Below are 126,482 nucleotides of genomic sequence, written 5' to 3'. Positions count from 1 at the left end.
TGCATAGATGGTGGAAAAGGAAATAAGTTTATACGTTATAAATAATTTATTCTTTAATTCCTCAGGAGCACTCCCTAATTTCTTTATTTAGTCTCCCTATCTGTAAGTAAAATAATACATCATGGGGTTGTTGAGAGAGTTAAATGAAGATAGAGAAAGAGAGAGAGAGGCCCCTGGCTTATATTACATACTCACTAAATAATACCTATAAGAAAACTCAGTTCTGAGATCCATACTAAAAGTGTGTGACCACGGACGCTATGCCCTCCAGCTACTTTCTGTTTTTTCCTACTTCAAAGCAGCAGAAGCGGACATTTTTCCAGCTACACCAGCCTCGAAAGACCTGAACTCAGCTACTAGCCCTAGAAGCCCCTGGTACAACAATCCAAACTTGACAAGAAATCTAGAAACATGTCCAACAATAAACATAAAGATGACAGGAATATCAGGAATCCCAACAATTATAAATAGATTAAGTTCCCTGATTAAAAGATAACAACTTGCAGACTGATTACAAATAAAAGCAAGATCCAACTGTATGCTCTTTACAAGAGATATATCTAATACAAGTAATATTACAAAGTAATACAAAGGTTAAAAATATGCAGAGCCCAAATACCAGGCAAATATAAAGAAAAAGAAAGCACTATAGTAATATTAACACCAGTTCATATAGAATTCAAGACAAAAAGCTCTACATGGGGCAAAGAAAGTTGTTTCATATCAATAAATAATAGAATCATCAAAATATATAGCAGCCATGAAGCTTTTCACTCTCAATATCATATTGAGTATCATAGTATCATAGGAGATACATAAAAAGTAAGAGAGGGGTGCCTGAGTGGCTCAGTTGGTTAAGCGTTTGACTCTTGATTTTGGCTCAGGTCATGATCTCAGGGTCCTGAAATAGAGCCCCCACCCCATTGGGCTCCTAGCTGAGCCTGGAGCTTGCTTGAGATTTTGTCTCCCTCTCCCTCTGCTCCTCCCCTACCTGCTCACTCGCTCTCTAGCTCGCTCTCTCTCTCTCTCTCTTTAAAAAAAAAAAAAAAAGAGTAATAGAGTGCTCACAATATGTCAGGCACAGTTCTAAGCTCTTTATACGTAGTATACATAGAATCTTCCCAAGAGCCCTGTAAAGTAGGTGATGTGATTTTACAGTGATGGCAACTTGTCAATGTCAGCTTGTGAGGGTGGGGATGATATTCAAACCAGGCAGATGAACCAGCATCAGGGCTCTTAACTTTTTCACTATATTTCCTCCAAAAAGTAAAAAGAAGTGTTAGAAATGGGGAGTGGGGGGAAAGTCAAACCCAAAGGTATAGTGGGAAAGGTTAACAAAGCTTTCCCAAAATGTGTCATGTCAAGATGACAAACAAATATAGAAAGATGTAAATAATACATATTATAAGCCTGACTTCATAGAAAATCATGATATCTCTAGAAGGGGAGAGGTCACATTATTTTCAAACGTCCATGTAACATTTATTTAAAATATAGAGACGAAGGTCATTTAAGAAGCCATAATAAAACGTCTCAATAAGTTTCTAAAAGAAAATCTCTTATAGGACCCACTCACTCATTAAAATATCATTAAATCTAAAACCTCACTCTTCCAAATAAATCTTGTGTCAAAGAGTAAATAAAAACTTAATTTATAAATTACTTGGAAACTAACATACGTTGAACACAACTCTATGGGATGTAGCCAAACCTTACTCAGGAGAAAATTATATCCTTAAATAAATTTTTTCCTAAAACAAGAAATGTCTAGAATAAATATTTTTGAAACATTAGACTCAGAAACAGCAAAAGAAAAACAAAATAAACAAAGAAAACCGATGAATTAGAAACTTTATAACAACTAGAATTGTCAAGTAAAACTAAGACTAGTTCTTTTTTAAAAAGCATTAGGAGATGTTTGACAAAAAAAGTTTGAGAACACATATACAACATCAGCAATGAAAAATTAAATGTAACTACACAGAGGGAAGAGACTATTTTTAATAAAATAATGCTATGTAAAAACTTATACCAATAAGGTGGCAGCTAACAAAAGATAAACAATTTTCTAAGAAACTACTTGAATTACTTTTAAAGAACAGAAATTCAAAGAATTTAGGAAACCCAACTCTACAAAATGTTCCAAATGTTGGCTTTATCAGAAAGTTCTATAAAGCTTTCAAGAACCCCATTTCACGAGGCTAGTATAAGTGATATAAAAAATGACTGAGATAATGGAAAAAAGTAAACCAAAAGTCAAATTCACTTATGAATATATATATATTCATATATACATACACACATATATACATACCTACACACACATACACACACACCTAAAAATAGTATTAACAAATAGACCCAACAACACAATACAAAAACAACATGGAATCTCTAACCAGCATTTATTTTAGGAATTCAAGGATAGATCAACATTAGAAAATGTATCAATCTCATTCATTAGATTAATAGACTTAAATAAAAGACAAAATTATCATTTTAATAAATACAGAAAATATAGTCGATAAAATTCTTTATTCATTTCAGGTTAAACCCATGGGTAAACTAAGAATAGAAGGAAACTTATGTAATATAATACAGAACATTTTTTTAATCTATAACAGCCTTTCAAACAGTCAATATTATCTGTAAATAAATTTTGAGTGACTGTTTTCTATTAAAAAGAAACTAAAGGTACCTGACAGTTAATACAATGAGTGAGCCTTTATATTAGATCCTTGGTTTAAAAACAATTTTAAATAAAGGCAGCGATAAAATATATTTTGGGAAGAAAATATGTAACATGTAGAGCAGTAAAAACATTAGTATCTCTATCTGCTGAAGATAAATAAGTTAAAAATAAGACAAGTATTCTTACCTTCCGCCAAAATAAGTAAAGACTCATGAACAGGGCAATTTCAAAAGAAGAAACACAAATTGCCAAAAAACATATGAAAAGGTATTCAACCCAATTAGCAATCAAGGAAACATAAATGAAAATAACAATGGTATATGACATTCCACCTTAAGATTAGCAAAGATTAAATGAAATAATAATATTCAAAGTTGGTGAAAGCATGAATACTCTACTGGTGAAGCATAAATTTGTTCAACACTTTGGAAGTAATGAATTAGACAATATACACCAGTAAGTAGTCCTGTTGAACTAGCTGTTAAACTTATAGAATCTGCCCAAAAGAAATAAATAAATGGACAAAAATTAATGTACCTGATTTCTTTTTGCAGCATAACCTATTAAAAAATTTAATGACATTTAATGACCAATTACATAACTTGTACTATAACCATATAACTTCATACTCTTTATTTTAAGTTTATTTTTATTTATTTTGAGACTGAGATAGAGAGCAAGCAGGGGAGGAACAGAAAGAGAGGAAGAGAGAATCCCAAGCAGGCTCCTTACTCTCAGGGCAGAGCCTGACGTGGGGCTCAGACTCACGAACCCTGAGATCATAATCCGAGCCGAAGTCAAGAGTCAGATGCTTAATCAACTGAGCCACCCAAGTTCCCCAATAACTGCACAATCTTAAACAGTGGAAAAAGAACAAGGAAATCTAAATGTATTAGTATAAGAAGATACCTGTGAAATAGTTTACATTAAGAAATTTTATAGAAAATTAAGTCTAATATTATTTTATTTACTTAAATTATATATATGCTTATAGATGCACAGAAAACTTCTAGAAAGGTTTACAACAAATTATAACAATGGTTATGTCTATGGTGTTGAATTAAGGAGACTTTTGCTTTCAGAATCATAATCATAATCAGAATAATAATAATAATAATAATAATAATAATAATAATAATACCAGTGCACCTAGGGGAGAAAGAGGGATACTTCACTGTCTCAGTGAAGGACATGTTGCCCCATCTCAGTGGGCTTCTCAAAAAGCACCCTAGGCAGGGTCACTGGGATTTGGCAAAAACTCTATCAGCACTGTGAAAATCTTGCTTTGTAAATCTCCACAAGCCTGAGCCTTCAGTCACATCAAACACTGGCCCCTCTTTAAGGTCACCCTTATTGCTACTGAAATAACTATTCCACATCTGGAAACAAGAAATAATTTCCCCAAGGAAACCTCTGTTTCCAAATCTCCACCCGGGTTTACCATCAGTTTAGGTTCCTGGCCTCTGATGGACCATCTGCTCAGCATGTCTCTTTCTCCAGTTAACAGCCCTCCTCATTTTTAAACCGCCATTAAGCACCGATTCAGAGGCAAGGGCAACGTGAACGTCCCCTAAGTCTCTGAAATAAATCAGTCCCTGTAATCTGCTTCCCATGTCCCCTCTGTGAACATAAGCATTATAGGGGGTGTCATAATCATCATAACACCTTGGTCCTGAGAATCAATACTTAAAAGGAGGCACTTAGTACAAGATATTTGCCAGGTCAATCCAAGCAGAGACTAGGAGAGATTGCCAAAATGATTCCAAGGGGCATAGAGTATGTCTGGGGTTTCACATGCCCAAGGGTGATTCAGGAAACAAGTCTAAGATGCTGGGCTAGTGAGGAAAGAGAGGCTCTGGGTAATTACATTCATAGCTTGAATACCATGTGTGGGTAATTAATAATCTATAAATGTCCCGAATGAGCGCACATATTGAGTTATTCCATCATTAAAAAGGGTGCCAGTGTTAATGTGGTTCCTCTGTAGGGTTCATTAACTGGACAGAGTGTCAAGGCAGGGTGGATTTATTTTTTCATTTCTTCCATTTACTCTTTATTTTGTTCCCTTCCATTGTTCATAAATAGAAGTGGTAATTATTGGAAGGAAAAACAGCACTTCTCAATTCTTTTGCTGGATATTATAGGGAAAGGTAGGGATTATTTACCTCCAGTCATTTTGCCAAGTCTGCAGAGAACTAAGTGGAAATAAGCAATTAGCTGGAAGATTTTGGATTTTAAAGTACTTTGAAAAGTATAACGTTCTAAATATTAGTAAGCTGTTGTTTTTTATCTTGTACAGTGTCTATCTGACCTCAAAGTGATCTTCAGTCTCGAAAAATCACTGTACAGCGTAGTTCAAAAACCCTCGCTTGCCATGGAGGGCTGTAGATACCATGAAAAAGTTCTCTCTACCCTAGCTTCACTTCAGAATGCCACAGGCTCACCCACATCCATGGGGACAAGCCATCAGAAGGATGAAGGAAATTAGGCTGGATTCTAAGAAAAATGGAATATTCAATAAATACATGAGGGAAAGATGGATGAACAGATGGATGGATGAGTAGGCAGGCAGAAAGATAAATGATACAAAGAAACAAAACAGATGAACACTGGGGAAGAGAAGGAAAAATAAGATAAAAAGAGAGAGAGCAGCAAACCATAAGAGACTCTTAAATACAGGGAACAAACTGAGGGTTGCTGTCTGGGTGTTGGGTGGGGGGAGATGGGTTAAATGGGTGATGTGCATTAAGGAGGGCACTTGTTAGGATGAGCACTGGGTGTTCTATGTAAGTGATGAATCACTAAATTCTATTCCTGAAATGATTATTACATTACCTGTTAACTAAGTTGGATTTAAATAAAATTCCAAAATTAGAAAAAAAGAAACATAGATGTCTCCTACCTCCAAGGAGAGATAAGATTCCTTCTTCCCGGACTGGGTCTTCTCTCATCCTCTTGATCCCACCTCCTCCTGCTTTTTCTCAAACATGCTCCAACATCTGTTCCCTCTCTACTGAATCTTTAGTGTCCACTAGACATTACCGACATCTCCAGTCCTCCTGTAAGCTAATGTACACCCATATATTCCCCTAACCAACTTCCCCTCTGGCTGAATTCCCTGCAGCCCCCTCATGAGCTTCTCCTGGACAGTCTCTGATCAGCGACCTCCACCTCACCCCTCGTTCCTCTGCAACTCACCTGACAACCCTACCCTGCCACGCATCTAATGCCCCAGCCTCTTCCCGACCCAAATTCCACCTGTTCTTCTCCCTTGAATTTTTGGCCACTTTACTTTGCCTTGAAACTTTCTCCTCCCCAATCTTCTGTGAGAGTTTACTCCTCCGTCTCTTTGTTTCCACCTCCCCAACAAGGTTCCTTGAGTCCATCGCTCTTTAATTTACTGAACAAATACTTATTGGGCACTTATCCTCTGCCAGGCACTAAGCAAGACATGCAGGGAACACAAAATAACCGGGACTTTGACTTCACTCTCAAGGGCCTGAATAGAGATATAAGTGTGTGAACACGTGAATGACAACAAAATATGATAAGTGTAATCAATCGTCCATTCAGTGTTTCAAAAATACTAGGAGCACTTACTGCATGCCAAACACTGTCCTACATGCTAGGGATACAACCGGGAACAAACTGATAAAAATCCTGCCTTTATTAAGTTTATATAAAGGAAGAAAATATATATGAGTAAAATATATGGTAGGACAAAAAGTAATGTGTTGTGGAGCAAAATGAAGCAGGGGAAGAACAGGGGGACCCCTGCGGGATAAGAGGATTTGCAGTTTCCAATGAGACCGTCGGTGAAATGCTTCCTAGGAAAGAGATATTTGCACAAAGATTTTAAGAAGATGAGGGAGTAAGCCATGTGCATCCCTGAGGGAAAGAATCATGGGTAGAGGGAATGGCAATGCAAAGGCCCTGAAGTAGGATCATATCTACAGGATTCTAGAAAAGTGAGGAGAGTGGTGGAAAATGAGGTCCAAAAAGTACACTTAGGGAAGGGTAGACCATGTAGTCCATCAAAGGCCTTTGAGTGAGATAAGAACTACCAGATGGTTTGAACAAAGGAATAACATAATCTGAACTCTATGTTAAAGGATCCCTCCCGCTACTGTATGTAAAAATAACACACAGGCAGAAGCAGGAAAACCATTTAGGAGAAGGTCACTGCAATAATCCACAAGAGAGCTAGAGGTGGCTCAGAACGTGGGCAGCAGTGGACAAGATGCAAAATGGTCACATGTGGCATACTTTTTGAAGGCAGAACTAACAGATTTGGTGATGGATTGCAAGTGAGAGCCCCCCAGAGGTGAGGATACTCAGACAACCCACAATTGTGGCCCACAATCGAGTCAGACCGCCTGTGAGACAGCATAGTCAGGCGACACCTTTCTTGGTCCTATCCCCTGCTCCCCAGCCCCTCCTACTCTCCACCTTGAAGGTGATCTGAAAGAGTGGCCTTTATCTCAAAATGAGGGAGCGGGGGTGTGATGCACACTGAGGAAAAAAAGAAAAGAAACTGACCGGATCCCCTTTTACCCACAGCTTGTGGCCAGACTTCAGCAAGCCTGAGCTGGGAGAGGAGGAAAAGCGCTAACCTTTAACAAAATATACTCATTCTATTATTACACTGGCCTGGACATACTAACAGCATGACCTACTGCTAACTGAAGGTTGCCAGATAGCTGCTATAGTGTGCAGTAAACTGTATCTTTCATCCAGAGGCAGGAAAGAACTAGCTCCACACAATAAATGTGAAGGGACAGGGGAAGAAAATAATAATAATAAAGTTATTTTATGGTTATAAAGTCATGCTTGTTCAATGAAACATTTACTTTAGGAGGTCAAGACCGAAATGCTCAACAAATGCTCTTTATGGCAAAGGCCAGTTAAAGAAGCAAACTTCTGTCCAGTTGATGATATATATCTCCCACCCCAAGGAGAGCCTGTAGGAGCCCTTCTTCTAGGGTTAAATCTGCAATTAAAGACACAGGCACTGAAAAAGCCGGTCTCTTGGTCACAAAACTGTTAGGAGCCGGTAGGAAAATAGAGGGCTTATTGTTGATGCTACTGCTGGGGCTGTTATTCAGTAGAAGCCCTTAAGGTTTGGGGAAGCAGAAATTCTGCACTGGACTTATAATTTAAATAGATTCTTCACAAGTAAAGATAATCCTTCATTTGACATTTCTCCACTTAGTTGTTTTTTCCATATTACTCACATCGAGCCTTGCCGGTTGATTTATTCTTAACATAATGCATTTGTACATTTGCTGTTTTGATTATTATCTCCCACTTAAAGCTGACTTGGCACTTTCTTCCTGGGCCCTTATTCACAGCAGCTTATAAATTTTATGAACAAATTACTTTTTATTTATCAACCTCTTCCTCTGCCCAGCAGTGAATTTTTTGGAAGGTTGACAGAGAAAGCACAAATACTACTTTTTAATTAGACATCCTAATGAAGAAAGCTATCGTCTTTGGGGGGAAATATAAGCCAAGATGGTGCTTTCTTTTGAATTATTGCATTACTTAAAAATAAATAAATAAATACAATATAAGGCATAATATACATGGTAGTCCTCCAAAAACAGAATTATTCCTTGGGGGAGGTGTTTTGCCAGAATTTTCTTTCTTCTGGTATATAGCTTCTATGCTGGAGTGTTTCCTAAACAGTCATGATTTCCTAACGCCATCAAATTATGCAGGAAAGTAGTTAGAAAGTCCATTGTGATTCCAGGAGTGACAGTTGACTTACATAGGAGTCAGAGGCTGTCAAACTCTGGATTGACAACGTCTTCCACTGGCAATGCTGTAAACAGATATTAAAGTCACAAGGGGGGACAGGGTCTATGTACATGAGTAAACTCCGAAAAAGGGATCCAACATTTCCTGACTACTTTCTCTAGAACTGGCAAATCACCTATTTATCTCATTTAATCTTCAAAGGCTTTACAAAACAAGCATTATTCCACCTTGCAGAGACAGACATTGGAGGTCAGAGAGGTGGATTATAACAGGCCAAAGTTCACAGAGTCAGTGGTGGAGCCTGGATCTGAACCAAATCTATTTCTCTAAAATATAGCATTATAATCTTAGATAACACTTTTGAACATTCTCTTCCTTCCCATCAGTGTCTACCACCAATGCTTCTAAAAATAGCTGATGGGCAGGTGAGATAAATACTAAAAACGCTTGCAGTCAAGAGCTTGGGTGGTTGGATTTCTGGATGATCGTTTTGGAGATAAGGAACATGGCCACAGTGTCAGTATCCAGGAGTCAGGATTCCTGGAGTCTGGATTCAGGTCCATTTCTGCCTGACCTCTTTATCCACCATCTCAACCCCTCTCCCAGGAGCCGAGAGTCCGACCCTGGCAGGATTACTTCCATCCACACAAAAGTAAACTGAGGCACTCAACCATCCATGCTTACACAGACAAGTGTATCTCAACTTCTTCATAACTAGACAATGGCAAACAGGAATTAATGAATATCCAGAACAAATGTCACAATTACCTGGCACTAAGGAAATCCAGAACACAGGATGCCCAATTATCTCTGCAGTTGAAACAGTACCATCTGTCTTTAATAGACTAATAGGATGAAAAGTCCTGAAATTCTAAGAGATGGCAACAACAACAAAAAAAAAGGCAGCCCATGAAGCTAAAACAAATAGCTTTGGATGCTAAAATAAGATGTTTTTAACACTGCCAAAGAAGGCAAACTTCAATGATAAGAGTATTAAAGAACTTTACTGAGGACGAAAAAGTACCCTAGGAGATTGTGATTCTGACCCTGCAAAAAGGCGATGATATTACGCTGCGGCAAAGGCTCAGGCTGTACCCCACTGCCTTGAAACAAAGAACTGTGCTCAGGTCAGGACACAGGCAAAGAAGTGAGTGCCAAGAATGGCCCTGGAATATTACATATTTAACCTAAAGTGGGCATCTGACGTTCCTCTTGGCTTCCCTACATGAACCCCTTTATTTGTTGGGAGAATGCCATACTTCATGAGTTTGGGTTGGGGGAAGACAGTCTCCTGCTGTAGGAGCTGAAAATGTTGGCTCTCCCCTCACCACAAAGGAGTAGCCATGAAGCAAAGTTGCATACCATCACACCAGGCTTGGTCCAGAAAGTACCCTCACACTAAGTACCCTCGATTTTCTCTCTCTCTCTATTTCTATCTCTCTATCTCTATCTCATACTAGTGGCCACAGCAGGAAATGTAAGGTGAAGTTCCTGGCACAGAAGTCGTATTTAAAACGGTGTCACCAAGTAATCAGTGGCTACACTGGTAGCACTTTCCTTATAGAACCAGGTCTTTGGCCTGTATTTGGGCATTATTTCAGGAAGCTTAGTCCCAAAACTGAGTGTCTCTAGTTTGAGTACCCCCTAGCTTTAATAAGCCAAAGGCCATTAACTGTAGCTTGCAACCAAGACTTCGGACTGAATGAAAACCCAGCACTGAAAGCACCTGCCTGTACAACCCACCAACGGTCTTTACAGAGGACATAAATCATTAAGAAAAGGGTTAGTTATATTTTATATATTCCAATTGCTAGGATATAGAGATTCTATTTTAGAAATTTTCCATTTCATACAAAAAACTTTGTTACTTAAACAAGTTATCCAAAACAACAATCATCCAAACACTTTATGCCAATCCATGCCAACAGCCTGAGGTATTACCAGGATATGATGTATAATACAGTATATAACACATACTTTCTATATGAAAGAAGTGCTTGGAAATGCCAAGAAAATATCTATGTGGCATGCATTTTGTATATCTGTGTCTCTACATGGGAAGCAGGAAGTGGGGGTGGGAGAGGGAAGGTGTAAGAAGCAGAAGCAAAAACTGGTTATGAACACCTCCATCACTGATTTGAGGTCAAGTGAAGGATTTCCATAATTTTCAAATTTGAACTCTGAAGTGATACCACACTGTGACTTATAATTACTGATAACTAATATAAAAGCCAGAGAAGAATGGGGGTTGGAGAAAGATTAGGAAATGTTTCTTAGTTCCATTTATACCCAGTTTTTAAAAAGAAAGCGAGGGGCACCTGGGTGGCTCAGTCGGTTAAGCGTCCGACTTCGGCTCAAGTCACGATCTCACTGTCCGTGGGTTCGAGCCCTGTGTCAGGCTCTGTGCTGACTGCTCAGAGCCTGGAGCCTGTTTCAGATTCTGTGTCTCCCTCTCTCTCTGACCCTCCCCCGTTCATGCTCTGTCTCTCTCTGTCTCAAAAATAAATAAATGTTAAAAAAAAATTTTTTTTTAAATAAAATAAAAAAAAAAAAAGAAAGCGAGAAAAAATTGACCAACAGTACAGTTGGTAACCATTTTAACTGGACCATTAACCCAAATTTGATTATAGCAAAACACCTGGAGTTCAAGGGCTAGAAAAAAAAAAAAGCCTTAATTTTTATGAACTTACATGTATACCATATATAAATAGACACACACTTTTTTGTTTTTACCACATTCATTTCTACTAGGCAGAGATGTAGAAATAAGAAAACTCTTGCTGTCCCCTCAAGCAATTACAGTCTATAATGTAATCTGGGGCAAATAGCTGCTCAGGTATTCAGGAAAAGCCCATACCTCAAAAGGAGCTCTGAGATCACTTTAAAACTAACAGAAAGAGAAGGCATTGAAGGAAAAGAAAATAAAGTTTGGAGAAAAGGTAAATTTCTCTGAGACAGAAGGCAAGTCACCATTGACGGTTGTTAAAACCATTTGGACTGAGCTCCTTCATCAAATCGATCAAATAGTTCAATGTTGTCAAAAAAAAAAAAAAAAAAAGGATTTAATGTTTTTGATGGAACTGACCAGATAATTAAGTGGACAGTCAAGTCACACAAAATAGTCCAAACACGTGTGTGTAGATGCAGCAAGAAAGCCTCAAAGGAAAAGATCCTAAAAGTGGTGGAAAAAACAAATGAATTCAGAGTGAAAAACAACGCAGAGAAAAAGGAAGATGGCAAGTTACGGACAAATCACCCCTCACAGGCTGTGAATGGTGTCGGGCAAATGAAGACTTCTGATTAGCTCCTGGCTGTGCTGTTAATAAGGGAGAATTCTTTGGATTACCTATGATTGCAGCAATTTTCGAAGCATTAGAACGTGCACGAGACAAGTGAGTGATAGTTCAAGGGGGTGAATGGAAAAAAAAGATTCTATAATATGTTTTTAGTGAAAAATGAAGGTGGAAACCAGCCATGAAACAGTGTCACTAAATAAAAAATGGGGTGGCAGAGGGGCACCTTGCAGCCCCAAAAGGAAATACTCCAGGCGGCAATAAATGGGTTGGTTCATAAAACAGAAAAGCACTCCCTCACACTTCCCCAGCTGTGCTTCAAAACAAACTCTTTGAAATAGTTAATTCTATTTTTTTTTTTTTGTAATGAAACATGTCACACAAAGATATCTTCTGTGGCAATAACTAATTATGTGAGAAGGAGAGTTTGTGGTGGGGCTGCTATGCTTTTCTAGACCTTTCTTTTGCTCTGTCCCTAATAAGTTGTCCATTCCCCTGTGTGGATCCACACAAAAGTCCCCAGTCAGCAGACAGTCAAGTATGTACTGAGCACCTACTGTGTGTCAGGCACTCTTTTTTTTCACATTTTATTTATTTTTGAGAGACAGAGAAAGAGGGCAAGCAGGGGAAGCAGGGGAAGGACAGAGAGAGAGAGAGAGAGAGAGAGACACACACACACACAGAACCCGAAGTTGTCTCCAGGCTCCAAGCTGTCGTCACAGAGCCCAACGCAAGACCTGAACTCAGAGATCTTGAGATCATGATATGACCTGACATCGGACGCTTAACTGACTGAGCCACCCAGGCACCCCTATGCATTATTTTTAAGTCTATGCATTATTTATGTTGTTATTATAATGGAATATGAGGCAAAAATATGAGGGATCTGCCTAAGGACTTAAAAAAATCTAGTGTAGGAACCTGGCCTTGAACCTGATCCGCCTTCTGGTACAGCATTATTTCCCAGCACATCGAACCAAGTGTTCTATAAGCACTATGGAGGATGCACTCCTTGTGCTGGGCACTATGGGGGGTGTTTGCCGGCCCTTCCACAGCTGTATTTCCAGTTGGTCAAGAAAGAGCCCAAGAGTTCCGCCTGCTTCTGAGAAGAAGATGATCCTCTGTGTTTCCACACTTCCATCTGTGGCAGCTGAGAGAGAGTCCAGGAGCTGTGAGTGCTCCAGGAAACACCACAGGGGCAGGAGTAATGAGGGGTCCTAGAATTCTGTGTACTCCTGGCAGACCCCCTCAGTCGGCTCTCCACTCAGGCTCATAGCTTTGCCACTTTTTATCTTGAGACCCTCAGGATTAATCTCATCATGTACTTGATTGCACTTTCTATTAATCACCACGAGAAACCCAGAATTGGACAAATATTGTATGATTCCACTTATATGAGGTACCTAGAGAAGTCAGATTCATAGAGGTGAAAAGTAGAAGGGTGGTCACCTGGGAAGATGGAGATATGGGAGTTGTTTAATGGAGAGAGACTTTCAGTTTTGCAAGGTGAGAAGAGTTTTGGAGATTGGTTGGAAAACACCGTGAATGTACTTAACATACTGAACTGTTCACTTGAAAATGGTAGGTTTTATGTTGTGTGTATTTGCCACAATTTAAAAAAAGAAAAGAAAAGAAGCCTAGGACCCAAGCTCATCATTCAGCCCCTCGTGGCTCATCCCCATTTGTGTGTGTGACCGAAAAGCAAACCCTTCTGCCATCAATCTTGGTCGTCCCACTTCTGCTCTCTCCCTCTCCATAGCATCTATGACTGTCTGACCTCCTGCAAATGTTATTCATTTCTCTGCCTCCTCTCTCTCCCTTCAACTAGGATATTTGGTCTATTGGAGCAGAGACCTTTGTTTGTTTCACTTACTGCTATAATCACAGCACCTGTAAGAATGCCTGACACACAGGGGCACCTGGCTGGCTCGGTTGGGCGTCAGACTTTGGCTCAGGTCATGATCTCCCAGTTCATGGGTTCCAGCCTCGTGTTGGGTTCTGCACTGACAGCTCAGAGCCTGGAGCCTGCTTCTGATTCTCTCTCTCCCTCTCTCTCTCTCTGCCCCTCCCCTGCTTGTGTGCACGCTCTCTCGTGCTCTCTCTCAAAAATAAACATTAAAAAAGTTTTAAAAGAATATAATTAAGCATTGCACAAAAAAATGACAGTGAGAAAGCCTTCTCAAAGGTCTTGTTTTTCATCTCTCTACACTTTCTTCCTAAGAGTTCGATTTGGGACATGTTAGATTCGAGGTGCCGGCAGGAGATGTCTAGCTTATGTTTGGAAATTTGAGTTTGGAGCTTGGCCTAGAGATCTAGAATTGGAAGTCATCCACTGAAAGGTAATAACTGCCATGGATGCCATCCAAGAAATCACAGCTCTCCTTAAAACTTATCCTAATACCCTACAGCTTTAGATCTTTCAAACAGAAGATGGTATTCATGCAGAGAAACAATCCACATATTCAATCTCAAATCCAGCCATGTAGCCATATTGCAAAACCGAGCAGATCCAGACTATTCCTCAGGTTTGTGCATGCCCAACCTTACTCAAACACAGGCCCCAGAGACCAGTTTGGACCAGGAGACAGGGAAGCAGGATGACCTTACATCTCACTCAGTTTGCCCAGGACAGTTCTAATTTATACCTACTGTCCCTGCATGATTATTAATAGTACCCCTTTCACTCTCAAAAGCATCCCAGTTGAGATGATAAATCAGACAGTCAATCTACTAATCCCCCAAATAACCAATTACTTGAATGACCCCTTCCCTAAATGATCAGTTTGCCTAAGGTTAAGTCTTTTAACATTCTGGTTTCATTGATTGGTTTTCAATTTGCTTTCATTGTATCATTTTAGGAAATGTTTTGATTGTCTCTTCCCCAGCTCCCTAGAACTTGAGCTGGAAACCTAAGTTCCTTTCTATCTGTTCCTCAGTTTCCCCCTCTCTGCCTCTAATTCTGTCCCTCAGTCTCCAACAGTAACAGCAAGGAGGTGAGGCAGAAAAAAAATTGAATGTATTCTTATGAATATATTCTCCTCATAAATATGTTGTTACCTGAATATACTGAATGAAAATATTCTTTTTATGAATATATTCCTTATAAATAGTGCCTTCTGACATATATTCTTAAATGTAAAGAGTTCATATAAATGTATTATCTTTATGAATAATTATAACTTAATGAAAAATATATTTAGTGAAAAATATATTTACAACAATCCTTCCTATTCAAGAATATATCCTAATGAATGTATTTTTATTGTGGTCCTCACCACTCCCCAACCTCTCGAGCCTGACTAGGAAAAAAACAGTTGAAAAGTCCTCAAAATGTTGGTAGAAACTCAAAATAAAAAGCAAAACTAAATAGTATAGATGACATAAATAATCTCGGTGAGTTAGTCCTTCAGCAAATTTGGCCATGCAATGAATTAGCTTTCAGCAAATTGATTTTCAATTAATTGACTTTTAGCAACCTGACCTATTGCCTTCCTGACCAGCCCATCTAAAACAAGCCTGCTATTACCCTAACAGGGACTTCAGCTCTACCAAATTTCTCTCCCAGATGATTTGTTTCATTTCTCCATAGTTCTGGAAAAACAAAACATAATTGCATTTTCCATTATCCCCACTGAAAATATCTTCATAGGGGCCGATGCCTCTTTGATTCTGTTCACCAATGATCCACAGTCCTGTCACAATCTCTGGCACATAAATAGATGCCCAATAAATATTTGTTAAATAAACCAACAATGAGTGAATGAATGTGCAAGGGATCCCAAGAGAATCTCTAGATTCACGATAGAAACAAGAAGGAATAGAAATTGTATACTAACCCCTACCTCAGTTCTGACAACAACCGTCCCAACCATTCTCCTTTTCCATTGAAAAATAAACTGAATTTATTAGGCAAAACTTTTTAAAACGATATAAAAAGAAGGGGTGGGGTGCAAGTGATTGAAAAATGAATAAGCATTAAACTATACTTGAATCAGACAGAACCTGTCTGACCATCTGAAATCAGAATGTACTGAAGAAAATCTCTACCCCAGATGTTACAACATTGCCCATTTAGGACAGTGAGACTTGAGAGCAGATGGCGGTGAGTCAGGACTTAACAAAGACCTTAATGGCTCTCCTGCCAGCCCCTGGGCCATCATTTGCATAGGAAGCAGATTTGGCTTGGCTGCTGATGGTGATCGCCTCTCACCCACTTGGACATGACCTCATTTTCACATCTCCATTTTCCATCTCTGCCATATGCAGTCATAACCTTCTGGGAAATACTGTGCCACAAAATAGAAAATAAAAGCAAGTACTGATCATTTAAAGTACTATTTTAATTGTGATTTTACTGACATACCTCCTCATTAGAAATTCATTTTTAATCAGTCCAACACATCTGAATTAGTGTGGCATGGTTTCCTTTTTACCCATTTAATATCTCAAGTCAGAAGTTTACAGCATTGCATCAGGGCAATTATAGGAAGGGAAGCCATTTTTAAAGATGCATATAATTTTATTATGGATTCGCACTGTTTATGAATTCGGTTTATAGGCCTCACCTCGCTTCTAGATGCACTTATAATCTAGTGCATCTCTTCTCAGAAGGAGAGAAGAAAGACATTTCACAAATGAAAGCATAACCTCTTTCCCATTTGGAAACAAATCTTCCAGCCCTAAAAAAACGCAAAGGCATTTATTTGCACTTAGATGATTTACCTGGGGGGCAGGGTGGGGACAGGAACAAGGTCTTCATTTATCTGCTATTTCAACTCACGGAGGTCCAGCCAACAACGTATTTCCTCAGGAAAGGACAGGAGACAGAGGGGCTAGAGAGTGATATTATTAACTGTACTTTCTGAGAGCAGCAGTTCAAGGGACACAGCAGGAATCCTGGAAAGTCTCAACTGTCTTCCTCTCCTCTCAAGTCCCCCAGAATTACCCAATCCAAAGTTCCAATATTTGAGTCTCATCACTTTTAAGCTCTCAAATACCAAAGTTCCAAGCCAAGTCCTTAAGCCTTAGCCTCCCTCTTTCTTTGATTCTAGAAGTCTTGAGAGTAAACTAATTTATCAAAGGAAGAAAAGTAAAGCATATCATAAACATATGAACCAAGTGCCCTATTTCATAGCATTGCTGCTTATAGCAATGCTGACGCCTGTCTATAAGATGTTATTGCTAAAAGTGTAATTCAAAACCTGTTAGAGATGGCGAATTACATGTTTTTAATGAAATAAAGTAGAATATTATAAAATAGAAAAAAATCAAAGTATATTCACTAATCAATTTCTGCTTCAGATATTATGTGTGGAAGTATATGCATACTGGGTCAAATACAAAGTTATTATTAGCAAACACTCATATAATGCTCACTGTGGGCCAATATGCCAGGGGCATTTACGTGCATTAACTCATTTAATCATCAAGATCATCCGATGAGATGGAACTATTTCTTATCCCAGTTTATAGTTGAATGAACTAAGACTCAGAGAATTTCAGTAACACACCCATGATGGCCCAGCTAGCAAGTGACAGAGACAGGATTTGGATCTGGGCAACCTGGCCCTAGAGTCTATGATCTTAACATTATACCAGCCTGTCTCTTCTAAATGTTTCTTGCTATAGGGTTTAGTTTAGGGGAAAAAAAAAAAAAAAGCTTAGCAATACTATCTTAAGGGGGTTATATATCATTATATCCCTAGGTTACTAGGTTACTTCCAATTTCAAATATTTAATGCAACTGTCCTTATACCATTAGGCCATATGATCTAATGTTTTGCTCAGGAAATGTGGTCCCTGTGTCATATATTCCAGTGTCACTAACGACCCCACCCCTGCACCAGTCATAAACCAGAGATCTTCTGCCTTGGTCACCCAGTCCATGGGATAGTGTTGGTTCTTATGCTCAACAGTCCCAAATCACATGGTGCCACAGTTAGTAAGAAAAAAAAAAAAAAAAACACAGCTGTTTATATTCTGGCAAAACTATTACACCATAAGCAATGAAACCTAAAGCTTTTGAGAGACTACTCAGTCTTGGGTGGGTCAGGAGTGGGGGGGGGGGCGGAAGGAGCTATAGAATTAAATCATAAAATAACCACTACAAGGTTTATTTTCCTTATCCTAGTTTACAAAGACCTGGGCTAATTACAAAGAGATCAGATAATCCAAGGAAAACATCCTTAAACTTCTAGGCACAAAATCTGACCTCTGCTCTGCCAAAATTATGTAACAGAGGCAAATGACTTATTCACAATAGCATACATTAGTTAGCACTATATACTTTATACTTTATACTTTATACTAACAACCACTCTCTGAGGAAGGGAGAGATGGCTATCGGAGAAGGGGTGTTTCCCTTCCTATTTTCCCTCCCCTCTGTAGAGGTCAGAGTTCAGAGCCATCACTGAGGGTGTTTCACAAACAGTGGAAGATCAGAGCCCTGTGATGTTTCACTTGGCATGAAACTAATGTGGGGAGCCCAGCTAAGGCATCCTTTTCTGAGGAAGTGCTTTCAGAGCTCCCTCCAGATCTCCTAGGTTCCATGAATCACTTCTCTGTACCATACTCCAGCTTCTGTGTGCGGCTTTGCTCCCAATGGCGGAGTCTGCAACCTTCTTCCGTGAATTAATGAGGAGCCACTTCACCTGGATGTACTTGGAGCCATGGGCGCTCAGGAGTTCATGTCCCACCCTCACCGCACCCTGAAGTGGCTCCAAACCAGTGACTGGATGTGCAGGAATGTGAAAGCCCATGTTCCTCAACTCTGGTGAAACTGATTCTGAGGTATCAGTTATACTCAGAGCCGCCCACAGCATCTGGCAGTTCTGGAATGGTATCCATGCTTGGTCTCACCTTCCCTGCTCTCTCTGCCCACTCCCTTCAAGTATCCCTCCCACTCCCTACCCAGGGCATTTCCAGAAGCAATCTCTTGCACCTGTATCCTAGCCTCAGCATCTGCTTCTGGGAACATGACCTAGGCTCTCTCCCTATTGCAGGTCTAGGCCTATCTGAAGAGATTTTCTCTTTCTATTTGGCCCCTTCTTCCCTGACAAGTAGTTAGGTCAGGGCCTGCTTGACAGAGGTGATGGCCATCTTTTTTTTTTTTTTTTTTTTTAAGTCTACTTATTTATTTTGGGAGAGAGAGAGAACCAAGCAGGAGAGGGGCAGAGAGAGAATGAGAGAGAATCCCAAGCGGGCTCCAGGTTGCCAGGCTGTCAGTGCAGAGCCCGACGCAGGGCTCAAGTTAACAAACTGTGAGATCATGACCTGAGCGAAAATCAAGAGACGAACACTTAACCTATTGAGCCACCCAGGCACCCTGGTGATGGCCATCTTAAATTCAAGGAGGAAGCAGAAACCTCTTGTAAGTCTTCAGGCCATAGGTGGATCCTCCAACTTAGCTTCTACCAGAGCCATGCTTTCGAGCGCAGTATTCATTGGTCACCTATAACACAGCAGGATTTTGAGACCCACTTAGCTACTGTTCTTAAACAGTTCCCTCAGCTAGAAAACTGAGGAGAGAGGTGGTAAGTGATTTAGGTATCCCTGGCTCGTTGGCCCTAAAACTGTGATAATAGCAACAGAGACCTCACCTCCAGCTTTCTACAACTATGTTAGCAGCCTTTTAGACAGTAAAAGTCATCCTGTACAGCTTAAGAGCTAGAAGAGACCCTTAAGATCTACCTCTTACCATACAGATAAAGGAACTTATGGTAAGACTAGGCATTTTCCCAAGGTCACATCATTGACAGCAAAGCTTTTCAATGAATCTGGGTCTCTAGACTCAGAGAAGGGCAGTGAGTTCTGGCCACAGAACAAGGCCGCAAAGCCAGAGGAAGAGAGGCTAGTTGAGTTGACTGCTATCCTCTCAAATCCCACCCCCCAAAAGCATCTCTAGGTATCTGTAAACACAGCCAGGACCATTGATTGGTTTGAACTGCTTGATCTTTCGCCATTAACACAAACAACATAAAATGTAGATTAACTCCCATCATCTGCTCGAAAGAAAGCGTAATCAATATCATCAGTTCGTTAAGGAGATTCTTAGTCACATCCCACTACATATACCCAGATCCACCACCACGTCTGCCATATAGTGAGCACTCAGACCACTTTTACAGGAAATTCACCGGATAAAAATTCATACTGAGCACTCAACTATGATTGCAATAATCCTCAACTTTATTCACAGGGAAAACTGTAATAGAGTTATGGCAAAATATCATAAAATGTTGATACATTTAATTCCGCCACACAATTTATAAACAATTTTAACACCAGTAAAATATAGCTATAAATACATTTTATATCTTCTGTCTCTGCACTCGAAAAAACAATAACACACATAAATTTTAAGGGATTATTTTTCAGGTACGTGGTTTTTTACTCTAGCTATTCATAGTTTACTCACCAGCCGGCCCTCACTGCCAGTGAAGCAACATAATCAAATGCAAGAAGTTTTGTAATTCAGAAAATATTCTGCTCATTGATTTACTTTTCCTTGAAAGTAGCAAAACAATCACTATTACTTGGCTTCTCCATGAACCAAAGGTCCAGGTTATATAACAGCACTGTTCCTCGAGAACATCAGTTTGAAAGCACAACACTAATGCAGTTTTCACATGAACGAACTCTAACACAGGTTAGTATTAGGTGATCTTAAGACAGACAACTGAATCCCTATCTGGCCCATACATACTTAACTGCTGCCGATCTCCAAACAGGGAAAACTTGCTATCATAAGCACAAAGAAAGATTGAAATAAAAGTTTAGGTATACACCCCAAAACCCTAAAGACCCAAGCAATGCTTACAAATTGGGAAAATGAGGGGCGCCTGGGTGGCTCAGTCGGTTAAGCATCCGACTTTGGCTCAGGTTATGATCTCGCGGTCCGTGGGTTCGAGCCCCGCGTTGGGCTCTGTGCTGACAGCTCAGAGCCTGAAGCCTGTTTCAGATTCTGTGTCTCCCTCTTTCTCTGACCCTCCCCTGTTCATGTTCAATCTCTGTCTCAAAAATAAATGTTAAAAAAAATTTTTTAAAAAAACAAATTAGGAAAATGAAGATTACATTTAGGTCTTCTCTGCAGGACAATAAATTTGCCAGATTTCTAAAAAGGGATCTATGCAGTATATTCATGAATAGGGTGAGTGATTACTCTTTAAATGTCTTCAAATTTTACATGTAATTCCATAAAAAAAAATATGTCAGGAGGAAAGCAAAGTGTCTAACAGCATAAACAAGGAGTTGAGAGGGAAGAAATCATGGCATCTAGAGCTCTCCCTTTATTGAGATGGTACCCAAGATCAGACATGGGAGGTTGGGAAGGAGAGAAGTAATCCAAACTTGTTGTAATGGGAAGACAACCCAGCCCTAAGAGTGAGTTCTGCAGGGCCAAGGACAGCCAGATCCATTGAGTTCAATAGGCAATAACTGTCCCCTGCATGTCAAGTTCCATGTTCTGTGCTAAGGATACAAAGATGAATATAACACCACTCCTGCCCTGACACGAAACCAAATTGAATAATCACTAAGTGGACACTTAGAGGACAGAAGGAATAATAAAAGGATAACTGAGGGGCCCTTGGGAATTCAGATGGAAATCCCCAGGCTTTGTCTTGGTGCTGAGTAGGACAGGAAGATGATCTCATTGTGCTTGAATAAAAGATTCTAGTCCTCATTTGCACTAGCTGACAGACCCACTGCTTTCCATCAGTTGCTACCCTGAGTCTTTAACTAGCAGCCATTTCCTGTAGAAGCATGAGGAACAAGATCATGGAGAAAACCCCAGGCTGTGAGAAATTACTGCAAATTTACTGCAGGCACTATTATCTCCATTGAAAAAATGATAAAATTGGGGGTTAGAAAAACTAATACCTTGAGCACTTCTCAAATGAAAGAACTGGCATTCAAATCATCACCCATCTAACATCAAATTCTAATTCTACCCTACTCCTTTTAATGTAGTGTGTCTACATAATACTTATGCCCCAAGAGCCACACAGAGGACAACAGGGAGACAATGTCATTCTCTCTGATTCATGGTCAACATCTAAGAATGAGACAAGAGGCCATGAAATCCCAAACATGACTTATGTACCTCTGGCCAGAGGATTGAGATTCCCAAATACTATCATCCCAGATGCCCCTCAAAGGCATGAATGTCAAAGCCTAAGGCTCCCCACATTGGGACACATTTCAGGTGGTTTTCACGCTGCCTTCAGCTGATGGATTTGGAGATTCCAGAGAGCAAAGAGAGAAATGGGCTGTGGGCCATAACCATGATTTAGAATTAGGCCTGGCATCTGTTAAGGTGTTCCATACATTCCAGTGTTTCACCTCATTTTATGAAATGAGTCTTCCCATTTTTACTCACAGACTTCCCTCTGCCTAGGATATACACTTATGTCCACGAGGTTGGCTTGGGGAAGAATCAGAGACAGCTTCTTCACTGTACAATATCCCTTCTCTCATTGCACACCTAGGCTGTGGTAGGCTCTGTTCTGGGCACAGGGGCTAGGGTAGAAGTCAAAAAGGAAAAATCACTTGTATCATGAAACTTCCTTCCTATTCAAGGAGGAGAAAGATGATAAATAAGCAAACAAAGCAATGAGAAAGATCATTTTCGATGGTAATAAACACCATAATGAAAGCTTTTAAAGGCTGGAGGAATACAAGAGAGACAGGGGAGGGGTAGTAAGACAGGATGATCTAAGAACTCTAAGGAGGAAACGTTTAATTAGAGGCACAAACTATCATCCCCTTTTGGGATCTAAGATTGCTTAGTAAGGTCAAACTCCTGGTGTCTTGCTCTTCCTTCCTTCCTGAAGAATTCCTTTCCCAAAGAATCCTAATCCTTGTATACAGTATTTTGGCCATCCTGCCCTACCAATTTAATAGACAAACCCAGACACGTGCAGATTCCCCTTGGACAAAAGCTGTCATCTCTGTCACATCAGTGACAGCATCAATATTGTTACTTCCAGTATTACTGCAGGACTACACGTCTCCTTACCAGCTGCAACTAAAAAAAGAAACAGAGCCCAGGAAAGAGCAGGTGGGTGTGGGCTTCCAAAACCAAAGGAAGTAAAAGCACGTTTGATCAAGTATCTCAAGGGCAACAAGAAGGTGCCTTTTTTCTTTCTTTTTTGTTTCTTTTTCTTTCTTTTTTTCTTCCTTTTGGCATAACAACCAAGATCTATGCTTGCTAACAGGTGATAAGACTCTTTAAGGAGATCCAATGAGAAGATTAACTCTCACTGTGTCAAATCTGATTTTTTTTTAAGTATCTAAAGGCAATATAAAAGAAAAGCATAAAAGGGTATAAAAATGGTAAGCTGTCCCTGAAGTCACAACCACCTGTCATCCTCTCTCTCCCTCACACCCAGATCTTGGAGTTTCTACCTTCTCCTCCCCAGCAAAAGAAAGGCCAGGGAGAGACTAGCTGGGGTTTCTATCTATGATGAAGGAATTAGGATGTCTGAAGCATAAGAAGAGGGAGGACAAGGAGAGAAGGAGACTTCTGGAAGAAAGGAGGAAAGAGAAGGGTCTGACCTGAACACTCTATCAGCCAAAGGAACCCCCACATGAAAGCATGCCAAAGGTCTGCTCAAGGAGGCCCTTGCTGGTGTGAAGAACACAGATATGAGTCATCTGAATGCAGGCTGTGGCCCCTCACGTTGCACCCTCACCCCACTAGAACTTCACATGCTGCATGTTCTATCATCGTAGACCTAGAGGAAGGAACTGAAAGAAATTTCCTCAGAGTTTATGTGCTTGTGTTAACTCACCAGAGAGGGAAGTAGACCACTCCCCACTGCACCCCACAGCCTCCATCCCAAAGGCAACCAAGATATCTTCAGGAACAGAGAGAACCCTTTGCAGCCATCACTGGCCCAGGGTCAAGCTAGTTTCCATGACCTTCCTCTTCCACCTCAGAAGAGATCCCCAGATTACCACCTCTCCCACCCCACTCAACTCCACCCCTTGTCACCCCTCCCCTAGCCCAAAATAGACTAGCAGCGGGTAACATGATTTTCATCTTTGTAATCACTGGCATCACAATCTCTTTTTTTCCTTTCTCTCCCCATTTTATGGATTCAGTATGATTATGGAATTTTCTTTTTGTTATCTTTTGTTTTCCTAAGAATTGGTCCACATTTTTAAAAAAAAAATTTTTTTAACGTTTATTTATTTTTGAGACAGAGAGAGACAGAACATGAACAGGGGAGGGGCAGAGAGAGAGGGAGGCACAGAATCCGAAACGGGCTCCAGGTTCTGAGCTGTCAGCACAGAGCCCGACGCAGGGCTCGAACTCACGGACTGTGAGATCATGACCTGAGCCAAAGTCAGACGCTTAACCGACTGAGCCACCCAGGCGCCCCCACATTTTTATTTTAGAGTCCATTCCTTTGAGTTCCTGCATTTCCAAAGTAACCAGATTCACATTCCACTTAGCACTCCTGGTATCAAAATTAAACAACTACCCTGGGGGTGCCTGGGTGGTTCAGTTGGTTAAGCGTCCAACTTCACCTCAGGTCATGATCTCTCGGTCCATGAGTTCGAGCCCCGCGTCGGGCTCTGTGCTGACAGCTCAGAGCCTGGAGCCTGTTTTGGATTCTGTGTCTCCCTCTCTCTGACCCTCCCCTGTTCATGCTCTGTCTCTCCCTGTCTCAAAAATAAATAAAACGTTAAAAAAAATTTTTTTTAAAAAAAAAACAACTACCCTGGCTTCAAAAACAAGGTAGAATGATACATATCAACTCTTCTTTGCCTTTTTTTATTTTTGAAGATTTTAAGTAATTTCTACACACAACGTGGGGCTTGAACTCACAACCTTGAGACCAAGAGTCACATGCTCAAGCAACTGAGCCAGCCCAGTGCCCCTCTTCTTTCCCTTTAATACTGCAGAAGACAGTAGAGCACAAAATAGAATCACACACCTTTTACAATGCAGTGTGTGAGGCATATTATTTTTATTAAAATCCAATTTGGGACATAGGAGAATAAGGAGAGTTTCAAAACTTAAGATATCTAAAATGTCTCACGGGGCACCTGGGTGTCTCAGTCGGTTAAGCGTCCCACTTAGGCTTAGGTCATGATCTCACGGTTCATGGCTTCATGAGCCCCCACATGGGGCTCTGTGCTGACAGCTCAGAGCCTGGAGCCTGCTTCAGATTCTGTATCTCCCTCTCTTTCTGCCGCCCCCCCCCCCTTGCTCACACGTGCATGCACTCTCTCTCTCTCTCTCTCTCTCAAAAATAAACACACAAAAAAATTTTTTTTTAATGTCCCAACACCGTCTTTCTCTTCCAACCAACCAGCAGTTGGCACATTCGATTTCAATGGCTTGGGAAGAAAAGAACAGAGAAAAGCAGGGGATCATTTTAACCCTGAAACTCGTGGCTTTTTAGGTCACTTCTGTAAAAAAAAAACTACTTAAATCAGCTAAAAGTCTAAAACAGTTCATATTAACAAGGGAGAAGAATATAGGAAGCACCTGGAGAAAATTCCTCCACTCAGTGAGGAGAAATTTAAGCTACAGACAATTTACAGCGCTGGCAAACACCTGAGCTGAAACACAAGTTTTGAACCTCTAAACTCAAATCCTGTTCATCTTTCCACCGCACCACAAAGGCAGACCTGATTCCAGGGCAGGAACTCAGAGACGGTGCTGAGGAAAAATGGCCCCGTGTCATGCAAACCCTTATAGCAACAGCTCACCAGACAGCTAAGCAAAAATACTCTGCTCTCCAACATCTTTTTCTCCACCAGCCATCAGATCTTAAATGTTGTGGGGGAGACTGAGTGGCTCAGTCAGTTAAGCGTCCCACTCCAGCTCAGGTCATGATCTCATAGTTTGTGGGTTCGGGCCCAACATCGGGCTCTGTGCTTGGAGCCTGGGGCCTGCTTCAGATTCTGTCTCCCTCTACCTCTCCCCTGCTCGTCCGTGCTCTCTCTCTCTCTCAAAAATAACAGTAGAAAAAAGTATTTAAGAATTTTTTTTAATGTTTTTATTTATTTTTGAGACAGAGAGAGACAGAGCACGAGCAGGGGAGGAGCAGAGAGAGAGGGAGACACAGAATCTGAACCAGGCTCCAGGTTCCGAGCTGTCAGCACAGAGCCTGACACAGGGCTCAAACTCAGGGACTGTGAGATCATGACCTGAGCTGAAGTCGGACGCTCAACCGACTGAGCCACCCAGGCACCCTTGAAAAAAGTACTTTTAAAAAGATCTTAAAAGTGGTAAAAAGCCAGTTCTTCCCCCAATATTAAATCATAAAATCCAGAGACTTAAAAGAAGAGCTATTCACCACCCCCACCAATCTCCCTGCCAATCCAAATTTTGTTCTTTCTTCAACCTCCTTCTCTTACCACCCCTGATTTATATCACTCCAACCTTAATAGGATTTCTAATTGTACCTGTTCAGCATATTCCAGTCCTGACCGAAACAGAGTTCCTGCCTAGAAAAAAGTCAAATAATGTGGCCAAGCCACAGTTGATCCTGCTTCCTAGAAATGCCTGCTCCCCACCCACCCCCATCAAAAAAAAAAAAAAAAAAGGGAAAGAAAGAAATGCCAACTCCCCAGCCTTGGGCTTCCATAGCCTCTGAGGGCCTGCAAGGCATCAGGGGTACACAGAGCGAAGCAGCAGGAGTAAACCCCAAAAGTCCTCCGATGAGGTCACGGCTAGGCTTTGGGACGGCTACCACAAACTTTCCCACTCGAATCTCAGTGGACGCACTCAGGATGCCAGAGCTGCCTTTACTTTTAGTATTTCTAAAACCCCGCTGAGGCCCCAAATAGCAACAATTAACAACCCGATCCAAACCGATAGCAAGCATGAACCTCAAACGCACGCAGACCGGCCAGAGGCATTCTGTAACAGTCGTTTGTTCGCTTAGGGACTCACTGTGTATACTTCCTTGGCATCCCCAAACTAGCCCCTACATTTGTAGATGTAATGTGACTTTTAGAGAGAGATCTTTCCCCTCCCTCACAAAACGTCAGGCACCTTCTGGACAAAATTACCCACCTTCTGATTAGCTCTAAAAGGCCAGATTTGATGCAGTGAAAAGACAGTCTATCAGCCCGAAGGGGATCTTCTTGGGAGATCTCCTAGTGTAGTGGGTCTTTCTGACTGAAGAGAATTCAAACGTCCCCTCACTCCAGGCCTGCAAAGTTTAAAAGGCAAGATGTAACACGCATGGGCGAGGCAGGGCTATGGTGCTCAGCTGTCTCCAGCATCACGTCTGGTTCAAGCCTGCACACCTGCTGTCTGACCTACACAGAAGCGGGCGGGACAGGATTGCAAAGCACACACACCCGTGTGCCGGGCGCTGCCGGAGAACCTGCTTCCTCAGGGTGAGAGTCACAGTACTTCAGCCAGACAATATCACTCACCCCTGTGGCCGAGGTGTACCTGTCATGCTGCCATGGTGCCCTTGGGGGAAGCTGAAGCTGAGGGGATTTTGGAAGTACTCCCTGCTCAAGCAGGGGCTCCACCCTCATCCCCGTGTGGTGCTGGCTCCCTTTTTCTCCACCAGCAGGGCGCTGCTATTCCCTGCCTTCTTCTCTGCCTCCCACCCCATCACTACGCGCAACAGGTGCAGCAGGAACGAAAGTTTGTTTCTGCTCCTTCCTCTAGGATACTGTCCCAAAACTGGAGTTGCTAAAAAAAGGTATTTTAAAGATTTGGGGTACATACTGCTAAGTTGTCCTTAGTATAGACACACATTCACCTTCCTGCCTCTCTTGCCTTTGGAGAACCCCTTCCCATTCCATAGTAACCCAGCCCAAAACATGTGGCTCAGCTGATCCAGCTCCCTGGCTCCAGAGCTCAGATGGTGACCTTGCCTGGCCAGTAAGAGGACCCCATCCCTTGACCCAGGAAGTGGTTCAGGAATGGACACATAACCCAAGCCAGGCTAACTGGAGATTCCCCGGGACTTGTGCCGGAGATCCTTTAAAAAGAGATGCTCACTCACCCACAAATCTAAGACAGAAAGTAGCCTAGCATAGCCGTTGCCTAGGACTGAGGTGTTGACACAGGAAGGGAAGGGGAATGAAGAATACTAATTGGTATGAGCTTTCTTTTGCAGTGATGGAAATGCTCTAAACTTGAATGTGGTGATGGTGCACATCTCTGTGAATATATTTTAAATCCATGAACTGTGTGCTTGAAATAGGTGCAATGGAATAGTATATGAGTATCTCCATAAAGCTGTTATTTTACAAGGAGAGAGAAATGCTGACTCTCACCTTCTCCCTTTCTCTAGAACTGCAAGCAGCAAGACTCTGTAAAGTTGGGTCAGCAGCAGCCATCTCTTCGCCTTGTAGAGAGAACCTGCCTGACAATACAGCCGTGTGGAGGCAAGCAAATGAAAGAGACAGTGACAAGACAGAGACACCAGACCCAACTTTGCATAAAGCCATTCCCATTCCTTGAACTTCTTGATGCATAAGCCCAAAAATATCCTTCTTTTGTTTCAACTGGTTTAAGTTTAATTTCTGTCACAACCGACAAAGTCCTGCTGTAGCCTTCCTGAAAGGATGCCCAAATGCGTTCCTCACCAGCTGTGAATGAGTGTCCAGCCCCCCAAGCCTCCTACACAAGAATTATTTTTAATAGCTTTGATCATAGATAGGCCAAAAAAATTACAAATCTTAGATTCCTACCAAGGTCATACATCAGTATCGACCCTTATTTTTTCCTTCATAAAATTGTCTATTTTTGCGTGAACTATGTATAGGATAATGTCAGTAAACCTTTCATCTATGACTATTTTTCCTAGTTATCACTTGACCTTTTGATTTTTAGGATACATTTTATATGCAGAAGTATTTTTATGAACAAAACCTATTCAATTTTCCCTTGTAATGCTATTGTTTTTATTTTTAGAAGGTCTCCATCTAAAATTAAAGCAATATTCTCATGGCTTCATTTTTTAATTGAACACCCTGATCCACCTGGTATTTCAGATTATAAGGAGAGCTTAGCATGTTATTTTTACCCAAACTAGTGCTCTAATCATCCCAGTATTCATTAAGTAATTCTTTTTTTTTCCAACTTATTTATGATGGCTACTTACATCAGATATTAGATTCATTCACATAGTAGAGTTTCTTTCTTGACTGTGCATGTGGTTATGTTGAACTGAGCACCAATCTTGAGGAATTGCTCTGCTAGTTTACCTACTATAACCTTGTATTACAGTTTTGGGGTATTTTTTATTGTAGTAAAATAGGCATAACATCATGAAACTTAGCATTTTAACCACCTTTAAGTGTATATTTCGGTGGCATTAAATACATATACAATATTGTACAACCATCACCACCATCCATCTCCGGAACTTTTTCGTCTTCCCAAAATGAAACTCTGTACCCATTAAACACCGACACCCTACTCCTTCTCCCTCAAGCCCCTGGAAACCACTATACTACTTTCTGCTTCTGTTCATTTGACTATTCTAGATACCTCACATAAGTGGAATCATACAATATTTGTCCTTGGATGTCTAGCTGATTTCACTTGGCATAATGTCTTCCGGGCTCATCCATATTGTGGCATGTATCAGAATTTCATTCCTTTTCAAGGCTGAATAATCTTTCATTGGATGGACATACCACATTTTGTTTGTCCATTCATCTATTGATGGGCATTTGGGTTGTTTCCACTTTTTAGACATTGTGAATAATGTTGCTGGAACGCTGGTGTACAAATATCTGTTTGAATCCCTACTTTCAATTATTTTGTGTACGTACCCAGGAGTGGACTTGCTGGATCCAATGGTAATTCTATGTTTAATTTTTGAGGAACTGTCATACTGTTTTCCACAGCAACCGCACCATCTGACCTTCCCACCAGGAAAGCACACTGGTTCTAATCCCTGTACATCCACACCAACACTTGTTGCTTTCTGTTTTGGTAATAGACATCCTAATGGGTGTGAAGTAGTGTAATACATTTTAATACATGATAGTACAAGTGTTCTCTCATTATGATGCTTTGTCAAAGACATTTTGGCCATTCTCTATTTTTTTTTTCTCCCAGAAGAATTATTTTTAAGTCCCCCAAAGATCTTATATGAAAAATAATTAGGATTCTCCTGAACTTACTTTGAAAAAAATCACATAATTCATATCTTTAAGACATTGAACCCCACCACCTACAAAGAAATGAAATATTTTTCTATTCCCCTTAGGAACGTTTGAGCTTTCTTCATATTAGACCCAAGCATTTCTTGTTAAGATTATCACTAGGTACTTCATATTTTTATGATGTTGTGAATGGAACAATTGGCCTCTTTTTAGAAAACAACTTTTTTTTTTTAATTTTTTTTTTAACGTTTATTTATTTTTGAGACAGAGAGAGACAGAGCATGAACGGGGGAGGGTCAGAGAGAGGGAGACGCAGAATCTGAAACAGGCTTCAGGCTCTGAGCTGTCAGCACAGAGCCCGACGCGGGGCTCAAACTCACGGACCGCGAGATCATGACCTGAGCCGAAGTCGGCCACTTAACCGACTGAGGCACCCAGGCGCCCCTAGAAAACAACTTTTAAAAGAAGAAACCCCATAATCAACAATCACACTCATTTATGAGACACCCGCTATTTGAAGATCAGTGATAAAGGTCAACAGTGCCTGTCTTCGCCATGGAAATTTGCCGAAACAAAAAAGAAAGCATCGGTTAAAACTTCATTGGATTGCCTCTTTTAAAGGCCCAGAGCATCACTCCTGAGGAGGCAAGTAAATCACACCTAAGGAGGCAAGTACAATTGTGGGTAATTTAATGTTTAATCAATGTGTGTTATAGCTACCATTAATTTTAGGTCAAATTTATGATACACGAGTTTTCTTGTGTCCTACGTGTACCTTGCATTACACTGGCCCTTCTTTGTGGATTTATACCCATTTTATTACTTCATTAATTCACCATTTAAATTATTACTGAAGTTTACACCTGTATTTCTCCTCTACAATATATTTACGTATCTGTGATTTATTTACTATCAACCCTTCAGTCAGAAAAACAATCTGTAATTTTACTATAGCTCCTAGGAGGAAATATGATTCACTTTATAACAATTTACTTTAAGACATTCCACTCTCTACTATGCAGTTTCTGGGCTCATTGCATAGGAAAGCTTTCACTGACAAAATTCTTCCCTTGCTGGGGGAAAAATGTCAACCCTATTCTCAGTGCTGAGTGCAGAGTGGCTATATAATAATACACATCAAAAATACATGGTTTATTTATGAAAAACTATATGCCAACAAATTGGACAACCTGGAAGAAACGGATAAATTCCTAGGAACATATGAACTACCAAAACTGAAACAGGAAGAAATAGAAAACTTGAACAGACCGATAACCAGCAAAGAAATTGAATCAGTAATAAAAAAAAAAAAAAAAAAAAAAAAAAAAAAAAAGAATCCCCCAACAAACAAAAGAAAAAAGTACTTGGTTTATGAAATTGAATATATACAGCCTAGTCCTCTGGAAATGTATGAAAGTTTTCCTGTCCTCTTCCAAAACTGGCCTAAGAATGTCAAGAAAGAACAAAGATACCACCTCATGCAACTTCCTCCCTGACATTTGTCCCCCTTGACAGGGGAAGAATTCTGTCACTAGAGGGAAACTGTCGACAGCAATCTGAGTCCTGATGAGGTTACACATCAACCCCATGTGCCTCCATCTCACCTTAACCCTCACCGCATTAAGATCCGTGAAAAGCATGCGAGTTGTGGCTTCTCTGTTTTTTAAGATTCATACTTTTGGCCAAGAAAGAGAAACAAAGGGGTATTTTTGTACTAAGGGAAACAAAAAAAGGAAACAGAAACCCATTGAGGTGAACAGTGGACCTCAAGCAAGTCATTATAAACCCTCTGGCTGATGCCATCTATTTTAATAAACTTGTCATCCTCCCCCACCAGTAACTCCACTCTCATTCCAACCCTTCATTTATGCACACAAATAGGTGCAATAATATAAACGACTCAAAGTTGGACACAAAAATGACATCACTACTGTAGGCAATGCTTTGCTTTTTTTTTTTTTTTTTTTCCCATACTGCTACTGGGTCTCTTCTGATTATTAAAGTTCCCACCTTCAGAAGCAAGCTGATTACATTTGGGACATACGTTTCAATTTTGGACGCTGGAATACGACATATTTTACTTTTCAGATATAACAGTAACATTATTTATTGCTCTAAGGGAGCAAATAGTATCACTTATTACTGATTAGGAAAAGGAAAAAAAAGATCCAAGCCAACCATTAACTTGCTTTTAGTGTTCAACCCTTTATAAAAATAGCTACCAAACAATATCTATTTTTTGGCTGTGGGGTTGGAAGGGCAATCTCAAACTAATGACTACTGAGTGGAAGAAACCAGAGAGGAAAGTCATATGAAAGATTCAAACCCATCTCCTCAATTTCCAACAATTCTAGTTAACAGAAAAATCTTGTGTGTCCACTAAATTGTTTCCATGCTCTGTTCTTGCAACTCAATCTAATTGGAGAGTATTTTCATGAAATAATCTTGGTACTGTGTAATTTGATTTGTCTAAAAGCATAAACTAAATACTAAAAAGAACCTTAACTTGAAATATAAAAGAGAATGGCTGTTGTATAGAGACAAGCAAACAACATAAATAAAGCTTAAGGCTTAGGATCACCCATGAGCTATAACCATTTTTAAGTCAACATCTGTTTTCATAAAAATTTTATACACCTAAGGCCTCTGAATAACTTCCACCATCTCTGTATCAGTCAGAATAAGCTAAATTCTGCTATGATAACAAATAATCCTAAAATCTCAGTGGCTGACAAAAATATGTTAATTTCTTGCTTATACCATATACCCATCACAGATCAGCCTCAGCTCTGTTCTACACGGCCTTCGTTCTGGGCTCCAGGTCGATGGAGTAACCTGCATTTGAAACATTGTTGTTGGGGAAGAGGGTATCAAAGAGAAGAAAGGGTATCGTGAAGCAGAAACTGACTTTTAAAGCTTCTGCCCCAAAGTGACATATGTCACTTTGGCTCACATTTCACTGGCCAAAGCAAGTCACAAAAGTCACCTGAGTTAAAGAGGGCAAGGTTATGTAATCGTCCTCCCACAGCCTCTTAGCTGGTCTTCTTACCTCTAATCTACTTCCTGTCAAAGTCATCCCCTCTGCATTACTCCCTGCGGTGCCTGTCCAAACCTGACCATGTTCCTCCACCACGCAGAAATCTCTACAATGGAGCTTTCCCCAATTTGTATACAAAATGTTACTAGAGTGTGTGCCAATGGACCAACGGAATAGGAGAGTTCCAGAATAAATGTGGTGGCTTTTCCAGAATGCTAATGTTACTTGAAGATTTAGAAATAGATATACTTTTTAAATTCTTCTAAATGTTTTATTTATTTTTGAGAAAGAGTGTGAGCGGGGAGGGGCAGGGGGGTGGAGGGGGGGGGGCCTGGACAGAAGATCCAAAGGGAGCCCTGTGCTGACAGCAGCGAGCCAGATGTAGGGCTGGAACTCACAAACTGCGAGCTCATGACCTGAACCGAAGTCAGATGCGCTCAACCAACTGAGCCACCCAGGGACCCGAGAAAGATATATACTTTTTTAAAATAAAATAAACCTGGATCTCTTTAGCAAGAATCTCTAAAGAAAGTTGGTGTTCGAATCGGGTCTCACTGGGCTATCCACATCTCCTGGTGTTATCAGTGCAGCAGCCTTGTTTACTCTCAAGGGCGCTTTAATGAAAGAGGTTGAGAAACACAGGGCTTTCATTATCTGGCACTTCCTACCTCTCTAGAGCACCACTGTCCATTACGGTAAACAATAACCACATGTGGCTATTGAGCACTTGAATTGTGGCTAATGTGACTGAGGAACGGAATGTTTAATTGTATTTATCTTCATTAAATTTAAATACCCACATGTGGCTAATGGCTACTGTATTAGCACTGACAGAAAACATTCCCAGCTTTGGTAGGCAGAGTAATGGCCTTGCAAAGATGCCCATGTCCTAATCCCCAGGTCATGTGAATATGTTATGTGGCAAAGGGGAATGAAGGAAACAGAATTGAGTTTGCTAAACAGTTGACCTTAAAATAGGGATATTATCCTGGATTATCTGTATGGGCACATTGCAACCACAAAGGTCCTTAAATGTGGAAGAGGAAGGCAGAAGAGTCAGGGTCAGCATGATGTGATGTGAGAAAAATTCAACTAGTGACTGTTGGCTTTGAGGATGGAGGAAAAGACCACAAGCCAAGGAAGGCAGGCAGCCTTGTGAAGCTGGAAAAGGCAAGAACATCGATTTGCCTCCAGACCCTCCAAAACGAAGAGAGCCCCGCCAACTCATTTATTCTAGCCCAAAGAGATCCACTTTGGACTTCCGACCACCAGAATTGTAAAATAGTAAGTTTGTGTTGTTTTAAGTCATTACGTTTGTGTTGATTTGTTACAGCGGCAGTAGAAAACCAGTATACCATTGTTGCAGAAACTTCTTTTAGATAGTGCCATTCTGGAATCATCTCTCCCTACCCTCAAAGCAGTTAATGACACAGCAGCAACTCTAAATTATCTGTCCGTCTCCATACCCAGCACATGGTCTCATGATGTTCTATCTGCCTAGAACCCCTTTCTTCTACCCCTTCTCCACAGATAACTCCTATTTGTGTTTTAAGACTTAATCCAGGTGCCAGCTTTTTAAGAAAATCTTTCATTATACCTCTGGCTGAGGGTCTGGTTCTATAGTCTCTTGAAATCCATGCAGAGCTCTGTAATAGGTATGAATTTCAGCCAAATCAAGTATTAACAATATCTGTATCTTCATTTTGCCTATGTCAAGTTAAACCTAGCCCTGAGCATGCATCCTAATGGGCTGGCAGAAAATTCAGTCTGTTATTTCCAGGGTTTGCCCTCTGGTCCCCTCTGGTCATGCATATCTCTGCATACAGGTAGGTGAGTGACCGGTGAGATGCCACTGCCTAGTCCTCATGGAATCTCTTCCGTGCCACACCTGGGGTCCAGACTGGGTGGACACCCTGGTGCTGGATCCAAGATCCAACTATCTCTGTGGTTGCACCACTCAGCCCCACCTCTGAGACAGGCTGTCCTCCCCAGGACCTGCCTCCAAGCTCTGCTGCCTGCTTTCCAGGACCCACTAACCTCCTCCCATCTTCCCCTAAGACTTCTGTATCCACCACTCGTCTCCAGGACTCCTAATTTAGAGTTTTATGAAAAAACAGGCAGGAAGGGGAGTGACTTAAGAACCTTCCTCGAAACAAAAGAGGAGACAAGAAGGGTGCAGCCTCCTGTTTGAAAGGAGAGAGCAGGGGGAAAATAGAAAGGAAACATTTAAGTCTCAATAAATACCTTGCCATATCACCTTTCTAAATAGCATTTAAAGCATTAAATTGAAAATACAGCCAAGCAAGAATCACACAGCCAACGTCAGCACCAGCATATCAACAGTCCTGCCTGGGGACTCGCTCCATTTTGTCATTTCATCGAAACACCAGTTTCATGAGGCAAGTATTGTTTTGCTCATTCTATAAATGAGGCCACTGAGATGCTGAGAGTTTGGGTAAATTTTCCCAAAGTCACATGGTTATAAAGTGACAGCGTAGAGCTTCAAACCCAGACCAAAAGCTTCACACCACCCTGGCCCTGAGTCTCCAGGACAGAGTCGTGCTGGATCAATGAGACCAGGCACACGGACCCACATCGGCAAGCCCCCAGGGACTCCCGCTACAATTTTTCTCTGGGTCTAAGTCCAGAACCAACACACCCTTTCCTTGTTTTCCCTTACTACAACTGAGAGAAGCAGTTGGGTTCAAGCAGCATTTATTTAAAAACCTAGAGCTAGGGAAAATGAGTAAAGAAAACACAGGATTAGACAGAGACATAAAGGAATGTGACCCCAAGAATCTCAGGAAAACTATGAAAGTGCTTTGCTGAGCCCCAGTCTTTCCTCCAGTAACTGTTCTTGAAACGCAGACAACTCGGTCCGTTGTGTATATCCATAGTGCTATTTATTTAGGGCTCTTCTCTATGGACTCCCCTGCCTCTGGATCAAAATGGCAGCTTATTTTTACTCGTCAAAATGTGAAGGCTATGGAAGTACTCCATCCAAGTCTGCCTTCCAACTTACAGTCAAAGGACCAAAACCCAGTTCTGAGTTTCTCCCCCAGGATTCAGGGGCACCTCAAGGACAGATTCTACACACTCTGGCCAGCTATCACCTCCACCCACTCACTCACTGGGCTTGTGACTCACCTACCAGCTCCTTCCCCTCTCCTTCCCCACATGGCCCACCCTTCAGGGAAGTGGTCTCTTATAATTAGAGTTTTAATATTTAAAATTAGCTTATGCATACGGTGACCATGACACAAATAGAGTACAGCAGGTTATTCTCTCACATGGCCTTTCCTGCGTATTTATACAAGTCTTCCTAATATAGCAGCCTGTTTAATAAGGGTGGTCCAAATGTGTTTTAACTCTTTAGGACCTAGAAACTAAAATGAACGTGCACTCTTACCCTTTATCTACAGAGATCCCAATCTGGTATTATTCCAAGTGGGGGAAAAAATCTTCAGCAAAAACCAAAACAAAATATCATTAAGCATTATTCTTATTTTTGCGTATAAAAATATGTTGGGTTTTTTTTGCATTCCAGTTAATTAATTTTCCTCCATAATTAAAAACATCAGACTATTAGATCATACAAATCCAACATTACTGGATTTAGAAAACAATATAATTTCTAAAGGAGCTGATAATATGCACTAACCCTTAATGTCAAAGCCAAAGATTGAAATTCTGTAGGAATGCATGAATCCATTAAGCGGGAGTCATTTTCAGTTATTAAGAAGCAAAGATCTGTATTCTTTATAGAAATTAGAAATGGCAGAAAATAACATCAACATTCATAACTGCTACAATTAGGACTAATAAAATTTTTAAATCAAATTAAAATCAGAGTGATGATAATACAAGTAATGAAATTTACGTAGCACCATGTGGCTCTATTTCCTCAAAGAAACCCCTGAGTCCATTATTTTGCAGGATGAATAAATCAGTAGTCACTGCTTGAATTTTCCAGGACTAAGGATTCACCTGTCCCCACAGGGAAATGAATCCAGAGCCATCACATGTCCATGGGTACTGCCTCTCCAATTTCAACACAACACCCAGCCCTTTAGTTTCACCTCACTTGTTGAGTTCAGCTGGTGGTCAGGGCAAGTCAAGCTTAAGAAATGCCTACCTCCCATGAACTATTGGGACCTCATCAAAATAAAAAGCTTCTGCACAGCTAAGGAAACAATCAACAAAACTAAAAGGCAACAGACGGAATGGGAGAAGATATTTGCAAATGACATATTGGATAAAGGGTTAGTATCCAAAATCTATAAAGAACTTATCAAACTCAACACCCAAAAAATAAATAATCCAGTGAAGAAATGGGCAAAAAGACATGAATAGACACACTTTTCCAAAGAAGACATCCAGATGACCAACTGGCACAATGCTCAACATCACTCATCATCCGGGTAATACAAATCAAAACCACGAGATACCACTTCACACCTGTCAGAATGGCTAACATTAACAACTCAGGCAACAACAGATGTTGGCGAGGATGCCAAGAAAGAGGATCTCTTTTGCAATGCTGGTGGGAATGCAAGCTGGTGCAGCCACTCTGGAAAACAGTATGGAGGTTCCTCAAAAAACTAAAAATAGAACTACCCTACGACCCAGCAATTGCACTACTAGGCATTTACCCAAGGGGTACAGGTGTGCTGTTTTGAAGGGACATATGCACCCCCATGTTTATAGCAGCACTATCAACAATAACCAAAGTATGGAAAGAGCCCAAATGTCCATCAATGGATGAATGGATAAAGAAGATGTGGTACATATATACGATGGAGTATTACTCGGCAATCAAAAAGAAGGAAATCTTGCCATTTGCAACTACATGGATGGAACTAGAGGGTATTATGCTAAGCGAAATTAGTCAGTCAGAGAAAGACAAATATCATATGACTTCATATGACAAATATCATATGACTTCACTCATATGAGGATTTTAAGAGACAAAACAGATGAACATAAGGGAAGGGAAGCAAAAATAATATAAAAACAAGGAGGGGGACAAAAACATAAGAGACTCTTAAATACAGAGAACAAACAGAGGGTTACTGGAGGGGTTGTGGGAGGGGGGATGGGCTCAATGGGTGAGGGGCATTAAGGAATCTACCCCTGAAATCATTGTTGCACTATATGCTAACTAACTTGGATGTAAATTTAAAAAATAAATAAAAATTTTTTAAAAAAGAAAGAAATGCCTACCTTCCTACTGGTACCCTGCATTCATTTGGCTCTGGTGGGTCCCTAATCTAGGTGCCAGACACCCATGGGAACAAGAGTCAGAAGGGTTTTAGAAATGAGTCAGATTTCTATACTTTAGCATATCTATGGTGACTACAAGTGTTTGTTTGATAAGGCTTATCATAAAGATCTCACCCTATCTGTATAATGCACATTCTCATAATCCTAAAATCTAAAATTTTTAATGGTTATTAACCTATTTAAGGCCACAAATCACCACAAGAGTTTGGTAGATATCTCAAAACTTCTACCCCAAAAATGCATACAAAATTCACTAAAATGTTTTCATTCAATTTAGGAGGTTCACAAACCTATCCAAGCCCAGTCAAATTTTCGGGGACCTATAAACTAATTCCAAGCTCATAAACCTGCTTCATGGTCTTTTTGCTTTTCCTTGATACACAAAGTTAAAAGTAGCTGGCTTCCCAGACACAGACAGACAAATACTATGTGATCTCACATATTTGTGGAATCTGAAAGAGTCAAACTCATAGAAGCATGGAGTGTAATGGTGTTTGCCAGGGGCTAGGGAGAAGGAAATATGGAGATGATGGTCAAAGGGTCACAAAGTTTCAGTTAGGCAAGATAAATAAGTTCTGGAGAACTGGTGAACTAATAAATTTGCTAAGAGGATAGTTCTTATATTAAATGTTCTTACCTCCAATAATAATAATAATAATAATAATAAATATAAGGGTGGAAAGAAATGTTGGGAGGAGATGGATAGGTTTATGGCTTTCACGGTGGTAATGTTTTCACAAGTGTATACTTATTCCCAAACTCATCAAGTTGTATACATTAAATATGTACAGCTTTTTACAGGTCAATCATACCTCAGTACAGTGGTTTTCAAAAAATTAAAAGTTAGGGGCACCTGGGTGACTTAGTCGGTTAAGCATCCGACTTCAGCTCAGGTCATGATCTCATGGTTTGTGAGTTCGAGCCCCACTTTGGGCTGTCAGCACAGAGCCTGCTTCCTTCTGATCCTCTGTCCTCGTCTCTCTCTGCCCCTCCCCCACTCGTTCTCTCTCTCTCTCTCTCTCTCTCTCTCTCTCTTTCTCTCTCTCTCTCCCCTCTCAAAAATCAATAAACATTTAAAAAATTAATTTTAAAAACTAAAAGTTAAACTAAATTAACTGGCTTCCCTCCCAGAAGTTAAAGGGCTAAATTAATGTAGGGTATTACTTATTAATGTTATTGTGCACATTGGGCTATGTCAAGACAGTTGGATACCTGGACCCCAATCTTGGTATCTCTCTGGGCCAAATATGAGCTGAAGAGAAACAATATAGCTCCATGGAATTATCACTGGGCTGAGCATTGAAGTTTTATTCTGATGAATCAGGCTGTCCCAACGTCTTTCCCTGAAGCTGACACAGCTTGTCTTTACCACTCCTGGCAGGGAGAGGTGACACTCCACAGAGAGCACGTGCTTCAGGGAACACATCCTCAAAGAAAAGCGAGCACCTTCTTCCTGTACCTTCTGAAAACTGGAGATGTCATAGGCACTTAAGAAATAAAGATAATAAGGGGCTCCTGGGTGGCTCAGGTCATGATATTGCAGTTCATGGGTTCAAGCCCCGTGTCAGGGTCTGTGCTGACAGCTCGGAACCTGGAGTGTGCTTCATATTCCGTGTCTCCCTCTCTCTCTGCCCCTCCCCTGCTCGTGTTATGTCTATCTCTGCCTCTCAACAATAAATAAATATGAAAGAAAGAAAGAAAGAAAGAAAGAAAGAAAGAAAGAAAGAAAGAAAGGAGGGAGGGAGGGAGGGAGGGAGGGAGGGAGGAAGGAAGGAAGGAAGGAAGAAGGAAAGAAAGATAATAAGCCATTTCTCATCTTTTTTATGTACCTGAGTGTCAGGGAGCCAATTCAGACCCATCATACAAGTTGGGACTTCTCACCTGTTACCTCTTTCTGAACCAAGAAATAGTGGAAAATCTGTGACAGGTTCTCCCTTCTTTGTGGGCCTCTGTTTCAGACACATATTTCAGCAGTCCACTCTAGGACTCCTCCTCTCTTCCTGACGTGGATTTAAGGCACTGATGAAGAAACCATGAGTGATGGGGAGCAAAAAGATACCACTGTGGTGCCCCTTCGCTACAGCAATGTCTTAGTCCAGGCTAAATCCATGACCAGAGACAGAGGAGAGGTCCCTCAGGAAAAGCCAACTATCACCAACAAGATTCCCAAATATTTTTCAATTTTTTTTTAGTTTATTTATTTATTTTGAGACAGAGAGCGGGGGAGAGGCAGAGACAGAGGAAGAGAGATAATCCCAAACAGCCTCTGGGCTGACAGCACAGAGCCCAATGTGGGGCTCAAACTCACCAGCCGTGAGATCATGACCTGAGTGGAAACCAAGAGTCAGACGCTTAACCGACTGAGCCTCGCGGGAGCCCCAAGATTCCTGAATATTATATCCAGGGTAATGTGTCCCTGCCATCTCTCTTAGAAACTGTCAGCTCTCTCTAAATGACTCTGATTATTCGCATTACCTTTTTTGTGGTGCCTCAAGCTGTTTCAGAGGAAATGTGAAAGATACAGACAAGAAATAAGATCTAAGCATAGAACAAGAATGAAAGGGCAACATGGGAGTTCAGAAGAGCAAGCAGGTGAAACCGACAGGTGTGCTGGCCGACGCCTGTCCTGTAGGTCCACAAGCATCAGAAAGCACCGCTGTGAATGTTACTTTGAGGGTGAAAGTTAAAGTGAACCCACTTGTGGAAAAATTGGGTGTTTTGCCTTTTTGTGGGTTTTTCTGCTAAGTTTGAGAAACTCAGTTCTGAAAGCTTTTTAAAACAAATGTGAGGGGTTTTTTTTTTTAATTTCTCAAAACCTGTTCCCACGTTCCTTTTGCTCTTGACTTGTCACTTAGGATTTCCACATCCTAGAGTGACGGGTATGAGAGAAGGAATGAGAAGTGGGACCTTCCCTGTAGGTAGAGAGTTTCCCAGAATGGTGAGCAGGGGACAGTGTTGAGGGCAAGGGTGAGAGCCTGTATTTGTTCCCTCCCCAGCCGCATCCCTGCCCACACCTGCCCAGAGCCTCAAAATCACTGCATGATGACCGAAACTCATTTACAACTCCATTATTCCTGCATTATCATTGTTTTTAAATGCCATTTTTCTTTAATTACCCCTGCCTAAAGAGAAATGAAGACAAGAGAAGACAAAAAGGCTAATGCAACATTCCAGGAGAATCACAAACGCAGGGCATGGGACTGTCTTATTAACTTCATTGCGGTGATGTGTTATAAAATGCAAATTGCAGAAAGGGGGCAGTAATCTGTTAATAAATATGTTAATTAGGCAGAGTAAATGCCATACTGCATGGTGGGGGAAAAAATTCGCTGATTGTAAACTCCATGCACAGCAGATTTCAGAGGGCAAAATGTAGTTAATAAAACTACCTTTATGTTTTATATTGCTGCTCTTTAGCATAAACAGCTAATAACCAATTTACATTAATGGTGTGGGCACAAATGTAAATTAGCCCCTTTTTGGTTTATATTACTGCAGTGCAATCCCAATGTTAAAGTGTTGCATTGGCGATTTCATTAAGGGAAAGATCTGAGACCCCGATACAGTCCTAGGGCCTGCTTCAAGGAATTTTAATATGAAACCAAAATTACACTGCACATCCTTGTTCACCACGTGGGAATTTCCAGAAAGGGCTCTGCTATCAAATATTTTTCCTATCCATGGCTATGTCCACAACCCCGCTCTCCTGTGGGTGTTCAAAACATCCCGCTTGCCAAAAAATGCCTCCCAAGCCCAAGGCTGCAACAATATGGTCTTGTACAACGGCAGTCTGGACTTCTACTTGACTTTCTTTGCTTGCCGACTGGTAGCAGCCCTGACTTGAGGACAAACAAAGAGACCCTTGTATCTCATGGACTTTCCCAGGTCCAGGTGGCTGAAGGAGGAAGAGAGAAGGACCTTCAGGGCTTTCTGAGTCTGTGTTCCTAGTAGCCACAAAGACGGAAAGCAAATGCTAACAACACGCATTTGTGCTGTCTGCACCAGTGGAAGTTTCCCATTTCTGGCCTCATTCATCTGCGACCTCTCCTACTCACAGGGTCTTTCTTTAGTCATGCTGTGCAAGCAGCTACTGTATATACCAAAAGTTAATTTTACTATACACTTCACTGTGTCGCCGGAGGTGCAATAAATCACGAACCAATTTCCAATTTTGTTATGCCCTACTTGATAAGGATGTGAAGCATTCTTTTCCCCCCATATACATGTTTTTAAACATGAGCTTTGGAAGCAGGGACACGTCTCTTGATACGCAGTGAAATTTTAACCTTCCTTTTCAAGAGAAGTTGACCCCTGCTGGTCCTATTAGAATAAAACATCAACTTACACTTTCTTTAGTTTGGATCTTGGGTCCAAACACTGCCTACAGGCCTTTATGCTGCAGAGCATTTCTTAAGAAAAGGTGTGGGGTTTTCTTTTTTCTTCTTTTTTTTTTTTTTTTTTTTTTTTGCAACTTCAGCAAATAAATTTTTCAGTTGAAGGACAAATTGTTGGGACAGTGTTATTCTGAATTGTGCTGCATTTTTTTAAAGGTACAGAATAAAGATTTGTACATATTTAAATTTTCATACAATCACATTCTTGGAGATGGATAAAGACACTTCATTATTCCTTCTACAACTTTTAATTTGAATACTTCAGTATTAGCCCATTGCACTCGTGAAATAATCTAATTCTAAGGAGTTTTGGATTTTTTATCTCCTGGGGGCTAGGAAGCTATTGTTTATTGAGTGAGAATTCACAAGTTAGATGATAGCAATTAGCCCTTTATGTTTACTAATTCCTTTGCTGCTTTGTCTATATTCACAATAATAATAGAATATATTTCTTGAGGTTATTTTGAGGTTTAAATAAGATTATACATAACTAATTGGCAACCACCACAGTAATAAATGTTTTCAGCAGTAATCATTGCTGGATGCTAAAACTAGTGGGCAAAAGTTGGGTGAAAAATGGAGTCAGGGGCATTTGGGTGGCTCAGTCAGTTAGGCGTCCGACTTTTGCTCAGGTCATGATGTCACGGTTGGTGGATTCAAGCCCCACATTGGGCTCTTTGCTGACAGTGCAGAGCCTGCTTGGGATTCTCTCTCTCCCACTCTCTCTGCCTCTCTCTCTCTATCTCTCTCTCTCTCTCTATCTCAAAATAAATAAACTTAAAAAAAAAGAGTACAGTTGACCTTTGAACAATACAGGTTTGAAGTACATGGGTCCATATACATGCAGGTTTTTTAGAAATACAATATCATACTATAAATGTATTTTCCTTATGATTTTCTTAATAACATCTTCTTTTCACTAGCTTACTTTATTGTAAGAATACGGTATACATATACCGTATACATATACATATGTATACATATAACATATGTATACATATAACATATAAAATACGCATCAATCAACTGTTTATGTTATGGGTACTTTCCACTCAATGGTAGTTATTAGTAATTAAGTTCTGGGGGAGTCAAAAGTTATACATGGATTCTCAACTGTGCAAGGGCGAACACCCCTGGCCCCCATGTTGGTCAAGGGTTAAAGGGTTAACTGTATTACATAGTCCCAAAGAATGTCCCCACTAAAAACTAGAATGATATCCACCCAAAAGTTGGTGCTGGTTAGTCTGGTGAGCACAGTGAGAATGGAGTAGAAAGATTTTCATGGGAAATATGTATTACTTGAGCCTCCAAAAAAAAATGGAGTTAAGTTTTAGAAGAAGGAAGAAGATCCAGAGGAAGAGGAGAAGAAATGCTCCAATGAAGCAAAGATCAAAGAAAGCCAAGCAATGAGGTTTTTCTTTACAATCACATAAACAAAGTACAACCCAAGTTACACATAAACTCATATTTTTATCTAAGTTCAAATTTTTGCCATTGAAAGATGCACACATGCAAAGAGGTCAAATGCCTTCAGGTAAAGAGACAGACTATGAAGCAACAAAAAGCACTCAAGGCTCAAAGTAGAAATCCTAGGTTCAAATCCCAGACCTACCTCTTGCCAGAATCACATCTTTTGAAATAAATGGCTGTTGATAAGTAAATCAATAGAATTTAAAAACCTAGAGATTGCCTATTATACCCATATATCACCCTAGGACAAGTTTTTCTATTGCTTAAAAGTAAATTTTAAAAGAATACATCCAATCACTTTGGAGAACAATTTGGCACTATGTAGAAAAGCTTAACATGGGTATCCCATGACTGAACAATCTCATTCCTAGGTATATAGAGTCTTCAGAAACTCACACACTTACATAAGGAGGCACACACAAGATTGCCCATTACAGTATTGTTTGTGCCAGCAAAAACTAAAAACGGTTCAAAATTATCCACCAAAAAGAGAATTAATGTATGTATACATTGTGTATGTTCATGTGATGGAATATCATACAGCTATGAAAATGAATAAACTATACCTATATAAATGATTCTTATAATACTGAGTGAAAAATCATGTCCCAGGAAGAATACCCACAGTATGATTTCATAAACATATTGTTTAAAAGTGTCGCCACAGGGGCACCTGGGTGGCTCAGTCGGTCAAGTGTCTGACTTCGGCCCAGGTCATGGTCTCACGGGTTCAAAGCCTGCGTCAGGCTCTCTACGGACAGCTTGGAGCCTGGAGCCTGCTTCCAATTCTTTCTCTCTCTCTCTCTCTCTCTCTCTCTCTCTCTGCCCCTCCCCCACTTGCATTCTGTCTCTCTCTGTCTCTCAAAAATGAATAAACCTTAAAAAAATTTTTTAATTTAAAAAACAAATAAAAAATAAAAGCATCACCACATATTGCTTAGGATACATAAATGTATCATAAAAGTATGAGAAGAGGGCATGGAAGCCAAATTCAAAAGAGCAGTTACCTCTTGGAAGGAGATGGAACAAGAAAGAGGCTTTAAATGTTCAAGTGACAGGAGTAGTAAGGGCAAAGATGTATAAATACAAAGAGCAAATATTTATACTTATTGGCTTTATTTATTAAATTGGAGGGTGGAAATGTTTACGTTTATACCATTATTCTTCATACTTTTTTGTGTTTCTTAAATATTACCTAAATGCTAGTTACCTAAATTTCAAACAAAACTATCTACCTATATACAAATACATGCACAGAGATTTTCTGGAAGGAATTGAAGGAAATTATTGACAGCATTTGCCTTTGGAGAGTAGAACTGGCCCCTGGGGTGAGGGCAAGATTCAGTTTTACTGTTACAGTTTCACTATTTCACAGTTGGAAGTATACTGTTTGAATGTATACCATGTGAAAACGTTATTCTCATAATAAGGATAATTTTTCTAACAACTTAGCAAACAGGGGCTACTTGCTAATATCTACACGTGGCTTTTGTGGTAATCATGCTCTAAGTCATTACCATGTGTATTTAAGCAGGTGAGGAGCTTAACTCCCCTTCTCAGGAAATGTGATGTTAACTCTGCAGAGGGATATGGGCCACAGACGTCATGAACTCAAGGCACATCATTGCTGCATTTCACTCTATGGGTAATATTTTATAATGCCTCCATGAAATCCCATGTATGGGATTTCATAAACCTTCACAACAGTGGAAGAAAAAGTCCCACTACGTTACCTTGTGATAGTGACCATTAATATTTTGTGCCATAGAATAGAGCCTAGTACCATTTCAAATTCAGAGCAATCCAATTCAATGACTGTTTATTGAATTTCTACTATGTTACAGGCTAAGGTAGAAATATGAAAAAGATAAGTTCCTGCCCTATAGGATAGAAACTTGTACTCTCTGAAGCACAATTGATCTGACTTTGCCTTCAAAACTCATCACCTAGGTTCAGCAGGTTTGGGAGCAGACACCAATCATCCATTGCTTACTTTCTTTCTTCCTTCAACCCTCAGTGAAAATAGCAAGTGTGTTCCAGGGTAACCTCCAATGTTCTCAAGGTGTGAGAAAATGTTCACACTATGTGAGCAACTCATAAAAAGTAAGCAGTTGTGCACAATGGTTAGTACTGCAATCAGATGAATCTTACAGCCAAGTTGGTCTGGCACACATTTGATGATATGCATCATCATCATCATGCAAGCTGGTAATTAAGGATAATTGGTAAGTAATTCATGTAAATTACTGTCGTTGATATAGTTTTGCAATTCAGCCAAGATTTCTGGGGTCAGCTAAGCGGGGTTTAGAAGAGGTTAGTTGGCCCAGCTGAAAACTCCCCAATCAGCTAACACAGAGGAACCTTTTCATGCCCAAGCAGGGCCTACCACTGTCTTTTGTTTCCCAGGAACCCCAAGCCGACAGCCGAGCCCACTCCCCCAGGGATCCCCAGCTCTGACACCTCTGAGGTTTACAGTCGCACTTGGCTTCCTTCAGAGAGTGGGGTTTTCTTCCATTTTAGAAGGACAAAAGATGAACAATATCAGTTCAGATCTCAGGCTCTGGACCAGAAGTTTGTGAAAGAATAAGGAAGTAGGACTAAGTCTACCCTCTAGCACTGAAGGGGCCAGAAGTGTTTTTTCTGAGTGCTGTGACAGCAACTTAGATTTACCACTCCCAGCAACTTAGATTTACCACTCCCTGCTTTTTTTTTTTTAAGGTTTACTTATTTATTTTGAAAGAGAGAGAGAGAGCAGGGGAGGGGCAGAGAGAGAGAGGGAGACGGAGAATCCCAAAAAGGCTCTGTGCCGTTAGCATGGAGCCCAATGTGGGGCTCAAACTCTCAAACAGTGAGACCATTGACCTAAGTCGAGATCAAGAATCCAACACTTAACCGACTGAGCCACCCAGGTGCCCCTACAATTCCCTTCTTAATGCCAGACCCACATTGGGAGAAATCAGCAAGGAACATGATTTAAAAAAAAAAAAAAAAAAAAATTCTCCTGACTAAAGTTTCTTGCCTGAAATTCTCCTGATTAGAGAGGCATACAGACTAGCACCCTGGGAATGCAAAAGGGGCCCTCAGTCAGTCACATCTCCGTAGTTTTGTTTACTCTGCTTGCTTTCCCTTCCCCAGCTAAGGGCAGAACAGCAGTGGGAGCTCCGATGGAGGTGGGAATCATTCGTGAGAAATCACTCCTGAGCAATGAAATGTGACAGAAAACAGGAGCCAGGACGAGGCAAAGTGGTCACAGGAGCCAGGACGAGGCAAAGTGGTCACTGGGTGCCTAAGCAGAAAAGAACCAAAGAGCCCAAAAGGGAGAAAAGTAACTAAAACACCCAAGTGCCCTTCAAAGAATACATTAGAGCACAGAGTCAGGAATACAATGTGATTTTTGTCTTAATCCTATGGCCCAGGCTTATCTCCCTTCTCACCTCAGTGTGTGATGAAAAACCCTGTGAGCATCATTTGCTGAACCAAGAAGAAGCCTCAGCAGACCTTGTGTCCCAGCAGTGCTGAGGCCAGGGCAGGTCCTTCAGGTAACTCAATGCTCATCTCCTACTCTCTGTTATGGTCCACACGTGGCTAATCTCTCTGCACGGGTAAAACATCCACATGTGTGCACAAGATGTGTATTCTAGGAATACACTTCAAGTGCCTAGCATCTCTGGGCCCACTGCACTGATGATGCCAAGTAATTTGCCTGTGTTTTTGATGCCCTAATGGAATAACTCCAGTGACGCAGAAGTCCGGGGGAAGCCCCAAGGAAAGGAAAACCATTCTAGAAATGTTGGAAGGCATAGGTCTAGAACATTGGAAAGGCAGTAGGGAGCGGGTACAGCAAAGGGTTCAGAATAGTTGAGCTCCAATGGACAGACATGAGTGCTATCCCTATGTGAGGAAACACCAGAACCTGTTCTGGAGACTATAGACCAGACCTATAGTCTCCTAAGCATAGACAGTAATGAGTCCACAGAAAACTACTAAAGATTTCTTAAAGAGTATTTCCAGAACAGTAGCTCTATGAGATGTTAATAGATTCAACAGTCAAATAAATTTTGGAGCCTCTGGTTCAAATAAATATAAACACATTTTCATATTACAGGACTTCTCAGAGCCTTTGATATGTTAATATACCCTGTGGAAACCCAAGAAAGGAACAGGATATGCAATGTTTCCCAATCTCACATGATAAAATTATTTTGTGGCATGCAAAATCACATTTTCTCCTCATCCTGCCCCTTTTCCCTTCCCCCATTAGAAGAGAAAGGTTTTACTCTTTCTTGCCTCAGGGGAGAGACATGGCAGAGCTTCTTGATGTATGTTTCCAAATCAAACAGGGTTAGAGGAAATAGAGGTTTGGGGGTTCCAAGGGTAGGGACAATGCTCCCTGTTCCCTCCCAGCTCCCAGAGTCAGATCTTTCACTGGGGTTTCCAACCTCACCAAAGACTACGTGCCCCAAGCACAGCCCTGCAGCAGCAGGGAGCCCATAGGAAAGGACTGTGCAGAGAGTGAGCACCTGCAAATAAAGTCATGTAGATAGACATCACATGAGTGCCTAAGCATTCTGTGAGACCACAGAATCTTGGCAAGACCCCTTGGAGGGAGAAGAGGTAGGAACTCCAAGGATACCCACGTATGGCCCAACAATCTGCAGGGATGGCGGATGAGAGTTAAAATCAGGTTGATTCACGGATAGTCATGAAATGCAGTAGTTCCCTGTACCACTGTTTGTGAGATGAGATTCCTACCTGCAGTGTGGATTTGCCCGTGGAGCTTCTTTTTGGTATCCCACAAGACTAGTTTCTTGCAGAACACAAGTAAGAAGATGCTGAAGTAGATTATCCCACTTAGAAGAGACAACCCCCAATCAATAATCTTGATTTAAGGACTGTTGCCTTTATGGAAAAGCTGTGGTCTCTGAGCAAATCAGGAAGAGAACACCCAGAATCTTTTCTGTTAATACCCCAAATGCCCAGAGAGAGCTGTAAGCCCTTCGAGGAAATGTGTTTATAGGTACTGTGATGCTTGAAACCCCATTCTCTGAAAAAAATAATTTGAATGGCTAGCAAACATCTAGAATTTTTAACAAAAATCCTGGGAAACACCAAAAAGATTCACAGTGGGGACACCTGGGTGGCTGAGTCAGTTGAGCGTCTGACTCTTGATTTCGGTTCAGGTCGTGATCTCACGGGTTCATGGGTTCGAGCCCTGCATCCAGCTCTGCACTGACAACGTGGAGCCTGCTTAGGATTCTCTCTCTCCCTCTCTCTTTTGCCCCTCCCCACTCGCTCACGCTCTCCCTCTCCCTCTCTCTCTCTCTCAAAATAAATAAATAATTTTTTAAAAAAAGTTAAAAAAGATGTGCAGTGGAAGGAAAGGAAACATTCAAGGACAAAATTTGTTCTTTTTAACAACTCACTGAGCCAGCTCTCCTCAAGTCCATGAACACCAACACAAGGAACAGAACTCACTCTGTGCCCATGGGGGTCTTGGGCTTTGGCTGCTCAGTCATTCACGAGCATGGGAAGATTCAATGGGATGGTTCTCATCAGAGGACTGACCTATGGCAAACATACCTGCTGGTGGGGGTTGTAGTGGTGACAGTGGGACTACATACAACCCAAAGGCCGGCAGGTTGTCTCTTGCAGCAAACTGGCGGGGGGTGGGAGGGCAGTTACAATGTGGGTATGTTGGAATTGGAGTGTTGTTATAATCCTAGGAAGAAAGGCAAGGTATGTGAGCTGGCAGCCCGCCAGCCCAATGCAGACCCCAACTACAGAAAGAAGAGCTTCTAATTAAATTTCTACCTTCCAAGAAGCATTTCAGGGTATTAGGCTATCATTACTAATGACCTTAGATATTATCACTTATTTGTCAGAAATAAATCTTCCTTTGGGCACCTAGAAACTGCAAATGGAGAAGAAGTCCCAATAAGATAAATTTGGATGTTTTTAGATAACATTCCAAGCCTGTATGAGGTGAGACAGTATAAACACCTCTGGCCCAGGAGCTATAGGCCTGATACTTTTTAAAAAATTAATTTCTTGCTCTTTGGAATCTCTCAGAAGTACAGCACTGTCTTGCCCTTTCCCAGATTCAAATGACTCCTAGAAAATAATCCTTCTATAACTCTAGAACCACTGAGAATTAATCCTGTTTTTAAAGGCATGTTCCCCTGTTTTCCCACCTTCTCTCACTTTCCCCAGCAATTTTTTCCTGCTGTAACAAGCTGCCATTATCCGCTCATTTCCACACAGGGCAGCCGCCTAGAAGAAGGAGGTGAAGAGAGACCCTGCTCTCAGAAATCCCCCTCCCACGTGAGGTGTGTGAAATGCAGAACGGATATTTTTAGCTTGTAAGTCTCTATCAGAAATCTCTCATTATCTAACTCATCTGTTCTGAGGAACGTGCACCCACATCCATAATTTTTTGGCTTCCTTTGGAACTCAAGGTAAGTTCTAAACCTCTTCATTTTCTTCTGTGACCATCTCTCCTCAAAGTTGACAGCCTCAGAGTCCCGCAAAGTTGGCATACAAAGAAGCTCAACTACTGACTCTTTCTTAATGCAGAATTTCAGCTATACTACTGGGTTTAATTTAATCTTATCTGGCATTTGTTCTCTTGGACACAGCCTACTTTGTTGAAAATCAAACACGTAAATTGGGATTAGATGATCCTTTATGAAAAGACAGTAGAGCGTCGTGGCCAAGAGATCAGACCCGCTCTGGTCACGCCCCAGCTCTACTACCTACAAACCGAAGATCTGACTTAAGTTACCGCACCTCCCTGTACTTCACTGTCTGCATCTATAAAATGGGAATATGTAAGGACCCACCTCAAAGAATTGCTGTGGGGACTAACCATGTGCTAAGTAAGTACTAAGTAAAACACCGAGGAGGGTGTCGGGCACACCGTAAGCACTCAAATTTCAGCTGTAGTGATATTAATATTAATAATATTGACTGTGCCTATAATATTAGTAATGATAATAATATTCCTCTACACATGCAACCATCAATGTTATTCTATGTGTGTTTGTGTAAATCGCTCTGTTTGTTTATACAGTTTTAGTTCATTACATGGACTGCTGCTACACCACTGAATTGATTCTACCTGAGAAATGCCAATACTTCAAATCTTCCCATCTTTACCTATTTGCTTCTTGGTTTTCACAAGAACGTGCCCACGGGAACAACAAATGCCAAAAGTATGCACCCAGTAATGAGAGTGTATCTTTACAACATTCAGCACAGGCCTTGGAGAGAGGATTCTATCTCTCATGCAATGACTTCAGGACTTATTTCCTGAGGATGCATTGCACCTCATACTAGGGCTACCTGGGCTTATTACTGACGCGATACAGCGAGCTACACAATACACACATCTCCACAACAATTCTTCTGTGCAGAGGCTGTCCAGTGGGTTGCTTAGCATAACACAAAGGAGGCCAAGTTCTGAACAATCTAGTAATCCTACTCCCGAGAATAAGGAATTAATTCAAAATAGGGGGGAAATTTATATGTAGAAATTTACAAAGCCATATATCACATAATTAATAATATATATAAACACTTGTTGCCTATGCAACCAGCAGTAGGGAGATGATCAAATAAATGATGATAAATCAACTTGATAGACTACGATGGTGCAATTTTAAAATAATGATAACCCTGGGGCACCTGGGTGGCTCAGTGGGTTAAGCGTCCTACTCTTGGTTTCAGCTCAGGTCATGATCTCAGGGTTGTAAGATTGAGCCCCACGTCAGGCTCTGTGCTAATATATATATAGATTAGCTGAATAACCTTAGGCCAGCTCCATAAGCTATCTCAAGCTCAGTTTCTTCATCTATAAAATGGGCTATTTATTTGAGGATTAACTCAATACTTAATTGACTTGTAAGGATTAAACTAGCCACTCAGTAAGTATTTGTTGAGTAAGTAGGAGACAATGCATGCAATGTTCATACATTGGCATCTGGCACAGGGTGAAAGTTCACTGAATACTGTCTACTGATACTCAGATATCAGGCAAAACCTACCCCCTAGAAATCTAGATCAGCTTGGAAAGAATCACCAACACCTATGAAAATCCGGAGGCTTCACCAGTTTTCTGCATATTCCCAAAGGTTTGCATTCTCATGACCCCTGTCTCCTGGCACCCGTGTCATCTGACTGATCCAAACATAAAGTCACAACCTAACTGCCGTGAAACACTAGTGAGCTTAGCAGACTTTATCAAAAATTGGGCCAGGAGCAGGGAAAGGCAAGTGAACAAGTCAAGGTCATGGGAAACAGAGACCATCACAGCAACACACACTCAGAGGGGCATCACAGTTCTTTACATGTCCTCTGGCCCACCATGATCACCTTGCCACGTCTGTGGCACCATTGCCTTCTTGCTTCCCTCCTTGCAGGCTCCTCTCCTCCTCACCCTATTCTTTTCCCTCTTCTAAAAACAGTGGAGTTCTCCCAGTACCCACCTACCCACCGCCCAACTCCTGTTCCCAGATTTTCACAACAGAATCTGAGGCACTGGGCAGGGAAGAAGCCTTACCTTTATCCAGACCCACCCTCCTTCAAAAACGCCACTCATTTAAAAATGAAGTTTTGTGGGGCACCAGAGCGGTTCAGTCAGTTAAGCGTGTGACTTCAGCTCAGGTCATGATCTCGTGGTTCATGAGTTCGAGCCCCGCGTGAGGATCTATGCTAACAGCTCAAAGCCTGGAGCCTGCTTCCGATTCTGTGTCTCCAGCTCTCTCCCCCTCCCCCACTCACACTCTGTCCCTCTCTCTCTCAAAAATAAAGAAACATTAAAAAAATTTTAATGAAATTTTGCTTTCTGTACATGTAAATCACAATAAGGATGAATTTTTAACCTTCATTTTTCAAATGAGAAAAGTGAGACTAAAAAAGGTTAGATCTCTTTCCCAACTCAAAGAGTAGAACTTGGATCTGAACCCAGGCCTACTTAATTCCACAGCCAGTACTCTCAAATACTGAACTAACAGAAATAAAATCCCAAGAAGCCATTTGGCAATATGCAAGTCTGTGGCAACAGTTCATACCTTAACTTCAACCAGCTGTCCTTCAGAGAGACACCAATGCTTTCAAGGGACGTGGGCAAAATAGCATGAATTATTCAGCACAAACCATCAGACCCATTATAGAAACAATGCAACAAACATAATCCACCATCTTGTATGGAGGCTGATTTTCGTATTCACTGGAAATGCCATATTCTTTTGATTTTATGTCTTCAGGCAAGTTGTTTGTGCATACAAGCTCTGAAAGTCTCTTATACTTGGAAGTACAGAATGTATAAGTCAGTGCATAATGAACTAAGTGCTCACTGAGTACTTGATGATGAACTAAATGAATGACAATGTTTCAGTAGTGTGCAGCAGATGCTGGGTAGGAGGAAGTGGCATTGTTGAAGGGATTTTGATCCGAATTTCATTTGAACCCAAAGAAGGTGAATTCATTCTTCTTCACAATGATCCTCCAGACCAAAATTCATGTTTATCTTATTGTTCCTCTGTGAGGATTAATTTATTCCAAGGGGCAAAACATTTCTTTCTTTCTTTCTTTTTTCAATGAAATTCCTTAGTCGTTAGTTATTTCGAATGACGTTCGAAGGAACATCCAAATGACGAGCTGAAGGTTTCAATAGTGTTAATCTAAGACCATTGGTTTTGAAAATATCAGGGAAGTAGCATTTCTACCTTGACAAAATAAGATCTGAGACAATCCTTACCACAAATTGTATTGTGTTGTGGTTAGGAGCAGTCACCACAACTCTGGGGGCACCTGGGTGGCTCGGTCGGTTGAATGACCGACTTCAGCTCAGGTCATGATCTCACAGCTCATGAGTTGGAGAGCTACTTGGGCTCACTGCCAGTCAGCCGATCAGCACAGAGCTGATTGGAATCCGCTGTCTCTCTCTCTCTCTCTCTCTCTCTCTCTCTGCCCCTCCCCGACTTGTGCTCTCCCAAAAATAAAAAATAATAAATAATTTTTTTAAAAAAAGAAGAAGAAGCAATCATCACAACTCTGGAAACATCTGCAATAAAAGAAACATTCAGTGGCAAAAATTGAAATTTCAAGGGCCCAAGGTGAAATTTCACAAAGGGACCTCCCCTTAAGGCCGCTGCTCCTGAAAACATCCTCAGTGTCCAATATACCCTTTGGTGAATTTCCTGAGAGTTACAAGAACCTTTTACACAGTCACCAGCTTAAAAGAATTTTCCAATGACATTCAGCCTGCTTCCACCTCACATGTGCCGCGTTCGGCAGTGTGGCTTTGAATAAGTCATTAAACGGCTGTAAGCTTCAGTCTCCTCCTGGGAAAAATGAGAGGCTGGCACTTACACTCTCTGGGGCTCCCACTGCTGATATTTCATGATCCAATCAAACTCAAAAAGAAAATGGCAGACTGTAATACGTAGGCTTGACATTAGGTCCAAAGGCATTTCTCAGAAGTTGGAAGTGTTGGTGGCAGGGCCAGCATATCTCCATCTCTGGACTCAGGTTCCCTCCTATGCCACACAGGGTGGGTCCTGCACGGGGAGCAAGAGCAGGAGTTGCGCCCCCCACCTCCCCCCACACCCCCCCCCCCCGGGCCTTGTGTGTTCACAGGCAGAGGGGCCTCCACCCAGAGGGACGCCTCTTCTCAATTCACTCTCAAGAGCTGTCTGAGACCAAGAGAAAAGCAACTGTTGAGTGAAAATGTACTTCAAGGTACTAGCCTATCTGGTATGAGAATGCAAAGCACCGATACCAGAGGGTCTGTAACTTCCTACTCATTTCTCTCATTTGAACGACAACAGCAAAGCCAACTTTAAAGAACTAAAATAACTACCCTCTTACAAAGACTTTGAGAGAAAGCAACATAGGATTTAAGGACATTTCTTGGTAAACAAGCTACAGAAGATACCAAGACTTGGATTCAGAGGATATGTCCATAATTTCAAAGGTTTTTCTGAGGTGTGTCAGATGGGTCTTCTGAATACTCAGCCTCTTCGGTCTCTCCTGTCAATCCTGCCATCACTTTTTCTTCCTGGTTTAAGCCTCCTTCTTAACCCTGGTGCCACAAATAAACTGGGGAACACTCAGAAGGCCAGATCGCACAGTGGACGAGCCCACCCTCCCTTGCCTTAGACCAGGGTGTGCAGAAGTCCGGAGACCAGATGGGGAGCGATCCGCCATTCACACTGCATTTCCACTCACACCATTTGGGGCCAAAGCAAGGGGATCCAGATACCCTGTTCCAGGACTTGAAGCTCTCTTCTAAAATACCAGGAAAGACCTCTTAAGGAGGCGACATTAAACTGGAATCCTAATGCAAACTGGTGCAGCCACTCTGGAAAAGTGTGGAGGTTCCTGAAAAAATTAAAAATAGAACTACCCTACAACCCAGCAATTGCACTACTAGGTATTTATCCAAAGGATACAGGAGTGCTGATTCGAAGGGGCACATGCACCCCAATGTTTATAGCTGCACTATCAACAATAGCCAAATTACGGAGAGAGGCCAAATGTCCAGTGACTGATGAATAGAAAAGAAGATGTGGTCTATATATACACAATGGAATATTACTTGGTGATTAAAAAAAGAATGAAATCTTACCATTTGTAACAACATGGATGGAACTAGAGTGTATCATGCTAAGTGAAATAAGTCCATCAGAGAAAGACAAATATCATATGATTTCATTCATTTGTGGAATCTAAGAAACAAAAGAGATGAACATAGGGGAAGGGAAGCAAAAATAATATAAAAATAGAATGGGTGACAAACCATAAGAGACTCTTAAATACAGAGAACAAACTGAAGGTTGCTGGAGGGGAGGTGGGTGCAGGGACGGGCTAAATGAGCGATAGGCATTAGGAAGAGCACTTGTTGGGATGAGCACTGGGTGTTATATGTAAGTGATGAATCACTAAATTCTATTCCTGAAATCATTATTACACCATATCTTAACTAACTTGGATTTAAATTTTTTAAAAAGTAGAATCCAAACTAATGAGGAATCAGCTCTGAGAAGTGTAGGAGCAGCATGTATCGAGAAGTCTAGAATATTTAGGAAATGTAAAGAACAATGTGACTGGAAGACAGTTTGTTGGGTACAGGGCTCTAATGGACTTAGGAGAGGTGGACAGAGGCCAGATCAAATAAGACCTCTGGCTTTGCTGGGTTCCCCTGAATCAGGCCATGAATGAGGATTTGAATGCAAGTAGTTTATTTGGGAGCAAGCACAGACAGGGAGCAGGAAAGTGAGACAGAAAGGGAAGGAAGGTGGTACAGGGTGCATTAATGAGCAGTTCACCGCCATGGGCAACTGGGGCTCAGCCACGTGGGGTACTCTGGCAGAATGCACAGAACACACCTCAGAGTCCCTACCACATGAGGTCAAGAGAGTTGGGGCATTCATCCACCAATGCTTGTCCATCCCTGGTTGAGACCTGCTCCGGGGGCATTAACTCCCAGAGACTTCCTGTCTAGGCCTCAGATGGAAAGCTGCACATGACTTCAATAGAAAGCTGCCCAAGTACACAAGTCCCGAGGGGAAGTGGGCAGTACTTGCTAGAGCCTCATAGACAAAGGTCAGGACTCTGGATTTTATTCTCGGTGCCGTAAGACGCAGAGTACTAGGTCAGCCATTGACACTTTCCAGCTTACAACTTAAGATGGTTGTTCTTACCACTGGGTAGACATGGGTTGAAGGCAGGGGGGCAGCACAGTGGAGGCGTCACTTATTCTAAAATGCAGTATAGTTCAAGGCTACGTAGTTTTCCCAACCTCTCTCTACAGAAGCCAAACCCCAGTATCTCCTGACTGTATCTACCCTTTCAGCCATCCCTTCCTAAAACCCCCTTCCCTTTTCTTTCCCAAAGGTGCTTAATCTTCTCCTCCTTGACCATTCAGATTCAGCCTCTTTCAGAAAGAGCCCGAGCTTCTTCCTCACCTAACAGACCCACAATGTGTCATTTACACGAGGATCAAGTGCCACCTTGCTTCACAGCAGCACTCTACATCCACCAGCAAATGGAGGACACAAGGAAAAGGTTACAGTTTCAGAAAGCACTCGAAGCTATATTGAGCTAGACAGTCTGGGTTCAAATCCTGTTTCTCCCATTACTTCCCACGTGACCTATGACAAATTACTTAACCTCACTGAGCCTTTAAACTGGGGATAAAATGTCTTCCATGGAGAGCTGTGAGGCGTAAGTGAGATATTATAGGCACGAGTACCTGATATATAATAAGTGATCAATAAATAAGTGTTCATTACTATCATTATTGTTAATGTACAATGAATATTCAAGTGTGCCCTTACCCCAGAGTCACATTTTGGGGGTTAGAAAGAAAATAAAGCTGAAACACACATTCACACACACACACACACACACACACACACACACACACACACACACACCTTTGTTTATTCTGATCTGTCTGGTTTGGAGTAATCCAGGCCAAGGTTTTCTCCCATTATGCTGAAAAATTACACACTGGCTGTATTCACTGTTCCCTGAACATCTAAGAAATCATTTGACTTCTTGCCTCGGCACTTCAGAATGTCAGCACAAAGAACGCCAAGCAAAATTTAAGGAATACTAAGCAAATACCTGATATCACCTGATACTTCTCGTGGCAAAGGAAACCGGGAGAACTCCATTCCTATTTTAAAGCTACTTTATAGGGATAAAATAATGACTGGGCCTGGAAATTCAAATGTTATGAGCAAAAACTACTAATATGATGTGGAGGATCGGATCCCACCCGCTCTTCCCCATTTATGTGAACAGCATGACTTTGGCAGCAATTAAAAGCTAATGGCTTGCCAATGATGAGCTTTTCCGTCAAAAAGATAAATTAGAGACAATTTAGGACTTGTTTGGTTTTGACATCCACCCATTCCCTAGTGCCCACAATTAAAAATGGGCCAATCAAATCTCACATTCCTCATTTATTTAAACAAAAGTGGAAAATCACTGACCCACATACGGATTGACCTTTTTAACAGGTATGGAATCTGAAAAACTAGTGAGAGAAAAGTGCTTCTAACTCCACAACTCTTCTTTTCTACGCCACACTCCATGATTACTAAGCTCACAGACTGTGTGGAGATGCTTCCATTAGGGTGTAGCTTAAAGAGCACTGAGCTAGGAGCCAGGAAACTCCATCTCTGGACCTCCATTTTGTCATCTATAAAATGAGAGTGTTGAATTACAGTGTGAGGTGCTGCTAAGGCAACTCAACCCATGTTTCCCCACCTAAAAAGAGGGGAGGAGCTTCTAAACTTTTCCAGAAAGGAACGATGGTGATGGAGCAGGAGCAGGTGTATGGCACCGACAGAGAAGGACACAGCAGCCATTCTTGCTAAGAAGTTCTCTGGAAAACACTATGAAGAATGACACAGAATAAATAAAAAGTCAGTGAAATGACACACCTCCTAGCCCCCGATGGAGAGATGAAGAGAAACGTTGATGTTCTCCACAACTCTAAAATATCCAAGCTTTACAGCACATATTCAACTTTCAAAGGACTGATAACCCTTGAACTACATGGGTATGAACTATGCAGGTCCATTTACATGCAGATTTTTATTGATAAATACAGTGCAGTTTATTATTAAGAGTGTTTTCTGTTCTTTATGATGTTCTTAATAACATTTTCTTTCCTCTAGCTTACTTTATTATAAAACAGTATATAACACACATAACATACCAATATGTGTTAATCAACTGCTTCTGTTATCAGTAACACTTCTGGTCAACTATGGGCTACTGGTAGTAAAATTTTTAAGGAATCAAAAGATTTTTTTACTGTGCCAGGGGTAGGCACCCTTAACCCCCGTGTTGTTCGAGGGCCACATATATATATTTATTTTTTTAAGGTTTATTTATTTATTTTGAGAGAGAGAGAGAGAGCATGCCCATGCACACATACAAGTGAGGGAGGGATAGAGAGAGGGGGGAAGAGAGAATCTCAAGCAAGCTTTGTGCTGTCAATGTGGAACCTATTGCAGGGCTCAATCCCCTGAACCATGAAATCACTACCTGAGCTGAAACCAAGAGTCGGATGCTCAACCTACTGGGCCACCAAGGTGCCCCATGAGTATTTTCAAAATCATTTCAAATTTGTCAACACTTTAAGCATCCTTCTGAATATGTAATAAATTTTAGCATCTTCTTTTAGAGTTTGTATGTCAGAGCACAATGCCACCCTTAGTGTTTTATTTCAGAGAGTGTTCCGTCTCTGCAAACTCCAACATTACAAGGACTGTGGGGCTTAAGGATTGTATTTGATGATTTCTTCTATCAGCTTCATGCTCATACAGACCCACTATTTTCTTTTGCCAATTCCACACCCTATACCAGAAAAGAAAAAAGCAGAAAGTTAAAAGTTCGAGGGAGAGTCAACTTTAGCAAATTCCCTCTTCTCCTCTCTCAACAAATGTACAAAGACAAGACACATATAGAAGCATCACCAGTATATGCCTGAGCTCAAGCTGTCAGTCACATTGCAACAGTGATTATGCCAACTGTCATCATACATATTTTGTTCCTGTTGTAGTGAAATTAATATAGGGCAGAGGTTCTCAAACTTGAGTGTGCATAGAACCACCTGGAAGATGTTAAACCACAGACTGCTACTGTCCCCCTGTTTCTGATTCAGTCTAGGATGGAGCCTGAGAACTTGCATGTTTCATAGGTTCCCAGGTACCTCTGATGTTGGTGGTCCAGAAACCACATTCTGAGTATCACGGTTGTGGGCAAATCCCTGAGCATCCAGGAAGGTGGAGCCTACTCGTCCCTGGCATCAAAAGAAGTCAGAGAAGGAAATCTGGGTTCGTTTTATTTCTTCCTTAAATTCAGAGCCAATTAACATTTACTGAGCTATGCAAGGCAGTGGATTAAATGCTTTCAACTTTTAATTCTCATGACCACTGCTATTGCTACTGTCATCCTTGTTTTCTTTCTTTTAAATGTTTGCTTATTTATATTAAGAGAGAGAGAAGCATGCATGTGAATAGGGGAGGGACAGAGAGAGAGAGAGAGAGAGAGAGAGAGAGAATCCCAAGCAGACTCTATGCTTTCAGCACAGAGCTCAACTCAGGACTCGATCCCACGAACTGTGAGATCAGGACCCGAGCTGAAATCAAGAGCCAGATGCTCAGCCGACTGAACCACCCAGGTGCCCCTGTCAGCCTCATTTAAAAAAGAAGCAAACTGGGGCGCCTGGGCGGCTCAGTTGATTGAGCATCCAATTCTTGGTTTCAGCTCAACTCATGATCTCATGTTTCCTGAGTTCGAGCCCCACACTGGGCTCTAAGCTAACAGTACGGAGCCTGCCTGGGTTTCTCTCTCCCTCTCTCTCTGCCCCTCCCCCCGCTGGTGCTGTCTCTGTCTATAAATAAATAAATAAATAAATAAATAAATAAATAAATAAAGCAAACTAAGACTGCAGAGAGATTGAGAAAGTTGCCCAAGACCACAGATCCAGCAAGAGGAAAAACCAGAATTCAAGTTCAGGTCCGCAGACTCTAAGTCTGTCCAGTGACCTCAGCGATGCTGTCAGTTCCCACTCTCTGGAAGCTGCCAAAGGCCTCTGAGCAGAGGTTGTGACTGGCATTGACAGAGGATGGGGAGGTACTGTGGGAACTGCAGAGGGAAGGGCGTTAAAGGAACTCTCTTCACATGCACATCTGGCTAAGTGGGCTGACAGACCAACTCCTTTCCCTGTACCTCAGCTCTGCCAACTGTGCAATGAAAGACCAAAATAGTTGCCACCTACCCCTCAGCTTGTTCCCCAGAATGAGATAAGAGCTCTCAGCTATTATGTAAGAAGCACTTTTCTTTCCAAACCCTCCACTTGCTGGATAGTCTGAAAGACTCCGAATCTTATAAAAGACGGGGTTTGCCCTTACTGGCTTGAACTGATTGCAATGGTCACCCGGTTCTCCCATTCTGACCTCCATCCCCTCCCCTGGCCCTAAAATCAACAAGCTGGGAACTCAAAGTTCAAAGCATGCTTCCAAAATATGTGCATTTCAGAAACTCCATTTGTTCCTGCAGAGTACTTGACTGGAGAATTTTTCTGATAGCTCAGCTGGACACATTTTGAGGTGTTTCTCAGATTCCACTCTCACTCTGTACCTCACAGGCCCTGAAGGCATATGCTGTAGGCTCTGCCTGCTGAGTAACTGGCAGGAGGCCTGTCACACCTATTTTGTAAGCTGAGAAGGGCTGTATCAAGAGCCTCATCTTATAATTAAGACTCTTGTGGAGTTTAGTTGGTCTCATCTCATGAACAGAGAGAAATGCTCGGGTTCAGCATTAGTCAACGACCAAACATTGCAGAGAACACATAAGTGTTCCAGAGTCAAAGTGAGCAATAAAAGATTGATTTTCTTTTGTTTCCTTTTCTTGGCTTTGGGTCTCAGAAATATGGCCAGTTTCCCCTTTCCCCGACCTCTCCTTGTGGGTGTTTGTTTATTAATGCAATGGAGTGACACCCAGAGAGCCCTACCCTTGCTCTGAAGTTCTGATTGTAACGGAAACAGTAGCAGGGGTGAAGTGTCACTGTGGTTATCTAATGATCAAGGACAGCATGCCTGAGAGAGAGAGAGCAGCCAGGTCTCCGGCTGTCACCACATGGTTCATTCTGCCTCTACTCTCACTGCCCTGCCAGTGACTAATTGATCTGTGAAAGCCCTTGGAGGTACTTTGAGTAAGAAAGACACATTGTATCTGCTTACAACAAATCCTCAGAGGGGAAAAAAAAAAAAAAAGTTTCATGCACAAATTTCTCTGCTTGACTCTTTCTCCCATTCATTTCCCTACTAAGTCTTCAGCACCCAAAGAATTAAGTAGACGGGGAAAAAAAAAAATTCTTCTCGTGGTCAGTTCCCACCAAACAGAGATTGGCACATAAAGAAAGGAAACCAGAAACGATAGTGAAAATGAAGGAAAGAAAAGTAGGCAGTAAGGATGGAAAGTGGTTCTGTGGCCTTGAAGCCACTGTATTTAAGACAATTACCAGATCTCAAAGTCAACATGTTCTGTTTCGACCACTGACCAGTAATGAGGATAACTCATAAAAAAGCAGAATCCTGTAGTACAGCTTCCTGGCAACTTCATTTAACACACTACATTCTAATAGACTAAATTTCTACCTCCAGCAACCAATCGAATATTTCTATACATAGATTCAAAAGTGCTGTCGGTCTGTTGTAAATTCATCCTCGCAAATGTACCAAAGGGTTTATTTGAGATGTCTTGCTCCCCAACTGTGGATGAGACTTGCATTTTGGCTTTCTGACTCAGCTTCTGCCTATAGTGCATTTGCTTTTCAAAAAGAGTTTGCCAGGGCTGCAGAAAGAGTTGAAGGAATATCGATAGGAATACTGGGCTTTTATCAAAAGCTTCTTCTTGTAAGTGAACTTGGCCCAAACTCAGAGTTCTTCCCCTGTTGCTGACTGATCCCAAGGTACCCTTGGGTAAAAGCCAGTAAAGTCATTCTTGGGCCTTTTGCACATGCCTGTGTTAAGCACTTTGGACATCTGGGATAAGGAGGCTGTATTCATTCCTTTATTCACTCAGTCAGTATTTATTAGGTATCTGAAATGTGCCAGACTCACAAGTAGAATTTATTTTTTCATCACTAATTGTCACATATGGTCCGCAGAAATAACTGGTCCATTTTTCTTGAAACAGTATGCCACAAGACAGTGGATGGAAGATCTATTCTTCCCCCTTCTTCACAGCCTCTAAGGTAAGTTCCACAGGGGAAGAGTTCTGGAGCATTGAGCCAACTGCTAACTACATCGAATTCCTTTGGTAACACCTATTCCATTGGCTTAAATCTGATACAACACAGGATAACACATAGCTTTCCAGAACCACGCACACCCAGAACCCACGTAAGTGCAACCTCACTTAGGATATTTTCTAAAATACCTACCTATGCAGCAGAGAATTTTCTAAATGACTTTTAAAGACATTTGAAGGTTGGGGCGCCTGGATGGTTCAGTCAGTTGAGCGTCCAACTTCAGCTCAGGTTGTGATCTCACGGTTCGTAGGTTCGAGCTCCACATCGGGCTGCGTGCTGACAGCTCAGAGCCTGGAGCCTGCTTCAGATTCTGTGTCTCCCTCTCTCTCTGCCCCTCCCATGCTCACTCTCTGTCTCTCTCTCCCTCAAAATAAATAAACATTAAAAAAAAAAAAAAGATGAGAGGTGCCTGGGTGGTCAGTTGGTTGAGCATCTGATTTTAGCTCAGGTCGTGATCTCACAGTCCATGAGTTTGGGCCCTGCGTCGGGCTCTGTGCTGACAGCTCAGAGCCTAGAGCCTGCTTCGGATTCTGTGTCTCCCTCTCTCTCTGCCCCTCCCCTGCTCATGCTCTGTCTCTCTCTCTGTCAAAAATAAATAAACATTAAAAAAAAAAAGATTAAAGACATGTGTAACTTATTCTCCCACTCATTTCTGGGCTCTCTCAATCACCAGAGGTAACCAAGCAGACTCAACATCAGAAACCCATCAAAATAACAGGGCTGGTCTTTTTAATCTTTTGAAAATTCAGTCAAATTGCCATCACTCTTGTTCCATAATGTGGACAAGTATTTCTTGTCCAGCTTCACAGGATTCAAATCTATTTATTGCTATATAGACAAAATAATACAAGTATAATAAAAAGAAGTTGTATTTGAAGAGCCCCTACTGGCTTATAAAACATGATATAGTTAACAAAAGCATTTTCTCATTTAATCACAGCACTTTAACATTCACTGAACAAACACTTATTAACCCCTTAATAGATTTCCCTGGTGCCTAGCACAACACGTGGTAGGTGAAAAATAAGACAGGGTCTCTGCCCTCAAGAAATCCAGAGTCTACTGGGTAAGAAAGACAAGTCAACAATAACTACAGTACGATATAAGGGCAATAGAGAAATATATTACAAAATATTTATATTTTATCAATATAAAAATAGAAGCAAGATAACAGACATTAAGTATTCAACATTAAAAATGGTATTTAGAGGAGCTTGGCTTACTTATAAATTCCTAGACAGCAGAGATATCTAGGTATATGTGCATAGATAGGAACATAATAAAATATTTTTGACGGTAGTGCACAACAAGGGGTGGAAGCTATTCCGGCAGAAGAGCTGGAGGTGGTAGAGACGGTGATGGTGGTGGATTGGGGAAGAGTTGGGCATTTCTTGGTTAATCAGAACCGATGCCCTTTCCTCTTATGCCACTGATACCCAGCCAGCCCTGAGACATCTCTCTTCATAGCCCAACAGCCCAGTGGTTCACCATAGAACTAATATACACGCAACCATAGCAACAACCACCACAAAAATATTAGCCGTGACTGATTATTTGCTAACAGAGCATGTGCTGAAGAACTCACAGCCAGTGGCCCCTTAGAAATGTACCTGAATGTCAAGAAAGCAAAAAAAAAAGAAGCCCTCTACTCAAGCTTGCTTTTGATTAGTTGAGCACCATGTGCATGAACAGAAGAGGCAACGATAATTTTAAGGAGGGTGAGAAAGGCAGGCAGGGAGGAAGAAACCAAACACGAATTGAAAGCAGATGACACAAAGCCCCTGGCTCATGTAGCTCCACAGGAATGAGTATTAAGTAAGTTTCTTGCAGAAGGACAACTATCAGAAAGAGAAAAAAAAAATGGTGGTAATAAATCCTAACAAAAGCCAACAAAAGAAAACGTTGGACAATTTGTTGGACAAATATTCAGTAAGGCCGATCCACCTCACCGCGTTGTTGTAAAGAACAGCTAATAAAAAAAATTGTCAAGGACACTACAAACATAGAAGAACTAACCAATAATAAGAACATTAATAATAAGGGAGGGTCTAGGAATGAAACCAGTTCCATTAAGACCAAAGATGTTGAGCAACCAGCACAGAAATAAAGAAAACAGATATGACCGCCTGGAGGCGATCCAAACAAACAAGAACCAAAATATTTTTTGCTCTTAATTTTTAAAAAGAAGACAACTTTACAGGGTATAAGACTATAAATAAATATTGGTCAATGGGCTCTTGCTTTCCCCAGAGGCAGCTCCCTTTGAAATGACTTCCTGGACAGAGGGCATAAGGGAGTTGAAGGCTCCTACTCTCCTCCCTAGAGATCATGGTCCAGGACAGGAAGGCTTCCCTCCCCAGTCTTCACAATTTGGGATTGGAAAAAACACTGGAAGGAATCCAAAGCTGTGGTTCATTTCATTCTTTCATTTCCTGCCTTTGCCAAATGCTTAACAATTACAAACAAATGTTGTCTTCACAGATACTTTCTTCTAGATGAACATTCTGCTCATCTTGGTTGCTTATGTGTATGTGACTTGAGAAACACTTTCTAAATCCTCAAGGTGACAGGATCTCCACGTAATGATAATGATTATTTAATGTCATCATCACAATAGGCTGCCTGGGCAAATGAAATGCTTGCTGGGTCTAAAGCATTCACTCAAGTGAGGTAAATTAACACTTTCCAGGGTACCAGATTTCCCATTGGGACGCTAAAGAAGGTAATTCATTACCCAGGCATTCTCCACCCTCAACACTGCTGTCTAGCAGCAAGTTCTTCACTTGCTTAACTGTCAGACTTCTCAGCCAGTATGGGGAAGTCCAAGAGAGATAAGAATATGCTGAGAAAGTCCAGGCTGGGTGGATATTTTTAGTCATCTGAAGATAGTTCCGGGTGATAATAGTCCTCATAATGTAACCCACATGAATGTGGCCCATCTCACCTTTCAAAGCACTTTTATGGCATAAATCATCCCCTTTGATCCTCACAATAATCCCTGAGGTATGCAAAGCAGGTATTATTATAGTTAGCACCTGGCTATGGCAGCAACAAAGGCATAGACAAATGGCATGGAGTAAGCCTAGAAGACATAGGGAAGCAAGAAAGGGGATACCAGGAAGAGGGGCTAAACCCCAAAACCAGTAGCATCAAAAGCATTGGGTGTCTGGGAACAGGACACACAGTTGCACGTGGATGGAGAAATGTGAACAGGCTCAGGTGTCTTAATGGGTAGACTAGATTTAAAAGATGACTATTTCTAAGACCAAAATCAAGAAAGACACTAACTAAAAGGAACCAAGCAGGTCTGCTTATTTGCCAGGTGTTTTCCTGTAAGATATTAACAGGTTTCATCTTCACAACTGATCTATGCAACATAGATATTATGAACCCATTCTTTACAGATGAGAAAACTGAGGCTCAGAAGAGTGATGTTATCTGCCCAAGGCATCATATCTGCTAACTGGAGAAGATGAGATTCAGGGTCTAGGAGAAGGACAAAGCAACAGAGGGCTGGGGGCTCTCAACAGGAATGACTAGCAATCAATTTAGGGCAGCAACCATAAGAGTATCAAGAAAAGAGTTTAAGAATAAGGAACAAGGGCCTCCAGAGCCCTGGATTCTTTGTGTACTGCCTGCCCTGGAGGTGTAGCAGAGGCTGGGCTCACACTACCTGCTGAGGAGCCACGTCTGACTGAGTTGGGAGAGGCAGAGTAACAAGCGAGATGATTCCTGGCACTTATCCCCCTTTTACAGGTGAGGAAACTAAGTCCCAGAGAGGGAAAGTCCCAAAGAAGTGGGAGAGAAGTTGCTTTTCATCTGCCAGAGCAAGAGGAAGGAGACTATCTGAAAACACACAAGTCTGGGAGGATCATGAAGGCTGGCAAGAAACCTGCTGCTGGTGAGAAAGCCCAAGATGATGGAAGAAAGTAGAATGGTCAGAGCCCAAGGAACAAAATCAGGACTTGAGGTAGTGGAAAGGAATATTCTATCACTTCTGTGTTGTAGTACATTGGACAAGATGCTTCTCTGAGTTTCATCTGTAAAATGGAGTGATTCTGTGAGAACTAAACGCTTATAAAATTCTGAGCACTATTCTTAAGCATTTGAAAGAAGTTTTGATGTTGAGATAGACAGAATGGTCTCTGGGGACGTTAACACAACAGACAAGGGTAGCATTTGGATTTGGAATGATCTCCTTCTTTGCATTTAATAAAAAAAATCTTATTTAAAATTCGATGGGGCACCTGGGTGGCTCAGTTGGTTAGGCAACCAACTTCGGCTCGGGTCATGATCTCGCAGTTTGTGAGTTCGAGCCCCGCGTCGGGCTCTGTGCTGACAGCTCGGAGCCTGGAGCCTGAGTTGGATTCTGTGTCTCACTCTCTCTCTGCCCCCTCCCCTGCTCACACTCTGTGTCTCTCTGTCTCTCAATAATAAATAAACGTTCAAAAAAAAATTCAAAAGATTGTTCTCCAATCCTCATGAATTCAACCTATGTCATAAGCAAGACTTTTGATTCTAGAAAGGTCACTTCCGTGACCTTTCACTTCCACAAGACTTATATAACATGTTTCTTCTGACAAACTATGAACCATTCTGCTTTAAACAAAGAAGATTCCTCCTGGAGGGAGAATTAATCAAGGGCAATAACATTCTCCCTGACCCTTATTAGCACATAAGGGTTATATCCAGTAACAGTGCATGAAGACTTCAACCAAACTGCCTACAGCTTCTCTAAATTGATTTGCCCAAGAGAGCCCATATTCATGTCTGCAGTGACTCCAGGCAGCAAAAAAGAGCCATTCCCAAGGAGCCATTGTGGCCATTGTGAGCAGTGTCATTTGTACAATTAACTACAAAGGTGCTTGGAAATTTTCACTTTACAGGTCTGGAATAATTCAGAGAATCTTACAGTTAGCAAGAACCTTGTAGGCCCCTGATCTAACGCCCAACTCTAACCCCCCCTCATCAGTTAGCTCCTCCCAGAGGTCTTTATACAGACCTGGGTTGGGGGAAATTATTTCTAGGAAGTGCCCACAGGACTCTTGGATATAAATTCACTAGTGCCAGGAGCCACTAAATGACTCATTCAAAATGTCTCCAATCTCTCTAATCCTCTTATTCTGTTATTATTTTTGAATGTCCATAGTTTACAATACTGTTTTCTTATACAACCTGCCAGAGCCACCACAAGCTGCTTAGCCTCCTGAACAGTCACGACACCACACATCCTTTTCCCCCTCCCCCCACCCCCAGGCCCCTCCACGGGCCACAGCACTAGCTCAGCTTCCAAGCACAAACCCAGCGTAGGCCGAAGACACTGGCCACAGAGATGACCTCTCCTCCCGGCCCTCCCCATTTGCCGAGTGAAGACAGGGCCAGACCAGCCAGACCTGCATTTGGCCCTGGCCCTGCCCGTCAGCCCCATCACCCCATCTGGCGGCACCATTCCATCACAGGGCATTGCAAGTGGACATCAGTTTACTTTAGATCTGACAAGGAAGGCCACCTGACTGCCACCAGCTGGGGACAAAAGGAGGACCCCAACAGTTATAAGCAGCCTGCAGGAAAGCCCAAGAACCTGAAAAGGGCTACAGAATGAAACTTTTGACCTCCCCACTTTGCAGTTGCATGTGTGATGCATGGTGCTTCTGCCACGGAGTTAGGTGGGCCTGTGTGGAGCTGTCAAAGTGGGAAGCAAACCCTGGGCTCCAACTGCATCGCATAGGTTAGCCAGGAAAATGCCACTAACAACACACAGCGGAATTGAAGATTCCAGGTCAGCACAAACTATTTAAATCAAACAGAGTCAGAGCTTGCTCCTCAGTGAGTTTTATCTTGCTGTATCTCAGGAGTAGGATAAGGCTTAGTTAACATTTGCTTCAGGTGACTTAGGCGTCACTGAAGTGGAGAAGGGGGGAAACCCACCCAGCTATCTCTACCTAAATAAAGCCAAATAAATACCTATCTCTACCTAAATAAAGCCCCAAAGCAGCCACCGTTTGGCTCAGCTTAATTCACAACGGCAGCAGTGTTTTTTTCTTCTTTTCACGATGAGTGGTTCCCCACGTGAGAAACAGGGAGAAAGGCCTATAAAGGCTGAGGCCACCAGGGATGCAAGAAGCCTGCAACAGAAACCATCTCCCAGAATTTCACCACAAATGAGAAGCGTTTTTCAGAACACAACCTTGCAAGAAACTGTATAGGACCTCAAGGTTGCAGGGAACCGGAAGGCCTGTCTGGAACTCTCCCCAGGGGGAATGAGCAGCTGGCTAACTTGGTAACTAGCAGTTCTCTCCTGCCCCCCAGTGCCCTTGGCTGCCCAAAGTCCCCACTGTGCCCCAGACCCCAGATCTTTCCTCCAAATCACCTTCTTCTGTGTCCTATTCCCTCAGGGCAAAGCACTGTATTTTCCAAGGTAACACCTAGCTAATCTAATATAATCTAATCTAAAAGAGTTAGTGAGTATTATTGGATTAATGTGCTATTACTCCTAGAAAATACAATTTGCATTCTGGAGACACACAGCCTTAAACTAAAGGAGTGGGAATTCCCATTACCCCAGCAAGCTAGGGACAGAGGCGATTTTTGCAATGGCTGGGAACTCGAAGACCAGTTTTAAAAATGGAAAACAGCCCTGCCTATTCCTACAGCTGGGATGGTTTTGAGTTCCATTGTTTGAAAGTAAACAACCTTTGGCTCCATGTAATCTCTTTCTAACTTTTCCCCACCTCCTCAGTATTGATGTGTTCAGAGGCCCCAGGCTTTCTTTCCACCTCAGATAATAACAATGTTTGGTAATGCCTGGGCTGTGTACTTCATCAGTTGGGATTTTAGTACTTCCCTAAAAGGAGAAAAAAATACTAAAGTATTATTTAAGTATTATTTAAATATATTTATTTAAATTATTTAAAGTATTCACGCCTTACATTTAATTCTTTTTATTTGGGTTTATTTTTGGTCAAAATGAGCCTCTTCAGAGATATGCAAGAACTCTTAGAAAAAAAGAGCTGTATATGTACTACATGTCTGTATAATACAGTATATGTTCCACAGGTCTATGTATATATGTATATATGCTACATGCCTATATAATATGTTCTTTTTTTTTTAATTTTTTTTTTTTTTTTGAGGGACAGAGAATCCCAAGCAGGCTCCACGCTGTCAGTACAGAGCCGGACAAGGGGCTCAATCCCACGAACCATGAGATCATGACCTGAACCCATATCAAAAGTCAGACACTTAGCCAACTGAGCCACCCAGGCTCCACTATATATGTTCTAAACTAATTATACACATTGTCTCACTGCTCATAACAACCCTGTGAACTAGAAGCTATTATCCCCAATTTTCAAATGAGAAAACTAAGATGCTGAGTCCAATAAATTAGACAAGATGGTTGAAAATGATGAAGAAAAGAATCCAAAGCTCTGAGTTCAAAGCTTTCCCTCTTAATCACTATTTTCTCTTACCAGATATGTGAGGGAGGGGGTAGGGGAGAAGCAACAACATTTCTACTACCTTGACCTTTTCTACCTTGCAGTAGTGAGTCAGACATTTTCAAAGTATGGTCCCCAAACAAGCAGCATCAGCATCCCCCAAGAAACTTGTTAAAAACTGCAAAATCTGGGCCCCACTCCAGACCTAAAGAATCAGAAACTCTGGGGGCAGGGCCCAGCAATTTAACAAGCACTGCACATCATTCTAATGCACACTCGGGTTTGAGAACATTGAACTAAGCCATCAATGTAGAATCTTGAAGTTTGAGGAATGGGTCAGCAGTAACTCCTTTTTAATATCTAATCCTTGAATAATTCCCTCTCAATTAGAAACTTTCACATGATTTTATTATAACTCTACAGAGATGTGAACAAATGAACATTACTGGCACATGCTCGACAGGTGTGTAAAACTGTAAATGGAAATGAGGTAATCAGTGCAAAAAAATAGTTTCTCAAAATCCTATAATATAGTCTAATAAGACTGAGTTTAATTTTTTTAATGTTTATTTATTTTTGAGAAAGAGAGAGACAGAGTACGAGAGAGGGAGGGGCCAAGAGAGAGGGAGACACAGAATCTGAGGCCTGTTCTAGGCTCTGAGCTGTCAGCACAGAGCCTGATGTGGGGCTCGAACTCAGTAACCACGAGATCATGAGCTGAGTAGAAGTCAGAGGCTTAATCGACTAAATCACCCAGGCACCCCTAAGAACACTGAGTTTAAAAGCAGTTTAATGAGTATTCTTAAGTTTCAAAAGGGGGGAATGTTTATCTACATTGGCTATACCGAGTCAGATCCCATTAGTCTGCTCCCTACTTATACCAAATTACATGGAACACCAAGAAAAGCACCTATTGGCCTCATTTGACTAACATCTATAAACAGCTTGCCTCACCCTTACTCTTCACTCTGTGCTGCTTCTTTCTTAAACCAAAATAAGACTGAGAGACCAGCTTTGGCCTGGGAAAAGCCCACCAGTCTGAGGCCTTCCGGTAGGTGGAAAACCTCTGGCTGGCGGACAGGAACAGCCCAGCACGCAGGCGCTCCATGCACAACACTGCTTAATGACCCGGGCCTCAGAATAGGCCATTTTCCAGGAAGCAAGTTCTATACTCAATTTCTCAGACCCCATGAGTCTTCTGTTTCCTTGGAACTTATTCAGTATTAGCTTAGGTGTGCCCTAAATAAAATAGGAAATGCATGGGCATCAGTATATCTGAAAAAGAAATGATTTGCATCGACTCTCAAACTGAGCCAAAAGTCAGAAGTAGAGGGGGAACTTCCTCCCTGGGGCTGAGTCAGTGGCCTCAACCTTCTCAGACTGGGGTTAAACAGTTCATGCCCTACAGGGAGGGAGCTGTTCTGGTAGAAAACAAAGTTTGGAGTCTACAGTCACATTGGCCAGCCGGGCAACTCCAGCTGGGGAACTTGCTAGCTTTTTTTTTTTTTTTTTTTAATGTTTATTTATTTTTGAGAGAGAAAGACAAAGCACAAGCTGGGGACGGGCAGAGAGAGAGGGAGACACAGACTCTGAAGCAGGCTCCAGGCTCCGAGCTGTCAGCCCCGAACCTGAATGCAGGGCTCAAACCCATGAACCATGATGAGATCATGACCTAAGCCGAAGTCAGAGACTTAATCGACTGAGCCACCCAGGCACTCCAGAACCTGCTAGCTTCTAAGTGGTAGTTTCTACCTGTGTGACTTTGGGAAATATATATACTTCACCTTCATGAGTCTCAGTTTCCTGAACTGCTTTTTTTTTTTTTTTTTAAATGGGGGATTGTACAGGAAAACAGGAGTAATTTCTACCAGACATGAGGAGAACTAGGGCATAGGGCATAGTGGCCTATCCTGCCGGGGCTACCTCAGGAGATGCTAAATTAATGTCGGCTCTCTTCCCCTTTAAAGTGCTGAGGTGGATTTTCACCTGACTCCATGGGAGCCTTAGCCTCAAAGAGCAGTCACCAGGGGTTATATAAACAGGGCTTTATAAACAGGGGTTAAGACCTGTTAACAGGTCTCACAACCATATCCCAGGGAACCTGCTACAGGAGTAAGCGGTTTCTCATCTTGAAATAGAGAACAAGGCTGGGATGCCTCACATTGTAGAGGAGAAAGCTATAATCCCCTAGTCTGGGTCAGATCACAGACCTTCCCCTAAGACCCCTGGGGAACCCACTCCTCCCCACAACTCCTCACAATTAAACACACCTAAAAAACTGATAAAGGAAGCACTAAGTTAATTCCTAAATGTTCGGGGAAACGACACATCAACCAACTACACAGAAGGGAAACACCACACTCGTGTCTGGGTATTAAGTTGAAAAACTTACCCACAGACCTTTTTATTTTTCCCGACAGGAGGGAGCCCTCTACTGGCAAGTTAACACTCTGCTAGGAAAGAGCCCCATTCTGGAGAGCCCTTAGAAGTTGTTTCTTGCCTTTAGGGCAGCAAATATGTAAGTTATTACTGAATAGCTAAGTTTGCATCCATGGTAGGAACAGATGCAGGTATGAATTAATGAAGGTTGATGGTATAAAACCCAAATTCCATGTATAAGACTCTCTCAGCTAGCCTGATTACAGCGTACCATAGAAACAGAGGGGATAAAGAGGTGTAAGAACCTTCCCTCTCCTCCCTAGTACATGGATAGTCTTCTAGAAGTGTTATGTGCAGAGAAATGGCTCCGCCCAGTGTTTGGGCTGTCAAGACATCCTATCAGACCATTGGGAAGAGACTGCAAACAACCTAAATGGCCACCAAGAGCAGATGAGAAAACAGGTTATTGTACATTAAAACAATGGCATAGTATGCAGCTTAAAAAAAAAAAAAAAAAAAGTGACGAAATTCATTCTATACCCCTATAGAAAGACTGCCATATCTACTTTTTCCCATACCTTTCAGTTTAAAAAAGAAAAATCAAAGCACGGAAACAACATACATAATACGCTATCATCCGTGTAAAAAGGGTATCTATTTGTGTTTGCTTCTACGTGCATAAAGTAAAATATTTCTAGAAGTTTGAACAAGAAACGAACAACAGTGGTTACACTTTGTAGGGAGGTGAGAACTAGAAGAATAATGGACACAGGCGAGGAGAAGCTTTCGCTTTGTTACATGTTTTGTCCTTTGATGCGAATGTTTTAATTAATCGAAACATGAACCAAGTCGTTTTTCAAATGACAGCCTGAGTGGGCATGAAGTTTTTCCTTTCTCAACACTTTTATAATGGTTAATGCTTATGTGCCAGGCACTGTGCTAAGCCTTACCTGTATCACCATTTATTCAACCTTCCCAATCACACCAGTAGACAGCAACTGCTCTAGTCATCCGCACTGTTGAGACAAGGAAACTGAGGGGCAAAGCGGTTAAGTTATTGCCCAAGTTTACAGAGACGGGGCTTCCAGGCAGGCTGACCTCAGAGTTTCTGCACTTAACCACCAGCTACGTGGCCACCCCAGAGAAAGTTTCTCCAGCACAGTCAAGCTGGGATCAGGGCTGTAAGTCAAACATCCAGGAACCGGTTAAGTTTGGAGAAGCCCTTTACTCGTGGTCTCCAATATGAGAGTTCCTTTGACTGGACAACACACACACCAGTACTCACACACATACACTCAAATATTCTCACATTGACACACACTCAAAACCACTGCCCCATATTCTCATAGTCACACATACACATTCATCTGTTCTCACACACATGCTTTCTCACACCCCTTCACACACACTCACATACACTCTTATATTCTGAAATGCACTCACACACTCATTTACTCAACACATTTTCACACACACTTGCACACTCACACGCAAACGCATATGGTAATGGCTTTCTCTGGCTCCAAGCCCAACCTCTCCTTCATTGCCTGGCACAGCCCCAGGATGCTGCTATACTCCAGCCCAGGGGTTCCGGGCCCTCTCCCTTGCCAATTCTCAGGCCTCCTCTGAGAATGCACAAACCTGTATGCATAAACCTGTCCCAAATAAAATACGGGTACCCATAGTTCTATCTCAGCCACCCCATTTGTACTCCTGAATACGCTCCATTAGTCCCCCCTGACAAGGAGGGAAATTTCCTCTTCCTCGGGACCTTAAGAAGGAAAGATTGTCTTTCCATTCTACTTGGGCTTCCAGCTCCTCTGCTTGCCCAGTGAATGAAGGATGGCATGAATTTGATTTGTGACAAGAAAGAGGTACAACCCTCCATCTGTCTAGGAGACCACGCATGCCTCCTCAGCCGATCATAAGCACCTTTCCTCCCCAGCTCTGGAGGACACGCAACCACCGTGAGACCAACATTCTGTGTTGCCAACAAGCCATTTGGTGTCCCCAGAGGGCTGACCTGCAAATGTTCTAGATGCAAAATCATTTCAAAGGGAGAATGAGATACAGCGTCTGACATGTACTCTTTTAATTCGTCTCTGGGTTTGCTCCCACTTTAGAGTGCAACAGTTTTTAAACATTTTACTGCTGCCCCCAAATTCCGTGTTACCCTGCTGTTTCAAAGACTGGAAGGCAAGCTACTTTCATCATCTTATTATACAGTGACTAAAATGGTATCAAAATTCCAGGCACCCTTCTGAAATCTCTCAGAAATTTTTCCCTTTATAATAATTTATAACATTAGAAAGCCCTTCACAGTCATTATTCCATTTAATCCTCTGTGACAGTGACATTCTTACTAACCCCATTTTGCAGATAAAAAGGCTGGGATCACAAGGGGGAGAGCCAGCGGTCCAAGGTCATATTGCTGGTAATTAGTAACACGAACTAGAAGCTGAAGGCGGATGTGCTTCAGTATAAATCCACACCACACTGCACTGGCCTTAAGGGCCCATCTCCAGCTCTCCATTCTCAGTGGCTCAAATGCTCAGGTCTGGCAAACCAAAACAAAGGAATCAACATTCTTGAGTATCAACTCTCTGTATGGCATATCATTATGTACTGCTGTTCATCCCCTGCCTTTGAGATTTATTATTGCCTTGTATTATTATTTACACTAAGTATTAGTCTCAGTGTTAACTCTTTACATTCAGACAGTGTATCTTTTCCATCTCTATGCCCCCATACTTAGAAGAGTCTTTTGGGGGCGCCTGGGTGGCTCAGTCGGTTAGGAGTCCAACTCTTGATTTCAGCTCAGGTCATATCTCAAGGTTCGTGAGTTCGAGCCCCATGTGGGGCTCAATGTGGATATCACAGGGCCTGCTTGGGATTTTCTCTATCTCCCTCTCTCTGCCCCTCCCCCACTGGCGCTCTCTCTCTGTCTCTCTCCCTCTCAAAATAAACTTCTAAAAAAAAAAAGAGTCTTTTGGGAGTGCCTGGGTGGCTCAGTCGGTTAAGCATCTGGCTCTTGATTTAGGTTCAGGTCATGATCTCACGATTTGGGAGATCAAGCCCCACGTTGGGCTCTGCACTGACAGCGTGGAGCCTGCTCGGAATTCTCTCTCCCTCTCTGTCTCTGCCCCAACCCCTCACTCACACACATGCACATGGACCTCCTCTCTCTCTTTCTCCAAAAAAGCATTTTACACGTTTCAGGTGATTTCTAGATGCTTATTGATGGTGGCTTTTCACCTCTCTAGGATTTCCAGACAACCTCTGCACAAATCAGGCTTCTTTGCCTGTAAAGATATGTGGGCAAACATGTTTGCCTCAGCATCCTATACAAAAGCAGACAGGAAGCAACCAAAACATCTCATAAGGGAAGAGCGGTTAAATAAACTGTGGGACATCTGCAGAATGAAAAGTTACACAACTATTTAAAATCATAGGTTTTTTTTAATTTTTTTTAATGTTTATTTTTCAGACAGAGAGAGAGACAGAGTGCGAGTGGGGATGGGGCAGAGAGAGGGAGACAAAGAATCTGAAGCAGGCTCCAGACTCTGAGCTGTCAGCACAGAGCCGGATGTGGGACTCGAACTCATGAATGGTGAGATCATGACCTGAGCCAAAGTCAGATGCTCAACGGACTGAGCCACCCAGGTGCCCCTAAAATCAGGTTTTAATAGACTATTGAATAACATAGGAAAATGTTTACCAAATATCATGATACATTTTTCACCAATAGCAAAGAAAAAAAAGCTTAGAGAAAATACATCAAAAATGTCAGCTTTTATTATCTCTGAGAAGGGAGATGAAACTACAGAGAACTTTTATCTCTCTTTCAGAACATTAACTCCTTTCCTGGTGATCCTTGAGACCACTCATTTCAATCTTGTGAACTTCATTTTTCTTTATAAAACACTAGTAATATTGGTTTCCTCACAGACTCTTGTGAAGAGTTTAAACTTTTCCAATAAGAAATGCTTTGTAAGCATAAGAGACTGTTAAAAACTGAGAACAAACTGAGGGTTGATGGGGGGTGGGAGGGAGGGCAGGGTGGGTGATGGGTATTGAGGAGGGCACCTTTTGGGATGAGCACTGGGTGTTGTATGGAAACCAATTTGACAGTAAATTTCATATATTAAAAAATAAAAAAATTAAAATTAAAATTAAAAAAAAAAAGAAATGCTTTGTAGATTAATAACAATGGCATTAAATTATGCAATAAAATATTATGTGATCTTTATGCAGTTTTCATAACAAAGACTTTACAGAGAATAATGCCTTACCAACTAATAGTGGAAATTTTAGTGGAATTTGTATCTTCTTTTTTTTAAATCTTTTTTTTAAATTTTTTTAATCTTTATTTATTATTGAGAGAGGGACAGAGTGCAAGCAGAGGAGGAACAGAGAGAGAAGGAGACGCAGAATCCAAAGCAGGCTCCAGGCTTCAAGCTGTCAGCACAGAGCCTGACACAAGGCTCGAACTCACAGACTGAGATCATGACCTGAGTTGAAGTCAGCCGCTTAACCAACTGAGCCACCCAGGCGCCCCTGGAATTTGTTATCTTCTAAAACTCTACTCCTCTTTCTTTTAAAACTAAGCTTATGCTTATCTTACATTCAGTGAATTATTATGAAATGATTCTCCTTGGATGATTCAAGAAAAAAAGAAACACACCTACATCAAGAACATAAACAATTCAGCTTTTTTTTTTCTTTTCTTCTTTTCAGTGAATAGGAACTAGAGTTATTACAGCAATAGCCACGGGCTTCTTCTTACTTTCACCCAGTCACTGTGGCCCAGAGGATCAGGCATGCCAAGAAGTTCCTCACCAACCTGCTGAGGTACCACTATAGGTCTTACACAGGGTAGGGACAGGCCATACTGGCATGGATACGAGGTCAGCCAGTCTTCTTACCTGATGGAAGCACCTCCAGGGTCCAAATGCCACACAAAACAGCCCTTACCCAAGAAGCAGAGGCTACCACAAGCAGGTTCCATTTCAGACACCCTTAACTTGGAACCTGGTCCTGCCCAACCTCCCCAAGCTGACTTTTTCCTCTCCTTCAACCATCCTCCATCACATTCAGGTTCAGGAGTGACCACCAAAGCACCAGGTGAGAGTCAGTCTTGAAAGAAGCTCCCTTCAGTTTACAACACATGCACTCAGCACCCATACTGTGCCCAGTGGCACCTGCCTCCTACACCTCCACCCTTTCCTTCAAACTTGAGCCGTTTTTTTAATGCTTTTTTATTTTTGAGAGAGAAAGAGAGAAAGAGACCAGGGGAGGGGCAGAGAGAGAGTCATAGAATCAGAAGCAAGCTCCAGGCTCTGGGCTGTCAGCACAAAGCCCAACATGGGGCTCAAACCCGTGAGTGGCAAGATCATGACATGAGCCAAAGTCAGTTGCCTAACCAACTGAGCCACCCAAGTGTCCCTAAATTCGGATCATTTTTACAATGGCTTTCCCTCTTCCCCACCTCATCTCCTTTCTACACAAGCCAGTTACATGTATGACTTCTTTGGTAAGTGATCAATATCCCCATTTTTTGCACCAAACAGTTAGTTGTTTAAACTTTATAAATCAGGAGGAAAAGAACAACTGTCAGTCTCCTGGTAACACGTCAGCCACCCAGAAGTCTTTGGAAAAGCCAAACTTCCCAGATGCCTTCAAGTCCTACTGCTTTAAGCATCAAAACTTTTAAGACACTCATGGTTTTCCATGGAAATCCTTCTCATTATAGTCTATGCTCTCTGCTTTCTTAAACAGATTATCCTGAAATTTTAATATCTTGTTGATGATTCATCCTCATGCACGTCAGTGACTGTCTCCATGGGGGCTGTACTTTTGGGTAAGACTCTTTACTCAAAAGTTTATGAGCCCCACACTCTGTCTTCTGTGGTTTTAGTTTGTTTGTTTCTTTCCTTTGGGAAGCTCACAATTTCTGCTTCTCTCCAGCCTTCCCAGCTCCCTTTTCCTAACCCACAGCTAATAATCTGCTAGGCGTTCAGAATCTACTAATCAAAACTTGTTGGTTACAGGGCATAGAAAGAGTTGGGTCTGGGGGTCTCTGCAATAAGTAAAGTTCCCACACTTCAGTTCATCAACTCGATGCTGCCTGTTTGGCTGCTCTGAGCCCTCTTGGCCACTTTCCAGTTCTTACTACGTTCTAGGTAGACAATCCAAAACAGACATTTCAGAAAGTTGAAGCTTGTACTGCATTTTAGTCCATACCTGAGATCTATTCTTAAGGTAATAATTCTGCAATGACCCCTTGAAGAACAAGTGTATGACTTGAAAGGATCACACCCTTGTAGTGAAGGCTAGAAGTTTCAAAAACAAAAATTAAAAAAAAAAAAAAACAGAGCAAAAAGAAGATTTTTAAAGTTTCTTTTCTTCCCTAGGTTGCTCCAAATTTTGAAATATGTACCTCCTCCCTTCAACCCTGTTCTATAACCTCAATCAGAGGGTAAAAAAAGACTACCAAAGTACATGATGGAAAATTGGAAAAGTTCATTTAGAGCTAATGTAATAAAGGGAGATAAAGATGACTCCAGACATGAGAGTGGGCATAATGTATTCTGAACTCATTCAATCATAAAAATAAAATTTTATTTTGTTTCAGGACGAAACCGGCTGAAAGGGCAAGACTTGTTGCTAGGAAACATACTGCAGGTTTTCAGGCTTTGCAAAAACCCTTCTTGAGGGACACAGAGTTTCTCAGTTGTCTCCTCAGACTCTTCAGAGCTATCTGATTTTGCATGCATGTTACCAAAACGCCTCGTGCTAATTCTAATGCCTTGTTCATTTGATAACATTTCCCCAGGTCCTGCTGCATGCCTGACTCTCCCCAGGAAATGGTCACAGCAGTCCTTCCTCTGCTTTTCGTGTCCCCCTGAGTAGAGATAACCAAATAAGGGCGCCTGGGTGGCTCAGTTGTTTAAGCGTAGGACTCTTGATTTTAGCTTGAGTCACGATCTCCCAATTCTCGTGATCATACTGTCAGCATGGAGCCTGCTTGGGATTCTCTGTCTCCCTCTCTCTCTGCCCTTCCCCAGCTCATGCTCTCTCTCCGTCTCTCAAAAATAATAAATAGTCAGTTTTCTTAAAGAAAAAAAAAGATAACAAAATGGTCTAGAACTTGTTGTTGAAATGCTTCCTAACTGTAGGTTCGTAAAGTAGCCCTCCAAGGAGGTGGGGACAGAAGAGAGTGGCCACCACTGCAGGGCGGTAAGTGACAAGTGTAACCAGCAACAGAACTTACTTATGAGGCAAGTCTCAAGCAGACGCAGGACGAGTAGCTCTCAGCTACCAGAAGCTTTCAAGTTTATATGAAGGCCTTTATATAGTGGGTTCAGTCACTTCAAGATGGTCTCAACAACACCTTACTCTGTCAAGGCTATGTCCTTGAAAATGGCTCCCACTGTGGGAACAGTGGGGAGTACACATTCCAAGGACATGGGTGGGGGTGAGGAGCCTCCCATTGCCCTGATCCAGCTCTCGGGTCAACCCACGGTCACGTCCTCTCCATGACCTCCTCCAACATGAACAAATGAACAAAAGTGTGTGTATAAGCTTGTTCATTTCACTATTGTTTAAAATAGCAGACATTGGAGAGAAACTAAATGGTTTAAAACAGAAAATTGATACAAAAGAATATGATGTGGATTCCATCCATACCTGCTGACCCAGGAATATATCATATTCACTTTATATTAAGAAATGAGAAAAATGTATATTTTATAGGCCAGTAAATACAGCAAAATCACTTTTTGTTTAATTTTTTTAATGTTTATTTATTTTGGGGAGAGAGACAGAGGATGAGCAGGGGAGGGGCAGAGAGAAAAGGAGACACAGAATCTGAAGCAGGCTCCAGGCTCTGAGCTGTCAGCACAGAGCACAGAGCTCAAACCCATGAACCCCGAGATCATGACCTGAGCTGAAGTCAGATGCTTAACCGACTGAACCACCCTGGTGCCCCAGCATAATCACTTTTATATGAGGGTATTATTTATAAACATATAGATGCATTTGGGGGCCTAGAAGAATATACATCAAAATAGGTGATAGAATTGTGAATGATTTTCTTCCATTTTTGCTTGTCTCTGAATAAAAGAAATAATTGTCTTGCCAGTCACTACAAACCTCACTAAAGTTGGAAAAATCCTCTTCCTAAAACTAACTGCAATAAATCCAAGAGACAGAGGTCCCAATAAACTGAGCAGTCTGTCGCTTTAACCACTATGCATACTGCCATATAAAACATGAATTGTTGAAGTGTCGTGCTATCCAGACTGAAACAATGGAAAGGCTTTTGGAATATAATTGCAAATGCTACTAGCAAGCAGATTATGAATGCATTGAGTGTACCCTTGAGAGACTTGGCCATAAATTTCCAGCTGCAGAACAATGGGACCTCAAAAGCTCAGAACCTCTCAGAGAAGATGGTACTAACTAAAAAGGATCTACGTTATTCAGAAACCTCAAAAATGCTGAGCTAGAAAGTTAAGCACAGATAACCAAATGAATGTAATTGACATCTATCAGCTGGATGTTCCTATATTATGTCTTATATAAGTATTAGAAGTCTTTTTTTATTTTTTTTTTATTTTAGAGAGAGAGAGCATGCAAGCAGGGGAGAGGGGCACAGGGAGAGAAAGAGAATCTTAAGCAGCCTCTGCACTCAGCGTGGAGCCCAACACAGGGTTCATGGGATCATGACCTGAGCCAAAATCAAGAGTCCGATGTTCAACTAACTGAGCCACACAGATGCCCCTTATAAGTCTTATAAAAGTACATAAGTTAAGAAAAAAATTTACAAAAACATTAGAATGACTGGTAAATAAAACAAGAAATATTGACTTCCAGTCAAGATAGTGCAATGAGTTCACGTTTTGATTACTCCCTTTATGCTCCAAGTATATAGTAATATGTGGTCAAATATGAAAAGAGAAAATATCTCTAGATTTGAAACAAGATAAGCAACTCCACGGAACAGAAATAAAAAACTGAGAGGAAGGATGAAGCTATGGCTATGCTGGCCAGGAATTCAGCCCTTCAGGAGTCAAAGAGTTCTAAAAGCTCCATAGATGATGGGGAAGAAGGCTCACTACTGAACAAAACATAGCTGACTTCTGCCTAGAGCTAGAACAATGTTTTTCAATTTTTTTTTCATTATTATCCCCCTACAAAGAACATTTTAATTTAAATTTCCCTAAAGAGAGAAGTTAAATGCTAAGTAATAAGATTTTTAAGGGTAGGGTTGAGCTTTGAAGGGCCACTGTAATACCTAAGATTTTTAGCCCTCCAAAAATCCATTTTCACCATATTGGGGGGAATATTGCCCCTGTAAAAAATACATAAGCTATCGCTTTAAAACCCACAGCCTTGCTAATAAGAACTGATCCAAAACTGCCCACCAGCCATTTGACTGGTTCTTGAGTACCCTTCCATCACTATGGGACAGAAACCCCAACCAGAAATTTAAAGCCTGGTTACAGATTAGGGACCGGAAGAATGCTTGGTGAGGAGGGTACAACAAAAATGCTGGACAGAGAGGCAGATGGGGTGAGTGGGAGAAAGAAAGAGGAGCGAGAAACAAAAAGTCTTATCTAAAATTACTGGTAAACCCAAATTCCAAAAACAATAATTGGTTGCTAAGAAAGAAAACCAACAAAATTAACAGTCATGCATTCGGTCTGGAAAATTAATTTTATAGAACAGCTTAACAAAGACTTTAAATTAGGAACATGGAATATTTGCAAAAAAAGAGAGAGAGTGCATAACCTTCACTCAAAAAGAATATAAAATTATTCAACAAAACCAAGCAAAACATGAAACAAGAATAGGTGGATATTTAATAGAAGCAATTAGAAATTAAGAAAGGAAACAGAGTGATTGAATTTAAAAATACAATAAACACACAACAGAAATAAAAACAATAATAGAAGAATATTATGCGCAATTATATGCCAATAAAATGGGTAATCTGGAAGAAATGGACAAATTCCTAGAAACATATACACTACCAAAACTGAAACAAGAAGAAATAGAAAATTTGAACAGACCCATAACCAGTAAGGAAATTGAATTAGTAATAAAAAATCTGCCAAAAAACAAGAGTCCAGGGCCAGATGGCTTTCCAGGGGAATTCTACCAAACATTTAAGGAAGAGTTAACACCTATTCTCTTGAAGCTGTTCCAAAAAATAGAAATGGAAGGAAAACTTCCAAACTCTTTCTATGAAGCCAGCATTACCCTGATTCCAAAACCAGACAGAGACCCCACTAAAAAGAATTATAGACCAATCTCCCTGATGAACATGGATGCAAAAATCCTCAACAAGATATTAGCCAACCAGATCCAATAATAGATTAAAAAAATTATTCACTATGACCAAGTGGGATTTATAGCTGGGATGCAGGGCTGGTTCAATATCTGCAAAACAATTAATGTGATTCATCACATCAATAAAAGAAAGGACAAGAAATATATGATCCTCTCAATAGATGCAGAAAAAGCATTTGACAAAATACAGCATCCTTTCTTGAAAAAAACCCTGAAGAAAGTAGGGATAGAAGGAGCATACCTCGAGATCATAAAAGTCATATATAAACGACCCAACACTAATATCATCCTCAATGGGGAAAAACTGAGAGCTTTCCCCCTAAGGTCAGGAATAAGACAGGGATGTTCACTCTCGCCACTGTTACTCAACATAGTATTGGAAGTTCTAGCCTCTGCAATCAGACAACACAAAGAAATAAAATGCATCCAAATCAGCCAGGAGGAGGTCACACTTTCACTCTTCACAGATGATATGATACTCTATATGGAAAACCCAAAACATTCCACCAAAAAACTGCTAGAACTGATTCATGAATTCAGCAAAGTTGCAGGATATAAAATCAATGCACAGAAATCGGTTGCATTCCTATACACCAACAATGAAGTGACAGAAAGAGAAATCAAAGAATCGATCCCATTTATAGTTGCACAAAAAACCATAAAATACCTAGGAATAAATCTAACCAAAGAGGTGAAAAATCTATACACTGAAAACTATAGAAAGTTTATGAAAGAAATTGAAGAAGATACAAAAAAAATGGAAAAAGATTCCATGCTCCTGGTTAGGAAGAAAAAATATTGTTAAAATGTCAATACTATCCAAAGGAATCTACATATTCAGTGCAATCCCTATCAAAGTAACACCAGCATTCTTCACAGAGCTAGAACAAATAATCCTAAAATTTTTATGGAACCAGAAAAGATCCCAAATAGCCAGAGCAATCTTGAAAAAGAAAACCAAAGCAGGAGACACCACAATCCCAGACTTCAAGCTATACTACAAAGCTATAATCATCAAGACAGTAGGGTAGTGGCACAAGAACAGACACTCAGATCACTGGAACAGAATAGAGAACCCAGAAATGGACCCACAAACGTATGGCCAACTAATCTTTGACAAAGTAGGAAAGAATATCCAATGGAATAAAGACAATCTCTTCAGCAAATAGTGCTGGGAAAACTGGACAGCGACATGCAGAAAAATGAACCTGGACCACTTTCTTACACCAGACACAAAAATAAACTCAAAATGGATGAAAGACCTAAATGGAAGACAGGAAGCCATCAAAATCCTCGAGGAGAAAGAAGTCAAAACCTCTTTGAGCTCGGCCTCAGCAACTTCTTACTCAACACATCTCCAGAGGCAAGGGAAACAAAAGCAAAAATGAATACTGGGACTTCATCAAAATAAAAAGCTTCTGCACAGCGAAGGAAACAATCAGCAAAACTAAAAGGCAACCGACAGAATGGGAGAAGATATTTGCAAATGACATATCAGATAAAGGGTTAGTACCCAAAATCTATAAAGAACTTATCAAACTCAACATCCAAAAAACAAATAATCCAGTGAAGAAATGGGCAAAAGACATGAATAGACACTTCTCCAAAGAAGACATCCAGATGGCCAACCGACACATGAAAAAATGCTCAACATCACTCATCATCAGGGAAATATAAATCAAAACCACAATGAGATACCACCTCACACCTGTCAGAATGGCTAACATTAACAACTCAGGCAACAACAGATGTTAGCGAGGATGTGGAGAAAGAGGATCTCTTTTGCATTGTTGGTGGGAATGCAAGCTGGTGCAGCCACTCTGGAAAACAGTATGAAGGTTCCTCAAAAAACTAATAATAGAACTACCCTACGACCCAGCAATTGCACTACTAGGCATTTCTCCACGGGATACAGGTGTGCTGTTTTGAAGGGACACATGCACCCCCATGGTTATAGCAGCACTATCAACAATAGCCAAAGTATGGAAAGAGCCCAAATGTCCATCAACGGATCAATGGAAAAAGAAGATGTGGTATATATACAATGGAGTATTACTCGGCAATCAAAAATGAAATCTTGCCATTTGCAACTACGTGGATGGAACTGGAGGGTATTATGCTAAGTGAAATGAGTCAGTCAGAGAAAGACAAAAATCATATGACTTCACTCATATGAGGACTTTAAGAGACAAAACAGATGAACATAAGGGAAGGGAAACAAAAATAATATAAAAACAGGGAGGGGAACAAAACAGAAGACACTCATAAATATGGAGAACAAACTGAGGGTTGCTGGAGGGGTTGTGGGAGCAGGGATGGGTTAAATGGGTTAGGGACATTAAGGAATCTACTCCTGAAATCATTGTTTCACTATATGCTAACTAATTTGAATGTAAATTTTTAAAAATAAAAAATAAAATTAAAAAAATAAAAATACAATAAACAGGACTATATTGTTCTCACTTCTAGATAGAGATAGAGAATTGGGTAGATAGATAGACAGACAGATTTAAATGAGCAGTTAAGAAACATGGAAGTAGATTAAAAGATTTCAACATTATAATAAATAGGAATTCCAGAAGAATAAACTGAAATGAATGATTACTTCAACTGTAATAGTTGAAGAAATTATTATTGATAATTTTCCAGGATTAAAAGAAATAAAATCTGGTGAATAATCAGCTCAAAATAACCCCAGTACTAAGCAGAATAGATACGAATTAAACCAAATTTGAACACACTAAAGTGAAACTGTAGAAATTAAGAATAAAGAGATAATCTTTAAACCCAGCAGAGAGAAAAGACAATCTAAAACAGAGTGACATTTGTAGTGACAGCAGATTTCTTATTAACAAACTTAGGAGTCAAAAGTTAATGGAATGATGTCTTAAAAGTATAGAGAGGTGGTCATATAACATGTTAACATAAAGGAGAGAATCAATGAGGAGTTTATGAAAACTGTATTATCCTTGCAAATTTTCTCTAAATCTAAAATTCTCCCCCAAAAATTTTATTTTAAAAAAAGTGCAGAGAGGAAAAAAACTTAAGCTAGAATTTTATAGCCAGCTAATCCATCTGCCAAAAACATAAAAATAATTATTAAAGGACACATACCAGCAAGAAGTACATTGAACACAGAGAAAGTTGTAAGATTACAAAAAAATGATGAGCCTAGAAATTAGTCAATTTCCTTCCTTCCTTCTTCCCTCTCTCCTTCCTTCATGAATAATTCAGTTCACAATCTATTAGGTGGTGCCAAGCAAGGTAGGCATCTGGGAGGTGTGAGGAAGGAAGTAGTAGCAGGTAAACATGGGGTGTTGAAGTCACAGCAAAATGAGATCCTCTATGCAGCATAGTATGGGTTGTCCAAGCTGAAGCAAGGGAAGAGGGTGTCCACTCAGGAGACAGGTGGTCATACCCCAGCACAAAGTGTCAAAGTCCAAGTAGAGTGAGGAGATCATCTATGCAAGGAGAAAGAGTGGTGGTGAAGAGAGATTGATTGTAATAAGTAAATATATTGAGAATAATAAAAGCCATGTTCTTCACTGTCAGAGAAGAGAATTACATATAATGAGAGAAAACTAGAGTGAATTCTGTGATGGTTGGGAAGTGCAAGTGTTGATATTAGCTGGTGGTTTTCAATATGGGGGAAGCAGTATATGCATACATAGCTTTGTCCACTGAGCGGGCCTAGGAATACCAACACCCCAAAAATAATAATATACATAGTATCTAAATCTGGGTTTCTGAATACTATTCTTCCCTGAAAGGAACCAAGGCTTCTAGAAGATATGGCTACTTTCAGGAGGAGGGCAGGGAAAGCCTGGGATAAATACTATGTTAGTCTAGAAATTAAGTGTTCATATTGGTGGGAATGAAAACTAGCATAGCCACCATGGAAAACAGTATGGAGATTCCTCAAATAATTAACAACAGAACTACCATATGACTCAGCAATCCCACTTCTGGGTATATATCCACAGGAAATGAAATCAGTATCTCAAAGAGATATCTACACTCCCATGTTCACTGCACCTTTATTCCCAATAACCGAAATACAGAAGCAACCTAAATGTCCATCCATGCTGGAATATTATTCAGCCATTAAAAAGAAGAAAATCCTGCCATACAAATAGTATGGTCTCACTTATAAGTGGAATCTCAAAACATCAAACTCCTAGAAACAGAGAGTAGAATGGTGTTTGCCAGGAACTGAAAGTGGAGAGAAGAGGTGGAAAAAATGGGGACATCCAGATCAAAGTGTACAAACTTTCAGTTTAAGAGGAATCAGTTCTGGGGCACCTGAGTTGCTCAGTCGGTTAAGCTCCCAACCCTTGGTTTCAGCTCAGGTCATGATCTCACAGTTCATGAGATTGAGCCCCACACTGGACTCTGTGATGACAGTGTGGAGCCTCCTTGGGATCCTCTCTCTCTCTCTCTCTCTGCCCCTGCCCCACTTGTGTTCTCTCTCTTGCTCTCTTGCTCTCTTGCTCTCTCAAAATAAATAAATAAACTTAAATATTTTTAAAGAGGAATCAGTTCTAGGGATCTAATGTACAACATGGTGACTAAAGTATTGTATTCTATACTGACAATTTGCTAAGAGAGTAAATCTTAAGCGTTCTCACCAAAAAAAAAAAAAAAAAAAAAAAAAGTAGCTATATGAGATGATGGATGTTTTTTAAATTTTTTTTTTCAACGTTTTTTATTTATTTTTGGGACAGAGAGAGACAGAGCATGAACGGGGGAGGGGCAGAGAGAGAGGGAGACACAGAATCGGAAACAGGCTCCAGGCTCCGAACCATCAGCCCAGAGCCTGACGCGGGGCTCAAACTCATGGACCGCGAGATCGTGACCTGGCTGAAGTCGGACGCTTAACGACTGCGCCACCCAGGCGCCCCGAGATGATGGATGTTTTAATTAACTTGATTGTGGAAATCTCTCACAATTTATAGATATATCAAATCATAATGTTGGACACCTAAAATATATACAACTTTAGTTGTCAGTTATACCTTAATAAAGCGGGGGGAAAATAACAAAATAAAGGCAAAACTACCAGCAAAGAAATCTTAATCTTTGTTTATATACTTTACTAAAAAGTACAGGCATGATATTTTGGGAACAAATATATTAATATAAATGGAAAAAAAGTGTTTCTGTGTAAGGAAAAAATAAATACAATTATAACACCAAAGAATTTAAATAAAACCCTAAGACCTAAAAAAAAAAAAAAAAGAAAGAAAGAAAGCACAAAAAAATCATGAAAGGCAAAAGAGAACAGTCTCTTCAACAAATGGTGCTAAGAGAGCTGGATACCTGCATGCCAAAGAATGAAGTTGGACCCCTACTTCATGCTATATATAAAAAATTAACTTGAAATTTATCAATGACCTAAATGTGAGAGCTGAAACTATAAAACTCAGAGAAAAAGACAGAAAAGTAACTCTTTATGACAGTGGCAATGGTTTCTTAGCTGCAACACTAAAAACACAGCAACAAAAGAAAAAACATGTAAATTGGACTTGATCAAAATTTAAAATATTTTGGGCACCAAAGAGAGTACCTATTGAGACTAAAAATACAACTTGCAGAACAGGACAGGATATTTGTAAGTCATATATCTGATAAGAGTCTAGTATACAGTGTATATAAAGAACTCCTACAACTCAACAATAAAAAGCAAACAACTCAATTTTTTAAATGGGTTTAATAATAATCATTTCTCCAAAGAAGATATATAAAGGACCAAACAAGCACATGAAAAGATGCTCAACATCATTAGTCATTAGGGAAATGCAAATCGAAACCACAATTAGATACCACTTCACACTTCCTAGGATGGTTACAATTGAAAAAGGAAAACAAGTGTTGGCAAAGATGTGAAGAAAATGGAACCCTCATATATTGCCTGTAGAAATGTAAAACAGTGCAGCCACCGTGGAAAACAGTTTGGAGGTTGTTCAATGTGTTAAACAGAATTACCATATGATCCAGCAATTCTACTGGTAGGTATACACTTAAAATAATTGATGGGGCACCTGGATAGCTCAGCTGGTTAAGCGTCCAACTCTTGATCTCTTCTCAGGTCATGATCTCAAGGCTCATGAGATCAAGCCCCACATCGGGCTCTGTGCTGACAGCATGGAGCCTGCTTGGGATTCTCTCTCTCTCTCTCTCTCTCTCTCTCTCTCTCTGCCTCTTCCCTGCCTCTCTCTCTCAAAATAAATAAATAAACTTTAAAAAAAAATTGAAAACAAGTGTTCCAACAAAAACTTTCATATTAATTTTTATAGCAGCACTATTTAAAATAGACAAAAGGTGGAAACAACCTGAATGTTCAACGACAGATGAAAAAATAAACAAAATGTGGTATAAACAAAATCATGGAAAAATGAAGTATTGATACATGCTACAAGATGGATGAATCTTGAAGACATCATGCTAAGTGAAAGCAGCCAGACATGAATGGTCACATATGGTATGATTCCATTTATATGGAATATCCAGAATAACCAAATCCTTTGAGAGAATCAATTTATGGTTTCCAAGAGCTACAAGGACAGGGGAATGGGAATGAATGTCTAATGGGTATGGTGTTTCCATGTGAGGTGATAAAACAATGTCTGGAACTAGGTAGTGGTGATAGGTGCACAACATCATGAATGTACTTAATCCCACTAAATGACACACTTCAAAAACAGCTAAAATGGTAAAAATTTATGCTTTATGTATTTTGCCACAACTTAAAAATTAAATAAGAAACCATTTGCAGCAACACGAATGGATCTAGAGAGTATAATGCTAAGCGAAATAAGCCAGTCAGAGAAAGACAAACACCATACAATTTCACTTATATGTGGAATTGAAGAAACAAAACAAATGAACAAAGGGAAAAAAGAGAGAGAAAGACACACACACACACACACAAACCAAAAAACAGACTCTTAACTATTTACAAATAGAACAAACAGATGGCTACCAGAGGGGACATAAGTGAGGATATGGGTGAAATAGGTGACGTACACTTAAAAGTACACTTGTCATAATGAGCACTGAGTAATGTATGGGACTGTTGAATCACTATTTTGTACACTTGTTACTACTATAACACTTGTATGTTAACTACACTGGGATTTTTTTTCTTTTTTCTTTTAATATTTATCTGAGGGAGAGTCCAAGCAAGGGAGGGGCAGAGAAAGGGAGACAGAGGACCCAAAGTGGGCTCTGCTAACAGGCTGACAGCAGCGAGCCCAACGTGGGGCTCGAACTCACAAACCACAAGATCATGACCTAACCCAAAGTCAGGTGCTCAACTGACTGAGCCATCCAGGTGCCTCTGGGATTTTTTTTCAATGTTTATTTATTTCTGACAGAGAAAGAGAGAGAACACAAGCTGGGGAGGGGCAGAGAGAGGGGGAAACAGAGAATCCCAAGCAGCCTCCACACCAGCAGCACAAAGCACCCTTGTGGGGCTTGAACTCATGAGCCGTGAGATCATGACCTGAGCCAAAGTCAGACACTTAACCGACTGAGCCACCCAGGCACCCATACGCTGGAATTTTTTTTTAATTAAATGAGAAAAATAAAATTATAGAGCTGGATCTAAAGGACACAGGAACCAGCTTGAAGCACCTCCTAATGGCCTATATAGGAAAATTGAACATGAAAATAAGTAGTAATAGAAATAAACTATATACCATTGAATAGAAAGGATATCTATGAGTCCAAACTAATATATGAGCCCAAATGGGGAAAAAGAAAACTTTTCCTTACAATGAAATGCCAACTGATATTTGTAGAAGGAATGATATAATTAGAAAATCACCATCTGGTAACCATTATAGTAATAATTCATTTAGACAAGAAACATCAATGAGTAATAGCTGGTAAAATTTGATGAGGAAGGAGATATATACAAGGTCTTAAAGTACCTCTCCACAAAACATGTATTAATTACAAAAGGAAAATGAATAACTTATAGTGGAAAAACCTGATCCCATGTTTATCAAGTGATCAAAGTTACCATTAGCAGTAAGTAATAAGACAAACTAAAATCAAGTGCAGCGAGAACACAGCAGCACCTCTATCATCAGTTAGGTTTATAAAGTTTACCAATATCCAAAATCTATAAAGAGCTCACCAAACTCCACACCTGAAAAACAAATAATCCAGTGAAGAAATGGGCAGAAATCATGAATAGACACTTCTCTAAAGAAGACATCCGGATGGCAGGCACATGAAAAGATGCTCAACATCACTCCTCATCAGGGAAATACAAATCAAAACCACACTCAGATATTACCTCACGCCAGAGTGGCCAAAATGAACAAATCAGGAGACTACAGATGCTGGCGAGGATGTGGAGAAACAGGAACCCTCTTGCGCTGGTGGTGGGAATGCAAACTGGTGCAGCCACTCTGGAAAACAGTGTGGAGGTTCCTCAAAAAATTAAAAATAGACCTACCCTATGACCCAGCAGTAGTACTGCTAGGAATTTACCCAAGGGATACAGGAGTGCTGACACATAGGGGCACTTGTACCCCAATGTTTATAGCAGCACTCTCAACAATAGCCAAATTGTGGAAAGAGCCTAAATGTCCAACAACTGATGAATGGATAAGGAAATTGTGGTTTACATACACAATGGAGTACTATGTGGCAATGGGAAAGAATGAAATATGGCCCTTTGTAGCAACGTGGACAGAACTGGAGAGTGTAATGCTAAGTGAAATAAGCCATACAGAGAAAGACAGATACCATATGTTTTCACTCTTATATGGATCCTGAGAAACTTAACAGAAGACCATGGGGGAGGGGAAGGAAAAAAAAAAAAGAGAGAGAGAGGTTAGAGTGGGAGAGAGCCAAAGCATAAAAGACTCTTAAAAACTGAGAACAAACTGAGGGTTGATGGGGGGTGGGAGGAAGGTGAGGGTGAGTGATGGGTATTGAGGAGGGCATCTTTGGGGATGAGCACTGGGTGTTGTATGGAAACCAATTTGACAATAAATTTCATATATTTTAAAAAAGAACAATAAAGGATAACTAGGGGTGGTATCTCAGCAAAAAATAAAATAAAATAAAAAATAAAGTTTGCCAAATGACTCACCTCTTTAGAAACCTCTATTCCTTCATATGAAACAAAAAGGAAGTAGACTAGATAACATCTATTTTCTTTCCAGCTCTAAATTCCTACTATTCCAATACTTATTGACCTAATCTAAATATATGCCATCATGTTCATAACCTGGGGAGGTAGAAATTGTTCTCTTCGTTTAAGTGGCTAATGTTCTTATAGAGACAAATCAGGCATAAAGTGCACAAAATGACATACACAGTAAAACTTACAACCTTAGACTAATTTCATAGGGAGTACAGGAAAAGTCCAAGTTAGAGGGCTGTGGGGGTTTTTTTGTTTTGTTTTATAGGGTTTTGGTTTTTTTTTTGTTTTTTTTTTTTTTTTTTGGCGGGGAGCACAAGTGGAGGAGGGGAAAAGAGAGGACAGAGGATCCGAATTGGGCTCTGCGCTGACAGACTGACAGCAGTGAGCCCGATGTGGAGCTTGAACTCACAAACCTCGAGACCATGACCTGAGCCGAAGTCAGATGTTCAACGGACTGAGCCACCCAGGTGGCCCCAAGTTTGAGGGTTTTTTAAGACCATAATACTCATTCTTTTTAACAGCATACCTAAGTTCAATGGTAAGAAAATAATGATATGTAAATGAGTGATTATATAAATAAGTGCTTGAAAAGGTTTTTTTCCCCTGAAGAATGTTGAATATGCCTCCTCCCACTTTGTAAACACCATCCAGGATCTTAGCAAAGTCTCTGAGGTATGGAAAAAATGCTACAGGCCTTTCCTTCATGGCTCTCACACATTCCAATCACTAAGAGCATCTTAGATGCTCTAGACAGAAATCTCTACTTGGCCACTAGGCATTGCTTCAGAGGGGTAAGATTAATGTCATTTAGTTAAGCAGGAGAGAACCGTTCTGTAAAATAACTCAGGCCCTTAAAGCAATTCAAATTACCAAGAGCCTCATAAATAAATGCAATCATATCAATAAACAACTGGCAAAGCATCAAAAAGTGAAGTCTGAACCGATCTTATTATACCATTTGGCTTTCAGCTACCAGCTTTTGTGCAAACAGAAACATATTAATTGGTTAATTCATAATCTTTTAAGCTTGGAAGAGCCAATGTGCTATAATTATTTTTACTATCCCTTCAATATATAGAACCAACTATATAAATTCAAACTATCGGAGTTACTACAGGTTCTAGTAAAGAATGAGTTATTAGCTCATGTTGGGCTGGGTTATTATTATTATTATCATTATTATTATTATTCCATCCTACACTAAAAACATTAATTACAGTACCCTTGAATCAGTTGGACTTCTTTTCTCTCCTTCACCACTTGTATCTAATCAGTCACAAAATCCTGTCAACTCTCTTTTCAAACGTGTCTAGAGTCTAATCCGCCACTCTCATGAGCACCATTCCAGACCAGGCCATCATCACCCCATACTTGGTTTAGCACAACAGATACAGGGCATGTACTATGGCTCACCGCATTTTTCAAAACCTGCTAATCAGGGGTGCCTGGGTAGCTCAGTGGGTTGAGCATCCAACTCTTGATTTCAGCTCAGGTCATGGCCCATGGAGCATCAAGCTCCCTCTCTTCCCCTCTGTCTCTCTCCCCACCCTGTCTCTCTAAAATATAATAAGAGGCACCTAGGTAGCTCAGTCAATTAAGCATATGACTCTTGATTTTGGCTCACAGGTTCTTGGGTTCGAGCCCCAAGTCAAACTCTGCTCTGACAGTGCAGACCTGCTTGGGATTTGCTGTCTCCCTCTCTCTCTCTCTCTCTCTGCCATTCCCTTGCTTGTAGTCTCTCTCTATCTCAAAATAAATAAATATTAAAAATAAATAAATACAACTTAAAAAATAAAATAACCTGCTAATCAATCTGATGTAACTATCTCCCCATCTTTGTATCATTGCAAACCTGACCCAAGTTCTTTGTACTCAAGAGGTTTTTAACCAGGTTCATGACCAAGACCTGAGGTACTCTCCTGTAGATCTTCGAGTTCCCACCCTTATTTGGTGCAAACAGTCCTAACCCACCTACCTGTACTACTATCCTGCCCACACTCTTCCATATCCCATTCATCCCTTACAAATGATTCTATTAAATTACTTGCTGAAACTCCAGAAAACCGTGTCTTCAGCATTTCCTCAATAATAACTCCTGGGTCTCATTTGTGGCACCCTTTCCTCTGCTAATCTTCTAAAAGATAGAGTACTCTGAACTCAGGACTCCGCATTCTTCTTCTTTCTACTTTTATTCCATCTCCAGATGATCTCATCCAGTTCCATAAATATCTTACCGACCGACAACTCCCAAATTTGTATCTTCAGCCTTGCTCCTTCCTGAACTCCCAACTCAAATATCCGACTATACACACAAAATTTTTCCTGAGAAATCGAATAAAGCATACCCAAAGGCTTAACCCATTTCAGCAAATGGTTATCACCATCCAATTACTCAAATCAAAAACTGTGAATTCACTTGACTCCCAACATCCAATCCAACAATATACCTCTATCTCTCTGAAATATATCCCAGATCCAACTTCTAGAACCACTCTATTGCTGCTACCCTCATCTGAGTCATTAACATTTCTCACCTGGATTATTTCCATAGGCTCCCAACTGGTGATGAGGATCTGTCACTTACCCAAATATTCATTCAGAATATCAGACCTCAATGAAAAAGGAAAGAAGGTTAACTTGACATGATAAGCATTTAATGAAACCCTATTGCTGTTAGAAATGACCACTTTGAGGGTGCCTGGCTGGCTCAGTCGGAGGAGCATATGACTCTAGATCTTGAATTCAAGCCCACCTTGGGTATATAGATTACACACATACATAAATACATACATACATACACAAACGAACAGATAATCTTTAAAAAGAAAGAAAGAAAGAAAGAAAGAAAGAAAGAAAGAAAGAAAGAAAGAAAGAAAGAAAGAAAAAGAAATGACCACCTTGTTTCTTTCTTTTTTTGTCCTTTCCTCTTTCTATAAGTATCTCCCTCTTTCTTTCAGACTCCTTTTCCTTCTCTCCCCCTCATCTCGATTTCCTTTCTCTCTTCCTCTCCCTATTATTTTACTGAACAACCAGGCCAAGAGTATAGCAGGAAAATGCTAGGAGTTAGAAGTAAAGGTTTTATTCCTGTGGTCTGTCATGGTGAAGGAAAGTAATTATGATGAAGTCAGTTTATATTTCTGGCCCTCAGCTGTCTCATCTATTAAATAAAGAGATTATAGTGGATGGTCTCTGAGGTCCCTTAAAGTTCTAGAAATCTATTCAAGGTATTTATTGAGTAAAGTGCTATGTTCCTTGTTCTTAAAAGTAGGTAAATTCAATATTTTATATTTCCCTGAGGTGAAAAAAGCAAATTAGTTTTTTTTACAAGGCCTTCAATTGATCCTTTTCTACCAGGGGTCAGTGGCTCTCAATAGAAAAAAAATGCACCTCTCCCTTGGTATAGTCTAAATGTTCAATATTTCTGTAGTTATTTCTGTCTTTGGGCCCTCCTTGGGACAAGCAGTTTCCAAGAAGAGGCCAATAGGCCACTTAATATGAAGGCTATTAAGTTGTGTTCCAGGCTCTATGCTAAGCCTTTTTTTTCTCAATCCTTGAAACAAGTCTACATAAGGTGGGTAATATATTATCATTCCTCTTTCACAGAAGAAGAAAGAAACTAAGGCACAAAGAGGTGAAGAAATTTGTCTAAGGGAAGACAGCTAATGGGTGGTGGAGCCGAAATCTGGACCCAGATCTATCTGACTTGAAAGCCAATGCTCTGAAAGATTACCCTATACCACCTCCTTCCAGAAATACTACCAGCAGTCTATCCTTGCAGGTGTCTATCTCCTGCTGGACTGGCAAAACATGTGACCTCTGATGTCCTGGAGACCACAGCCCACCTTCTACCTGACCCAACAGGATCAAGCACACAGCAAGGGTTTTAAAAGCAAAGATTTGTAATTTCTTATGGTACTGGTACCAGCATGCGGGCCCTCAATAGACACTGTTGACTGAGAAAGGCCATGGTAAGAAGCAACTCATCATCTAGGACCATCTAATGCAAATTCTAGTGATGTAAAGTAAAAGGTTAGACTAAGGGAAAGATTGTACTAGGACTGGAGATATGGTCAGACTTCCCAGAAAGTCTAATTTCCATGACCTCATTATCATTTGCAGAAAATCGAGAGAGCTAGTGATAGCCCTAGAGAATTACTTTAGAAAATGATAGAAAAATTGTTTTAATTAAGACTCTAGGTATTTAAGTGAAATATCAGGTCAGCACATTTGTGGAAGTATTTCCCTTTTTTAAAAGGCTTCAAAAAGTCTTCAGAAGTAGGATTTAATTTGCATGACCATGTCCTGAGCAATATCGGAGCAGAATCAACTCTCAGGGGGTCTTTTGTACCTAAGGAATGTATGGATTTTCTGGCCTGTCACTAAGAGAACTGTGTTTGGGAAGAAGGAAGACCCTTGCTCGAGTAGGCTACTGAAACACCAAGATGTCTTCCTGGGTCACTGGTTTGGTACTGACAAAAAAGCAAAATCTGTAGCATTGCACATTGGCATTCAAATGTCCACAACCCATCTTTGGGATTGGTTGTCTAAATCTCCTTAAAACAAAGAGTTCTAGGTGGATGGAAAGATCCAGACTACCCTTTGGGTTGTTCTTGACTTAGAGAACTAGAACACTGGTGAGGAAACAGAGTGAGAGGCATCAGCAGACTGGCATAACAGGGTCATCAAAGTGGTGGATAGGAACTCCCAATGGAGGCCAACCAGCCCCAAAACAAAGACGAGCACAGGGAATAGCAGAAGAGATGTTTGAGAGGTTGAGATTCTCAATGGAGAAGATGTGCATCAACAAGGACCAGGCCAAAGAAAGGGAAAGAGCTAGAAGGTGAAAAAAGGAGGGAAAGTTTGAGCTCCCAATGGTTTTGCTTGGTAAGTGCTCAAGGTCAAAATTATTTATGACCTTCACCCTCAGCTTAATCTTCCAAACCCATCCCCTCAAATCGGCCTGATTTGGAAAAACAGAATTAGAAGCATTGTCAAGTAATAGTACTATTTCTGCAGGTGAAATGCTTATTCTGGATATTTCTTCTCTTTCTTATGTTTCCTGATAAGAATATTTTTCCAGCCCATTGAAAAAATGGCACAAATGCAGCCTGTTTCTGATTTATAGACACATTTTCTTTTATTGTGCTTCACTTTGTTGCACTTCACAGATACTGTGTTTTTTTTACAAATTGAAGGTTTGTGGCAACTGCATCAAACAAGACTCTCAGCACCATTTTTTCTAATGGCATTTGCTCACTTTGTATTTGTCACATTTTGGCAATTCTCACAATATTTCAAACATTTTTGTTATCATATGTGTTACGGCAATCTCTGATCAGTTATCTTTGATATTACTATTGTAATTGTTTTAGGGTGCCCATGTAATTGTTTTGGGGTGCCCGTATAAGACAGCAAATTTAATCAGTAAATGTGTGTGTTCTGACTGCTCCACCCACTAGCCAATCCCCCATCTCTGTCTTTCTCCTCAGGCCCCCCTGTTCCCTGAGACACAACAATATTGAAATTAGTCCTAATGAATAACCCTACAATGGCCTCTAAGTGTTCAAGTAAAAGGAAGAGTCTCACGTCGCTCACTTTAAATCAAAAGATAGGAATGATCAAGTTTAGTGAAGAAGGCATATCATAGATATGATAGATTGAAAGCTAGGCCCCTTGCATAAAATAGTTAGGCAGGCTGTGAACGCAAAGGAAAAGTTCTTCAAATTAAGTGCTGCTGCAATGAACACACAAATGGTAAGAAAGCAAAGCATGCATCAAAAACCTTAAGATACCTAGGGATAAACCTAACTAAAGAGGTAAAAGATCTGTACTCTGAAAACTATAGAACACTTATGAAAGAAATTGGAGAGGACATAAAGAAATGGAAAAGCATTCTGTGCTCATGGATTGGAAAAACAAACATTGTTAAAATGTCTATACTACCCAAGGCAATCTACACATTAAATGCAATCCCTGTCAAAATACCACCAGTATTTTTTGCAGTGCTAGAACAAACAATCCCTTTTTTTAATGTTTTATCTATTTTTGAGAGAGAGAGCATGAGCGAGAGAGGTACAGAGAGGGTGGGGAGGACAGAGGATCCAAAGTAGGCTCTGTGCTGACAGCAGAAGCCCAATTCAAGGCTCCAACTCTCAAACTGCGAGATCATGACCCAAGCCGATGTCAGACACACAACTAACTGAGCCTCCCAGGAGTTCCTAGAACAAACAGTCCTAAAATTTGTATGGAACCACAAAAGACTCTGCATAGCCCAAGCAAACCTGGAAAAGAAAAACAAAACTGAAGGCATCACAATTCCAGGTTTCAAGCTATATTACAAAGCCGTGGTCATCAAGACAGTATGGTACTGATACAAAAACAGACATTTAGGTGAATGGAACACAACAGAAAACCCAGAAATGGACCCACAACTGTATGATCAACTCATCTTCAACAAAGCAGGAAAGAATTTCCAGTGGAAATTCAACAAATGGTACTGGGAAAACTGGACAGCAACATGCAGAAGAATGAAACTGGACCACTTTCTTACACCATACACAAAAATAAACTCAAAATAGATGAAAGACCTAAATGTGAGACAGGAAACCATAAAAATCCTAGAGAAGGAAAGAGACAGCAACCTCTTCGACCTCAGCCAGAGTAACTTCTTATGAGGCATGTCACTAAAGGCAAAGGAAACAAAAGCAAACATGAATTATTGGGACTTCGTCAAGATAAAAAGCTTCACAGCAAAGGAAACAACAAAACTAAAAGGCAGCCTATAGAATGGGAGAAGGTATTTGCAAACAACATATCTGATAAAGGGTTAGTATTCAAAATCTGTAAAGAACTTATCAAACTCAACACCCAAATAGCAAACAACCCAGTGGAGAAATGGGCAGAAAACATGAAGAGACACTTTCCACAAAAGACATCCAGATGGTTAACAGACACATGAAAAGATGTTCAACATCACTCATCACCAGGGTGAATCAAAACCACAATGAGATGGGGCACCTGGGTGGCTCAGTCGGTTAAATGGCCAACTTCAGCTCAGGTCATGATCTCATGGTTTGTGAGTTTGTTTTTTGTTTGTTTGTTTGTTTGTTTTAATATATGAAATTTATTGTCAAATTGGTTTCCATACAACACCCAGTGCTCATCCCAAAAGGTGCCCTCCTCAATACCCATCACCCACCCTCCTCTCCCTCCCACCCCCCATCAACCCTCAGTTTGTTCTCTGTTTTTAAGAGTCTCTTATGCTTTGGCTCTCTCCCACTCTAACCTCTTTTTTTTTTTTCCTTCCCCTCCCCCATGGGTTTCTGTTAAGTTTCTCAGGATCCACATCAGAGTGAAAACATATGGTATCTGTCTTTCTCTGTATGGCTTATTTCACTTAGCATCACACTCTCCAGTTCCATCCATGTTGCTACAAAAGGCCTTATTTCATTCTTTGTCATTGCCACGTAGTATTCCATTGTGTATATAAACCACAATTTCTTTATCCATTCATCCGTTGATGGACATTTAGGCTCTTTCCATAATTTGGCTATTGTTGAGAGTGCTGCTATAAACATTGGGGTACACGTGCCCCTGTGCATCAGTACTCCTGTATCCCTTGGATAAATTCCTAGCAGGGCTATTGCTGGGTCATAGGGTAGGTCTATTTTTAATTTTCTGAGGAACCTCCACACTGCTTTCCAGAGCGGCTGCACCAATTTGCATTCCCACAAACAGTGCAAGAGGGTTCCCATTTCTCCACATCCTCTCCAGCATCTATAGTCTCCTGATTTCTTCATTTTGGCCACTCTGACTGGCGTGAGGTGATATCTGAGTGTGGTTTTGATTTGTATTTCCCTGATGAGGAGCGACGTTGAACATCTTTTCATGTGCCTGTTGGCCATCGGATGTCTCCTTTAGAAAAGTGTCTATTCATGTTTTCTGCCCATTTCTTCACTGGATTATTTGTTTTTCGGGTGTGGAGTTTGGTGAGCTCTTTATAGATTTTGGATACTAGCCCTTTGTCCGATATGTCATTTGCAAATATCTTTTCCCATTCCGTTGGTTGCCTTTTAGTTTTGTTGGTTGTTTCCTTTGCTGTGCAGAAGCTTTTTATCTTCATAAGGTCCCAGTAATTCACTTTTGCTTTTAATTCCCTTGCCTTTGGGGATGTGTCAAGTAAGAGATTGCTACGGCTGAGGTCAGAGAGGTCTTTTCCTGCTTTCTCCTCTAGGGTTTTGATGGTTTCCTGTCTCACATTCAGGTCCTTTATCCATTTTGAGTTTATTTTTGTGAATGGTGTGAGAAAGTGGTCTAGTTTCAACCTTCTGCATGTTGCTGTCCAGTTCTCCCAGCACCATTTGTTAAAGAGACTGTCTTTTTTCCATTGGATGTTCTTTCCTGCTTTGTCAAAGATGAGTTGGCCATACGTTTGTGGGTCTAGTTCTGGGGTTTCTATTCTATTCCATTGGTCTATGTGTCTGTTTTTGTGCCAATGGTTTGTGGGTTTGAGCCACGCATCAGGCTCTGTGCTGATAGCTTGGAGCCTGGAGCCTGCTTCAGATTCTGTGTCTCCCTCTCTCTCTGCCCCTTCCCTGCTCATGCTCTGTCTCTCTCTGTCTCTCAAAAATAAATAAATGTTAAAAAAAAATGAGATACCACCTCACACCTGTCAGAGTGGCTAAAATTAACAACATAAAAAGCAACAGGTGTTGGTGAGGATGTGGAGAAAAAAGGTGAGAATGCCACTCTGGAGAACAGTATGGAGGTTCCTCAAGAAACTAAAAATAGAGGGGCACCTGGGTGGCTCAGTCAGTTAAGCATCTGACTCTTGATTTCAGCTCGAGTCATGATCTCATGATTTGTGAGTTCAAGCCCCACATAGAGCTCTGTGCTGACAACAGGGAGCCTGCTTGAGATTCTGTCTTTCCCTTTCTCTCTGCCCCTCTCCCCACACTCTTTTTATCTCTCTCTCCCTCTATAATAAATAAACATAAAGATACTAAAAATATAACTATCCTACAATCCAGAAATTGCATTTTTAGGTATTTACCCAAATGATACAAAAATACGAGTTCAAAGGGGTACATGTGCCCCAATGTTTATAGCAGCATTGTCAACAATAGCCAAATGATGGAGAGAGTCCAAATGTCCATTGACTGATGAATGGATAAAGATGTAGTATATATATACCATGCAACATTACTCAGCCATCCAAAAGAATGAAATCCTGCCATTTGCAATGACATGGATAGAGCTAAAATGTATTATGCTAAGCAAAATAAGCCAATCAAAGAACGACAAATACCATAGGATTTCACTCATATGTGGAATTTAAGAAACAAAACAGATGAACATATGTGAAGGGGCAGGGGAAGAGAAGAGAGGGAAACAAACCACAAGAGACTCTTAATGATGGAGAACAAACTGAGTTAACAGAGGGAGGTGGGTAGGAGTTGGGCCAGATGGGTGATGGGTATTAAGAAGGGTACCTGTTGGCGCGCCTGGGTGGCTCAGTCAGGTAAGCGTCCGATTTCTGCTCAGGTCATGATCTTACAGCTTGTGGGTTAGAGCTCTGCGTTGGGCTCTGCACTGACAGCTCAGAGCCTGGAGCCTGCTTCAGGTTTTGTGTCTCTCTCTGTGTCCCTACCTTGCTTGTGCTCTCTGTCTCTCTCTCTCTCTCTCTCTCTCTCTCTCTCTCTCTCTCTCTCAAAAATAAATAAATAAACATTTTTTAAGTTTTTTTTTTTAAAAAGGGCACTTGTTGTGATGAGTCCTGAGTGTTGTATGTAAGAGACGGATCACTGAATTCTACTCCTGAAATCAATATTGTACAGTATGTCAGCTAAAATTTAAATAAAAAATTAAATTAAATTTTAAAAAGACAGCAAAACAGCCTTATTGCTGATATGGAGAAAGTTTTGGTGGTCTGGATAGAAGATCAAACCAGCCACAACAGTCTCTTTAGCCAAAGCTCAATCCAGAGGAAGGCCCTAACTCTCTTCAATTATATAAAGGCTGAGAGAGGAGAAGAAGCTACAGAAGATGTGGGGGGGAGAGGATTGTTTTAAGTTTATTGATTTTGAGAGAGAGAGAGAGTATGGGGGTGCAGGGGGGGGGGGGGGGTGGGAGGGGCAGAAAGAGAGGGAGACAGAATTCCAAGCGGGCCTTGTGTCGTCAGCATGCAGAGCTCAATGTCACAATGAGATTGTGACCTGAACCAAAGGTAAATGCTTAACCAACTTAGCCACCCAGGCACCCCTCAGAAGAAGATTCTTTAATTAAATAATGTTTGTTGTTTTTTTTAAACCTAACGCTATTGCACACTTAATAGACTACAGTACAGTGTAAACATAACTTTTATATGTACTAGGAAACCAAAAAATTCATGTGACTCAGGTTATTGCGATATTTACTTTATTGGGGTGGTCTGGAACACAACCCACAGTATCTCTGAGGTATGCCTGTATTTTCTCCAGTCAACTCCAGCATACAACTAAAAGAGAAGAATTCAACCAAAAGAAAAAGAAAAAGAAAAAAATGACAACAGACAAGAATTCAAGTAAACAAACATAGTCTGTCTTTCTTTTAACTCAAGAAAGGTAACATTATTGATTCTACCCACCAAAAGAACATTAAGCACTTTATCCATCCCACAAAACTCTCATTTTTTTCTGCTTTCTTTTCAAAACTAACTTTTAAATTACAATTTTCCTCAAAGTGTATCGAGACATGACATTCTAAGCAATCACTGAGAAGTGTAAAGGAGAGTATAATAGCTGCAATTAACTTTGTTTATATATCAGACAGACTTACATTTCACTATAAATATTCCACATGAAAATCTGTGAAAGAGGGCCAATTATGCTGAGACGTTTATCTGTATGACATTTGTCAAAAGAAAAAAAATATGCTGCAGTTCCTATTTGAAAAAATTATTTCCTGGCATAATGCAAGATTGTACACTTACCAAAGGAAAAAATGAGGAGGAGTCTTGAGCTAGAATGATAAAGTGCATCTACTTTTAGCTGTAGGCCTCTGCTCCTGCACCCCCATCCTGTCATAAAAACACAGAGCACACGTAAAGGGGTGCTAATTCGTATCGCCTTAATTCCCTAGGAAACATCAGTGGACCCAGAAAATTTCCCTATCATGCATGCTCTGCTACAGAAAAATATATTCTGTTCCTAACCTTATAGCTCAAAATGAAATACCACTTGAAATTAAAGTCTGTTTGCCCTTATAATTCTTACTTGGAATGTGTTACCTTCATTTTGTTCTTCCTCCCCAACTGGTCACATACCGTTTATCTTGGTTTTTAGGGGAAGAAAGACAAAACTTTTCGGTGTTTCTGTTTGCTTTCTGTCCTTTTTGCCACCCCCCCCCCCCCTCCCCAAGGCTCCTTATTACAAATGTGGCCTTCAGCCTGGGTGGCTTAGTCAGTTAACCATCTGACTTCAGCTCAGGTCATGATCCTGCTGCTCGTGAGTTCAAGGCCCGCATCAGGCTCTGTGCTGACAGCTCGGAGCCTGGAGCCTGCTTCAGATTCTGTCTCTGTCTCTGTCTCTCTCTCAAAAATAAATAAATATTTTTAAATGTGGCCTTCAATCAAATTTAGCAGAAGAGTTTGCATATATTTTCAATAATAGTTATAACTTCTATGATCTGGTCCTTTTAGGGCCCTACAAGTTCCACTAATTCAATCTAGAAAACCAGTTCCTTTGATCAAGGTATTTCTGAGAAAGACATCCACACATCTAGCCAGATAGTCCTTGGCAATAGGAAACAGGACTATTATTCATTAGCTGGGCCCTACCTGTTGCTCACAGCCAGCATCTGTTCTGAGAGGTTGTATCTTCTATCCTGATTAGTCAGTGACCAAGCTATCTCAGCTGTTCAGTATTAACACCCTAAATATTAGTCAAAGAAAGCCTTTATCAAGTTCAGCTTTGAAATCCTTCAAGAATAAAACATACCTACCATATAACCAAATTCGTTAGCTCGGGGGTTAACTTCAATGGAGCTTCATTAATGGCCTTACCCCGTAATTCCACTACATAAGAAGTAAAGAGCGGTTTTCCCACATACCTCTCCAGCTACCACCAAACCCGCACAGCAAAGGTTTCGGCCAGACTTGCCTACATACTACCTTCACCACCTCACCCTGCATTCAGTCTTCCAACCCCTTCCCTCACCACAGCATTTTCTCTCCCACTAGCATCTCCTCCCACCGCAACCTTCAAAGGGCTCTCAGGGAGGCCACCAATGATCTCCCAATTGTTTACTCACTGGGCCTTTTCAGTTTTTATCTCAGTTGATTTCCCTGCAGTATTTCCCCTGTTGACCATTTCCTCCTTTCTGAAACTCTCTCCTCCCATGTCTGCTACGGTATTTTCTCTTGATTTTTCTCATATCTATTTCTCAACCTTCTAACCTTCCCCTTTCTCCACAAACCCATAAACCACGGACATTCCCCAGATCTTCACTCCATCTATACCCTCACTTAGGGTGATCACATTCCTTTCTGCCTCTGTATCAATGTGCATTATTGTAAATGTACAAAATTGAACTCAGCTTCTTTAAATCTGGTACTGAGCCTAAATCTCCTAGTTCAGCAACGACTCCCTTAACCAACCAGTCACCCAAACCAAAAACCGCGCCATTATTCCTGACTTCTAATTTCCTACTGACCCTCATATTCAATAGCCCAACCAATAATTCCAGTCTATTTTCCCTTCTTAGTACAGCCTGAACTTTTGACACTCATTCTCTCTCTACTAATACAACTCCAGCTCAACCCCTCACACTTCTTCCATTTCTCCCACCATGGAACCAGAGTTTGGCTCTCTAACTGGTCTCTTTGTTTTCTCTTTATTCTCCAAAATGATGCCAGAATCATCTTTCTGAAATGACTACCCACACGCATGCACGCACACACACACACAGTCTAGGACTTGCTTTCATTTATAAACTTTTGTAGCTCTCTGTGCATAGCACTATGCTAACACTATCATACTATACTCTAATGTGTTGAGAGTTATTTGTCTGCCTCCCTAGCTAGACTATCAGCCAGCTGAGGGCAGCTGATATGATGCCTAATATAGTAGGTGCTCACTTAATAGTTGTTGAATGAATGAACTGGAAAACCCTCCTGATACTACATGAGAAGAATTTAAGAAATGAAAGTGAGAGTTTGAAAGGGATAGGGAAACAAGGCTACCTCTCTGAAACTTCCCGATGGAAGGAAAAAAGAATGTAACTAACACAGGGCTTCTTAACTTTTGCTGGACTATGCATCCTTTTGAGCATCTGATGAAAATGAAGGGCTCTCTCTACAGGAAAAAAAATATCCCTAAACACATCACACAAAATTCCACATATAATTTCAGGGATTCTCTCTACAGACTTCCTAAAGATCCATAAATCCAAAGTGTCATGGGAAAACATATGGAATAGTTCAGGTTGGTGTAATGAGAATGAGAATTTGTTCCAGGAAGAATGAAAACTTTTCCTACCTCACATATTACCAAAAAACTATATATCAGACTCATTAAAGGCCCAAATTATGTTTTTAACTACAAGGTATTAGGGAAAATATTTTTATAATCCTGAAACAGGTACAAAATTATTAAGCCATAAAGGAAAGGAGTGACAGATTTTACTACATAAACTTCTGAACAAAATAAGGCACCATGGGTAAAGAAAAAAAACAAATGTCAAAATCTATAAAATATATAAAATAAGTATAAAGACCCTGAAGAGCCAAAGTAATTTTGAATGAGACCAAAGCTGGAGGCATCACAATCCCAGACCTTAGCCTCTACTACAAAGCTGTAATCAAGACAGCGTGGTACTGGCACAAAAACAAACACATAGGCCAATGGAATGGAATAGAAACCCCAGAATTAGACCCACAAAAGTAGGGCCAACTAATCTTTGACAAAGCAGGAAAGAACATCCAATGGAAAAAAGACAGTCTCTTTAACAAATGGTGCTGGGAGAACTGGACAGCAACATGCAGAAGGATGAAACTAGACCACTTTCTTACACCATTCACAAAAACAAACTCAAAATGGATAAAGGACCCGAATGTGAGACAGGAAACCATCAAAACCCTAGAGGAGAAAGCAGGAAAAGACCTCTCTGACCTCAGCTGCAGCCATTTCTTACTTGACACATCCCCAAAGGCAAGGGAATTAAAAGCAAAAATGAACTATTGGGACCTCATGAAAATAAAAAGCTTCTGCACTGCAAAGGAAACAATCAACAAAACTAAAAGGCAACAAACAGAACGGGAAAAGATATTTGCAAATGACATATCGGACAAAGGGCTAGTATCCAAAATCTATAAAGAGCTCACCAAACTCCACACCCAAAAAACAAATAATCCAGTGAAGAAATGGGCAGAAAACATGAATAGACACTTCTCTAAAGAAGACATCCAGATGGCCAGCAGGCACATGAAAAGATGCTCAACGTCGCTCCTCATCAGGGAAATACAAATCCAAACCACATTCAGATACCACCTCACACCAGCGGAGTGGCTAAAATGAACAAATCAGGAGACTATAGATGCTGGAGAGGATGTGGAGAAACGGGAACCCTCTTGCACTGTTGGTGGGAATGCAAACTGGTGCAGCCGCTCTGGAAAACAGTGTGGAGGTTCCTCAAAAAATTAAAAATAGACCTACCCTATGACCCAGCAATAGCACTGCTAGGAATTTACCCAAGGGATACAGGAGTGCTGACGCATAGGGGCACTTGTACCCCAATGTTTATAGTAGCACTCTCAACAAGAGCCAAATTATGGAAAGAGCCTAAATGTCCATCAACTGATGAATGGATAAAGAAATTGTGGTTTATATACACAATGGAATACTACGTGGCAGTGAGAAAGAATGAAATATGGCCTTTTGTACCAACGTGGATGGAACTGGAGAGGGTTATGCTAAGTGAAATAAGTCATACAGAGAAAGACGGATACCATATGTTTTCACTCTGATGTGGATCCTGAGAAACTTAACAGGAACCCACGGGGGAGGGGAAGAAAAAAAAAAGTTTAGAGAGGGAGGGAGCCAAACCATAAGAGACTCTTAAAAACTGAGAACAAACTGAGGGTTGATGGGGGGTGGGAGGGAGGGGAGGGCGGGCAATGGGTACTGAGGAGGGCATCTGTTGGGATGAGCACTGGGTGTTATATGGAAACCAATTTGACAATAAATTTCATATTTAAAAAAATAAATAAATAAATAAAATAAGTATATATAAGTATATCCAGAAAATATGTAAGGAGTGACCCTAAGGCAACAAAATAACAAACGCCACAATAGAAAAAAATGGACAATGGACAAAAATAGACACTTCACAGAACAAATGCAAATCGTCAGTTAGTACAAGAAAAAATGCTCAACTTTTACCAATCAAGGAAAAACAAATTAGAATAACTAAGTCATTCTTCTTTATCCACCATATTGGCAAAAATTAACAAGATTGATGATATCCAGAGTTGTTGGGGATACAGAAAAAAAATGGGTACTATCACGTACACTGATGGTGGGTATGAAAATCAGTATCCTTTTAGAAAGACAATTTGGCAATATCTGTCAATATTGTAAATACCCATACAGTTCTGCCCAGAAATTCTAGTCATAAGCCTCTAGCCTAGAGAACCGTTCGCACCTGTGCACAAAGAAGCATAAATAAGGATATTCACTGAAGTATTATTTATAGTAGAGAAATGTCTAGAGTAGATACTACAGTAGATACTAGAGTAGATACTACATCTAGTATAGTAGAGCTAAATGTCCACCTAAAGGAGACCCATACTACAGTTTAAAAGAAGACAGTGGGGGCACCTGGGTGGCTCAGTCATTTAAGTGTCTGACTTCAGCTCAGGTCATGATCTCACCATTCATGGGTCCCAGCCCAACATCCGGCTCTGTGCTGACAGCACACGGAGCTGGCTTCAGATTCCGTGTCTCCCTCTCTCTCTGCCTCTCCCCACTCACATTCTGTCTCTCCGTCTCTCAAAAAATAATAATAATAATTAAAGAAATTTTTGAAGAAGGCAGTTGATCTGTTTACAGTCTCCAAGACATATTGGTAAATGACAAGAAAATGTGGATGTATACAATGTAATGTATACAATGTATACTTACTTTTTATTCTATATTCTCAGATTATTTGACCAATTTGCAACCAGGACAAATGGGAATGGGGCGAATTTTTAGGGAAACATTCCATCCAATTGCCCAAGTCTTTCATTCTTTCTGGCCTCTGGAATGTATCACAATTTTGTCTAATGTCGACTGTTCACTGACATTTCATTTAATCCACAAATTGTATGCTCCCTCCTAGTGCACACCAGAACCTTGTTCCTGTGGGTGGCTGTCACCAGCCTTTCATCGTTGGGGTGGGAAGTCACATCACTCACCAACTACAAAGTCAAGACAACATCATAGAGTAGCTGGAGATGTTGACCCTGTGTTCTATTTAGGCCATCTATTCTGTCCTCTTTGAGAAATTTGCAGAGGAAACCATGTGTCTGTATAAATGGGTAGTGGTCAATGATAGGTCTATATTTGGTTGTAAGTTAAATGGCATTGCTTTCAGAATTTAGCATGTAGGTTGTGAAATATGTAAGTTTATGAAAATGTAACCAAATGGGAAATAGAGAAGATAAAGTAGGCCAAATTGCTTCTAGTAGAGATCACTGTGGTAATCTGCTGTTAATCCCTCTTCATCCCAGGAATTAAGTATTCATTTCCCCTCTGGATTTCCTCAGGATAATCATGTTCTAATCCGTAAGAGTTCTTTCCCTCTCACCTCCAATTACCAGATTGAGTTCGTGACTCTTGAGGGACATTTTACCTACACCCCCCCCCCAACCGGTCCACCCCACCCACTATTCTGTTAAAACGGTGGTCTCTTAATAAATTTAAACATATACAGATAAGTGTTCCTAAGCTACTTTTCAGTCGGACAGATTTTCCCAAATATTCTTTTCTTCTACTAAGAAAATCTGATTTAAATCTTTATTATTTTCAAAAACTAGGTATATTTCACGTAAACAAGAAGTAGTACCATAACATATACGGGCATTATGTCTCGGCACTAAGGGGAAGGTCAGCATTAACATCTCTGTTTATGAGGAGAGGGCTGAGACATGGAAAAGCTTAGGATTCTGGAATTCACAGCAAAATCTGAACCTGGAAATATTACCAGATTCATTTATTCCTTTCTTATGCACAAAACTGATGCCTGCACGTGGTGCTAGCATGTTCCCATAGTAAGCACTCCAGAGAGCCCTCAGGCCCAAGCCAGTCCCTGAACTGACCCTCAGGTGCTCATCAAAATAGCCTCTGCGTTTCGGCAAAGTTCAGCCGGCAGCCCCGGCAAGGACGAACGCAGAACTCCAGGCCTTTCACCTTTGTTACCTCCTGCACCTGAGCCTTGTCAGGGTGGGAAACCGGACACAGTGCATTCACATAAAAGCAAACAGCAAAGTTCCTCTTTACATGTTTAATGCCAATTGGATGATTTGTCTTTCTAGACTACCCCACAAACATAACTAAAATGTGCCCTTCCAAGAGGCACCTGTGAGGAAGACACGCTGCCCGCATCCTATCTCATGTTCATCCTGCGCGCTCAGGCTACGGAGTGAGCTCTATGAATCGGGATCCATTTTGCAGAGGGCAGCTGTATGCATGCCCCATATAAATAGGCCGCTCTGTGTCCTGTGTGTTATTATAAATAATGCTCCCACACACCACAGATTTTAATGCCTCCTAGAAAGCAAATCACTGTCAGTGAGAAGTTATACGACATTCCTGACCAAATTAGTTGGTTATTCATCGGAAGACCAACAAACACAGCCTCTGTTGAGCTGTGAAGGAGAGGGAAAAGCATCAAATGATTATATAGACATTCTATAATTAGGGGTGGGAAAATGACTACATTGGAATCCTTTCCTGAACATGGCTAAACTACAACAGGTCTGGAGAGGTCAAGTAGTGCGGCTCCTGCCTCGGCCTGCTGCCGACTCCAGGGATCTATGAGCATAGGCCAACAGAAAGGAAAAGCTACATTTTTCCTAGGGCTACTCCACTGGAAGTAGAACAAGATGTCAAGAATAACGGAGGAGAAGTTAAAAAAAAAAAAACTCCAAGGGACATGTAAGAAAGTCGGCTATGACGCGAATAAATGAAGCAGGAAAAAGGCAGAAGGCAGCATTCAGTCAGCTCAGATCACCCCTCACCTGGCCAACACAGGCTACTCACCAGCTGATTCCAATGCAGTAGCTGGCCGATGAAGGAGAAAACAGGGTTTGGGAGCTAATTTTTTTTTTTATTTCCTTGCTTCTAATTGTTCTTAATCCACATTCCTGAGATGGCTTAAGCATTAATAGGCTGAAGCTATGCTCTAGGATAACACTGGGCTAATTATATTTTTTGGGTTGCAAAGGACAGTCATAATTTCACGTAGGCTACATGAGGTAATGAGGTATAATCAGTTATACAGGGTTATACAGTTAACAGTTATACAGTTATACAGTGTGTGGCTTCTCCTTTCTCTACCTGTCCAGACCCACTCACCATTTCCTAAGCCCCAATCCAGCTGACTGAGCTCCATATTTCTCCAGAGATTGTCTGTTTACCAATGTAATTACTAGCTCTCACTGGCCAGAGCTTTTCCTGTTAGGCCCTCCTACTAGCTGTCTACCAGCCTATGAGCTGGCTGCCCTTGGGATAAGGTGTCTACTTCTGATCCAATCAGATGCCCACTCAACAAGGTACTGCTTAGGGCAGGTTCTTTAGCAAAGGGCTGTGAACAAAAGTAGTTTTCCTTAGAAAAGAATGGCAGAATGGGGCACCTGGGTGGCTCAGTTGGTTGGGCGTCTGACTCCCGATTTCAGCTCAGGTCATGTTCTCCTGGTTTGTGAGTTCAAGCACCGCATTGAGCTCTGTGCTGGCAGCATGGAGCCTACTTGGGATTCTGTCTCCCTCTCCCATTGCCCCTCCCCCGCTTGCTCTATAATCTCTCTCTCAAAAATAAATAAAAATAGGGGCCCCTGGGTGGCTCAGTCAGTTGAGTGTCCGACTTCAGCTCAAGTCATGATCTCTTGGTTTGTGAATTCAAGCCCTGCATCAGGCTGTGTGCTGACAGCTCAGAGCCTGGAGCCTGCTTCAGATTCTGTGTCTCCCTCTCTCTCTCTGCCCCTCCCCTACTCATGCTCTGTCTCTCTCTGTCTCTCAAAAAATAAATAAAAGTTGAAAAAAAATTTTTTAGTAAATAAAAATAAACAAAAAAAAGAATGGTGAGTGTCTCAAGCACATGTCTATGTTAAACTACCACCAAATACTTAAGTAGAAATAAACCATTAATTTAGGGTTTTTTTAATGTTTATTCATTTTTGAGAGAGAGAGAGACAGAGAGCAACTGGGGGAGGGGCAGAAAGAGGGAGATAGAATTCGAGGCAGGCTCCAGGCTCTGAGCTGTCAACACAGAGCCGACACGGGGCTCGAACTTGTGAACGACGAGATAATGACTGGAGCAGAAGTCTAACACTTGACTGAGTTACCCAGGTGCCCCATAAATAAACCATTAATTTGGAGGCAAGAATCTTTACAGGAGCAGGACCAGCTTCATGGGCTTATGATCTATGCAATTGCACAGGAGCCCTAGGCTTAGAAGGGCTCACACACTTGGCTTAATGCCCCACTGTGGCCATCTCGACATTCTTAATAATTTTTGAACAAGGAGCTCCACATTTTCACTTTGCATGGGGTCTTCCAAATTATCTAGCTGTTCCTGTATAGAATTTTTTATTATAAAAAGTGAAGGGAGTTTCATAGAATCAAATAATTTTGGATCCAAGGATTCTTCTGAGATCATTTACTCCAAATATTCATTTGACAGATAAGAAAACCAAGGTCAAAGAAAGGATAATTGGCTTATTCAAGATCCCCCAGTGAGTCCTGGCAATGTCAGACTAGAAACAGATTCTTATCACTCTGTGTCCAATCTCCTCATTCCTCCATGTGGCAGCCTTCCCAGCAGAGAGGACTGCCTGACACTTAGTCTATTTTGCCAAAATATTTGGTAAGCTGCTTAGAATTCTCATAAAATGAGGCTGATATAAAAACACAAATGTCAGGGCACCTGGGTGGCTCAGTCTGTTAAGCTTCCTACTCTTGATTTCAGCTCGGGTCATGATTTCACAGTCGTGAGATCAAGCCCCACATAGGTCTCCACGCTGAACGTGGAGCCTACTTGAGATTCTCTGTCTCTGTCTCTCTCTGCTCCTCCCCCACTTGTTTTCTCTCTCTCAAAATAAATAAATAAACATTAAAAAAAAAACACAAAGAGGGGGGTGCCTGGATGGTTCCATTGGTTAAGTGAACGACTCTTGGTTTCAGCTCAGGTCATGATGTCACAGTTCGTGAATTCAAGCCCCACATCCGGCTCTGTGCTGACAGTGCAGAGCCTGCTTGGGATTCTCTCTCTCCTTCTCTCTCTGCCCCTCCTCCACTCGTGATCTCTCTCTCTCTCTCTCTCTCTCTCTCAAAATAAATAAATGAACTTTTTGAAAAAACACAAATGTTGATCTTTCCTTGTTCAATCTTACAGTTTATTTCTTCACCTCTACACCTTTGACTTCCTCAAAACAAATGGCACTGACAATCCCCAAAATCCAAAAGGAAAGCTGGGTGGAGGAATGTAGACTAACGGAAATTCTGTGGAGGATCTTTTGGTAATAGATATCAAAATTGCACTGTTCATACCCTTCAACCCCGCAATTCCATTTCTACACATAGTCTCACATATGCACAAGGACTTCTGGGTGCCCAAGCCTACTCGCTGCAGTATTGATTATAACAGCAAAAGATTGGAAACAACCTAAATATCCATCAACAGGAGACTGGCTTAAAGAAAAAGATGATAATACATTCATGGAACAGAATATTACGTAGCTCTTATGAAACAAAAGAACTTAACCTCTATCTACTATTATAGTAAAAGACCAAATTACTGTTACATGAAAAAGCAATGTACAAAACAGTATACACCATGCTTCTGTTTGTGAGGGGCAGGTTATTTCATTATATGTTCTATAATTACTTACACACGTTTGGGGGATTTGGATATGCATGGAATTTGTCTGGAAGCATCTGCAGAAAAAGAGTGACTGCCTCTGAGGAAGGGACATGGGAGACTCAGAGATAGGAACGTGGGGGAGATTGTCATTCTATGCCCTTTGTTCCCTTAAAATTTGTACTCTGTGCACATACTATGTTTTCAAAAACTAATTAGTTAAAATAAATGAGTGTCTGAAGAGGGACCCCATGACACCACCAGTATTATATCACAACTATAACAAAGAGAAACATACTATTGCCATCATTTTTACTTTTTCTGGGACCTTGTATTGAACTGGCAGACAAAGGAAATGATACATAGTTAAATCAGAGCTTGAAAAACAATTCTCTCCCTTTCCCCTCCTCTGTTCTGCATTAAAAAAAAAAAAAATCTGCATGACCCATTGCTTGTTTAGTCATTGGCACAACTGTGTGACACAGTGGAGAAGATGAGGAATGTTCCCAATCTTCCTTTGGAAAGTTGCCAATATCATCTATAAAGTGCCCTTCAGACATAATCCACGTACATTTTCTCGGTGCACCTACCATCAGCGTTCCTACGCACTTTAACGAGAGTTTTATTTTGAACCAAAACCACAAAGGGGGACAGAATCTTCGATACTGCCCTGGTTTAACAGAAGTATGTTTTCCTCAGGTGACAGCAGAAGAGGTGAGCTTAGTCGTCTCGGTAAACCCACTTCCCTTGGGAAAACTGTGGTCCTTAGTTGGGAAGCAAACACAAGGGAGTATCTTTCTACCTCATATCCTCTTTGCAGCTCCTCCTCTACACAGCGTACCTTTATACAACGCACATGTGGTGGATCAAAGACAGCCACAAATTCTTGGACACTCCTCTCCTTGGAAAAATGAGATCTGTTTCCATTCTCCTCGATCCTGGGCTGCCCTGTGACTGCTTTGACCAATGGAGTATGGCAGAATTGGCGCCATGCCAATTCCAAGTGCTGTCTCTGCGAGAAGCAGCACCTTCCTCCTTGTCTTCTTAGAGTCTTAAGCAAGGCACTATGTAAAAGTCCGAGTGCCCTCTTAGCACATGAGATGCCCTAGGACTACATGGAGATGGAAAGGGACCTAACTAAAGTCACTCCTATCAGGACATCAGGCTGTGGGTGAAGCCATCTTGGTCCCTTCAGCCCAAACCAGCCACCAGCTGAAGAGCACCAAGTGACCCAGTCAATGCCACATGGAGCAAAAGAATCGCCCAGCCAAGCACTGCCCAAATTCCTGATCCACAAATTAAGAAATACAACAAATGTTATTTTAAGACACTAAGTTTGGGGCTCGTATGTTATGCAGAAATAGATACCCCGTATACCACACCATCACTATTAAGCACCGACAGCTTCAAACCTTTCATACTCAGAATTCTCTTTCCTAATTTGCCTCCGAATTATGACAGAAGGATCTCACGCCAGGCAGCCATAGCTACTGGGAAAAGGGGCCAGGTCCAAGCTGAAACAACAAAAGAATCTCCAACTCCCAACACCTACTCCCCACAGTGCTAGAGATAAGTCTACATGGCCAAGTTGAATCACCATCCCCTGCCACTGAGGACCCCAGAGATCGCGGGCCACAGAACTTGGAGTTTGCCAGTCCATATAGGGCCACTATCCCGGAGGGTGTCCTTTGCCCCCCCAACCACTCCAGTGCTCCACCAAACCCATGTCCACCAACCCCCTGTATACCACCTCATGGGGGTCACATATGTTTATTCTTGGATATGGGGTGAAAACCACACCCTCTTACTCGAGCCCTTGCCCTTTCAGGCTGGGCTGAGAGAAGGAAAGCTAAGTCTATGAAAGAGAGATTTCTGGATCAACTTCCCAGGCCCACAACGACTGGCAGGTCACCACCCACTCCAGCCCCTGTGCCTGTTCTCACCCACCCACAGGGTTACCAAGGCCTCAGGGAGGTGGCACCATCAGAAACCATAATTACAGATTTCATCATACACTTGAGCTCCCCACGAACAAATTCTTCCATACAACATGCAAATCTATTGTTCGACTTTCAAACATCCAACCAACTTTCAAACACATTGTGGGGAACCCACTAAGTACAAAAGTAACACGTTGCCTCTTCTGAATTGTAGACATGGCCTTGAAATTCAGAAAAGGGCATTTTCAGGGTTGAGGCAAAAATGGAAGATTTAGAAGTAACATGGCGAAGGAGGACAATGAGGCTAGCAAACATGGTTTACAAAGTCCAGGTTGTGCAAAGGGGCCCATGAGCAGAGAAGCCGTGTGAGGGCAAAAGGGAGGTCCCAGGTGGGTCTCTCCCCTCCTGCTTCCTGGCTTCCAAGGAGTCAAGTCCCTTTCATTGTGACTGAAGGCCTTTCCTTCACCATGGTCTATATAGACAAACTGGAGTGGTGACTTGGCCATCTGAATAACCTATTTTGATAGATCTGAAAGTCTGAATATTACCAACGAGAAAGGTGTTGGTTTGAGAGAAAGCTGTTTCTCACAAGCCAGAGGAAGAAATTTTAGGATTTTCCTAAATTATCTCAACAATTTTCTCAATCTCTCACTTCAGACAAAATATTTAAAGAAAAACTCTTTCTAAAGCATTCTTGGGTCAGGTCTTACAGAAGCAGAGAAGAGAAGAGGGAAGGGTAGAGCCACCCAGATTACCTGTCTGGTTGCTTAGACTGGTCCAATTTCACTAAGAATCACACAAACCTCTTCATTCCTTCTGCCGTGTTCACCTGACCTTTTTCAATTTCTTTTTCTTTTCTCCATTACCTTAAGGGAGTAATCTAGACACTCTGGCTTTCTTTGCATGCAAAATGTAACAGTTCTTTCTTTCTTCTTTTCAGATAAAGGCAGTCTTGGGGAAAGGAAAAGAAAAGCGCCTGGCTTCTTCAAATTAGCTCTGAAATAAAAGTCACTGCCAGATGTTATATAAAAGGTGACGTAATCCTAAAGTACTTCATTACATATGCAGCTCTGCTCTTCAGCCCAGGAGGAGTTTATTACATTTTGTCGATCCCATTTTCTATACCCACATCATTTTTACATAATTTTTCCTGCCTGACAGACATCTTCACATTTTCACAGCAACCCATCAAGATAGCATTACAACAGCACAGGGAGCCAGGTTAGCAGTTTACAAATAACGGTGCTAATAAGCCAGATTTGTCCCTGAGATACAAATCAGGGGTAAACGGTCTATCCATGCATGTGAGAAGCACATCTATTTTAGAATAATAGGGAAGAAAGCAGACCTCCATTCCAGCTGACACCATGTTCTTCCAGAACATGGACCAAATCTATTCCACAAGTAGGAAAATGGGGAAATGCCAATCTAAACTTATTTCTGCAATTCTCTTTGTTTTCCTAATAAATTCCTGGCTAGTAGTGAAATAGATAGCCATGGCAAACGCCATTAAGATCGAACTTCCTGCCTTTTGGGATTGGCACAAGATTTAGAAGAAAACGCACCGTTTGTACCAATGCAATATCTAGTTCCTGAGATGCTGTAAGTGCGCACCCTGCGAGACACTTCCTCCCACTCCCCAGGTGCTAAATATCTTTCCCCCTCCTTCCCAGGCACTCGCGGCCCCACTGCCCTCTGATGGTGAAAGGCGGCAGTGCAGGTTGGAAGCTTAATTGCTGCAGAAGGATTGAGTGGCTGGAGGGAATGGCTGGGAGATCATCTGCCTTAACGTCAGTGTCAAAGGCCAGGTACATTCAGCTCTTAGCTACTTACCAGAAATGAATCTATCTGACTTAGAATTCCAGTGGGATAAGAAAATGCCCTGTAACTGTCACCCCAAGGAAACAAAAATGCCATTCATCTTGAGAACCTCCTTAAGTTTTAAGGAAAGACCCCTGTTAAAATGAACTTTGTGGTTTTAAAGTATAATTACATACTTAGGGTAACAGAGGTGCTCATTCTTTTATAAGAGCAGGATTTGAGGGGCGCCTGGGTGGCTCAGTTGGTTTAGCATCCAACTTCGGCTTGGGTCATGATCTCGCAGTTCATGAGTTCAAGCCCCGTGTAGGGCTCTATGCTGACAGCTCAGAGCCTGGAGCCTGCTTGGATTCTGTGTCTCCTTCTCTCTCTGCCCTTCCCCTGCTTGCTCTCTCTCTCTCTCTCTCTCTCTCTCAAAAATAAACATTAAGGGGCACCTGGGTGGCTCAGTCGGTTAAGCGTCCAACTTCGGCTCAGGTCATGATCTCATGGTTCGTGGGTTCGAGTCCCGCATCAGGCTCTGTGCTGGCAGCTCAAAGCCTAGAGCCTGCTTCGGATTCTGTGTCTCCCTCTCTCTCTGTTCCTCCCTCGCTTGCACTCTGTCTCTCTCTCTCAAAAATAAACAGACATTTTAAAAATTAGAATTAAAAAATAGATATTTAAAAAACATTTTTTTAAATAATAATAATAAAACAAAAAAAAGAGCAGTGTTTGAATACAGGATAAAGGGACATGTGAAGGCTTTATAGAAGAACTCTGACCTTCCCTGACTGCCAAGGAAATAGATACAGATCTGTGGATAACTAGCGCACCAAATAAATGTATTCTATTTCTTATTTGTGTCCAAAGGCAACACATTCCTTTGTTCTACAAGTAATTTCCTTCAGAGGTTCAAAAATTCTTTTCCTTTTTAAAGTAGTTTTTCTTTATATGAAGGTTATTCATGCACATAGTGTAGAATCAAATAATTCTACAGGTCTCATTCCAAAAACAAGGCAGTCCCAGCCACGCTCTCCTTCTGTTTTTAGCTCTGTTAACTGGATCACTTGCTATGTACATCCACATTTCTAAATAACCTCTTTATGTTGCTACTTCTCAATATTCCAGTTTAGGCACCTTATACTGACCTTGCACTATGGAAGATGATTTCATACACACACACGCACACACGCACGCACGCACACACACACACACAACTCCACCACACATATATAGTTCCCAGTATAGAATAATTTGGGTAAGGTTAATAATATTTATAACACTATGAGTAGTAAAGTCTTGACAGCTAAGTCATGCGGTACACCCTATTTACCCTTTCTCGCATTAACAAGTTTTTAATTTTCCTTGGAGTTAACAAATAAAGTTAACTTTTTTTCATATGCTACGCTTTCTTCATTGTATTAGTCTTGTCAGGCTGCTATAATAAAGTACCACAACCTATGTGGCTTTAAACAACAGAAATGTATTGTTTCACAGTTCTAAAAGCTAGAAGTCTGAAATCAAGGTGTCGGCAAGGCCATGCTCTCTCTGAAGTCTACAGGAGGATGATCCTTCTCTGCCCGTCTAGGTCCTAGGAAGATCTCTGCTCTGATGGTCACCTGTCCTTTTCCCTGTGTATATCTGTGTCTCCATCTGGCATTCTTCTTACTTTGTATGTGTCTGCATCTTTTCTCCTCTTGTTATCAGGACATCAGTCTTCTTAAATTAAGGGCCTGCCCTACTCCTGTATGACCTCACCTTAACTTACATCTTAATTACCTCTGCAAAGACCTTATTTCTGAATAAGTTCGCATTCTCAGGTATCAAAAGTTAGGACTTCAGCATATTTGGGGTGGGGGTCATTATTCTACCTAAAACATTTATCTTCACTAATTTATCTCAAACTCTGTCCAGTTCTCTAAATCTCCTCTGAGTGTATTCAAACATTTTCTGTTTCCTATCAGGTTTCATCTCTTGGGTTAGTTTACATTCAAATGGGCTTTTCCTATATGATTGGCTACAGTTACAGCCCCGGGTAGCTTCAGGTTCAGTGCAAAAACAGTGTATGTTTCCCTCTTAATAGTCTCATTGGCTATATAGGGTCACATGCCAATCTCAAGCCAACAATTACAGGCAGGAGAATGCTGTGTGCACATTGGCTTAGACCTGCGTCTTCTGTTCCATCACCGAAGATGGGAGTAGGGCAGCTTCATTTAACTACCTGATCTGAGCATGGGGAATAGGTGATTAAACATGAGGTGAATAGATGCGGAGCACCAAAAGTAACTTAATGTCCACTATAGCTTGTTAATAAGCACTTTAAGAGGGGTCACTTTCCCCCAAGGCCCAACACAGATTTGGGCCCTTTACAGAATTTTATGATAATCTACTCACTCCAAGAAGGTTAAGAAAACAGAAAAGAAATTGAATGAAAATACATTTAGATCTACACTTTATCCTTTTTCTGATATTATAGGGATTCGTTTGGTAATGTCTAAGGGAAAAATACTTGTCACTTGAATACATTTTTATGTCCTAAAATGTTTGGAGAGAAGGTATTACCCCTCATACAAAATGTCCTACAAATGGAAGGAAATATCCTGTGGCCAAATCCCCATGATTTCAAACAGAATGATTCAGAAAATAAAAAATTCCAACCAGGCAGGCAATCACCATCCTGTTGATAAAAATGTTCTCCTGCTGAGATGCCACAGAAGCTTTCTCCAAATGAGTTTTCGCACCACACTCCAGTTGTCCAACATCATCTCTTCCCTTCTATGAAGGAGAGAACAGCAGCCTCATTTCCCATCCACCTTACAGCACCTGCCCCCGGGAAGGAACAGAAAATATTTAACTTTACATTTCCTTTTTATTGGTTCCCCTATTAATTTTTTCCATCTTTGACTAATTTTTTTATACTTTTGAACTACAGGTCCAAAACTTTAACAGTCACTTTATTCACGGAAACTGCACATTTGAGCCTAAGAATTAACAGTCTTCCAGCGTGAGTGGCTGGGACAAGGCAAACAAAACCTTAAAGACATAAGTACCTGGGTGGCTCAGTCCAGTAAGTGTCTGACTCTTGGTTTCAGCTCAGGTCATGATCTCACAGGTTCCTGAGTTTGAGCCCCACGGTGAGCTCCATGCCAGTTCAGAGGCTGCTTGGGATTTTCTCTCTCCCACTCGCATGCTCTCTCGCTCTCTCGCTCTCTCTCTCTCTCTCTCAAAATAAATCCATAAATAATAAAAATAAAATAAAATAAAATAAAATAAAGATATAAGACCTAAGACAACAAAATCAAAAAGAAAAATGAGGGAAACAGGAGAAGATGATGTGATGATTAATTTCATGTGTCAACTTGACTGGGTCATGGGATGTCCAGATATCTGGTTAGACATTATTTCTGGGTCTGTGAGGGTGTTTCAAAAAGAGATTAGCATGTGAATTAGTGGACTGAATAAAGCAGACTGCCCTCCCCAGTGTGGGTGGGCCTCATCCAATCCTTTGAGGGCATAGGTAGAACCAAACGGCAGAGAAAGGCTGACTCCTCTCTGCCTGACTGCTGGAAGTGGATCATCTCCTCTGCCTTTAGCACTCCTGCTTTTCAGGTCTTTGGACCCAGACTGGAATCTCCAGCCCTCAGAGCTTCAAACTACACCCTTAATTCTCCTGTGCCTCCAGCTTGCAGATGGCAGGATCATGAGTCTTCTCAGCCTCCATACCATGTGACCGAATACCTTATAATAAACTTCTTTATATATATGCATATACCATAGGTTCCGTTCCCTGGAAAATCCTAATACAGATGGAGTCAGAGCGGGGCTAGGAAAAAAAAAAAAAAAAAAAGGAAGAATAGAGAGAGAAAGCCAAGAAAATGGTGAGAAGACAGAGAGACTGATATAAGAGAGGAAAAGCCCTAACCTCCATGTGAGGATCAGCACTCTGTAATTCACACCCAGCTGCTCCGTAATTCATTGCCTAACCTGTCACCTCTCGGGGCCTCAACCTCCCCACTGAGAGGAGTGACCCGACACATCTCTTGAGTCCTTCTGGTTCTACACACTGTCATGATCCTCTGCGGGTGCCACCCACTCAGTTAACCCTCACGCTATATGGGTGCCTACCTGGCAGGGTCCTTACCCATATGGGATGGCAGTCAAGCAGCTCACTGTAGGAACTAGACGTAAATGCTGCCTTTGCCAGTATAGCCATCTTCAGCATTCTGAGATCAGAGAGGGAGGATCCCAGGGGGCTGGGCAGCTAAGTGCTGGATGTAAAGCTGCCAAACCATCAGGCCCAAGGGAGGTGCTCTAAGAAGAGCATTTCCTAAAAACTCGGCATTTAAAATGACACATCTTAACATGCCATTCCCAGAACCCATCATCTCCCCTCCTATGGGGTTTTAATGGTTGAAAAGACAATGAGGTCTCTTTTCCAGGTCATATTAATGAAAGACCTATTTCCCAGATCAATGCCCTCCAAGGCAAATATATACTCTCTTTATGTTGTATTCACCCTTCTATTTGTTGCTGCTCTACATGTAAGGATATGAGATTTTATAGTGTGATTAGTAGTATTGAGAAGTTTGGGCCAGCAGTGATCTTCAACTCTGGGGCATTAAATCATGTAGAGAGCTTTTTTTTTTTTTTTTAAATATGAATGTATGGGCCTCTTTCCTAAAAATTTTCATTTAATTGGTCTGGTGAGGAGATCCAAGCCTCAGTCTTTTTTTTTTTTTAACCACTCCCCAGGCAGTCTAATGTGAGGCCAGGTGAGAACCACTGGGCTGAGGGATTGCGGTGTTTCCAAAAGGTTCAGAGTGGCCACGAACACCTCTGACACACGTGCTTTACATTCCCGGTTTTTTTAGCCAAGAATTCTTAAGGAGAAGTTCCACCCACAACAGCAATAGATGCTGTGTATTTGGGTCCAGCTTTTCTCTTTCCCATCTAGAGTTTACAGCTTGTATAGACATTCCCCCAGGCAAGCAAGGGTCCTAGCAAGGGTGAGAACACCACCAAATTTTCTGCCAAGCTTTTAAACTTGGGTTTATGTTGCCATTTCAGAACTCACACTAATAGTCTAGTACTTCCATCTAAGGGAATGCATTCCAATGCCAAGTCCTTGTAGTTCTGTGATATATTCATCAACAAAACCATATCTTGGGTAGTGGAGAATGTAGAGTCAATGCCCATATGTTCCTGAATCTTAAGTTTTCCCCAGTATTCCGAAGAGTCGGTCTCTCTACCGAGTTTAAAAGAGCTATATTCTCCTGAGCACTATCACACAGTTTGTTGTGGATTTTTATTTATTTTAAAGGCTCTTTGTTAATGTTTATTTTTCAGAGAGAGAGACAGAGTGTGAGTAGGGGAGGGACACAGAGAGAGGGAGACACAGAATCCAAAGCAGACTCCAGGCTCTGAGCTGTCAGCACAGAGCTCGACGAGGGGCTCAAACTCATGAACTGTGAGATCATGACCTGAGCCAAAGTCAGATGCTCAAGTGACTGAGCCACCCAGGCACCCCTGTTGTGGATTTTTCAAGAGAATTATTTTGTTTCTATGGCCTTTTTTCATTTTCTGAAATTTGGCGATAATAATCCCCCCTATAACCTACCATATATTCAGTCCTTAAAATAGATCAGTCACTATATCAGGCACTAAAATATACTATCTCTAATCCACAGGACAACCATGCAAAATAAGCACTGTTTCCCCAAATTTACAGATGAGAAGCTTCATAGCTGTAACTGTTAGAGCTGGGATTCAGATTCAGGTCTGTCTGGCTCCAAAAATAACAATCTTTTCACAATGCTCCACTGCCCACAGAAAATCTGTTGGAAGGTCAGTAACTGTAACAAAACAATAAAAGTGGATATTCTTATAACAAATGTTTTCTCCTGAGCCATGGAAGTCACAGTTTCTACATCCTCAACTACATTAGAGTCTTTGGAGCCTCCAGAAAGGAGGCTTTGAGAGTGGAAATACTTCCTGATTAACTTGTGTGATGTGTTAAAAAGTCATTTCTAAAATATATACAATCAAGTCCTATAGATGATTAATAAGTATGGCTAGTAGAGTAGGAAGCAGAAGGTCCAAGAGATAGACAGCTTTTTGAGTCAACAAGGAAAATCACTTTGTAACAAGGCATGTGAGTTCTTCTGCAGGTGGGGATCCTTGAGAGAGAATAGAGACTTTGGGCAGGGATGCCTGGAATATTGATTCAACCACATTCGAAGAACAATGGTGAAGAAAAAGCACACATGCACTCAGTCCCTACCCTCACAAAGCTTTCAATCTAATGGTGGGGAGACAGGTATTGATCAAATAATCCCACAAACATGATCATGTAAAAAATACTCTGAAAGAAAAGCACAGGGTTCTTTGACAGCATATAGATCAGTGGCCTTGATCTAATTGAAGGCAAGAAGGAATCATGTACAGTGAAGAAAGACTTCCCTGAGGAATTTCTATTTTCCCAGTAAGAGTTCGATGTTCCCAAGTTAGCCGATGGCATGTTCTGTTTTATGTAACAATGACAGCTAGGAACAGCCTGCTCTCCAACCTCCACTTCAAAGCCACCAACCAAACCCATGAGATGATGGATATGAGCCATTAAATTGCCACCTGCCAATTTTTCTTATCACTTTTCTCTTCCAGGGTTTGAATTTCTAAGTTTTAGGTTTAGCAGCATGGACTCAATTGCTTCCCTTTTTATGACCCTTCTGCGCTTCTCTTCCCCACTCTTTATACCCAACCTAACAACCGTATACCCATGGGGTGATGGCAATTCTCCCATATCTTCAAAAACAAGGAAATTAGGATTCTTGCCAGATTTTTTAAAACAAAGAAAGATCCCCCCAGCACCCTACAAGCCAACTGAATTGACTTAGAGCCTATAATATTTGGTCAGCTACATCCACCCAAGGATGTCTTTAGGAAGCCAGGAAGAGCAAGACCATAATAGACAAGCCCCTACCTCACTCCATAGGTCATGCAAAAGCTGGAGGAATGTTATAGTTTCAATGTTTAGATCCCAGCAGACTTGGCCCTTCCCACAGAGACCATCTAGTCTTAAGGAAAGACTGTCCCCTCTTCTCTATTAGTAGGCAGGGGCTGCCTCACCATCCCCTCGAGAACCAGGAAAGCCTATTATCTATCTCTTAGATTTAGTGAACCAAACAGAAGTTTGATTTCTTTTCAGATAAAAGAGATGATGCAAATGAGAATTTTATCTTGCACGGAGGAGTGACAAAGTAGGAGAATGAATCCTACTTGATTACAATCTTCCATCATTCTGATTTTATAATTACTGAATGGAATCAATCAGCTTTCAATTGTTACCTTGGTGAAAGATTAAAACATCATTACTTGTCCTACATATTTCACACTTTAGCAAATTTTAATAAACTAAATGCATGAGAAATGGTTATATTATCTTTCATGATATTGGGATGCTAATGACATTTCTATTGATTTTAATTCACATTTGTTGGTCAAAAAGAGTCAGATTCCAACGAGGCATGGAATCCTATAATCAACACTAACAAATGAAGACCACTGAACACTGAAATAGGCCAAATGAAATCATTAATCAGAAATATCATAAAATAATTACCAAAAAACTAAGGAGGTCTTATCTTCCTAATGAACATCTTTTATGGTATATTGATTCATTTATAACTCTTACACATTGGTGATTTCTCTATTAAAATGTTTTCCGTAAGTATAGAAAAAGCACTTTGAAAAGACAAAATCGGAAAAGCACCAATTTATCAGCAAAGGGGATCATACACACCTCCCCCTAAAAAGTGAAAAAGAGTCCTGAAGATCATATAGGACATGCAACCCCTTGTTAAAACCATTCGTATCTGGGACACCTGAGTGGCTAGTCAGTTGAGCGTCTGACTTCAGCTCGGGTCATGATCTTGTGGTTTGTGAGTTCATGAGTACAAGCCCCAGAGTGGGCTGACTACTGTTAGCACAGAGCCGACTTCGAATCCTCTGTTCCCCTCTCTCTCTGCCCCTCCCCCACTCACACTCTTTCTCAAAAATAAATAAACATTAGGGGTGCCAGGGTGGCTCAATCGGGTGAACATCTGACTTTGGCTTAAGTCATGATCTTCCGGTTTGTGAGTTCGAGCCCCGCTGTCTGCGCTGACAACTTGGAACCTGCTTGGGATCCTCTCTCTCTGCCCCTCCCCGGCGCTCTCTCTCTCCCTCTCTCTCCCTGAAAAATAAATAAATATTTATCAAAAATAAATAAATAAGTAAACATTAAAAAAATTTTCACGTCTGAAAAATTCTTAGCCCAGTAGGGGAAAGATTATACAGAGTAATCAATAACAGAGAATAGAGTAATAGTGAAAGGTGAAGGTTCTGCAGTTAAACATCATGGCTTCAGGTAACTTTGTCTACTTTACTTCTTTGTGCCTCAGCCCCTTCATCTGTAAAATGGGGGGAGGAGGGTATAATAATAGTACTCATTTCATAGTCCTGGTCACAGGATGAAATGAGATGATGTGTATGTATAAAGCATGGTTAAAAACAGCATTAAACTTCATGTATGTGAAGATGTTGTTTTGATTCTCTCCAATGCTCTCTTGGTTTGAATTTTTTCCATTACTTATTCTCTCTAGCTGGTCAAGTGGACTATGCCTCCTAGGGGACAAATCAAGTCTGGGAGGGTCTGATATCTGGAGTTCACACTTACAAGAGGCAAACAATGAGGGGTGAAGTGGGGGCAAGACAGACCAGGCTTTTAAATGCTCTAGAATGTGAAAATATCCCCCCACAGCCTCAGTCTTTAATAGACCTATAAAAATCATGATAAATGTCATCTATGGGCCTTAATTTCTTGTAAAATCTGGAAAAGGCAATGTTTGTCTCCAAGAGAATGTAGAAGGTAAAATACAGATGGCCCTGTTAAGACAATGAGTGAAGACTGGGGAACCCAGCCTGATAACAACAAGGACCCAGAGAGTTACAGGAAAGTTGCTGGATGGGCCTTAGCCAAGGTGACTTGAATCTCCAAGAGGTGGGAGGTAGAGGAACAGAAATGGGGGTCCCAGGTGATACCACTGGGGATTTCCAATATCAAATCAACTCTTCAAAAAAAAAAATAATAATAATAATAATAATAATAATAAAATAAAATAAAATAAAATAAAATAAAATAAACTCTTCAAAGGCCCCATTTCCTCAACTGAAAATTTCCTGGACTTCTTTCCATTTGGGTTTTCCCGAGAACCTCAGGCCACCAATTCAACACACTATTCTTCAAGTTCCACTTAAATTCGTTCTACTACCTTTTTAAATCCGATTTTTATTATCCCACATCTTCCTTTAAGGTTGTTTGAAATTTTAGAACAGTGTGATATCAAGACTTTTTTTTAATCAAAGCCCTAGGTCAGAACACCTCTTGTATGTGCTGCAGAAAA

The 126,482-nt window shown here is 41.1% G+C and overlaps 1 long non-coding RNA gene across 1 annotated transcript; it reads right to left on the bottom strand.

Annotated features, from left to right (window-relative positions):
* Positions 1 to 26,789: 26,789 nt before the first annotated feature.
* Positions 26,790 to 116,269, bottom strand: LOC128778300 (uncharacterized). The gene is made up of 2 exons (XR_008423836.1): positions 116,001 to 116,269; positions 26,790 to 26,921 (listed from the first exon to the last, which is right to left on the bottom strand). It is a non-coding gene; the product is annotated as an uncharacterized LOC128778300 (long non-coding RNA).
* Positions 116,270 to 126,482: the final 10,213 nt, after the last annotated feature.

The sequence above is a fragment of the Panthera pardus genome, unplaced genomic scaffold (assembly GCF_024362965.1).
Source record: "Panthera pardus isolate Hobbes unplaced genomic scaffold, ASM2436296v1 HiC_scaffold_2, whole genome shotgun sequence".
Classification (NCBI taxonomy): Eukaryota; Metazoa; Chordata; class Mammalia; order Carnivora; family Felidae; genus Panthera; species Panthera pardus.
The sequence above is the reverse complement of the archived record's forward strand: the minus strand, read 5'-3'. Positions and strand labels throughout refer to the sequence as shown.